General features: G+C 47.9%; 4 protein-coding genes, 1 non-coding gene and 1 pseudogene across 9 annotated transcripts; 4 read left to right on the top strand and 2 right to left on the bottom strand.

The window, feature by feature from the left end:
- The first annotated feature begins 28,649 nt into the window (after positions 1 to 28,649).
- On the top strand, positions 28,650 to 62,788 carry LMAN1 (lectin, mannose binding 1). 3 transcript variants are annotated; one of them, XM_019463881.2, is made up of 14 exons: positions 28,650 to 28,924; positions 32,254 to 32,408; positions 32,489 to 32,596; positions 33,576 to 33,637; positions 35,013 to 35,112; positions 39,464 to 39,587; positions 41,434 to 41,492; positions 41,947 to 42,079; positions 43,728 to 43,921; positions 44,041 to 44,111; positions 54,063 to 54,216; positions 59,076 to 59,197; positions 59,495 to 59,557; positions 60,228 to 62,788. In XM_019463881.2, the coding sequence occupies exons 1-13, from the start codon at positions 28,687 to 28,689 to the stop codon at positions 59,529 to 59,531; spliced, it is 1,557 nt and encodes a 518-aa protein (XP_019319426.1). In that variant the 5' UTR covers positions 28,650 to 28,686; the 3' UTR covers positions 59,532 to 59,557; positions 60,228 to 62,788. The 3 variants fall into 3 exon arrangements, with proteins under 3 accessions (XP_019319426.1, XP_019319427.1, XP_019319425.1); XM_019463882.2 differs by having other exon boundaries at positions 43,731 to 43,921; positions 59,495 to 62,788; XM_019463880.2 differs by having other exon boundaries at positions 59,495 to 62,788.
- On the top strand, positions 37,750 to 37,826 carry LOC128777173 (U4 spliceosomal RNA; annotated as a pseudogene).
- A 2,730-nt stretch (positions 62,789 to 65,518) lies between the features above and the next one.
- CPLX4 (complexin 4) lies at positions 65,519 to 89,121 on the top strand. Its single transcript, XM_019463884.2, has 3 exons — positions 65,519 to 65,909; positions 72,423 to 72,510; positions 88,119 to 89,121. Exons 1-3 carry the CDS (start codon positions 65,743 to 65,745, stop codon positions 88,344 to 88,346), a joined length of 483 nt encoding a protein of 160 aa, XP_019319429.1. The 5' UTR covers positions 65,519 to 65,742; the 3' UTR covers positions 88,347 to 89,121.
- Positions 89,122 to 102,971: 13,850 nt separating this feature from the next.
- RAX (retina and anterior neural fold homeobox) lies at positions 102,972 to 107,890 on the top strand. The gene is made up of 3 exons (XM_019463885.2): positions 102,972 to 103,472; positions 103,782 to 104,035; positions 107,002 to 107,890. The coding sequence occupies exons 1-3, from the start codon at positions 103,184 to 103,186 to the stop codon at positions 107,491 to 107,493; spliced, it is 1,035 nt and encodes a 344-aa protein (XP_019319430.2). The 5' UTR covers positions 102,972 to 103,183; the 3' UTR covers positions 107,494 to 107,890.
- A 7,610-nt stretch (positions 107,891 to 115,500) lies between these two features.
- Positions 115,501 to 115,684, bottom strand: LOC128777161 (U2 spliceosomal RNA). The gene has a single exon (XR_008422357.1). It is a non-coding gene; the product is annotated as a U2 spliceosomal RNA (small nuclear RNA).
- A 12,786-nt stretch (positions 115,685 to 128,470) lies between these two features.
- GRP (gastrin releasing peptide) lies at positions 128,471 to 138,700 on the bottom strand. 3 transcript variants are annotated; one of them, XM_019463888.2, is made up of 3 exons: positions 138,271 to 138,689; positions 132,991 to 133,211; positions 128,471 to 128,835 (listed from the first exon to the last, which is right to left on the bottom strand). In XM_019463888.2, the coding sequence occupies exons 1-3, from the start codon at positions 138,632 to 138,634 to the stop codon at positions 128,782 to 128,784; spliced, it is 639 nt and encodes a 212-aa protein (XP_019319433.2). In that variant the 5' UTR covers positions 138,635 to 138,689; the 3' UTR covers positions 128,471 to 128,781. The 3 variants fall into 3 exon arrangements, with proteins under 3 accessions (XP_019319433.2, XP_019319432.2, XP_019319431.2); XM_019463887.2 differs by having other exon boundaries at positions 132,972 to 133,211; positions 138,271 to 138,687; XM_019463886.2 differs by lacking the exon at positions 128,471 to 128,835 and adding an exon at positions 130,656 to 132,295 and having other exon boundaries at positions 132,972 to 133,211; positions 138,271 to 138,700.
- Between the last annotated feature and the right edge of the window lie 2,020 nt (positions 138,701 to 140,720).

Genomic DNA, 140,720 nt, shown 5'->3' with positions numbered 1-140,720 from the left:
GCCACCCAGGTGCCCCTCAGAAATATTTTTTAAGAATGGTTTTAGAACCTTGTTGAAATCATAAATGGTCTATTTCGACTTCATCTGTACTTGGCAAAGATATCAACATGTTATACGTATATTTTATGACGATATGACTATATTTTATAACTATATACATATAGCTATATATAGTTATACATGGAATAATTTTCTAGATCCCAAAGGAAAAAGATCAGCCAAAGGGTTTTGGTTTTCTGTCCAAGACATGCTAGGGAATATTCAGCTATCGCCCACATTGTATTTCCACTGAAGGAAGCATGCGTTTTAAAATTTAATTTGTCCAAGCCCATCTCCAATCCCGGGCTGTTCCATGTGGTTAATCCATCATGCAGAATTGCCTGCAAACCCTTAACTGCCCCAGCCCCAGCCGGTGGTCCGGGAAATGACCCGCTCTGGAGCCACACGGTCTCTGCCCCAGCTCTCCCTGCCTCCCACAGGGATCGGAGCAGGCCCTCCGCCTCCATGAGGCTCCAGTTCCCACCTCTAAAGGAAGGTCCTAACGATAAAGTTTGGGGGTGATAGTGGGGTGGTCCGGAGCCGACGACCAAGAAAGAATTCTTGAAGACGTCCTTGGTGCAAAAAGGTGATCTTATTAAAGCATGGGGACAGGACCCATGGGCAGGAAGAGCGGCACTGGGGTCGTGATGGGTAACTCATCATATACCCTCAGGTTGGGAGGGGGTCAGGGATAGAGTAAGTCCCTAAGGTACTTTGGAAGCAAGGTTTCCAGGACTTTGAGGGACTAGCTGTTGCTAGGAAAATGCCATTTATTACCATTTAATAAAACCCCAGTCATGAGACCCTTTAGATATATATCGATCGGGAGCCCTAAACTCGGAGTAGGATTGCCCGCATATATCTTGGGGCAGTTGAGATAAAGGAAGTTGACTTACAGGATCCTCGAGGTTGGGACAATGTTAAGCTAAGGTTCTCTTCTGCCCCCGGCAAAATGTCCTCCTGGAGGCAGCTGAGCTCCTAGAGGGAGGTCACTCGGCCGGCAGCCGGTCTCAAGGACCTGTCAGGGGGCTCTAGGCAGTAAGGGAGGTTACTTTTTCATTTACCTTAGTTTCCCACGTCACCATGGCAAGCACTTAAACCCCAGCGTCCGAGGAAGATCACACCGATCTCATGTGGCGTGGGGGCGGGGGGTGCTAGCTTGTGCTCCCTCTTCACTAACGCCTGCTCCAAGCTCTTATCATGAGGCTCACAGGGGACAGGCTGTTACAGCTCCTCACTCGCACAGGACACCACGAATGGATGCTCTCTCCCAGCTAGCTGCGTCCTCACAGCGCTGGAAAGTTCTGTTCTGGAAGCGCTTTGGTCATCGTCCCCTCCGAGGACCTCCATGCTCAACATCCACCGTGCAAACATTGCATGGTAGATTTAATTACCTCTGAAATGACAGGCACGTTATTTCCCATTTTAACATCTACAGAATCGAACGTGTCTTACCGATCAAAGCCATTTCATAATTGCTGTCAACCAGGCGACAGTCTGCCCGTATCTGTCACCACCTGTGCATCTTCCAGTTACCCACAGCTGTTCGTGTTACCATCATCACTGCCACTGAGTTATATGCATTCTTGGTACTCACGCACCCTTTGAGATGGCCTCAAGAGAATTCCACCGTGCCTCAACGTGGAAACGAAACGTTACTGTGTCCACAAAGAGGCACCGAACGAGAGCAACTGGGCGTGAACTTGCCATTAGTAAAGGAAATATTCTTCAGCAAGTAGACGGCGTTTCTGTATTTTCTTGCCGATCGCTTCAAAAGACCCAAGACTTGTGGATACCCACAAGCAACTGAAGGCTGGTCACCTTTTGTTTACTGAGCTAAGGCTTGCTTACCAAGAAACGCAACCAACCGAAGGCAGAAGAACAGGCCAGATCCCTCAGGATGAGATCTCTCAGGATGAGAGATGTCAAAGCAATGAGAGACCAGTGAGAATCACTAAGTGCATCGCAAAGGACTGTTGTCAAGATGGGGTCAGGGTTTAAGGGGCGGTGGGTTTTCTTTTTTAGAGATAGTCCAGCTAATGACGGGTCTTACCATCCAAGGTCTCTTAGACTTGATAAGGCATAGCGTTCTCCCTTTTGGAAAGAAAATAAGTAAATTCGGCATAATGTGAGTATCGTCTCAGGTCTGAAGTCGCACTGGGATCCGGACATGACAGGAGCGCCAGAGCGGTGGACCCTGCTGCCCCCAGGAGTGGCGGTAGGGGAGGGACCTCTGCCTTCCTTCCTGATGGCTTTGCCCTTCATGATTCCTCTTCCTCGCAAGGCCCAGCTGCGCTTCCGGCTCTGAGATACTCTTTCATCCTTGTAGATGGAACTCACTCTACCTTCTTTACTTTCCTCATTGGCTGGGTTCTTCTCCTGCGGTCATGATAGTCTTGCTGAGGCATGAGTCCTGCTACCTACCCTCACCCATTAGTCTGCGTCCCCAGTTTGGATTCCTCTTTCTCAAGGAGTGATCGTGAGTTCTACGGACTCTCCCACTTCCTTGTTTAGACTCCGGACAGCCCAAGATGCGCAGGTGGTGATCCCGAGGAAGTGAGAATCTTCTGACTGAGAGATCACCACCACAACCACCCTGACTCTCCCCGCAGATTGGCCTATGGTTTGCAGTAAGATAGTTAACATTAAGCGTTTAAATAACCATTTAATATAGGGCAAAAAAATTAGTTATCTGAAGTGACCGAGTGTGGTGTGGTCTACTTAGATAAATGTTCTGATTATTAGATAAATATCACACACTCCATAAGCAAATAAAAATACAAAGAACGATAACAGAACGCTTTATTCTGAGCACAATTGAACCTTGCGAGATGTTATGGTTCTTTGTTGTAAATATCAACTGTCTTCATCCTGTGGGGTTGAAACTCCAGGTTCAATAAAGAGACCTGATTAATAGAATGGTAAATCAGCATTTCCTGTCTGAGTTTTAGAAGAAACTTCTGAGAAGTTAGTTGTATATTCAGTGTGCCTTTCATTAGTTTCAAGTTTTATGTCTCCTCTAAAAATGATAAGGACAGGGGTGCCTGGGTGCCTCAGTCCACGGAGCCTCTGACTTTTTTTTTTAATGTTTATTTAGTTTTGAGAGAGACAGCCTGAGCGGGGGAGGGACAGAGAGAGAGAAGGGGACAGAGGATCCCAAGCAGGCTCTGTGCTGAGAGCAGACAGCCTGATGTGGGGCTCAAACTCACAAACTGCGAGATCGTGATCTGAGCTGAAGTGGGACGCTTGGCTGACTGAGCCTCCCAGGCGCCCCTTGATTTCTGCTCAGGTCATGATCCAGGGTCACGGGATCGAGCCCCACATTAGGCTCTGTGCTGAGTGTGGAGCCTCCTTGGGATTCTCCCTCTCTCTCTCTCCCTCTGCCCTCTTTTTTTTCTCTCTCTCTAAAATAAAAATAAATAAATGTAAAAAATAAAATTAAAATGACGAGCGCAGAAGTCATTTCCCTGAAGCTGTTCGTGAAGCTGAACGAGCTTAGAACATCCACATTCCCCTCCTCTCAGAAGCACATTACCGTCTCCAGCATTGCCGGCTGGAGGCAGAATCTCATTTCCAAGGAGTGAACCCTGGATGCCCAATGATTATCTAGAACCCGCCCCCCATGCAGGGGACCTCTTGGCGCCGGGGCACAAGTGGGGCCCAGCCTTAGTGTTGCCACTGCAGTTCCAAGGGCAGGGAGGCGAGGCAGGTCGGAGAATATAAGAAAGCTGAGTATTCTGGTAAAGCCGGAGACTGGGATTTCTGACCCTTGTATGCGGAAAAGGATGTGGCCGTGTGGCCCTGGGGCACGTTAAGGCCCACATGCAGAGCGCGCGTTTGAGAATTAAACCATCCATAAGGGAAGGCGTTATAAATGGGCTGTGACTGTGGCAAACATTTACGTTGGGCCACAGAGGTCTGGATTTGCTAAGCGTCACGGGTGAGTGGATGATGGGCGTCAGAGCCAGGAGGTAACCAGACTCTGGTCTGGGGCTCTGGAGTGTTTGCAAAGTCAATAAAACTCCCCCGGGGTGATCTGGCGGTGGCCGAATGGGACAGTATAAAAAACCCCCGCAGAGAGACTCCAGCCTCGTTGTCTTTTTAAATAAAATCGGGTGGGCGGGGGCGGGGGGTTCCTATTAGAAAGTTTCCGGGGGGCCTTTTGTGGCAAATTATGAATTCCACTTAGGAACCAAACAGAACGGGCTTGAACATACCGCTCTCTGAAGCTGGAAGGACAGGCCGCCCGCGCTGGCTGGCTTTGCTCACCACCTGTCTACTCACGGAAGAGACAAATCACCCCTGTGGTCTCGTTGCCCTGGCTCACCCCTTGAGAACCTCCTTTTTCTCTCTTCCCTGCTCCCCTTCCTTTATGTACATTTGGTTCCCACAGGCTTCCTTTATCAATATTTCAATTGGTCGCTGCTGACCTATACTTGAATCCAAATATTTGCCCTATTCAGCGTGAATTGTGCATTCAGCCAAACGCTTGATTACGTCTGTGCTCTTTTGAGCACACTGAATGGGCTACTTGACTAGGTAATGCCGATACAGCCTGGTCATTAGTAGTATTTGTTCGCGCTGACGAGATGCCACAAGGAAAGAAGGAGAGAGAAGAAGGGGTTTATGTTCAGGTTTCCTCCCAGCGCAGCCACGGGGCAGAGAATGAAATTGTGTGCTTTCCGGGGCGCGATTGCAAACTGTCTCCGTGCTCTTCGGAACAGACTCGGAGTCCAGCGTGAAGCAAACGAGCCAGCAACCAAAGGGGATGAAAACCCCTGAAGGCTCACGGTTGTATTTGCTCCTTGGCAAATCGTCCCCCGTAAAACGAATATGGTATTTTTCGTGGTGGCCGGCGTGCTAATTTCCATCGTTCAGCTGAGGACACAAAGAATGAAATCGAGCTTTCCACCCCACTTGCCTTCCGTCACCACCCGTCCCTGCAATGCCGCACGAGCGTGGCATTTTGCCCCCCACACAGGCTGACCTGTTGTGAAAATCCGCAGGGCGGCACGCTTTCCCACTGTAATACGCTAAAGCATTATTCCTACAGTTACATATCCACCTACAACGCGCCCAGGACTGAGTTGTGTTGCAGAAACACTTGGCGTGGAAGAAACCGGAGTTAAAATTCTTGGCCCCGACCTGGCGGAGGAAACCAGCACAGGTCCCCGAGGATTTTGCCAGAAACAAGAGTGGCTTTGAAAGAGACGTGAATTTGGCCAGCACCCCAGGGCAGGAAGTGGTAGTAAGAACGCACCTGTGTGTTTGCACTTGTCCTCGAGGAGTTCACAGCCGGTTGGAGGAGGCAGACCCGCAAAGGGTGCAGAAAAGGCAGGAATGACAATACTTGGGGCAACATACAAAGTGAGGTAATTACGGACCCAACCAAAGTGTGAATGAAAGGACTCGGGTCCTCCAGGAGTCGGTTAGAGGAGATCATTCACAGACACAAACAAACAGTATCCAAGGCAGACTGTGTTTTAAAAGATGACAAGGCAACGTGGCTATTCAGAGCCACGAGAAGTCACATCCAAGTATGCTGGGTATGTCTAACCTATGTTTTTTAAAGCCTTGCTTGAAGCCCATGGCTCTGCCATACCCGGAAGTTCACACCGTGCATATTTTACATTTGTCTGAAGAGTTTACGGAATTCTTTGAGTATGTCCCACATAGCGCTTTGATTAAAAGTGGGTTTGCTAGGTGCACCTGGGTGGCTCAGTCGGTTAAGCGTCCTACTCTTGACTTGGGTTCAGGTCATGATCTCGCTGTTTGTGAGTTCGAGCCCCGCATCGGGCTCTGTGCTGGCAGCGTGGAGCCTGCTTGGGAGTCTGTCTCCCTCTCTCTCTGCCCCTGCCCCACTTGCTCGCGCGCGCGCTCTCTCTCTCTCTCTCTCTCTCTCTCTCTCTTTCAAAATAGAATAAAAATAAAACTTTAAAAAAAGAGTGGACTTGGCTGCCCGACCTCCCTGTTTCTTTTATACTAATGCCCTGTTTTATTTCTTTTAACATCTTATTTATTTCTGAGAGAGAGAAAGAGGGCACAAGCCAGGGAGGGGCAGAGAGAGAGAGAGAGGAAGACAGAGAAGCAGAAGCAGGCTCCAGGCTCCGAGCTGTCAGTGCAGAGCCTGATGTGGGGCTCAAACTCACAAACCTTGAGATCATGAACCCGAGCCAAGGTCGGACGCTTAACCGACTGAGCCACCCAGGCGCCCCTAATGCCCTGTTTTATAAAAGAGGAGCGGGATGGACAGAAACGGATGTCTCTTAAGCACTTACTACGCACCAGCTGTTGAACTAGACAGTTTCAACTTTGTTTCTCATTTCCTTATGTAAAAGATTTTCACTTACTCCTTTGTTCTTGATTCTGTCAGTGCCGTACTTACATCATTTCTCCTCTGACTTTTGAAACGTACATATTATCTTCATCTTAACAACGAGAGATGCAAGTGACTTCCCTTAACGAGAAGCTCACCTTGACATCCGGTGTTGCTCTGTGGTCAAGAACACCACAGAGCAAGGGCGAGACATTGAAGTGGCCCGCACATATGTTATTTTATTTAGGGGGTGGGGAAAGGGACGGTATCAGAGAAGTGACTCAGAATTTTTTTTTTTTTCTGATAAATATCCACCAGTGATCAAACTGTTACTGCTTGACAGTCTTTGGAAGGAAAAGGATTATATGAACAAAAAATGAATACATAAATATTGTGCTAATAAGAGCATACGAACATGATTTAGATAATAAATCACTATATTACTAATAATTGTGATGACAGAAGAGTAAGGCCCATCACTTATAATGAGGTTAAATAATAGCTTCCTTTTTTTAATGTTTATTTATTTTTGAGAGAGACAGAGAGCCCACGTGCACACACATGCACACGCGCACGTGTAGGGGAGGGGCAGAGAGAGAGGGAGACACAGAATCCGAAGCAGGCTCCAGACTCTGAGCTGTCAGCACAAGGCCTCATGACCTGAGCTGAAGTTGGATGCTTAACCAACTGAGCCACCCAGGAGCCCCTAAATAATAGCTTCTAAAAACATTTGTATCGCACCTGTCATTCTGGAGGGCTGCCAAACAAAGTACCGTAAAAGGGGTGGCTTCGAACGCAGAAACTTACTATCTCACAGTTCTGGAGGCTAGACGTCAAAATCAAGGTGTTGGCAGAGGCACGGTCCCTGTGAGGACTCTGGGGGAGGCTCCATGGGTTAAGTCCGCCCTATGCTAATAGGACCTCATCTTGACTAGTCACATCTGTAGTGACCCTCTTTTTAAATAAGGTCACATTTCCAGATATGGGGGGTTAGGACTTCAAACTCTCTTTTTGCGGGGAACACAAGTCAACCCATAACAGCGCCTATTTGCCAATGGCCTTGAAGCAACTTGGTATCTTATGTGGACTACATGGCCAATACAATACAATATGTTTCTAATTCTAGAACTGAATCACAGTGGTCTAATGATTTATTGATATCAGTGATGTGCCAACAGAAAATCCTCAGTTAAGGGGAAGCGCACAAAAAGGTGCTTCCCAAACCCTTCTCTTTTGGTATCAGAAGCCTGAGGTCATGTCTAAAGATTGCACTGATGGAGTAAGGGGAAGGGGAGCGGCACAGTTGGAGACACCATTGTGTAGAACATTACATTTAACGAGGTATGTTGTCCACATCGCTGTGCCTGACATGTCAGGAAGACCAGAAGGCTCACAATCCAAGCCAGCCAAGGTTTTAACCTTTCTCAATGTCACGCGCACACACACACACACACACACACACACACACACACACTGACCATAAACAGGGAAGGAGTGGGAAGCTGATTTAAGTAAAACAGCAGCCAACATGAAGGAAGCTTTCCCTGAGAAGATCCGGCATTCCCAGCTCTCCCAAACCCGAGTATGCTTCATGTTTCCAAGTCAACAAAATAAGAGCCTTGATCCAAAACACACAGTGGCCATTTCAACAATGAGCAAGTCCGGTAAATTATAACCAAAGACCAGAAAAATATCGGTGCTTACATTGGCATGAAGGATTATTTGCTAGAACAACTAATATTATATTAATGAAGGGAGATAGTTCGTTTTGCAAATAAATAGTTCTTTATTTTTTTTTTCAAATAATATGCTTGGCTGTGACAACAAAGAAGAGGTTAAAATTTGTAAATTATCTGATGGAATTACGTGGACTTGATGTAAAAAAAACCCCACATTTTCCCCATCGTCAGTATTTTTTTTAATCTCAAGGGCTCAGAAATGTATAAAGTCTATAGTGGCATGATTTTTATAGTGACATGATTAATATCTGGTAGTTTTAAGAGAGTTATTACTTAAAATATGATCTTGTAAACCATACAGATTAAAGTATATGAATTAATACAAAAACATGTGAATTGATGCATCTTTCCAAGATATGGAAGGAGTTTCGCTAGGTTCAATAAATGGTTATTTTTAATACCATCTTTTTCTTATGAAGGGGTCCAGAATAAGCCATGGTGGCATAAAAATTTTGTTAAGCTGAAACCATTTAAGTTCCTGAAACCCCTTATCTGCCTAAAAGCAGGGTCTCCTAAAAAGGAGTCAGTTGTCATAAATCCTTTCCCCCTAGAGCAACTCTAATCTCTACTTGGAGGGGAAGTCTACACCACACCCAAACCTACACGGCCACAAAACTATCATATCTCCGTCTATTCTCCCAAGGGCCATTTGTTTTTAAATGCCCTTTCTTCCTCTTCTCCACCCTGTTTCTAAGCAGCCATTTGTTCTCCCAGAGGTGCCCCTCTGCCCCTCCCCATCTCCTGTTAAAATGGTCTGTGCAGTCCCAGATTCCTCCTTAAGTCACATTTTCCCGTGAATAAAAATCTGTCTTTTCTCTTGAGAACCTGTCTTTTGTCAGTTTCACTGGCAGGCCTCAAGTATAGAACCTAAGAGAGTAGAGGGAAAATATTTTCTCCCCAGCATTTACTCTCCGAAACTTGTAAGGCCCTGTTTATTTGTGTACTCTTTTCGTATGTCATCTCATCCTTACAAATTGGTTTTGTTATTCCCCTTGGACAAATGAGGTGGCTGAGACGGAGAAAACGGAAGTAAGCTCTCCGTGGTAGAGGTGGGATTTTGAAAGCAGATCTATCTGACCCAAGTCCCATACTCTTTCTATGGAGTCCCTTTGTTGTTTAGATGGTGGGGTTTTTTTAAAGATTTTATTATTTTTTTTTTCTTTTCAACATTTTTTATTTTATTTTTGGGACAGAGAGAGACAGAGCATGAACGGGGGAGGGGCAGAGAGAGAGGGAGACACAGAATCGGAAACAGGCTCCAGGCTCCGAGCCATCAGCCCAGAGCCTGACGCGGGGCTCGAACTCACGGACCGCGAGATCGTGACCTGGCTGAAGTCGGACGCTTAACCGACTGCGCCACCCAGGCGCCCCTAAAGATTTTATTTTTAAGTAATCTCTACACCCGGTGCGGGGCTCCAACTCACAACCCTGAGATCAAGAATCCCACGCTCCACCGACCGAGCCAGATAGTCGGTTATGGTTTTGATGGTTATGGCCATAAATTCAGATTTTAAAAAAACGACCTACTCCATCCACTTGTGATTCGCATGTGTGACATGTAATAAACCATGTGCTACATGATTATATACACATATGTGTATATATTGCGTGTGTGTGTGTGTCTGTGTGTGTGTGTATATCTCACCGGGCAATATATTTCAGATAGGAGAGTATTTAGTATTACCTGGCAGTGTAAACTTTCCTTTATTTACACATTCAGATTGAGCCAACGTAAACCCACTTGAAACTCTGGATGTTACAAAAAGGCAGCTCTGTCCTCAAAACTGGAGTATAAGGGCGCTCCCCCCAGCTCGCAGCGTCGTAGCTTCTGGTCCTGCGTTTGCCACTAGCCGTGATTTTTTTTTTTTTTTTTTTTTAGTAAATCCCTCAGACTCCCTGAACCTCTGCTTTTTCACCAGGCACTTAATATCTAAGCCTTCCTTCCTAGGATTGTTGTCTCGGATGAGAAAATGTCAAGGAAAGAGGTTTCTAAAGGTTAAATCCCCACAGTGCTATAACTTTAAAAATCATTATGAAACACGCCAGTGGAGCTCCCTTATCGGGTGCTCCCCGCGCTGAGGTGTTAGGTCAACCACCCGCTTGCTCGGTCCACACACTTAAGGGTTTGTTTTTCCCTGGAAACAGAGGCATGCATGGCGCCCCTCAGGACTCCTGCTAGAAAGCACGGATAATAAATTATTAAGAGAACAAAGACTGAGCTCATCGAAAAGCTATTGCTCTGTGGGTAAATACAACCCCACTGTGTATTAAACAAAAATTAAACCCCATTTTCTTTTTTGATAGTTAACTTGCCATCAATTCAAATAGAGGGAACAAGGCACTGGACACAGTTAATAGTCTGCAGACCGGCCAGGCCCGGCTTTGAAAGCATTTAAGCTTCTCTGAAGTGCTTCTTGTGCCCAATTATAACTCACTACTTACCATCTTCATAATTTAAATCTGTCCGCCCCTTAGGGGGGAAAATTTTTTGCTAATCAAAGCCATGAATGCACCTTTTTCCTTTTGACAGCATTAAATTAAAGCTAAATGGTCGGTTTTGAATGAGTTACTGTGGAGAATAAAGGCATTAATGAGGTAATTTCATTATGGAGACTCATCCAGGCCTATGTGAAAGCGAGGGAAGTAAGCGGAGGGGAAAGCGGCGGAGGAAATTAGGGTTCCTTCCACCCTAATTAATGTTTGGGGGCATTTAGTACAGGCACCAAATTAACTGCTCCAAAGAACGCTCATTGAAAAAAAAAAAAAATACATTGTTGCCCTCCTGTGTAATTAGAAGACACTACAAGGAGAACCCTCTGTGAGGATAAAGCCAGGCTTTAACTGAGTCGGCTGCTCCCAGGGAGCTCGCCATTAGGGAGGCTGAAGTTTAGGGAAGCACCAGGCGGACAATATAGGATTGTTTAGGTCCGGGCTCTGGGAGCTGTAAACAGGTAGCCTCTGAATTAGGAATTATGAGACTCCCAGGAGGCCTGTCTTCCCAGCAAAACAGTCTTAAATGCATCCAAAAGGAAGAAAGAAAGGTGAATAGGCCCAGAGTGGTTAGCAAAGAGAATGGTCAATGCTTGTCTTAAGTGATTACAGGAGGTTGTGCCGGCCTCTCTCATTGAGTTATCTTTACACTGCCTTTGTCTCCTCTAATTGGAGCTGATGAGGTGCTAATTGGAGGCCTTTTTTAAAAGCCCACTACTTTAATCATTGGAAAATCTGGGGAGACTGAGGGAGTGGAGTTAATGAGACCAAAAAAGAAAAAAAAGAGAGAGAACTATGAAGTGTAGCCTGACAATGAATAAAGCTGTCATTTGTGTGTGTGTCCAGGAGGGGTGAAAGGGGAAGTTTCGGTGGGGGAGACAGGGGCGCGTCGGAGAGATTGGATTTCCAGATCTTTCCAGAGCATCTTCCCAGGTTAGCCAGGACGGGAATCATCTGGTTAGTCGGGCTGTGTCCCCACCCCCCAACCCCCTTAATTCCCATATTGGGCTGAATGCGGGCTAAAACCTTTGTGTTCCAACTCCCTGGCTCCCCTTCAACCCCGCAGGGAGAGACTGTATGGAGACAGGCGTGCGTCATCCCGACCTCTGTCCCTCTTCTCAAAGAGAAAAAAGTTTTTGGATGTGATTTGCCATTTCTTCTTGCTGCGAAGGAGTCTCCACCTCAGACCTGCCCAGGAACGGAGTGATACGCGGTCACGAAAATTTGTCTTCAAGGAATATGAACTAGTGAAAAGAAGGGAGAAGTGACTTGCCAATTCTGCTTCTGAGGGTTGAATGTGTTGATCTGGTTTGTTTGTTTGTTTTTGCTTCTTCTTTATGCTTTTCTATGCTTCCCAAATCTTTAGCATGAGCCCGTGTGACTGTTATCAGCAGCAAAACAGCATCTTAATCCCTTCAGTCAAGGTGACTGTTTAAAGTTGTAAGTAGCAATGAAGAGGGCAGGAGAGGCGTGCTGTGGAGCAGGGGGCTTCCAGAAACACCTTCTGGCGGGCGGGGCGCCTGGCTTGCCTGCTCTGGCTGTGTAACAGGACCCCGTAGAAAGGATGCCAGGTGGACCCGGAGATAAGCATCGAGCACGTGGCTACACAGGCTGCGGTTCACCTCTCCCTTCCCTGCCCTCTTGGAGGATTTAGAAAGTATGCCAAGGGTTTTAGCACTTTGTATATTATCTAGCACTGTCCCAAACGCTCCTTGCAGCTTGCAGGTTAATTTCCCGATACATTGTAACTTCCTTTAGGGCGCTGACCCTGCCCTCTGTCTTCCGTTCCCACCTAAGGATTCTCAAGTGCTTAAGTTACCTTTCCATGCCGCCTTAATGTAAAATCTAGCCACCCCAGGGCCATCAGTCAAAGAAATAAGTTGACTGCCACAGCTCAGCAGGTAACACGAGCCCCCGACGGGAGCAAACCCTGGGGCGACTGTACTTTATCCTTGTGAAATGAGTCGACACGTGTCAAGTGCTTGGAACAGTGCCTGGCACAGACGTTAGGTGTGGATAACTGAAAGCCAACGCAAGGGGACCAAGTGAGAGACGGACAGGAACCCAGGGAGCAGACAGGGTCGTAAAAGGCAACAATGGTTGTGCAGCATCGGGTCTGAAAACTGTAAATCTAAGGAAGAGTTTGGTTTAGGGGGAGACACTCGGAATGAACCTCATTTATGTCAACTGTGGGCCGAGAAGGCAGGCAGCCTGCCGGTACCCTGGCCCTGCATCGGTGAGACCACACTCCGCGCGTGGAGACCCTTAGGATTGTAACGCTGGGAAGATCCCTACAGGTGCCACTGTTCTGCGGGTGAAGTGATGAGCTTACAATCACCCAGGGCTGAGCCTGCCCCAGATTCTAGATCTTCAACCTGGCGGGTCAATGTTTGTTTGTTTTTTTGCCCCCTAATGACATGCAGCCCCACAGGACCAGAAACGGGCCAGTCTCCTCCTGTGAAGTCCCTGGGTATGTTAGATTCGAACAGGAGGGCCCTGCTGTCCGTTACATACACACACGTGGATCTGCACACACAGTCGGATACTTAGACCTATGTGTCAGCCCCGCCCCCAGGGGCAAAATCCTTCTTTAATTGTACGTGGACAATTGGAACATCAAAAGGAAGGTCTCTGTGTGTCCGGGTGGCTCGCCATCAAACCACTGCATCTGGTCCCTCGCGCACCTGTGCATTCAGCGTCGAACAAGTCCTGGGATGCCTACAGAGCCCCATACCCTGAGCTGAGCACAGGGGCTATGAAGGTGAGCAAAACCCAACACAGCCTGCCCTCATGGAGCTTCTTGTCCAGGACGGGAGGCAGGCATTGCACAAAGATTGATGCAAGAAATGTCCTGATTCCTGATGCTGTCAGAAATGCTGCGGAGGAAAAGCTGTGGGTGATGCCGGAGTATGGATCTCGTGGGACACGTTTCCCAAGGTCTCTGGGTGACACTGAGGCAGGTGCTTGGAGCTACAGTCAGCAGACAGCAAAACCTCCCCTCAGCTGTCCTCAAAGCAGCTTCTAATGAGTTAATGAGCAGCCTGGGGATGGGGGTCGAGTAGGCAGGGGCGGGGTGGGGGGGGGGGGGGAGCGAGGCCACACCGCAATCTGCAGAGCCTTCGCAGATGCTTCAGCAGGAGGCGGGGGACCCTATTTGCCAGTTGATTGCAGCTTCTGAAAGAGCAAGCAGAAGGGTCAATCAATGTGGCCTCTGTTAGTTCGGTGACCATATTTTTTAATATTAAAAAAAAAAAAACAACCCGAACGTGTATCTAATGATGTTTATGTTTTACAAACGAATTTCATAAACTAAGGTGCACGGACAAAAATGAAATTGAACCTAGTTATATAATTATTTAATGGACTCCATCGGAAAAAATAGCTTTGAGGTCTGAGACACAGGAGGGCCAGAAAGTAGAGACACATCTCCCGATTTGATAAGGAAGAAAGGAAGATCCAGAAAGGCAAGTGACTCCCTCACAGATCATGCCAATGGCAAGATGAGAGAACAGGGCTCCTGGATAATAATGGAAGTGGAACAAAGTGCATCAAATACAATAAAGCCATGAGTTCAAAATGACATCATCCAACAGAATGCCAACAACAACAAAAACACATAGGTCACTCCTGGATGATGCCTGGGAACTAACTCTTTAGTTTGGAACTGTTGGAGAAGAGGGAGAAGAAGAGGGAGAAGGAAAGGGAGGAGGAGGAGGAGGAGGAGGAGGAGGAGGAGGAGGAGGAGGAGGAGGAGAGGCGCCTGGGTTGCTTAGCTGGTTAAGCGTCCAACTCAATTTCAGCTCAAGTCATGACCTCACAGTTCGTGGGATCCAGCCCCACGTTGGGCTCTGTGCTGACAGCATGAAGCCTGCTTGAGATTCTCTCCCTCTCTCTCGGCCACCTCTCTCTCTCTCTCTTAAAATAAACCTTAAAAATAAAAAAAGGAAAGAATCAAGAGTTTCCCTGCCCTTGTAAGAACAGAAGATCAAATTAAATGGATGAGAAGTTGGTTTTCATAGAACTATCCAACTAATAAAGGACATAGAAGTGATGGAGTTAGAATATCGCCATCTCTCAGAATGTACCAAATGTGAGACATTCGCTGCCGAAGGAAAGGACACCGATGGTCCCCCTTCATTGCTCACTCCTGCTCCCAGTACCTCTTGAGAGCAGACTGTTTTCCTGCTCTGTGGTGGGTGCTGGGGGCATGTGAGAAGTCCAGTCGAGTCCTGCAGTCCTGGTCTACAGGGGGCGGTGCTGTAAGGGGGAGGACCCCGTGATCAGGGGAATCACAGAGTATACAAGAGGAGCACCGTGGGAGGTGCTCCTGAAACCTCCTGATCAGAGAAAAGCTTTGTGGAGCCAGGCCAGAATTCCAGGCCAGAATTAAGCAGAAGGAGGAGAACCCCAAGGCCCAAGGGTCTACAGGAGGACCTGTGGGCAATGGTAGAAGGAAGTGACGATTTTCTGGAGAAGAGAAGCTTCGGAGTTCAGAGGTGAACCCGGTGCACACCGGGAAGGGGCCAGCTTCCTGGGGACCACAGAACGTGGGCACGTTCGCGAGGTTAAGTGGTAGGTTTGGATAGACAGAGGCCATCTTGCCTGGGCATAGTTTTCACGTTCTTGCTTTTGTCATATTTCATTTTGCCTCTAGATGGTTTCAACAGCATTACTTACCATTTACTCATGGGTTGGGTTTTTTTCTTAATTTTGATCAAAATATTTACTAAACGCGTTCTATGTGCCAACAAAAATATCACCAGCATATCACACCCGATGAAATACTGGATGGGATGGCGGAAAGAATCGTCAGTGCCTTCTCAGAACCAGACCCCATTCGTCTCCTGGTAAAAGGACACATTCCTCACTGCCTATGAACTGTCCTTGCCCCAAATTCCAATGAGACTGGCTGGTGCTTCTGATGGCTCAGCGTTCTTAAAGGTGACCTTTGTGCAGGCCTCAGGAGTTCTCACTGTTTTGCAATAAACCCCTAAGTGGCCCTCCAACATCTCATGGTCCTCCCATTTCCTCATCTCAAGCCCCCAGAGCAATCCACGTAAAATATGTATTTACGTGCGTCTCTCCCCTGGTCTTAAAAGGCCAGTCCCTACCTTAGGTTGAATTGTATCTCCCCCACCTACAACGAAAGACATGTTCTAGTCCCACCCCCCAGCCCCATACCTTTGAATGAGACCTCATTTGGAAATAGGGTGTTTTCAGATGTATACAAGTTAAAATGAGGCTATCCTGGGTTAGGGTGGACTTTTGTTTATTTAAAAAAAAAACACTTTTTTAATGTTTATTTTATTTTTGAGAGGGAGACAGCGCATGAGCAGGGGAGGAGTAGAGAGGGGGAGACACAGAATCGGAAGTAGACCCCAGGCTCTGAGCTGTCGGCACAGAGCCCGACGTGGGGCTCAAACTCACAAACTACGAGATCGTGACCTGAGCCAAAATTGGCCGCTTAACCCACTGAGCCACCCAGGCGCCCCTAAGTTTATTTATTTATTTTGAGAGTGACAGAGAGAGTGCAAGTGGGGGAGGGGCAGAGAAAGAGGGAGAATCTCAAGTAGGCTCCATTCTGTCAGCACAGAGCCCATGCGGGGCTCGGGGGCTCGAACTCACGAAACCATGAGATCCTGACCTGAGCGGAAATCAAGAGTGGGATGCTCGACCGACTGAGCCACCCAGGTGCCCCAGGGTGGACATCAATGACTAGTCCCCTTATAAAAAAGAATCAAATTGAGACACAGAAACACACAGAGAAGCGGGCCACGTGAACAGAGACTAAAATGGACTGATAGAACCACAAGAAATGCCGAAAAAACCCTGGCAACCACCAGAAGCTGGGAGGGCTGGCTTTCCCCCTCATCTGCAGGGATGACCCCCTCACACCCTGTGTCAGCCGCACTAAACCAATCACAACTCCCCAAGGAAGCTAGGTCTTGCACACCTCTGACCTCTGCACATACTGTCCCCTCTGGCTACAACGACTGCCATCCCTCTCCTGATCTACTCAGATGTCCCCCGGTCTTGGAACCCTCACATTTCCTCCCGGGCAAAACTAAAGTCCCTCTGGGACCCCAGAGCACCTTGTGCCCACCTCTTCCTTTGTGTTTGGCAGGGGGCACTGCAGCTGCTTCCCTACCAGATGTGAGCTCTGCCATCGCAGGAAGAACATCTTACTCTCTCCATGATCCCAGTGCTCTGCCGAGTAGGGGTAATTGGCCGCTAATGGGATCGAGTGACTCCGGGGTTCCAAGCATTTCTCCGAGTCTTTTCCATGCATTGACTCAATTCATTCTCACAACTCTGAATCGGAATCTCGTGTTTTACAGTTGAGAAAACAGAGGCGTAGAAGGTTAAGTGACTTGCCCCGTTATCACACCCAATAAACGGTGGTAGCATTATTCAAGACCACTCTAGACCCAGAGCTCTCATACTCTACTCCCTCTCAGGACACGGAGCCGTGGCAGGTGACAAGGAGACTGGCCGAGGGTGGAAGACCAATAAGTGAATGGATTTGCCAAACTTCTCTTCACGGGTGTTCATAATCTACCAATGCATGGTTCTCCTGTGCTTCCCACGTTACCAGCCCCAGCGTTGGAAATGCAGTTCGAGAATGTGCCTGAGCCATGTTGAATGGAATGGTGATCCAACTGGATGGTTTCTATGTGATCTGTAGTCTACCCACCCCTACATGAATCCAGTTACCAAAATTGACTTTCTGTCCCCAGAGCTCCCTCTGGCCATGGCTTCTAACTCCCTGATTTTTTTTTTTTTTTTTTTATCCCTTGTACCTTTTTTCAGTTCCTTTGCTCGACCTTGTTGAACTGCATGCTACTTGATTCACATCTAATTTAGGCAAGAACATTCTAATTCTAGCTTCCAGCAACTTACTACCAGGTCTGTTAGCGTGTGTTTTCTCAAAGCAGTGTATGTGCATTTTGAAGTTTCACTATCCTGGGGCACCCGGGTGGCTCAGTCGGTTAAGGGGTTAAGCAACTGACTCTTGATTTTGGCTCAGGTCATGCATGACCTCACGGTCTGTGAGTTCGAGCCCCACAGCCGGCTCTGCAGTGACAGTATGGAAACTGCTTGGAATTCTCTCTCTCTCTCCCTTGCTCTCTGCCCTGCCCCCACTTGCTCTCTCTCTCTCTCTCAAAATAAATAAATAAAGTTTTAAGTTTATTGCTAAAAAAATAAAGTTTTACTATTCTGATCATTCATGAAATGTTACAAAATCAAAATACAGTTTCGCAACCACACACTACACCCACGAGTGGCCCTTGAGGAAATACGATCTGATGTGTCTTCCACTCTTATTCTTTACAGTTCTTTTTTTTTTTTATTACGGTACAACGCACGTAACATAAAATTTGCTATAAGTGACAGTTAGTACACTTAGAGGGTCATATGACCATCCCCACTATCTAGTTCCTGAACATTGTCACCACCCCTAGCTGGAATCCTAGACCCATTAAGCAGTCAGTCTCCATTCTCGACCACGGCCTTCCCCCACCCCCGCCCGGCCCCTGGTAACCACCTGTCTGCTTTCTGTCCCTGTAGATTTGCCTATTTTGAATGCTTCATATAAATGGAGTCACATAGTATATGACCTAGCGTGCCTGGCTTCTTTCATGTAGCATGCATGACATTTGCAAGGGTCGATTGTATTATAGCCCATATCAGCTCTTCATTTCTTTCATGGCTGGGTAATAATATCCCATTGCATGGATTAACCACCTTTTGTTTCCCCGTGGCCAGTCAATGGACATTTGAGTTGTTTCCACCTTTTGGCTCTTGTGAAGAAGTGCCATTACAAACATTCACGGACAAGTTTGCCTTTGAACACCTGTTTGCAATTCTTTTGGGTATGTGCACTCAGGAGTGGAGTTGCTGGGTCATATGCTAACTTATGTTTGAGTTATCGAGCGGCAGCCAAACTGGTTTCCATAACGACCGCAGCATTTCACATTCCCACCAGCAATGAACTAGCGTGCCCACTTCTCTACAAGCTCACCAACACCGTTTTTTTGTTTTTTTTTCAATTACCGTCCCCTTAGGAGGTGTGCCTCGGGGTCTTTTAAAATCACAAATACTATCACAGCAGTGCTTCTCAAAGTTTTACCTACACGTGCAGCGCCTGGTGATCTTGTGAAAATAGACAGTGTGGGTGGCCCCTGGGTGGCTCAGTTGGTTGAGCGTCCAGCTCTTGATTTCGGTTCAGGTCATGACCTCATGGTTCATGAGAGAGAGCCCTGGGCTATCAGCACGGAGCCTGCTTGGCATTCTTTCTCTCTTTGTCTCACTCTGCCCCTCCGCCACACAGCGTGCACGCACTCTCTGACTTTCAAAATAAATAAATAGAACTTTAAAATATAGGTAGGTGGTAGGTAGATGGATTCCGATGCCCTTGTTCTGGGATGGGGTCTGCGATCTGCGTGTCTGACAAACTTCCAGACGATACTGGTGCCACTGGTCCATGAGATTCATTTATTGGCACAGATCACAGAGGAAGATGATGGGAGTCCCTTTCTGGAAACACGTCAGTAGCTTCCAGCAACAATTTGAATAAGATTCAAATTCCTCACCGTGTTCAGAAAGCCCTGCAATCTTCCAGCATCTTGTACCCTTTTCCAACTTCTGACCATACCCCAGCCATTCTTGGTTTCTCTTCTGCTCCCTGAACAAGCCACAGCTTTCCTGTCCCATGGACTTTGCACTATCTGTCCCTTCTGCCTGGGACACTCTGTCCCCTGATCCTCACTTAGCTGCCTCCCTCAGTCCTCAGATCAAATGTCTCCCCATGGCGAGGCCTTCTCACAGCCCTCACCAGCTCACCCAATCCTGCCACTCACTCTCGATCCCTTTCCGTTTGTTTTTGGTATTGTTGTTGGTGGGTGTTGTGGCATTTATCCATATCACAATTGGAAATTTCCTTTTTAAAAAATCTGTTGAGGGGCGCCTGGGTGGCTCAGTCAGTTGAGCACCTGACTTCAGCTCCGGTCATGATCTCACAGCTTGTGGGTTCGAGCCCTGCGTCGGGCTCTGTGCTGACAGCTCAGAGCCTGGAGCCTGCTTCGGATTCTGTGTCTCCCTCTCTCTCTGTTCCTCCCCTGCTCACGCTCTGTCTCTCAAAAACAAATAAACATTAAAAAAAATTTTTTTTAAATCTGTTGATAGTTTTATTGTCTGTCTCCCGTTATGAGCATGTAAAACACTGACACCTAGGCCTCCTCTGCCCAGCTCATTGTTCTATCCTTTCTTGGAGCGGGACTCAGCACATAGATGAGAACTACAGATGCTAATTAAATGGGTTACTGAGTTGATCGCAGTTTTAGGCCCTTGTTGTGGTTTTTAGATGTGGCCGCGCATGTCTGAAATCTAACCCAGAGAAGGTTATAAATCATGACCATAATCATAGGTGCCGAGCACCTGCCTGCGTGCTGCCAGACCATTTAAACAGTCATCAGACAAATGGCTTCAGTTTATTTCTACCTCCCGGGTGGCTCATTGTTTCTGCTCTCAAATCTACTTCCCTCCCCACCCCAGTGCTTTTATATCTGTTTACAAATACAGAATGGAAAATACGATGCCCCCTTACCTCAGCCCATCCCATGTGGCGGGCGAACATCTCCCCTAGAGTCCTCTGCCTCCACGAGGAGATTTCCCCAGCCCCATCTTCCTCATCTGAGTGTCTCCACTAAACAACAAAGTGTTTTCACTTTCCCTTGGTAGGACCTGGTATCCCTTTATTCTCTTTTGCCTTTGGGCCTAAAGACTTTGAATTTCTTTGGACCTTCTTCGGGGGCCCTGCCTCTCATGGAGTGGTCTTATTTGGGTTTCAACTGCCCAGAGCATGGGTTTCCTTTCGTCTTTCTCATCTTTTGGTCAACGCTGGGCATTCATTCCCTTATCAGGAGAGCAGTTTCCTAAATAAATGCACAACCTTCGCAAATCCCATCAGCCTTTGTATCTCTGTGTCATGGAATCTTAAGACTGGTTCCCGAAGACCGTGATATCGGTTCCTGGTCCAATTTACTGTCATGTTAAACCGAATTGTCTCTTTCCATTTCCTGTCATCTAAGCCTGGTAAGTTTTGGATCGCTTTCTTCTCTCATGTACTCAAATCTGTCCTGATGGAAGAATTTGCTCAAGGGCGTGCATACCCCAGCAGAGGCTGAAAACACATCATCCTGGACGGATGTTCCTGGTAAGGAGGCTGGAGTCAATCTGCCAAAACATCTTCCCTGCTCTTCACCCTTCTCTTCCTTAACCCAGAAGTTCATCACCCCTGCTTTTCATCTGTGCCTTGATGTAGTGATTACGAGCTGATACTTTCAATGCCAACATTTGCCAAAAGCCTATCCTCAAGTGCTGTGGTTTTGTCAACCACCCCATTGGCCTTAGTGATAAATCATCTTTCTTGTTACTAGCTCTCTTATTACTGAATATCCAAGGGCGCCCGGGTGGCTCAGTAAGTTGGGCGTCCGACTTCGGCTCAAGTCATGATCTCATGGTTCGTGAGTTCGAGCCCCGCGTCGGGCTCTGTGCTGACAGCTCAGAGCCTGGAGCCTGCTTCGGATTCTGTGTCTCCATCTCTCTCTGCCCCTAACCCACTCACATTCTGTCTCTGTCTCTCTCAAAAATAAATAAAGATTTAAAAAAAATTTTTTTAAATGACTGAACATCCAAGAATGTACAGCATCCTGCGTATGCCTGGCTGCATTTATCTCGGAGTTTATGGCACACTTCTGCTTTGCTCACCCGGCACTTTCACTGGTCTGTGAACCCCTGCCGTCAGATACCATATCTTTTTTATCCCCAGCACCCAACACGGTGCCCACCTCACAACTGATTCTTAGTAAATGTTTATAGAATGTTGACCGAATACACCATGACTCACAAGCAAAAGGGACCCAAAAGCAAGGCAGGAGAGACTGCTCGCGAACACTGACACAGGACAGACAGTTGAGTGTGAGATGCGTTTCAGTAAGCTTTTAAAGGAGGGCAGTGAACGAGCGTTCACGAAGTTGTGAACTCATGAAGTTCATGAGTTCACGTGAGACTCAGCCTTGGCCACCGGGGAGAAAGAGGTTCCTGAAGGCGTCAGCCAGGTGCTCGAGGTCTCCGCTCCGTCCCGCTTGGGTTTCCTTGTGGGGCTGCCTTTGACTTCCGCATTAGGTCCTCGGTACCCTCCCCTTCCTCCTCTACTAACCTGGTCAGAAATCTTAGGGTGCTTATCTGTGCAACCTTATCTTCGTTTTTAGCCCAGCGTGAGATATCAAAGCCTCTGTTGGACAATGCCACCTTTGTCTCCTCTTCCAAAGGTCCCTTGGGCCAATCTCCCAGCCTTGGTGTGGTTACTGAGGCTGCCCCTCTGGAGAAACTAGGCTGTGGGGTAATTAGGTCATAGGAAGCCCTGAAACGGGAGGATTCAGCTGGAGACGAGGCTAGAATTCGTAAATAAAGACCAGTGTAGCTTGAATTCGAGAGAAGCTAATTTTAGATCCATAGGCTTGATCTAGCGGAATAGTGACAATTACATCCTTTCTCTACGTGTTCAGCCCGCGATGGCTTTTGAAACTTTTCTATCAGGGAATCATTCACTAGCGCTATGATTGTTATTTCTATTTCCCTGGCTCAACCGGCTCTGGGAGCCAGTTACCATTCCCAGTTCATTAACCGGCTGGCCTTTGCATTAACGGCCCCTCCCCCGGGGGTTGCCTTGGAGACAAAGCTTCCTGTGGGTAATCCAAGATTATCCAGCTCTTTATCCCGCATGTGACCCTTAATTACTTGCTAAATTAGAATGGTTCTCTGAAAATCACAAGCGGAGGTTAATATGTTCTTCCAGAGCTGGTCAAGCTAAGATGACAGTGAATTCACAGGGAATTCAAGTTACATGATCCCTGAAGGCGTCTCTTTGAGCAAGAAGATGAACTCTCCCCCTGGGAGGCCCTGCCCCCCCATAAAGCCCCTGTCACTCACTGTTCCTCCGCCTGCTTTTCTAGTTGTGGTTTAATCTTCTCAGGACAATTCACTGTGTCAATATTGAGCAGACTCATTCTGGTGCAGGATCCTGCATCCATTGGTAACTAACTGCTTTAAATGTAAGCACATATTTTTACCATAACTGCAGGGTTCTCTATGCATTTAATCTGTGCAATTACCAAGCTTCAGGTGCCCGGTTTGGGACGAGCAAGGGAACAGAAGAAACTATTTTAAAAAAACAGAAAGTAAACCCTTTGGGGAAAAAAAAGATGGGGCATTGGCATATCCTCCCTTACATTATGTAGGTCTCAAAGGGAGATTAGTGGAAGGAGGGATCTTTAGAATGCACCTAATAAGATGCCTCTTCAGATGGTTTTCGGAAGCAAAATATGAGAAAATTCAAGTATGGAATGAGAATGATCATGACAGCATACACTCAGCATTACTACGTGTTTATTCATCTAGACTATAATGACACCAATGAGTGTAATTCTAGAAGCTTAACTTCTAGAAAAGGAACTGTCTTAAAATTTTAAATATTATAAATAGTTCTCCGTAAAGTAACAGACTAGAAATAGTAGAGACCCTGGAATCTCACAGGTGTCCATCGAGGAAGTGTTTAGGAAACTCAACTGAATTGAATGTGTTAGAAATAAACACCATTTGCGACTGGGCACCTCATATTCGTTCAGACTTTTGAAGGAGTTGTCAGCAAATTGCTAAAATCCTATTCAATCAGAATGCTCGACTCATTACACATAAAGCTTTGCGTGTTCGTGACTATATTTCTCAGCTATGTACCACCTTTAAAAATAGTTAAGAATCTGTTGTGTCTAAGGCATCAGAAGCCCTCGTTTTGTCCACCTGAAGTGGTCAAAGGAGAAATTAGCAGCGAAATTCTATGAAAATCATTTTATTACATTTGATCATAGCTTACTCATGGTGTGTGTGAAACATTCAGATATTGATTTTGTCTATGGTATCCTCAGGTTAGCCATCAGAGTGAATTGCTTTTAGAGAGAAGTTTGGTAAAACTTGGAGTGGTTGTTAATGGAAACAAACTGAGATTTTCCTTGACTCGATGGTGTGGTAAAGTCCTTTTGTTCAGCATTTCCAAAAGTGTGTTCCACAAGACAGAAGTCCTGCAGTATGTTAACAAGTGTTGTGCAAAAAGGCTCCTGTAATCAAATAACTTGGGGAAATGTCCTAAAACGACATCAATTGGGTTTCACCCCTAGAGGATTTCTATGCATTTTCAACACTTTACTGTGCATAGGAACATTCGCGTCTCCTACACTTACTTATAAAACTCTTATGCTCCTAGTATCTCATAACATCTCTTGGCACCCGGGGAGTTTTAAGGAGCACGCTCTGGGAAACCCCTTTTTGTTTCTCTTACCCTGCTTTGGCAAATGGGTGCAGAGACAGCTGATTAAAAAGACTGACCACTCAAAACATTCCATTATCACACTCTCAAAGGTAAAAAGTAAAGGGGCGCCTGGATGGCTCAGTCGGTTAAGCATCCGACTTCGGCTCAGGTCACGATCTTGCGCTCCGTGAGTTCGAGCCCCGCATCAGGCTCTGGGCTGATGGCTCAGAGCCTGGAGCCTGCTTCCGATTCTGTGTCTCCCTCTCTCTCTGCCCCTCCCCCGCTCATGCTCTGTCTCGCTCCGTCCCAAAAATAAATAAAAACGTTAAAAAAAATTTTTAAAAAAAGGTAAAAAGTAAAAAGGTATCCTCATTAAAAACCATCCTGAGAAGGATGTCAGCAAGTTGCTTATGGCCTTGCCCTAGCAGTTACACACCGGCCTTGCAGAGACAATAATGACTCCACAAGGCGATCCAAAGAGGGGATCGCCTGTTCTATGCAGAGGCTAGATACGACTCGGTGTCCACCTTCCTTAGAAATGTTACATCTTGTATCCCTGTTGATTAAAAGGATCTGATTATTTGAACTATGGTGTAACCTTGAAAACTCTTTGTTCTTATATTCAGTTGTCATGTCCCCCTAATGTAGATCCCTTTTTCATTTGCAGCCTTCATCATCTATAAAAGCTAGGACATTATCATGTTTTTGCCGAAACGTGTGTAGGAGATGCTGCTTCTTGTCTTTCAGTCTTTCGTGTCAACCTTCTTTCTAAACAGAACCCCAGCTTTGGTCAAAGAGTCACCCCTCCCACACGTAGCCCAGGTGGCCCAGAGGAGCTGACTCCTTCCCCACTTCCTGAGGTAGATCATGACTTGTCTAAGCCGCTGATTCTCACAGTAGGGTTCCCAAACACACCGCATTTAGGCCCCATCCTTGACCTACTAAACTGTGAATGCTGGGGACAGAGTTCCACAGGTAATCCTGAATCACAGTGAGATTTGAGGGCCACTGTTCTTTTTTTTTTTTTTTTTTAACGTTTATTTATTTTTTGAGACAGAGAGAGACAGAGCATGAACAGGGGAGAGTCAGAGAGAGAGGGAGACACAGAATCTGAAACAGGCTCCAGGCTCTGAGCTGTCAGCACAGAGCCCAACGAGGGGCTCGAACTCACAGACCAGGAGATCACAACCTGAGCCAAAGTCGGATGCTCAACGGGCTGAGCCACCCAGGCGCCCCAAGGGGGGGGCCTCTGTTCTTAACCAAATCTAGTAATCCCATCCTCTAATCAGTAATTGACTCAGTGAGTGGTTTTCCCTTGGCTACTGTTAATGTTCCAAAGACAGGCACGTAACCTAAGTTGAATAAAGAACAGACGTTTGATTCCAACGTTGGAAGAGATATTTTTTTTCTCTCTCCCATGGAATATGAAGAAGAAACTGCCATCTTAGAAGCTGGAGAGAAGCCCAAGGATAAAGTCAATACAAAGTAGAGCCAAGGAACTTTCAAAAATGCACAGGGGCACCTGGGTGGCTCAGTCAGTTAAGTGACCGGCTTCAGCTCAGGTCATGATCTCATGGTCTGTGAGTTTGAATCCCTCATTGGGCTCTGTGCTGACAGCTCGGAGCCTGGAGCCTGCTTCCAGTTCTGTGTCTCGCTCTCTCTCTTCCTCTACCCTGCTTGTTCTCTGTCTCTGTCTCTCTCAAAAATAATAAACATTCAAAAAAAAAAAAAAAGATGCACAACAGAGCCATGTAACTTCCTGCACCCAGTCCTACCTCTAACTTACAGTTCCATGAGATAATAGTTTTCCTTACTGTTTCAGCCACTTTCAATTGAGTTTTGTTTGTTTCTGTAGCCCAAAGCATCCCCTTTAGTACAATATATTCTGGGGGTACCTGGCTAGCTCAGTCAGTAGAGCGTGTGACTCTTGATCTCAAGGTTGTAAGCTTGAGCCCCATGTTGGTTGTAGAGGCTACTTAAAAATAAACTCTTAAAAAAACATATATGTATAAAAGATGAAATCTGAATTCTCTATTGAGGCTGTATGCTTACTACCTGGCCTTTAGGATAGTGGAGTACTCAGTTATGCTTAATGAGTGAATACAAATGAACACATGAGTGAATGAATGATCACACATTGAAGGATCAAGCAGATAATATCCTCATGTTCATTACTCTTATCAAGTATGATTGATTTAAAGTCATTATGCGGCCCCCAAATTAGTTAAGCATTAACGCAACTAACAAATTGTCACGTAACCTTAGTTTTAACACTATATTTGCTACAACTAAGTGAATTTTTTTCCAGCGAGCTTAAATGAAAATGAGGGTCTATTATAAGGTCACTGAAGTGTCTCAGAGACATAGAAGATTTTTTTTTTTTATGGCCCATAGATTTTTTATCCCCAACTCCAGAGAACAAGAATGAATGTCACTGGTAAGGGGAATGTAGATGGATTTAAAAAAAAAAATTCAAATCGATCACCAATTATGGAAAACACCGCATTGATCCACAAGGCTACCTCAGTGAGTGGAAAGACCAGGAGGAAAAAACACTCCCAATCTGCTCCTAGTCTCTTCACTCATTTAAAAGCAAAACGTCACCATAGGTTTGAAGTTTATTCTACTTTTGAGAGAGACCCAGTGAGCGAGTGGGGGAGGGGCAGAGAGAGAATCGCAAGCAAGCTCAGCACTATCGGCACAGAGCCTGAGGCAGGGCTGGAACTCACAAACAGCGAGATCAAGATCTGAGCCGGAATCAAGAGATCAAGATCTGAGCCGGAATCAAGAGTCGGCAGGCCGCATAACCAACTGAGCCACTCAGGCGCCCCTAGTCTTACCATAGGTTTTTTAAATGGGATAGTCCTATCAATCTTCTGGCATCTAAGATACTTTTTGCTCTCATAGAAGAGGTATACAACTAGACTCCTCTGGCTGGCTCTTACCAGGAAAGAGTTACAAAGAATCCGTTACCAAAGTGAGTTGGGCTCAGTAGGCTGGGGAGGGCCTTCCGCAAGTTTGACTTAAAAATTGAAATTTCCTCAGGCATTGGAGAGTAGTAGAAAATCCCTTCTTGTTGTATTTTACAAAACTTATATATTAAAAAAAAAAAACTTATAATATGGGATTGACCTTAATATAAAACATCATCCTATTGTAAACAAGCCTTCCCATTCCATGACTGATTTATAATTGGTGAAGCTTGAAGAAGGGCTTTTCCCATGTTCGACATACTATTTAGGGAAGACAGGCAGATAGTTTGAGCAAGAGGTCTATTTCTTATCAATAAAATAGCTAGGGCAAGGCCTTGATGTTAGATGAAAATATTGGGTTAATTTTCTCCTAAATGAGTAAATGTATGTTTATCACCCTGAATAGTGCCTGATACATGGTACATGTGAGCTATGATTATCAGTTAGGATTGCAGGTGACAGAACCCGGAAATAATAGCTTAAATGAGTGAGGGTCTTATCTCAGAAGACAGAAGGCTGGAATAGGCAGACTTGGGAGCTCAGGACAATCATTAAAGATAGGGGCCCTCCTGGCTTCTTGTGCCATCATTTTTAGCGGTCACAAGATGGCTGCTGCTCTCCAGACATTGCACACACATTTTAAGCAGGAAGAAGGACAAACAGGGAAAGGGACCCCCTTCATCTAGTGAGGTTTTACCTTTTTATTTGGTAAGTGACTCCCTCAGACCTTTCACTAGATGCCCTGCAGGCTGGAGAAATGAGTATTTCAGCTGGATATATTGCCACCCTGAACAAAATGGTGTGTTAATCAGGACAGAAGGAGGAACGGATAGTGCGCAGGTATTTAGTAATATCCAGCCAGGCTATCATTACCTCAACTGAAAGCCAAACCTAAAGAAATACGAGGTGGAGGGCCTGTTGAGGTGGGATCAGGGGAGAAACTGGTAGTCTTAGGTTTTAAAGTTATTCACTGTCAAGTTCTCTCTCTTGCTTCTTGTTTCTATTGTCCCACTCACGTTTCACTCCAGACACTAGTCACCTCTCGTCTAGGTGTTCTCTTTCAACAAGAACCTGCCCGTTTTTTCTCCTTTAAGGCCATTACAGACACTTCTTACTTTCAATGGCAGTATCCAAACTCCCTAGGTTAATATTCATGGCCCTAACACAGGTTGATGGAGCTCAGCGAGCTGGGACCATCATATTGGTACCTATGCCTTGTTTCTGGAAAGACTTGTTTCTGCAAAGTCCACCTAATGAAAACCAGCTACTGAACAATTGGTATCACATCAAAAAGAAAAAAAAAAAAAAAAAGACTTTTTTCTAGGACTGGAACGGTTTATTGTAGGCAGGGAAGACAGATGTGGGGAGTCCACAGGCGTTAGGGCTCGCGAATTCCACCTCTAAAGTGTGTTAGGAAGCAGGAGAAAGCTTCTTGCAGGGAAGCGTGCGCGGTGCTCCCCCAACGCTCCTCGTCGCCCGGGAAGGGAATGTAGGAGACCCTTCCCCCCCCCTCCCCCCCCCCCCCCCCGGAGAGGACGGGCGGGGCGCGTAGACAGCGCCGCCTCCAGGCCCCGCCCCCTCCCGCGGGGCCCCGCCCACAGATGCCCCGAGTCCTGCGGCCGCCGGGCTGGCGGAGGCCGGGGGCGGGGCTCACCCTTGCCCTCGGGGTCCCTCGGGCTCCGCCAATCAGCGAGCGCCCTGTTGGCCGTCCGTAGCTCCCGCGCCCCTCCTCCTCCCGCCGGCCTCCGCTTCCCAGAATCCAAGATGGCGGGATCCAGGCATAGGGGTCCCCAGGCCAGAGTTCGGTCTCTTTTCTGCGCCCTGCTGCTGTCGCTTAGTCGTTTCGCCGGGGCCGACGGCATGGGGGGCGACCCCGCGGCCGCTGGTGCCGCGGGCACCGCAGCCGCACCGCCGCACCGCCGTTTCGAGTACAAATACAGCTTCAAGGGGCCGCACCTGGTGCAAAGCGACGGGACAGTGCCCTTCTGGGCCCACGCGGGGAGTAAGCCGGGAAAGAGGGCGGGGGGCCAGGGTCCCCTCCTCGCCTTGCGTCCGTCTCCCCCTCTTCACCCTCTCCCCGCTGCACTCCACTGGCGCGGTGGACCCTTCTCAGCAGCCCCTCCTGCAGGTCGGCTCTGGTCCGCAGGGTTCTCTTCGCCTGCCCCCTAAGGCTCCCCCCAACCCCATTCTGCCACCCCTCGTCCTCCTGTCCTCTTTTCCGTGATGTCGTCCGTTCTTTCCGTTCGGGGTAGAGGTGTTTTGTTACTTTCCTACACTTGCAGGCACTCCAACTCTCTTCTAAGCGTCGCGTTTCACCCTGATGCCACGTCTCGCCGGGAACGTCCCGCAGCCCCACCCCCGGCCATCCCAACCTGAGACCTGTTCAGGCAGCTTCCCTCCCTCCTTTCCCGCTTCTCCTGGGCCTCCCCTGCTGTCTTTTCTCCGGTGTCAGCAATGGTGAATGCTTCTGGTTGCACCCAGTACCTACTGACGCCTCCGGAGATGGCATACGTTAGTTTTAGAGTAGTTTTTGAGTCTTTTTTTTACGTCTGAGGACACTGTTGTGTTACTGGAATACCTTGAATTTGCCTCATAGTGACTTGGTGTGGTCTTTGAGCTTTTCTCTCGTATTAGGTAGCAAGAGTCACGCTCGTCCCTTTAGTAACAGGGATTTTTTTTTTTCGTATTGATTGTTTCTGCACTTGACACTGGAGAATAACAGATGCAGCCTTTTAAAAGATATTTTTAGTTTTTTTGAAAATTGAAAGTAATCTGTGCCCCGAGTTTTATTCACTCTGTGTGTTTGTCGCTGTGAGTAGATAAGAGAGCCTTGCTACACGTTGACATGTGTGGAAGAAAACGAATCTGTACTTTCTAGTGCTGATGTGTCACTGCTGACTAAGGGACCAGCCGTGACACTTGGCATGCTGTAAGCTCTGTTCAGTGACCATCAGATGTACCCTTTGAACCAAGTGGCAGATGCCTTGATACGGGGTGAAAAGTCTGGCAGTTTCAGTTCCATCTTTATGTGTCATGAAACAATTATTTATAGAAGGTGTTCCTATGCATTGTGTTAGATTGCCCAGTGCTTGAAATAGAATATCCCATTTCTAGAAAGTGATGACTGAACTGGAAACACTGTTAGCAAGAGCCGTTTCACTGAAATTAATGTATAAACTCAAAGGTATAAAATTTCAATTTGACTTAATGACCAAGTCATTAAGTATTCGAAGTGGAGTGCAAAGACTTTGTTACTCAGCAGGTAGGTATTCACTGTGTGCCCACTCATCAAGGGTATATTGCTGGGCTTTTGTTAATCAAGGTGATATCGGTCCTAATATGTAATGATGCAGATGCGCCAAACACAGGTTTTCGGAGTTTTTGTTTTTGTTTGGGGACGACGATAAAGTTTTCAGTAGTGGTGATGGATTTGTTCCCACTTTTTCACTTCTGCATCCGTCCCTTGCCTGCTTGTTCTGTCTTTGCCACTTAGCACCACATACATCAGCCAATTGGGAATGTTAACCAACCACTCAAATTAGTCACCTCGACTCTCTCTCTACAGTCTGTACTCAACCAGACTTGTCTGCTGCAGAAATGTCATAGAGAGTACCTGGGTGAATTAAAGTTGATGACTAGACTGAATGTGAAATAAGGGGATTCATATTTTAGTCATGATTTTTCTACATACTGACTCCAGGAATCCCTGCTGTGAATACTTCTTGTTTTCATTATCACTGTAATTTTTACAGTCTCACTGCTTCTTAACTCCATTGATCATTTTTTTCCTTTTTCGTTTTACCCGGAGAGCCATTATTTAAAGCAGTTTTTTTTCAAATAGAGAAATTTAAGATTTAGTTTAAACATGGCCCATTACATTCATGCCCAAATGAAGGCCAAATCGACAGTGTTTCTTTTCTTAACTCCAATGTCCTTTTGTACTGTTAGCACACATCCTGGGTTCATAAGGGCACAAAAATGATCACGACAATTTGTAACCCTTTGTAGCTAGGTCTCAGGGCTCTTTCCCCTTCATTCTCTGATTTGATCATTTGTAAGCAAGGCAGGTGTTAGCTGCTTTATAGATGAAAAAAAACTGCCGTTCAGAAAGGTTAAGGTTCTTGGAAAAGGTTACATAGCTAGTGTCAGTAGAACAGAACACAAATCAAGGTCTTCTGATACTGTGTCCAGTACTCTTTCCATGATGTCTTCCCCACCCTTTTACGCATTTGAAAGTCATGGTGACAGATAGTTACTGATCTTACTAAAATATCTCGACTTGTCTTTTTGTCGGTTTCTCCTAGCTGTAAAGACATAATACAGGTATTTCCAAGCATGGATGTCAGAACTGGTTAATATCTGAGAGGGTGTGTTAGGATTGTTTGAACTTAGGCCCGATAGGTGCTTTCATAATATCTAGTTCTATTAACAGGACTAGCTAACATTTATCGAAATACTTCTGTGCCCGTGAGATTGTTAGAGAAATGGAGTAACTTTCGTACAAATAGCTAGCAAGTGATGCAGCTGGGACTTGAGCCTAGCTTGGAGATGCAGACCACTGTTTTGGGGATCACAATTCTCTTTGAGAATCTGCTGTTGCTAAAAAACTGTTCATTGCCTTGAAATTCACTTGACCCTCTCCCTAGAAGAATGTATATATGCACAGAATTTTGCATATAACTTTTGGGGTGTTTCTGGAAGTGATTGAGCCCAGCCCCTTCATTTTACAGGTGAACATATGGTGAACCCAGGACAGTAAGAGAATTATTTGCTCAAAGTCACACAGCTGAACTGAGACTAGGAATAAGTCTTGATTCCTAGTGGTATGTTCCTTTCACACCGTTTGAGCTTCCTACATTTGTAAACTGGTAAAATCCTTCGCAGTTAAAAAAAAAAAAAAAGTATGCAAGCTTTTGAGGTACTTGGAAAAGAATATTATGGGAATCAAATAGTAGGTTTGCTTTTTAAGCCATAATTTCTTTCCTCCTGCCCCTTGAATTTTTAGTGCATGGTTGCAGCTTTAATCTTCCTTCCTCCCTCCCTCTTTCTTTCTTTCTTTCTTTCTTTCTTTCTTTCTTTCTTTCTTTCTTTCTTTCTTTCTTTTTCTTTCCAGAGGTATGTCACTGTTCAAAAGATGGTAAGGGAGCTGTTAGAAGCATCTAAAATTTTAAAGTTGAAACTGTCAATGTGTAATTTTTTCCTAACAAAATTTTTGTACAGCTTACTGAGTTAAAATTAGATCTCTATAGGTATATGGGACAGTTTGGTGATGGTTCATTGAGTTTTACCTAATTGTCACTTAAAGCTCTCCTTCCCTGATTTTTGTTTTAGATGCTATCCCAAGTTCAGATCAAATTCGAATAGCACCCTCTTTAAAAAGCCAAAGAGGATCAGTGTGGACAAAGACAAAAGCAGCCTTTGAAAACTGGGAAGTTGAGGTGACGTTTCGAGTGACTGGAAGAGGTCGAATTGGAGCTGATGGCCTGGTATGAGAATTTAACATCTAAAATGTATATCAGTGCAATACCACTAGCCTCTAAATGCCTCCTGTTACTTATATTTACAGGCAGTTTGGTATACAGAAAATCAAGGCTTGGAGGGTCCTGTGTTTGGATCAGCTGATATGTGGAATGGTGTTGGAATATTTTTCGATTCTTTTGACAACGACGGAAAGGTATGCTTGTTGTCAGGACTGTTACCTGCTTGAGTGTACCTGCTAACGAAGTTAGGCTGTGAGGAATTAGTTTATTTAATACTTTTCTCAGGTTAGTAGTAGAGAACTCTCCAAACCATATTTTAAGTTATGATGATTAGTCTTTATATAGCCAGGAGTTTAGAAATTTAAAGCTATGAGTTCATGATTCGTTGTACATCAACCGGAGGTCATAATGGAGCTCTAACTCTGAGAACTTTGCAGTGACCTCCCTCCCCAGCCCCCTGTGTATGCTTAGTAATTTTGATGGATAAGCATGGATCATTTAGACATAGGCAGTGAAACCAATAGTGTTTAGAAGACGGTTACAGTTTATTTTCATGAAAATATCCATGTGCATTACTACTGCTAGCTCACATATTCATACTTTTTCATGTTAATACTTTCTCGTATGTTAGTCACTTCACTTTTTGATCAATTTCTCTGATGCTGTCCTTAGGAGAGCCTAAAACAGTAAGAACAAAGTCTACTTGTGAATTGGAAACATTAACTTATGTGTTAGCGGCCTTAAGATTGATGATCTTTGTTTCAGCTGGTAGTTTCTCTGCTGATTGTCAGAGGTCATTATTAGCACTTTTAAAGGAGAACTTTAATAACTTCTTGAACGCTGAGGTGTGTTAGTCCTCTGGCCAGTTAAGCTCCCTTGGGTCCCACACTTCTCCCACGCTCACAGTGGTTCCTCACATCTGTGTTGTAGTTGATTATTCACACAGGGCACATCATCGGTCTTTCTTGAAGTGTTCAGTGACTCTGTTTTTGAATGATTAGAAGAGTTTACTAAAATTTTTCTAAATAAGTAGAAATCTTTCCTATTAATTATTTTAACATTTTGAGCCCTAGAATTTTTAGAGATGTAAGAGGCCTTATAGCACTTCTAGAATGATCTAGCATTCTTCGACCTAAGGATTCTTTAAAACAAATGCGTTCTTTTTGTTTTTAGAAAAATAATCCTGCTATAGTAATCATAGGCAACAATGGACAAATCCATTATGACCATCAAAAGTAAGTGTGTGCTTTATATATTATTTGATTTCAGCTTCTTTTTGAAAACCTTGGAAAATACACTGTTTCAAATCTGAACATTTTCCATCCAAGTACTAACCAGGCCCGACCCTGCTTAGCTTCCGAGATCGGGTGCGTTCAGGGTGGTATGGCCATAGACTGAATATTTTCCGGATGAAATAAGATTGTTCCTTTTCTTGATATATTTTGTAACTTGGTGGAAAGGTCTTATTTTAATTTGGTCCTGTTTTAAAGTTCAGTCTATGGACCACCTCAGATTTCAAACATAAAAATGTGTTGTTTTATTCAACCTAAAGTTATGTAATACGTTGAAAGGTTTATAAAAAAAAGGTTCCTGGTTCTCAGTAATGCCATTAGTCATGTTTCTTTCATCTTTATCTTTCGAAAATAAAGTTCAAAGTCTTGACCAGACCAGTGGCCAAGCAATTTATGCCACCTTATTCATCCTTCATGTTGCTGTATTTTTTTTTTATTTTTTATTTTTTTATTTAAAAAAAAAAAATTTTTTTTTTAACGTTTATTTATTTTTGAGACAGAGAGAGACAGAGCGTGAACGGGGGAGGGTCAGAGAGAGGGAGACACAGAGTCCGAAACAGGCTCCAGGCTCTGAGCTGTCAGCACAGAGCCCGACGCGGGGCTTGAACTCATGGACTGTGAGATCATGACCTGAGCCGAAGTCGACCGCTCAACCGACTGAGCCACCCAGGCGCCCCCATGTTGCTGTATTTAAAGATTCTCAGCAGGCTACAAAACTTGTGTTTAGTATATTTATGCTGTGTATGAATTAGGTATGGACATTTTTTATTTTTACATGTTTGTTGTGGGAGGAATTACCTTTGAGCCAGTCAGTAAACTATAAGAAAAATTAACTTATCTGCACTTTTTTTTACTGTTTCCTACCTTAGTGATTTTTAATCCTCCTGGTTCATCATGACCACCCGTGGAGCTATTTAAAGTAGAGGGTGCCAAGGCCACTCCTTGTGAGTCTGCTTCAGTTCACTTGGGGGGGGGGGGGGTCTAGGAATCGGCAGTTTTGAAAGCTCCACACATATTCGATTGGGCCGTAAAGGACTGTGGCTCTAGTCTCGCGTGGGAGAGGTAACTTTCCTCTTGGGGTCAGCACATGGGAACACTGGCTTCTGACGCTATCCATGGTTCCGACAGGAATCACGGGAAAAAAACTCGTGCCTTAACTTTGTGTCTTTTGAATAAATAACTTCAAGGATCCCAAGACTTTGTCATAACTTACTGTTGTTTTCTCTCTCTGGATGTTGGTCATTTTAAATAGTGAGTTTTTAAATATCGGGAAGTTTTGTTACGTTTTTTGTCTCTTTTCCTTTTCTCCATACTGTAGTGATGGCGCCAGTCAAGCTTTAGCGAGTTGCCAGAGGGACTTTCGTAATAAACCCTATCCTGTCCGGGCAAAGATCACGTATTACCAGAAAACACTGACGGTACGTAGCATGCGCTTGGAGATGATCGAATGGACAGTATTCCATCGTGACTTTTCAGGTTGAATCTTCGGTGGACATCAGAGGCATGTAAATTTGGATATTGTTTATACACTCAGCGTTACTGTGAGAGGGCGGAAGTGGCTTCAAAGTTCGGTGTAAGTGGCGACGTGTTGTAAAACCTTGCCAGTGGGTTTGCCGTCAGTGTATGCTTAAGCATCCGACTTACTGTGTCTCACGCATCATATACATACGCAAGCCAGCAAGATAGAAATATGAGTAAGACAAAGGTCATTTTCTCCAAAGAGCGTGTAGTCTAGTGGAGTGGAGACACTTCCGTAACGTTGCTTACGCTATGTGACACGTGCTGCAACACGCATGCCATTAAGTAATCAAGGGCATAGAATCTTCCAAACTGCCGGGTGGCAGCGGGGAGGGTCAGGAATAGTTGCTCAGAGTTGAGCTGCACCCGGAAGGGGAAATAGAAATTTCCTAAATGGGGTGCATATACCAGGCAGAGAAAACAGGCACAGGGACTCTTGAAAGATTTGGGAAAGGCACGTAATTTGGCTGGAGGATAGAGGAGACTGTGGGAAGTGGGGTTGAAATGGCGGCGGTAGCCCGTCTTGTAGGCCTCAGGTGGTTTGTCCTGTTGGCAACTGTTTCAAGTTCTAAGCAGGAAAGTGAAACGATTAGATTTGCAGTTTGGGAAGATGACTTAGGCAGCTGTGTTCTTTAATGGTATCTGTGAAAGGAGACTCCGACTCTTAGGGGCCACTCCCTGTGCTCGGTCCTTTCCATGCAGTTTCTCACTTATTCTTTCCAGCAACCCTGTGGGGTAGGTATCCCCATCTCATACACGGGGCAATCGAATACGGGAAATTTTAAGTAACTGAGAGTCATACCCAGTAAGTAACACAACTGTGATACGAACCGAGTGCTCTCTTAGCTGTAAGACTCCACTTGTGGTCTGAACCGAGGGAGAGGGAAGAAGAGAGGGGAAGCGATTAGGAGGGAGAGACCGCAGGACTTAATACTAGTTTGCTTGGGGGTGGGAGGCTCTGGGGAGTCAAAGCTAGTTCCCGGATTTCTGGCCAGTTGTACAGCTAGGCCGAGAAGCAGCACCTTTGTTTGTGTTTGAGTGAGGAGTGGAAGACAGAGGGGTGGTGAGAGTTTAGCTGTAGACACATTGAGTCCAGGGTAATATTTAAAGTGGACATATCTAAGTTAGCAGTTCGATGATTACTAATACAGTGTGAACTTTGCTTGATAAAGGTGTCATCAATACCTGGTTATAGCATACTTGTAAATAAAGAAAAAAATCCGGCTTAAATTTTGCTTTCTCCTAAATCATGAGCTAGGCTTGCACAGGCTGTTCTTTGGAGAACTTTGTATTGGCTCAGTCTTACATTCCAGACCAGTTTAGAGATCTCAGAGCAGATGAGGTGTCCTGTCTGTCACGATGGACTTGGACCTGAGTTCCACTGTAATTGTTACACATCCGGTACAGTTTCATTAGGGTCATCAGTAAGTCGTGCTCACGTTCATGTGGCACAATCCAGCCACCAACCTCGGGGGGGGAGGGCAGACCCACGCTTTAGTTCACAGATTGCCCCGGGGGGCTGCCCACAGACACAGTGCACCGAACCCCACCGACAGTACCCAAAATCGTCCTACAAAACGTCCTCCCGAGAGAGTTCCACATTCAGAAGAGATTGGGCACGACTGTGCATATTAGCTCATTAAAGCTCATCCTAGGAAGTCTTGAAACAAACTGTGAGTAAACTCTACGTTCTTCAGAATTACTTGTTCACCTAACATCCGTGAATGTCTGTAGAGCTAGTGCTGTGAAGAATACATCTGAGAGAGACTTGGCAAAGGCACGTGGCTGATTGAACGGTCCCGGCCTTTATGTTTGCTCAGTCGCTTCTCTCTTCCTGTAATGCACTCCCTCTTCTCTCTGTGTGGCAGAGTCGTGCTCCTTGAACACACTAGGTCACATCCCTGTTCCATCATTATCAGGTAATGATAAAGATAATAATTATGATAATAAATGATAATAAATAATAAAGATAATAAAGATAATGATCTTTCTCCCCAAAACTCTGGTTTTTTTTTTTTTTTCCTAGTGCGTATGTGGCCTTTAAAGTATATTGTCTTGAATTACTGATCAACTGTGGTCTGTATGTCTTTTTTCTCATCAATATGATTGTAAATTTGCCAGTACAGACATTATACCCTGTATTCTTTTTTTTTTTTTTTTTTAACGTTTATTTAGTTTTGAGACAGAGAGAGACAGAGCATGAACGGGGGAGGGTCAGAGAGAGGGAGAACAGAATCTGAAACCGGCTCCAGGCTCTGAGCTGTCAGCACAGAGCCCGACGCGGGGCTCGAACTCACGGACCGCGAGATCATGACCCGAGCTGAAGTCGGCCGCTTAACCGACTGAGCCACCCAGGCGCCCCTCTACCCTGTATTCTTTATAGTCCCTCATATTTTGCTCCTTTTAGTAACTCAGGGGATGTTTATTGAATTGGTACTTATCCATTTATCTTGTCCCACTTGTTTGAACTTCAGAGGGAAAAACAGTAAGGGGAGCAAGAAATGTTGTTAGTGGAGGAACATAGTCAAAACAAGTGCAGATTTGCGCGGCGGCAGTACCGTAGCCGATGAGGTTTATCCGAGGCACGATTGTTGCCAGTTGAAAACCAAGTACGGCTAGTGTAGTAGTTAACAGTGGGTTGAAACTGTAAGATGAATAAAGCATATGAATGGTACCTGTATAGTCACAGACCTGACGTTCCTCCAAACTCATAGTACGATGAGTTTATTATTCTCTCTCTCTCTTTTTTTTTTAAGAAATAGTACTAGACAATAAAGACTCCTAGTGGATTTTCAGGTTGTTGAGGTTCAAGGAAAAAATATTGAAGAGTTGAAAGTTTTTAGGATTAGAACTACAATGTGATTAACTAACACCTTTGTTTTCTTTCTCTCTCAAAGACAAATGTCTTACCGGGTCTTGATTCCGATTTGAGACACTGTAGAGGAGCACTGTTTGCAAATGGTGGAAACTGAAATAGCGTTACTGATCGGGGGGAACAGAATATTACTATTAGTCAACTATAGACGGCAGGTGGTTTTGAAAAATTGGTAGGAGTTGACGTTTCCATTCTCTATGATATAGGATTTGCCTTTCATATTGACAAGTGTCTTCCTTTCTTGCTAAAAAATGTGGGCAGAACACTCTAACATTTTACCTGTGTAACTAAATCTTCACTGTCACAAGTGATGCTGGCCTCTGGCAGTAATAATAGAAGTGCCCCATGCTAGTACGACATCTCTCTTCCTCCTCCTCCCGCTCTCAGCCCCTCTTACGTTGGGTTGCTGGGAGCGAAAGGCTCGGCCACTGCTTGATTGGGATCAGGAGATCAGTATCTGTGTGTCTGCTGGGTTCTTTGCTTTCTTGGGATTCCAAGATTCTTTGAAGACATTTTGGGTTATTACTTCCAAAATACCTTCTGCACAGGGACGTCTGAGTGACTCAGTTGGTTAAGCGTCCAACTCTTGATTTCAGCTCAGGTCATGATCTCACAGTTTGTGGGTTCAAGCCCCATGTTGGGCTCTGTGCTGAGGATTGTCAGCTCGGAGCCTGCTGGGGATTGTCTGTCTGTCTGTCTGTCTCTCTCTCTCTCTCTGTCTCTCTGTCCCACCCCCACTTGCATTCATTCTCTCTCTCTTTCAAAAATAAATAAACTTAAAAAAGTACATTCTGCAAAATAGAAACTTAGGCATCCTTTTAGTTTTTTCATTTTCTGCCTTTTTGTCAGTACAACTTCTGTCACTTCTGGTGTCTCTGCTAACTTATGACTGTCCAGTCACACCCCCCTCCCCAGTTTAATGAAGAGAAGCTCACGACTTGCTAAGTGAATCTATTTAATTCTCAACCAGCTGTAGTAAAAGTTGTAAATTCCTCCTATTCGTTTTGGCTCTGTCACTGGGGTTTCAGAGAAAGTCTGATCGCTCTTCTGTACGAACCGTTCGAAGAAAGTAGTCATGCTTCCCTAAGTCTTCTATTTCAGAAAGTTTTTCGTGGAATGGTACCAAATATTTCTCTTTAAGCCTTTGGCACATAGTAGGGTTAGAATAAAATGAAGTGTCTTGTATAATGATTCCAAGTAAGTGAGGTTAGTTAATGGACAGCGGATGACCCTTTCTAGTAGTGAGAGAAAACTGGTAGCTTTTTGACAGTTGGTTATTAGACCAAATATAAGGATCAGTTAGTCACACATTGACTATTTGACGTTCATTTTACAATGCCTGTTATAAAAGCTATAGCTGTAGTCTCTCTTTTTAGGTGATGGTCAATAATGGCTTCACACCAGATAAAAATGATTATGAATTTTGCGCCAAAGTGGATAATATGGTTATCCCTCCTCAAGGACATTTTGGAATATCTGCTGCAACTGGAGGGCTCGCAGGTAACTCTTGCTGTCTTCTAGTGTTGAAAGTTTGTGAGTTTCCTTGGGAATAGTGTGCTGTAGAGACACGCGGACTCGTGTCCTTTCAGCCTTTTAAGACTGGCTGTGACCTTTACGTGGGCCGCGGAGCCGGGGTCCCGCTCCCGCTCTGTAGGTGTACAGCTGGCTGGGGCTGCGTCCAGGGAGGTACGGAGACCATCAGTCTTATAGTGAGGGAGACGTGCTTTTAAAGCCAGGCCTGTAAAAGGTTCATTGTCAAGTGGTTTACGATCCTGAAAGTTGTCCCGGCACATTTAAGTGAATTTGGTAGCCTGAGGAAATATTGGGGACTAAAGTTTCATCAAGGTATATTTGTCACTTTTACCACTTTTTCCCCCTACATTTTGGCGATAAATGAACTTCTTATTTGACATTAATACCATCTTGTGTTCACATGGTTCATTGTGTGATTTTCTATTATTTTCAAATATATGATTGTTCCTCTCCTCATCACAGGGAAGGAGGGAGCGGATCGATTGTATTTACTCTATTTTTACTTAAGTTTGCCAAACCTTGGATTAAAGGACATTATAAGTATACATGGCCAGTAATGGCCAGACCAAGGCAAGACTTGGTTTGGATTTCTGACTCCTGTGTCCAGTGCTGTATCACACTGTACATCTTCTCCCCAAATGATGTAACTCACACCACGGTGGTACAATATTCTCTTTAATCTGGCTGCATATCGAGATCTCCGTAATAATGGCAGAAAGCATAGAGGTTGCCAGTTGAAATTAATTGCTCTTGCTTTGTGGACGTGACTGGTATCCTAGCCAGGATTGGTAATTTAGGTCAACGTTACGAGGTATGATCTGCTAAGTCCCTGTTTTCAGCTTACGCAGCCTGAGATTAATTTGATTTTTAAAATACGATTTTAGATAAAGTAAAATTGTTAATATCTGCTATGTGAGGGAAACAAATATGAGTGATATTTAGATAGAGTGATCATATTATCTAAATTGGAAAGCTCTGAGAGTAAAAGAAGATGCTATTATAGTAATGCCAGGACAACGTGGATAAATGAGGGCTGTCCTAGTAGGCCAGGACAAAGCAGTGTCAAGTGGGTAACAAGAAAGTAAGGCGAGAAGTGGTAAGTACCGTAGGAAGGTTCAGGGACAGCTATGGAAATACACGAAGGACAGAAATTCGCATCATTTCACTGGAGCACAGCCTGTGAAGGAGATTTGTGGGAAAATACGGGAGGATCTTGGTGCCAGTTTTAGGAGTTTGGGCTTGTTTTGACCCTTCGTTCGTTTGTTCGTTCCCTTATCCCTTATTCATTATGATCCTTTGTCCCCTTATTTTATCTTGTTTTTCTAATGTTTATTTTTATTTTGAGAGAGAGAGACCGAGTATGAGTAGGGGAGGGGCAGAGAGCGAAGGAGACACAGAATCTAAAGTAGGCTCCAGGCTCTGAGCTGTCAGCACAGAGCCTGATGTGGAGCCTGAACCCACGAACTGTGAGATCATGACCTGAGCTGAAGTCAGACACTTAACCGACTGAGCCACCCGGGCACCCCTCTCCCCTTGTTTATTAAACGTGTTACTTATTAAGCAATGTTAAATATTCTAGTTTAGAATAAAAGAACGTGAATTTTAGTTTATTTCTGACGTAAATCTTTCTGGTGAATTTTTATCTCTAAGCTCACAGAGCACCATTGCCTTTACCAGATTAGAGCTAATATTTGTTATTTTTCATACTGATTATTTTTAAAGCAATAGCTCTAAGGTAACTTCACAACCATAAAAGTAATCTGTTAATGGAATTTTCTCAGTGCTTTTTGTTTTTGTTTTTTTTAATTTGTAGATGACCACGATGTCCTTTCTTTCCTGACTTTCCAATTGACTGAGCCTGGGAAAGAGCCGGTAAGTATAATTTTCTCAAAAAGTTTATTTTCGCTTTATTGGTAGCTCCTTGTAGCTGAAAACGGGAAGCCCAGCTTAGGTTTGGGTCTTCCTCCTGCCTGTTACTGCCACATGACCTTGTAAATGTTACTCAACTTCCGTTACCACCCCGTTTCTTCCTAGTAAAACTGAGACATTTGCACTGGTCACCTTATGGTGTCGTGAGCATTAAATCAGACCGTTGGACTGCTGGCAGGCACGCGGTAAATGGAAGTGCCTAGCATTGTCGTTCTGTTGTAATTATTAGTAGCAAGAGTCAGTTGGCTATGATCTAAATAAGAAATGACATTTTTACGTTAGCCTTTCAACTAGTGGTAGGGTAGTTGAAATGAAGGGCAGAAAAGTATATGGAGGTTTAGTATTTTCTTACCCTTCTAATTTTTTGTTTTTTTAATGATTCTAAATTCCAAAAAAGCCTACACCAGATAAAGAAATTTCAGAAAAAGAAAAAGAAAAGTATCAGGAGGAATTTGAGCACTTTCAACAAGAGTTGGATAAAAAAAAGGAGGAATTCCAGAAGGGCCACCCTGACCTTCAAGGGCATCCTGGTGAGTTGGAGGAAGCTGTGCTCAGAACCGCACAGGGCCTGTGGCGCGTGCGTGCATCTCATCGTTGAGCTCCTGTCTGGCACGTCCAAGTAGTTTCCGGAAGCAGTATACGAGCGCATCTTCTGCCATCACGAGGCTTGGAGGTTGACGTTCCCACCAGTAAGAGTGTGGCTTAGGAGAGCGTGCAGTGGGGGATACCAGGCGATGTGGACGGACGGCGATCCACCGCGGGGCAGGGTCTGTGAGGACAGGGATTCTGTTTGTGTGCTTACTGCTCTGCCCCCTAAACCTAAAAAAAAAGAGCCCCATTGCTGACCTGGTAGTTGAGACTCAGTAAATATTTATGGGATGAAATCATCTAAGGTGTATGTCTTTCATTTTTGAGTGGCACACGTTACCTTATTAATAGAGGGATACCACTGGAAAAATGTCAGAAGGCTTGTGGAAGTAATGAGAAGGGATTCTCTGGCTCTCCTTCCCGTATACTGCTTGACAGAACTCTGGACTTTGAAATTGGCGAATTTTAAAATAATTAGTCTTAAGCCAGTGTAAGTAAGAACTCGGGTGTGCTAGCTGTCAAAAACAAAACATGAGAAGTCCAAATAGAGTGGCTTTAGAGTATCTGCTAGCTTTTATTTGGATGGTTCCCACCAGCACAGATGATCAAAGCCGTATAATAAAGCTCACAGCTAGCTTTTGTACTCCAGATAGCATGTGATTCTCTAAATTCTCTAAATAATATGAATCAGACTTCATGCAGGTAAAAATGAAAGGTAAATTTAATTCTTTTCTTGGATTTGTTTTAAGTATTACATATGGTTTGTGACTGTGTCCTAAAGCTTATTGTAATAAGTGTTCAAATGAAGTAATCTTATTTTCAGCATAGGTATGAAAGGAAAATGCTGTTCTCAAGAGACTCCATTTTTTAATTAATTACATAAGTAATAATTTAAAAATAATTTTAATGCACAGATTTTAAGAGCGTAGTTTGATGAATTTTGACAAACGTATACCTGTGTAACTGTCACTCAGATCAGCACGTAGAATATTTTTCTCACCCCGAGAACTTCCCTCGTGCCTCTTTCAAGCCAGCGCCCTCTTCACAGAGGCAAAACCACTGTTCTGATATCCGTTAACGTAGATGAGTTTTACCCTTTCATATAAGTAGAATTATACAGTATATTTGAAAGAATTATTTTTAGGTGAAAATTCAGAACTAATTTATAGTGAGTATTCAACCAGCAGAGATGGCAAAAAACAAATAATAATTTTGTCCTGATTGAATTGATGATCTTGCACGTTTACTGTTGGGGAGGTCATACCACTGGAGTACAACATAGTGGTGACGTATATGTTTTTTTATTACTATTATTTATTTTAGAGAGAGAGATGGAAGCAGGGGGGAGTGATAGAGGGAGAGAATCTCAAACAGCCTCCATGCTCAGTGCGGAGCCTGACATGTGGCTTGATCCCACGACCCTGGGATCGTGCAGAACCTGAGCCGAAATCATAAGTCAGACGCTCAACCGACTGAACCACCCAGGCACCCCTAATTTTATTATATATTGATACTTTAGTAACTTACGGTATTTCAAAAACTACATGTGTTGGTGAGTTTAATAATTTTAAGTTGCAATTTCCATTTCAGCAGATGAAATATTTGAGAGTGTAGGAGATCGTGAGCTGAGACAAATCTTTGAAGGACAGAATCGTATTCATCTTGAAATCAAGCAACTGAACCGACAATTAGATATGATTCTTGATGAACAGAGAAGATACGTGTCTTCCTTGACCGAGGAGATCTCTAAAAGAGGAGCAGGAATCCCAGGGCAGCATGGACAGGTAGGCTTTCCAAATATACGTATGAGCCTTAGGTGGCCTCTGATGGAGAAGTAGAAAAGAAAGGTTGCTTGCTATGCAGTATGTTTGTACAGAACTGGATTCTTTTGTTTTCCCTCCAGATCACTCAGCAGGAGATGGATACTGTTGTGAACACTCAGCATGAGATTCTGAGACAAGTAAATGAAATGAAGTAAGTCAACAAAAGTAATCGCCGAGTGTTAAGTGATAAATTTATCCAAAATTCATGACTTCTCTCTGTATATATGCAAGCACATTATTATTGTAAGAATTCTGCATGGGGATAAGAATCATGTTTTAGATTTTTTTTTTTTAATTTTCTTTAACGTTTATTTACTATTGAGAGACAGAGAAACACAAAGCATGAGCAGGGGAGGGGCAGAGAGAGGGGGAGACACAGAATCTAAAGCAGGCTCCAGGCTCTGAGCTGTCAGCACAGAGCCCGACTCGGGGCTCGAACTCACGGACCATGAGATCATGACCTGAGCCAAAGTCAGTCGCCTAACCAACTGAGCCACCCAGGTGCCCCTAGTTTTTTTTGTTTTTTTTTTTTTTGATTCATTTTGAAATAGGGGAATGTAAAGTACAAGAACTTTGATATTTAAAAGCTACCAACATCCCTAAATTTTCAAATTGTTCTAAGGCAGAAAAGAAAAAAATGCTTTAGTACTTTTGTGCTTTGTGCCAAAGTGAACACCAGAAAAATTGCTTTAGCAACTTACAAGAAAATATGTTTGTCACAGCTACTTGACAGCCAGGAATATTCATACATTTCTAAAATAACAAGAATATATGTAATGTATAGCAATTCTATGAAAAAATGCTAGAAGAGTAAACGTGCATAGTATTGTAGGGCGACAATACAAACATACCTCATGCAGGAACTTTTTGATGGAATAAAAACCATATGGAAGGAAATACGCTGTATGTGACTACCTCTCTTTCACTCCATCTTGTACCCTGAGAGTTGTACCCAACAAAGAGTTGGAGCAGAGAGGAGCTACTGTGTCTGTGGAACTTTGATAAGTTTCTAAAAAGTATTCACTTAGGCAGATAATTAACAGCTTTTGATGCCTAGTGTAGAGAAGCAGCCAAAATGTTACATTTCATAAGCTAACACTTCAGAGCACTGCCCCGACCGATACAACCCTTGACAAACAAGAATGTCGAGGTGAGTTCTTTAGCCCTGGAAAACTAAACAGTATTAGGTTAAACAGAAGGTGATAATATCTACACCTAGAGATTAGAGGCAACCCAACTTATAACTGCAAACTGGTACTTCTTTCCCTTGTGCTATTTGGCATTTTAAAAAATCTTCGAGTTGCGAACTCATGATTAAAATATTTATGACTCTAAACGAACAGTTAAATTCTTTCAGAAGTAGACTGGATCATGTGGCATTATTTTTAAAAGTCTTTAGTTTCATATAATTTTAGACTTTGAACATTGCAAAAATAGTATAATTTCCATATATCCCTCACCCACCTTCCCCTAATGTTGACACCTTACGTAACCATAGCACAGTCAGAACTAAGAAATTAACATTGGTACGGTACTGTTAACTAATGATCTTACTCAGCTTTTGCCTGTTTTCCACGAATGCCTTTTTTTCTGTTCCAGGATCCTGTCCAGCAACACACATTGCATTTAGTTATTTCCCTTTAGACTTCGGCAGTCTGAGATAGTCCTTCCTTCCTTGTCTTTCATGCCCATGACAGTTTCTGCAGTGAGCGCTTTTTTGGTCCACTGCCTCTCGGTTTGGGTTTGTCTGGTGTTTACTCACGATTGGATGGAGGTTCTGCACTTTTGAGAAGAATGCACCATCGTATCATGTTCGTGATGTCAGTATGTCTCGCTCCTGTTGACATTGGCTGTGATCACTTGATTATGGTGGTTTCTTCCTGCTTTCTCTACTTTAAAGTTACTGTTTTTCCCTTGGTGATTAATTATATTTCAGAAAAGATACTTTGAGACTATGTAAGTTTGTAATGTCCTGTTTTAGTTTAAACTTTTGCTTGCTAATTGTAGCCTCCATTGATGTTGTGCCTGAAACAAGAATGAGATGTTTCCCAAAAGCTATTTTTTTCCTATTTTCATCATTCCTTCCCACGTATTTTTTGGAATTCCGTAAGGACCAGCTTTCTGTTCTCCCCCATTTATTTATTCAGTCAATCGTTTATTTCATATGGACCCATGGATATTCTGTGGATTGCGATCCAATATTATCATTATTTGTTGCTCACATTGTTCAACTCTGGTAATTAAGAACTCCTTCAGGTTGGCTTCTGTGTTTTTTCAACAAGCCCCATCTTTTTTTTAAAGCATTTCTTTACTTTCTGGTGTTACACTGTGTTTCAGGCACATCTTGTATTTTCTCTGTCTTTCAGGCACATCTTGTATTTTCTCTGTCCCAGCTCTAGAATCAACCACTTCTTCAGTGAGCCCTGATTCCTTTTATTGGAGAAAAGTATTTAGAAACCCTAGATCTGGGCACTAGGTGTGCTCATTACCACTGTGGTGCCACTGCTTGTAGAAAGCTCAGTAGACAGAGGTCTGGAATATATGAATGTGTAATAACCCACATGTATACGATTATCTTTATTTTTGTACCCATCACTCTACATTTGCATTTAAAAAAAAAAACCCGAGATTAACCACACACTTTGGATTCTGGTTGGATCAGACTGGACTGAACATTACAGCGTTGATTTGTTACCTCGTCCTTCCTGATTTGAAAATTCTTTCTCTGAGAGGGAGAAACCTGGTTCTTACCTATGATTTTTTTTTACTAATTTTAGTGTGCACGTAACGTACCCATAAAGTGGTTTCAAATTGTCAACTTCTATCACTGTGAGAAACATATTTACTGATGGATTTATGTAAAGTTCCTTTTGCCTCTAGACTTACAGTCTGTAATGCAGACCCTATTTTCCAGACAGTTACTTAGTTCATTTCTCCTCTTCCCCATTCTCTTCAGTGTGGTTAGGATATGCATTTAGAATACAGTTAGATTTCTTTGGTAGTGTTTGTGTTCTTCCTACATCCTGGTTGATTTTCAGTGTGTGTATTTTGGGTATGTGAAGGGAATGTAAATACTATGTTCTGCAAGGTTCTAAGAGTTGAAATGTATGTGTTCACTGAAGTATAGCTCCCTCTTCACCACTAGCACCCATCCCCACTTCTCCCCTTCTTTCTAGCCTTTTCCCACCCACCCCCTGTTGGTCACCTGTCCCATTAACTTCTAGTTTGTTCATCCTGTGTTTCTTCTGCACATGTGTATTTCCTTAGATCCCCTTCTTTCGTATGTGAATGGTGGCATATTCTAGATACCCTTTTGTGCTTTGCTTGTTTCACTTAAAGAGTCGTACTAAAACATCTTAAGATTCAATTAGTGGTCATCCTAGCCATCCGACTGTATTATCCATGAAGGACTTATTTAGGGTAGTTAGCAATCCTTGTAAATTCCCACTTGCCGATTGAGAACAAATGTCATGCCTACCATAAGTGAGTGTAAAATCTGAACTCGAGTTTCTAAATTTGTCCTCTAGAGTTTTTTCCTTCTGGATTAAGCTTCAGAAAAAAACTGTAAAGAGACAGGAAATACTTGCCTTTTATGGAAAGGGTGATTTGTGCCTTTATGGATTGTCATATCCTTAGAGAGAATCATAGAATTTTTTGAGCAGAAGCATGAGGTACAGTCCCCTTCAATTTACAGAAAAAGGAAAAAAAGCTCTGAATGATAGAAGGTCACAACAGTCAGAACTAGTTTCCTTATCCCCTTACTTTGAAGTGCTATTTTCTAGCATACCGGAAAGCCTTGCCAATTGTTATTTTCACTTTAGAAATTTTCACACATACAGAGAAGATGAGCATGAAAGCCTTCCCTCATATCCCCATGCCCCCAGGTTCAACAGTTATTAATAACTGGTTGGTGTCAGCCTGAGCTATTCATTATGAATTACCCTCATCAGTTTCTCCAAATTTTAGTGACGGTGATGGCTGGAGCCTAAATCCCTCATTTCCTTAGAGGTCGTTGAAAGGTGGCACTCTCTTCTCAGGTTCCCTGTCCGGTTAAAAAGAATTTCTCCCATCACTTGTTTGTTATTCTGAAACAGTCCAAGAAAGGCAGAATAAATACTTGACTCTTTTTTCCTTACCATTTTTCAAAATCATGAGTTGGTGTCCTGGCACCGTGCAAGGTTAAATGATGAGGTAGTGAGGGGTGGTTTTCTTTCTTTTCAACCCATGGATTTTAACATATTTTGCCCTTATGATTCTTAGTCTTTACAAGTGATATTCAGAGAGGCTCGTCTTTGGTCACTAGCAGCCCGTTAGCTCCTGTGTCATTTTGAAATAACCCCAGAACTTAGTAGTGTTTGATAGCTTCTTTTCTTTAAGGTGTAAGACTTTCCAGGTTTCAGGGCACCCGGCTGGCTCCGTCAGTAGAGCTTGAGACTCATGATCTCAGGATCATGGGTTCAAGCCCCTCATTGGGCATGGAGCCTACTTAAAAAAAAAAAAAAGAAAGAAAGACTTTTCCATGTTTCTTTTATACATTTCCATCCCACACGTGGCAAAAGGCATTTTTCTTTGGATCCCTTGTCTTCTTTTTAAGTTTGTTTATTTAGAGAAAGAGAGTGTTCACGTGAGCAGGGGAGGGGCAGAGAGAGAGAGAGCGAGAGAGAGAATCCCAAGCAGGCTCCGCCAGGCTTGAACTCACAAACTGTGAGGTCATGACCTGAGCTAAAATCAAGAGTCAGATATTTAACTGATTGAACCACCCAGGAGCCCCTGGATCCCTTTTCTTTTACTAGGAAATGGAGTATATTGTATAGACAGTCTGGTGCTTATTGCTACTGGGTTGTCATTGCTTCTAGACCATTTTATTTTATATGTTATGTTATGTTATGTTATGTTATGTTATGTTATGTTATGTTATGTTATGATCTATCTTTTTTAGTGGTAAACTAAAAAATGTGGGCTCACACTCACAGCTCAGATGTCAAGAGTCACATGCTTTACTGACTCAGCCAGCCAGGTGCCCCACTTCTAGGCCTTTTCAATGAACAGAGTTACAAATGCTTTTCTTTTTTTTTTTTTTTTTTTTTTTTTACAAATGCTTTTCAAGCTCTACCATTTGTGTGTTGGTTTGTGTCATCTGTTAATTAGTTATATTTTTTAAATATTGAATTCAAAGTATAAATGCCCTTTTCGGTGAGTAGGGAGTGTTGAACATTTCATGTTTACTTTTACCTAATTTATTGAGTGCCTTTTGCATTCTAGGTACTGTGCTAGGCATTTTTAATTTTTTTTTTTTTTTTTGAGAAAGAGCACGAGCTGGGGAGGGGCAGAGAGGGATGGAGAGAAAGAATCCCAAGCAGGGTCTCTGTACTGTCAACGCGGAGCCCCGTGTGGGGCTTGAACTTGCGAACTGTGAGATGGTGACCTGAGCCGAGGAGATCAAGAGTCAGATGTTTAGCAGACTGAGCCACCCACGCACCCCTTGCATAAATATCTTCACATATTCTTCTGGGACCTTGCTCTTGGTTACCCGTTTCTGTACCTTCAACCTGGCCCTGTAATGCGATACTTAAGTGCTTAACAACCTTTATTCCTTCCTGATCATCACGTTATCTCACCCAGGATACTCATCCTGTCCTCAGGCCCTGTAACCCAGGCCCTCCTTCGCCCCCTCCATGTCCCTTTTCTCTGCTCCACCCCTCGACACATGTAGACCAGGCCCATCCTTAGCTCTGGATCCCCTTCTTTCTACCACTGCTGACCCTTGTTCCATCAGTGATTCTCTGTCTTCTACCTTTAACTTTCTTTCAGTGCTGCGGCTTCCATTTGTAAAAGGGTTTGCTTTTCTGGTATCTAAAACTAATTTTAAACTAATTTAATTGACCTTTTTAACTGTTGCTTTTCTTTTTTCTTCCCTTTTATCTGAGTTCCTAAAAGAGTAGACCAAACTACCTGTCTTCACTTCCAAACCACAGTGATTTGCCATCGTACCCCTACTGATCACCTTCCGTCCCGTCTTCACTGGGGAGGGCTTCCTGGGGCAGCCGGCGCTTTCCCACCCCTTTCACTGGGGACATTTTAAGACGTCCCCGTGCAGCACTCGCTCTCTGGCCCCTCTGCTTCAGTTCGGCCTTCTTCACTTGTGGCTCCTCCTTACATCCCTCAAAGGGTGTTTTTCTCTAGGGTTCTCCAGCCCTCTCTCTCTCTCTCTCTCTCTCTCTCACTTGACCTGTCCCCTCCTTCCACCAGTCCCACCTCCATGGAACCCTCCTCATCCTTCAACACTCCACTCTCAGGGCCCCGCTGAGATGAACGCCCCTTCCTCGTGGAGCTCTAGACGTGCCTCCGTCACGTTGCTCTCCTGCCAGACCACCAGTGTCGGCAGGGTGGGAACTCCGCTTTTCTCTCCATTTCTGTCCCTAAAAATTGCCTGGCTCATAACACGTACCAAATCTATGTTGGCACGGTCAACAGGCGAATGAATGAATGAATGATTGAATGGGAACACATTAAGTGACTCAGTCTTTGTGTATTAAAGAGACATTTATGTGTAAGCAATTGCATGCTTCTGGGAAGCAATATTCTTAAATGCAGATTTGTGAGGAAGTTCTATATTTTGGGATACTTTGTTCTTGCTAAGTATTTAGGCATATTAAAATATAATCCTTAATTTGAGTTTTAATGGAAGAGCTTAGACTCCTGTGAGTTTTCTCGAGCATGTGTGCCATTAAGAAATTTTAATCAACACGTGCCATTTATTCAGAAAGCACTTGAGATATTTTGTAGCAAGTTTTAAAGTCTTGTTCATATAACTCAAATGTGATTTTTGGAGATTGACTGTACTTAACATTCAGCCCGATATACTGTTCTTTCTAAGTAATTCTGACATTTGAGTTCCTCTTTTTTTGTTTTCTTCCGGCAGAGCTTTTACTTATTCTTGTTTTTTATTTTTTTAATTTTTTTGAACTTTTACTTACATGTGTAAGTATTTCTCTGTTTTTTTTATGAAAATTTTTTTTCTTTCTCCAAAGTTTTATTTAAATTCTAGTTAGTTAACATATAGTGTAATGTTGGTTTCAGGAGTAGAATTTAGTGATTCATCTCTTACGTACAACACCCAGTGCTCATTACGAGTGCCCCCCCCGAATACCCATCATGCATCCAGCCCATCCCTTCCAGTAACCCTCAGTTTGTTCGCTATAGTTCAGTTTCTTATGTTTTGCTTCCTTCTCTTTTTTTTCCTCCCATCTATGTTTTGTTTCTTAATTCCACATATGAGTGAAATTATATGGTATTTGTCTTTCTCTGACTTCTTTCACTTAGCATAATACTCTAGCTTCATTCCACATCATTGCAGATGGCAAGATTTCATTCTTTTTTATAGCTAATATTCCAGTGTGTGTGTGTCTATGTTTGTATACACATATATATACACGTACACCACATCATCTTTATCCGTTCATCAGTCCATGGATATTTGGGCTGTTTCCGTAACTTGGCTATTGTTGGTAATGCTGCTGTAAACTCGGGGTACGTGTATCCCTTCAAATCAGTATGTTTTGCACTACAAATACCTACTAGTGCAACTGCTGGGTCGTAGGGTAGTTCTGTTTTTAAGTTTCTGAGGAACCTCCGTACTCTTTTCCAGAGTGGCTGCACCAGTTTGCATTCCCACCAACAGTGTAAGAGTGTTCCCCTTTCTCTGCATCCTCACCAACATCTGTTGTTTCCCATGTTGTTAATTTTAGCCCTTCTGGCAGGTGTGAGGTGATATCTCATTGTGGTTTTGATTTGCATTTCCCTGATGCTGAGCGATGTTGAGCATCTTTTCATGTGTCTGTTGGCCATCTCAATGTCTTCTTTGGAAAAATGTCTGTTCGTGCCTTCTGCCCATTTTTTAACTGGAAAAGCTTTTAGTTTTTAAACTACATTTTACTCCAGGGAAATAAGTTAGATAACTTATTTATTCATTTATCCAAATTGAACTATAACTGTCAAAGGCATTGTCAGGAAATCAGAGACATGCCCCCTTTTCTGGGGGAGCATGTGCTCAATGAGGAAGAAAATCCATTTATAGTTACAGAGAAGAAAATGTGTGTGTGTGTGTGTGTGTGTGTGTGTTTAGGGTATGGCTGCATTTGGCATTGAAGGTTCACGGGAAGGAGACTAGAGGAAGGCAGCCATTTGAACTAGGCTTTCCATTTTAGGATGTTGCTCTTGGAGGGAAGGGCAGAACCAGGAAAAGCAACATGGGCCAGAGGCTTAAAGTGAAAGATATCTTCAGGGACAACAGGAGTCTAGACATAAAATAGAGCATTAGGAAATAGAGTTAGAAAGATGAGCCACAAAGAGGTTATGGAGACCCGTAAGGATTTTTAAAGAGTATGGCCGTTTTCAAACATACACACAAGTAGAGAGATTACGTGGTGACCCCCTGCATCTCCATCAGTTTGCCCATCCACTCGTATTTTATCTACCTCACCAAAAAATCCCTACACTTGGAGATGTATCATAATACAAATGTTAATAACATAAACTGCTTGCATTTATAGAGCTTCTTAAGTAAAATGACGTTTTCGGGTAACTTGAAATTCACGAATCTTCCTTTCTTTCTTAGTAAATAGTTTCGTTACATTTCTGCCATTACTTAAAACAAACAAACAAAAAACCTTTGTAGTCTCTTACTGTTATGTTCAAACTCGTAACCAAAGGTCACACTCAGTGTTAGAACTCTTTGTCTTACATCTAATAGTGGAAGCAGTCTTACAGGGAAATTGTATTTGAAGTCATGCATAAAGTAAAATGTTCTATAAGGTCAAAATTACTCTCCAGAAAGACACCACATCAGAGACCGACACACCAGTATGCCAAACAGCCAGCTTTCCCTTCGTATTTGAAACAGGTGCTTCTTTAGTTGGGTTCTAGTTGAAGTTCTAGGTTTGTATAAAGAGCTATATGAGGGAACTGCATAGAAAAATAGGTAGAAATACGTTTGTCTAAGGGGTCCCTGAGACTACCCCCAGGTTCTGTGATTTCCTAGAAGGACGCACAGTTGTGATTTATTATAATGAAAGGATGTAAAATAAAACCAGCAAAGATGGAAGGCGTATGCCTGGTGTGGAGTCCAGGAGAAACCAGGCACAAGCTGTCCTCCCCCGTTGTCCTCCCCAGTAGAGTTGCATGAACAGTGCTTATTCCTCCCAGCAGCAATGAGTGACACGCACAGAGCTTTGCCAACCAACGGAGCTCACCCAAGCCTTAGTGTCCAGGGTTTAGGGGTCAGTCACATAGGCGTGGAGCACGCAGGTAACTGACCTTAACTGCTCAGTCTCCAGTCCCCCTAGAGGTCAGACTGATACCACATGGGCCGCATGCAAACAAAAACGTAAATCACATTGTTAGCATAAACCATCTGGCATGGCCCAAGGCTCCGGGTAGAGAAGGAGGCCCTTATCGGGCAAGATATTTCAAAGGCGGGTCCTCAAAACCTTCGGAATATGCAGGGTTTGTGCAGTCCAGAGCTGATGAGTTAATCCTTTATTGCACAACATTAAACACTTAGATCTGAGTCCATTAAGAGTATCACCCATTATCGGGGCACCTGGGTGGCTCTGTCAGTTAAGCACGTGACTCTCTGGTTTCGGCTCAGGTCGTGATCTCATGGTTCACGGGATCGAGCCCCGCGTCGGGCTCTGCGCTGACAGTGCAGACAGAGCCTGCTTGGGACTCTTCTCCCTCCCTCTCTCTCTCTCTGCCCCTCCCCCTGCTCACGCATTCTCTCTCAAAATAACATTTAAAAAAAAGTATCAGCTGTTATATTATTCAGTATCCATTTACGATATTGGTTTTAACACAAATTATTTAGCGGTATTCCCTATGTGGCTGTTTTTAGATGATCTGTGTAGTAAAAGAAAGATGCAATGTTAAGTTGTAGTTTTGTAAATTATTTTCCAATCTTGAAGACAATTCAGTATTTCTAAATACTGATTTTTTAAATAATCTACCATATTGGGCTTAGAAATACATCTAACCACTTGAAATATGTGACTGAAAAAATTATTTTTCTAGCACTTCTCTTGTTTAAGGGGATTTTCTGTTTCAGGAATTCCATGAGTGACACCGTCAGACTGGTCAGTGGCCTCCAGCATCCGGGATCTGCAGGGGGAGTTTATGAGTCGACCCAGCACTTCAATGACATCAAAGAACACCTCCACATAGTAAAGAGGGACATAGATCACTTGGTGCAGCGAAATATGGTAAGCTCTTTTCCTTCTGCTTTTATAATTGTCAGCCTTCCTTAGAAAGGGAAGAACGCATATTCTTTTTTCTTTTCTTTTCTTTTCTTTTCTTTTCTTTTCTTTTCTTTTCTTCTCTTTTCTTTTTATTAAGTCTTTTTTAAAAAAAAAGTTTATTTATTTTTGAGAGAGAGCACAAGCAGGGGAGGGGCAGAGAGAGAGGGAGGGAGACACAGAATCTGAAACAGACTCCATGCTCTGAGCCCGACGTGGGGCTTGAACCCACAAACTGCAAGATCATGACCTGAGCTGAAGTCGGATGCTTTACCGACTGAGCCACCCAGGAGCCCCAGGGAGAACACGTATTCTGCTGAAAATATTTGAACTTTTTAGTGAGTGCTAATGTTCATTTTTAATATTTAAGGTGAAATTATTCCATACGATCCAAATGTCTATATGTTCCATGCTCCCATACCCTACTGAATAGAATTTTTTAAAAAACTTGTTATTCCTATCATTGGAGCTGTCGCGGTTTCTGACTTATTTTCCTAGATTCTTTCCGTAAATTTTCCTTTAAAAAAAAAGGTCTTATTTTCAGCAGTGGTGTCAGATAAACAGCTTAAAAAAAGTGGTATCTCTTGACCCTTCACCGAGACACAGCAAGACTCACGGCTGCTGAGTAGCCCCTGTGTCTCTGCCTGGGCTGTGGGAAGCACACGTCTGACGCTGGCTGACTGTGGCCTTTCTTTAGGCGAGACTCTTCTTTTTCCCAACAGCTTTTCCTGTCTTACTTCGTGCACTTTTTAAAAGTTCTTCTGGTTTTTTTTCGAGGAGGGGGGAGGGGTACTTCACTTCCTTAGGCCTGTTTTTTAAGTATAAGCCCCAGGTACGTTTTTAGAGAGTGGCCATAACGATAAAAATAGGTTAACAGTTATCCAAGTTGGATGTGCATAAGAGACGACACTGGACAATGGGCCTGTGGTGCTTGTTAAGTCTTTTGCTTGGAAGTTTTTCCTTAACTTCCTTACTGCCCTTCAAACCCCTTATCAAATTCACAAGTGCTTGTAGGACTTGCCGCTTCCTCTTGTGATCCAGTCTCCTCAAAATGACCGACACTAAAACTTGAGTGTGAAACAACCCAATTACAAATGTGCTGGAGAAATGAGTGGTGTTCATGGGAAAAGCTTGTACCGGGGCACCTGGGTGCCTCAGTCACTTAAGCATCTGGTTCTGACTTCGGCTCCGGTCGTGGTCTCACAGTTGGTGAGTTCGAGCCCCGCATCGGACTCTGCGCTCTGCACTCTGACAGTGCAGAACCTACTCGGGATCCTCTCTCTCTCCCTCTCTCTACCCCTCCCCTGCTCATGCTCTCGCCCTCTCTCTCAAACTAAATAAACAGTTTTTTTTAATCATTAAAAAAAAAAAAAGTAAAAGCTTGTACATGTATGAAAAGATGCTCAAGCTACTTCTATAATGAGAGAAATGAATTGGGGGGGGGCGGTCTGTAGTTTATCCCTCCATTGTTTCTTTTCCTAATATAAGCAGAAACCATTGTCAAATCTTCCCCTACTCTTAACGGATGGTAGCATATACTGTGCGTCTGTCTTCTCCCTGCTTTCTTCCCTTCTCCACGCGGCCACAGGAGTGTGCACGGCTTCCTTACTGCTTTTATAGCCACGTGAGCCCCATTGTGCGATTGTATCATAGTTTATACGATAATTTCTAACGAGAAGTCTGTCAGTCTTTTGTTTTTCTGTGCCCAATGTGTTTTTTTCTGCTTTTAAGATTTTAATCTAATACTGATTTTCAACAGTTTCATTATGATACGCTTTGCTTTTGTTTTTCTTCTACTTGGGGCTTAATATCTTGGTTCTATGCATTTATAGCTGTCTTTAATTTGGAAAATTTTTAGCCAGGTTTCTTTCAGGTTTTTTTTTTTTTCCTGTTAGACTTTTTCTTTTCTTTTCTTCTAATGTGTGTTTGTTTACTTTGAGAGGGAGAGAGAATTCCAAGCAGGCTCCCTGCTGTCAGCTCTGAGCCCGACGCAGGAATCAAAATCGAGAGTCAGATGTTGAACCAACTGAGCTGCTCAAATGCACCTCTGTTAGACTTTTTTTAGTTGTGGATCACTTCTATTGCCACGTCTTCGGGTTTCTTGATGTTTTCTTCTGCAGTGTCTAATGTCCTGCTAATCTCCTCCAAAGTATCTTTTTGTGTGTTAGTCTCTGGAAATTCCATTTGGGTCCCTTTTTTATATCTTCCATTTCCTCATCATGTTTGTATTTTTCTCTACATTCGTAAGCCCAGACATGTTTACAGTATGTTTTAATGTCTTTCTTGGGTAATTCCATCATCTGTGTCATTTCTGGGTCTATTTTTACTGATTAATTCTTCTCCTAAGACTGGGTCAAGTTTCCTTCTTTGCATACCTGGTAATTTTTCATTGGATGCTAAACATTTATACTTTTATGTTACTGGTTGTTGCATTTTGTTGTATTCCTTTAAATAGTATTCGACTTTGTTGTGGTCTACAGTTAAGTTTGGGGTGTTAGTTTGATCTCTTCAAGGTATGTTTTTTAAGCATACCTTTTAGGATGGGTCTGGTTAGGGTTCCTCAGCCCCGTTGATATTTTGCACCACAAACTTTTTTTGTGTGGGAAACCGTTCTGTGTGTTATTGGCCTCTACCCACTGGGTGCCAGTGGCACTTCCCAGTCGTGACAATCCAGATGTCTTCAGACGTGGCCAGCTGTCCTCTGGCCAAATGAACTGCCCCTGGTTGAGAACCACCAGTCTAAGAGTTCATTTCTCCCCACTATAGTGGTGTCTCTGGCTGGCTGGTGGGAAAACAGACTGTTCCCAGCCCTTCCCGTGAGCTCTGGGAGTTGTCTGGCCTCTTGCTTGGAGTAGTTCTCCCCTAGCCATGTGGAGTTTTGCACCACGCGTGTACAGATTAGATTCAGCCAAAGATTTGAAGGACTCTTCTGCAAACTTCAGAGACTTCTGTCTCTGCTGTTACCCTTTTTCATGTTCTGTCACATACAGCCGCCTTAGCCTCCCTAAAATACAGTATCTGACTTCTTAGCTCAGTAGGACCACTCGCTTCTCTCTGGGGGCCCTCCCTGTATGCAGAATCTACCTCCGGGCCACTGCCTGTGGCCGGTGTTTGTAAACAGGTGTTTCGTATATTTTGTCTTGTTGTCAAGGTGACAGAGCTGTTCCTAGTCAGCCCTTCAGAGGTGGAAGCAGAAAATGTTCCTCCTATCCCATAATTTTTTATATGGACTATTTATGTTAATCTTTCGATAAACGTTTTTTTAACTTCCATTTTAATTTCTTCTCTGACCCATTTTTTTTTTTTATTTAAAAAATTTTTTTAATGTCTATTTTTGAGAGAGAGAGAGAAAGAGCATAATCAGGGGAGGGGCAGAGAGAGGGAGACACAGAATCTGAGGCCAGGCTCCAGGCTCTGAGCTGTCAGCACAGACCCCGATGTGGGGTTTGAACTCAACAAACCAAGAGATCGTGACCTGGGCCAAAGTCCAGTGCTTAACCGACTGAGCCACTGAGCCCTGATCCATGGACTTAAAGTTGTCTTCCTTTGGCCTTTTTTTCCCCCCTAAAATGCTGATCCCTTAATTTCTTGCTATCTTGTTTGCTGCCTTTGCCTGCAGACAGGTGTCTTTTGTTTTGTTTTGTACTTAAGAGAGAGCGCGCGCGTATGAGCAGGAGAGAGGGGCAGAGGGAAAGAAAGAGAATCTCAGGCAGGCTCTATACTCCACATGGAGCCTGACTCGGGGCTCGATCGCCCAATCCTGGGATCATGACCTAAGCTGAAATCAAGAGTTGGGCGCTCAACCTAGGTGCCCCCAGACAGGTGTTCGTTTTAGATTGGATTTGTTTCTAGGTTTGCCAGTTGTCTTCTGTGAGTTGGTCCATATTATGTAGTCTACCTTCCTGGAAGTCCTAATACCAGATTTTTAAAAAATATCTATTGTTGTTTAGGAAAGAAAATTAATATGTTAAATAACTTTCCTGAGGTCATTAGCTAGTATGTGGTAGAAGGGAAGAACTTAGGTCTTTAACATGTAATCTTGTCTCCTTTATATTTTTAGATACTGTCTTTCTTAACTATTTTTTTATATATGTCTTGCATATACATATTTTTCAAATATGACTTAATAGTTTTCTCACTGACCATCACCTCTCATCCAAAGCATTATCGCCTATTCCCTTAACTCTGTTTGAGGTTATTTTCTCCCAACTTCAGCCTGTGTTGCAATGACCAGGTTGATGCTGTGGATACATATGTACCGAAGAATGTTGGCAACCACATGACCAACCGCAATGTTGGTGCCGAAGAATGTAACCATGTAATTGCCTGAACCAGAACACTTTTGAGAAGGGGATACTGTTGATAATTACTCTAGTACAGCAAGTATAAATCGGATGTGTCCAGGGAATTCGTGGTTTGTGACCGTCAAGAGCACAAAATATTCATCGTCACTGTGGTGACGATTCGGGCCAGATGGCAACGAGTTAGTGACTGGACCACGAAGGTGGAGGCCTTTCAGTATCATCTACTCTTTCAGAAAGTCAGGTGGTAGGGGCGCCTGGCTGGCTCACTCCGAAGAGCACGAGACTCTTGATCTTGGGGTCATGAGTTTGAGCCCCACGTTGGGTGTAGAGATTACTAACAAAATTAATAAATGAACTTTAAAAGGTGGTAAAAGTTACGGGGGTGGAAGATATTTATGGGATGAATAAATGAAATGCTTTAGTTTATGTAGTTCACCATGAATTTTGTAAAGATTGCACATTTACTTCTTTTTCTAGAATACCAATTTGACTAACCATAACACAAAGTCCTTTGCCTTACAGCCATCAAATGAAAGGCCAAAATGCCCAGAACTACCACCATTTCCATCGTGTTTATCTACGATGCACTTTGTTATATTTGTAGTGGTACAAACGGTGTTATTCGTGGGTTATATCATGTATAGGTAAGTCTCTAACATGTAACTGAACATTTTTCTGTACTTGTTTAATTTTAAATGCTCGAAGTCCTCAGTGCTCATCACGGAGCTTTCAGTGCTTATAGAGTTCAGTTTACACAAAGCAAATGTTGTTTCTAGTCTATTTCAGTCACGTGGGAGTGCACGTATAGAATATTCGTATGTTTATCTTAGTGCATCTTCTACTCCAAAAGACAATGTGTATTTCAACTTTAAACAGTCCTGTTCTTTCTAAAGTAAAACATATAGAACTTTCAGGTTTTTTTTCTTTCTCTTTTTCCTTAGGACTCAGCAAGAAGCAGCTGCCAAAAAATTCTTTTGACCACCATTTTCCTGTGTGTTCATCATGTATGTGTGTACAAAATGTTGTCTTTTTGAGGGAATTTAAGTATTTAAATTGCTTCATAGTCTAAATTATTAAATTTTGTATAAAATAACTGTTTAAACCTTGATTTGCGGTAAGAATAAACCTTAAAACAAAGACAACCACATGTAAATTTGTGCATAGTACATAAATCTATTTAAATTTCAGTGAATTTCTGGCCAGTAGAATACAGCCACTGAACAGAATACTGATAAAGAAGATGGTAAATAATAGAAACTGGGGGCACCCTCCAGATGTGAAAGTTACCCCTACGTCTCCAGTGTTGGAGGTTTCTTTATTTAACATAAATACACTTGCCCTCCTGCCCCCCCCCCTCCCCCCCACCAACTCTGTGGTCTAAGAGCTCCCCATCATGTCCATTTTGTAACCAGAGTCTTTTCTTAGAGATCAGAGTTTCCCACTCTGTGACCCAGTCCTGCAGGCCTTTAATGCAGTTCCCTTTGAAATCAAAGAATATTTTGTCTGAGAGCTTTAGGATCTAGAGAATAGGCTTCAGAGTGTTGAAGTATTTTTCCCTCCGATTTTCCATGATACATTTCACTTTTAAAGGGAATTTCGGAAGAAAGTTAATAGCTGCTCTTTGCCTGAAAAACCGTTTAGGTGAAAACGTTCCTCTGATCATGGTTTTTATAGGTCTTCTGCCTGGTAACGTTCATTTCACGGCTGCTCACGTTCTCGAACGCCTGCATTCCAACAGTGTCCGTTCAATATTAATGAAAATGATTTTCGGGTTATTTGTAATTTAAGGAACTCATTTCTGCCATGTTGTACAGTGTGTAAATTCAGCTCTGATGGCATGTCCTGAGGGTCAAGTTCACAAAACCTAGCACTACGTTTTGGTTAATGTGACTCCATGTCATCTGGTGTCATTTAAATCAAGGAGTCTGTAGTAGAAGCAGTGTTAAGATTTTGAAGGCAGCATTTGAAAAATAGAATTGATAGTTCCGATTTCTTTTTTTTTTTTAATGCCAGAACTAAGGATATTGTGAAGCACTTGTGAGGAAGCTTGACCTTGAAATGTCAGGCTGGAAGGGGTTATTGTAGTCTTTGTACATAGTTGTTCTAGGTATTCTAGAAACGGTCGGTAAAGGACATTTTAAAATGCAGACCTCATGTTTTCACAGCTGATGTAGACCTATTTTTTACTGGCTGCAAAAGACTCTTCAGTAGTTATCTGTCCTTTGTCACAGCAGCCAAAATAATACTGTGTTACAAAACAGTACAGTTTCATTCTTCCAGACCTTCCTGAATTTGTTCTCAAATGTCATCCACAGATGGGGCTAACTGCCTAAAGCCTCTACGAAGGCTGTGGGGAACTCTGCCTTTCAGCAGTCCCTACTCCTTACTGTATACGCACACAGTCCTAGCCTTGCTTTCTAGATTAACGTTCATCCTGGAACGCTGAACGAGAATGTTCTAGTGACTGCCCGCTCCGCTTGGGTCACTTTCACAGAGAACCTGCTTCTCGGATGTGTGTCCTTGGTAGCAGTAACATTCTGAAATTCACGTTTCAGAGACATCATCACAGAATTTGCTTTTAATGTGTAGAAAACCAAAAAGACAAAACCCTTCCGAAGCATGTTGAGGTTGCGGGCTGGGACAGTTGGGAGGTCCTCTTGAGATGAAAGGCTGCACGCACACTGTCCGGTGTTACAAAACCGTGGTCACATGTGCCCGGACATCCGGCAGGAAAACCGGACATGTGTGCCCCGCGTGCGGAGGGGCCGTGCGGCCGCTCCTGACCCGGGGGGGGGGGGGGGGGCAGCCGCGTCTACGAGAGCGCATGCACCTTTTTCTCCTTTACTTAGTAATTTCATGTACTTGAAAATCACTTAGTAAAGCAGTTCGCACAGGCTCTTCGTCATATCATTTGAAATTCGGTTTCTTTTCCTCCAAATCACAGACTTCAGGTAGCTTCCTTTCTGAAGAAAAATATTCGCTCTGTGGAGAAATCAGTCACTGCCAGGATCCTTTCATTTCTGTACTATTTTGTATAATTGAATTTGTTAACTTCTCTCACACCAGCAAGTATTTTACAGGTGCCTTGGATTAAAACAAAATTGATTTTAAATTTTTAGTGCAACTCATCGTGCTTCCGATGCCACTTTTAAAAAGAGATCTAGTTACACCATGGCTAGTGCTTTTATTTAATGTATGTACTTGTGTTCTGATTGTTCGAATGTCTTATTCAGCTTGAAATTTCCCTGTGAAGCCTCAGACAGTAAACGATGTTTTGGAGGTATTCAAGGAGGTACATTCATCAGCGCCTCTCAGAGTGTGGTCCGCGGACCATCTGGGTCATGGTGTGCTCGTGCAGAATGCAGATCCCGGGGCTCCATTCTAGGGCACCTGCATCAGAATTCAGGGGCGGGGCTTCAGGATGTCGTGTTCCGCAAGCACCTCAGCTGGTTCTGAGCACACTGATGTCTGAGAACCACTAGGATGAGGAATGCAAAAAAAGAAGTCTTTGGTTCTGTTGGTTTAAAGCTGAGCTGAGAGCATAATATAACATTGTCATCATCAATGACATTAGCAAATGTGCACTGATTCTGTTATAATTAACAAGTGATGTTCTTTTTACTAAAACTCTTGGTTTATTAATAGCCACACGCCAAACCCAGGTTGTTGCCTGTAGCTCTTGGCACTTTGGTTGATGGCTTTTAAACTTACAAAATCACCAGATCATGGTGAAGCCGTGAGAACCCCCATCTCAGAGTCTGCCTGCTAAAGCCTTTTGCTTTCCTGATTGCAATTTTTGTGGCATTTTATCTCAGACAATTGTACTTTTTGATAACTTGGGGAAAACAGAAATTACTTGAATAAGGGATTGCCTGACCCGATGCATTGCAGAGATAACAATCTTTGTAAAGAATTTCAATAACAGTTGTGAATATTAAGATGTGATTATCTTTTCCTGTTCATGTGCTTACTGCAGGGAGATAGTGAACAAACGACTATATGGGGGGTTTTTTTATTTATAAGATCTAATGTAAAATCACCACTTGCAACTTTTTAGACCTGTATGTTTGCCTGTTTAATATATTTCTTTTAAAGTTTAAAAGGGTTTTCTATCCACTGTTAATTTCAATTGGATAACATTTTGTCAAGTGTTTTTTTTCTGATTGTTATTTGATGCTAGCTGAAATTCGAGAAATGACATTGACCTTATTCAAATAAAGAAATATTTTAGTAAATTTACTTTTCTCCTTCCTTGATCTCGGGTAATAAGGAGTTCCTTATTTTCCAAGTAGGCCCTGGTTGTGATCGCGTTCATCTGTTGCTCTGTGCTGTACCCTAGGCGGCCTCCCTCACGCAGAATCAACGCACGGAAGCGTAAAAAGAGAAGTAGAAATGAAAATGGGTACAGCTTACCCTCGCTGGTAATGAAAAACACAAACTAATTAAAACTGCATTTGATGCTTTCACCTTTAATAACCAAATACTGGTAAAAGTGTAGTTAAGCTGGAACTCTTAATCATTACTAATGGCAGTTTTAAAAAGTACTTTAATCTCCTTTGGCAAGCACCGTTTATTTAGCCAAGTCATTCCAATTTTGAGAGCCCGTGTAGTATTAAAAGGAAAGAACAGGGCTTTGGTGTCAGACAGAACTGGGCTTAAATCTTGGCTCTGCCGCTTACGAAGCATGACCTTCACTTTCTTTCTACTTGGCCCCCCCGGGCTGGGAGCGTTGTAAAAGAGTCTTCTGAAGTGGTCTCAGGAAATGGTAGACCCTCTTCTGCTAGAACACGCAGAAATACTGGATAGAATAAACTAAGAGATGTAAATCAATTCGATGGGTTTGAAAGAAATCGGGGGAGACGACAGTCACGCCCGATCGGTATGCCTGCTGGGAGGGGGTGGTCGAGAGCAGGCTATGCACAGATAGACCCTGGGCGCCAGTTAGAGGCTGAGGAGTTCGCTCGGGGCGTTGGGGAGAGTCCTTGCCCGCCTTGCCATCGTAAAGATTTGGGATTTTATTCAGGTGTGATGAGAGATCTTCGGCAGGCCTGCACCCGGCTGTCCCCTGTCACAAATCTTGGGATGTTTCCGGAGGAATCAAAAGATTTGACACAGCAGCGAAGAGTTTCCCGGATGTCCAAGTGGAAGGGCCGGTGTAACAAACTGAGGAATAAAAGGATTTTAAAGACATCCCATTTTTTCGGTGGAATTCTCGACTGGGGAGACCATGAGAGATTTGATTTGGTAAAACAGCAATACCAGGGCGTGAGTCCCGAATAGTTGCCACGGGTTGTGGCTGCCACCTGAAGGTCTCTCTGTGCTGCTCGATTACCCCTCCCACACAAAAGTAGAACTTGGGGGATTTCACTTTGTGAACCAAACTGTTAACATAGGCCAGATCTGCAACAGATGGTCACTTTTCTTTGGGAAATAAAAGTGGTTTTTAATGTGAAACACTGCCATGTTGTCTAAAGGAGAGCTGCGCTGGACTGGGAAAAGAGACGGAATCCCAGGCAGTGGCTTTTACCCCGTCAGCTGAAGTGTCCAATACCCCCCTCCACTGAGGAAACGGGTTAGAAATGGAAATGGAGAGGCAGTGGTCCGAATGCATTGAGCTCCAAGCAGTGCGTCTAAAAGCGAAAGTGGGGGCGCCTGGGTGGCTCCGTCGGTTGAGTGTCCGACTTCGGCTCAGGTCACGATCTCACGGTTCGTGGGTTCGAGCCCCGCGTCGGGCTCTGGGCTGACGGCTCGGAGCCTGGAGCCTGCTTCCGATTCTGTGCCTCCCGCTCTCTCCGCCCCTCCTCTGTTCACTCTCTGTCTCTCTCAAAAATAACATTAACATTATACAAAAATTTTTAAGTGAAAGGAGCCGGTACGAATGCACGTTCTCAAGCCAAGCACTCAGTACGGTTCCTGTTTCGTTCCGAACCTTTTGTCAGTCTTCCAGATTGAGACCATTCTGGCAACATCTTTAAATAGGTCAGTAAAAGACAAACCATCTTAGAATATATAAAAGCGAGCATTTTGGGCAAAAATCCAGATCCTACAGTTCTGTATACAATGTAGGGGACCCATTTCCCGAGAGGGCTCATGCCCACAGATAATCAGCACAGGTTACAAAGAGTCCCCACCTCTTCGCCGTCCCACCTCCTCCTGGAGTGCTTTAATTAGAAAGATACTAACAGATTAAAGCCTGAGCCGTATTCGATTCCTCCCTTGACCTGAAGAAAACCACGGCCATTGAGAATCTGCTGCGTGTTAGAAAACCGTGTCAAAAGTTTTACCCAAGTCCACCAGCGAGCGTAAACAGAGCGTCCAGGGAGTGGGCTGTATGTAAGGGGGAGAGGTGGCCCCATCACACGGGGATGATTTAACTCGCACTGTGCTCACCTTCTGGGCTCAAGCCCTGAAAGTGGTGCCACGTTTCCAAGCAGAAGAGTAACACCTTCCGGGCAAGAGAAGGCTAAGGTGATGTCCCGGGTCTTCCTTCCAGTGAAGGACCCGCCCGCTCGCCCTTTAGACTCGCCTCGCCTGGGTGTTTCTGTACGGGACCCGGTAACCACCGAGGCGGCACGGAATTCAGGCAAACCAAAAGGCAAATCCTTGCATAGTACTTAGAGTCCGATGAGATAAAATGACGGATCAAAGGATTATTTTTGCTTAATGAACCATTTTGGGTTTTGAGTCTCACCGGACTCCGTTTTCAACAGGATGTGGTGCTCCTGGGCTGGAATTTGGAAATTCCATTGCAGGCGTGTAATCGGTCGGCTCTGATTAATCGGACAGCTCTGATTAATCGGAACGAGACTCTCGCCTGAGCCCTGCTGCGCTCAATGATTTCAAATTGAGAAATGGGTAGATAGCGTGAAGGATTTTTTTTTTTTTTTTTGCTTCTGGAATTAGCCTCGTGTATTAATTCAGAAAGTGGTCGGTTGCATCCGATGGTGTGCTTTAGTTATCTGAACCATCTGCCTCCCTGTATTAAGGAGTTCATCTCTTTAATCCAGCTTACCGCCCGAGTACCGCTCTTCCCTGCCATCATGCCCTTGAGCAGATGAGGCTGTGCAGAGTCCCTCGCTCTTGAACGTGTTGCCGTCGTTGAGATTTGGAGAGTTTTGTCTTCGTTTGCTTGTTCGTCTGCCTTCGGGTTCTGCCTGAGTTTTGGCTTGATTTTTCTGGAGCAGAAACGATGGCTTTCTTTATGAAAACTATGATCAGCAACCAGGTAAAGAACTTAGGATTTGGTGGCGGGTCTGAAGAAAAGAAAGAAGAAGGAGGGACCTCTGATCCTGCAGCAGCTCAAGGCATGACTAGAGAGGAATATGAGGAGTACCAAAAGCAAATGATTGAGGAGAAGTGAGTACGCGTGGCTTCGTTTCCCTTTAAGAGCCTAAAGCGATGAATTCCGGCCATACCTTCTTCGGGCTCCCCGGTTTCTTTGTCTTTGCTTTTTTAGACGCCTTTTCTCGTGCTGTTTGCCTCTAGCCTTAGGAAGGAATGTTCTGTTCGGGGACCCGTTTCCCAGCCTCAGCGGTTACTGTGTCCTACCGGTAGGGATGGCAGTGAACAATAATAAATGAATCTATGTGTCGTTCTTAAAGCGGCTTAACGTTTGCTCTGGTCAAGGTTCGTTTTAATTAGCCTCAGCCGAAGTGCTCAGATGACGAACTGTGAGCCTGTCTCTACGTAGGGTCTTGCCCAAACTCGCCCTCCTAGCGCGTAGAAAGCTTTCAAACTGTAAGAAAGCGTTGCTCCTGGAAGAGGCACGCGCAGCACGATCTTTTTTTTTTTTTATCTTTTTTTAAACGCTAGAAAGCACGACATGGTGATTATGTCCTAAGACTTGGCTTCCCAAAGACTGTGGGTAATTTTGCGGACTGTTTATTATGAAGATTTTAAAGCTACAGAAAAGTAGAACAGAATGATGAATATCCATATAAACCTCTGAAAAAGGTCAACAGTTAACATTTTGTTATATTTGCTTATAGATGATTAGTTGGATGGATAGAACCATTTTTTAATGGTTTTGGTGTTTTTAATTTTTGAATGCTTTTAATGTTTATTTATCTCTTGAGAGACAGAGAGAGAGCGCAAGTGGGAGAGGGACAGAGAGAGAGGGAGACACAGAAGCCGAAGCAGGCTCCAGGCTCTGAGCTGTCAGCACAGAGCCTGACGCAAGGCTCGAATCACAGACTGTGAGATCATGACCTGAGCCGAAGTCGGGCGCTCAACCGACTGAGCCACCCAGGTGCCCCTAGACAGAACCATTTTTAAAGTAAATTGCCAACATCATGATGCTTTACCCCTAAATACTTCAGCCATGTACCTCCAGAACATGGCATTCCCCTGGCTATATAAAATAAAAATAAAAAGTAAAAATAAAACATCAGTAACATTTTAGCTGGGTGTTACGGAATGTGAATACCACCGCCAATTTCTCACTGCTGCAGACTGGTCTTTAAGCATAATCTGTATGTAATTTTTTTAGAATTTAAGGTAGAATCCATTTAAGACTCTTTTTAAAAAAATTTTTTTTTTTTAACGTTTATTTATTTTTGAGACAGAAAGAGACAGAGCACGAACGGGGGAGGGTCAGAGAGAGGGAGACACGGAATCTGAAACAGGCTCCAGGCTCTGAGCCGTCAGCACAGAGCCCGACGCGGGGCTCGAACTCATGGACCGCGAGATCATGACCCGAGCCGAAGTCGGCCGCTTAACCGACTGAGCCACCCAGGCGCCCCCATTTAAGACTCTTAATAACAACAAAGAATTGAAGCCCGAGCTTGAAGTTAAATGCCCATTTTTTAAAAAAAAGTATTTAGTAAAAGTATTTCTCAGGCGCCTGGCTGGCTCAGTCAGTAGAGCATGCAACTCTTGATTTCAGGGTCGTGAGTTCAAGCCCCCACATCGGGCATGGAACCTATTTAAAAAAAAAAAAAAAGAATTTCTCATTTAATAAGAGTATCTCTTGCTGCCATCCTGGACCTTTTGCTAACGATCCCTTACGTAATAGTTGCCTAAGTCCTTTTGCTAAGATGATTATAGGTGAAAGGTTAATGACTTAGAGGAACCTGACTAACAAGGACAAAGGCCTACATTTATTTATTATTATTTTTAATGTTTATTTTTGAGAGAGAGAAAGAGAGTGTGAGCAGGGGAGGAGCAGAGAGAGAGGGAGACACAGAATCGGAAGCAGGCTCCAGGCTCCGAGCGGTCAGCCCGGAGCCCGACGCGGGGCTCGAACTCACGGACCGCGAGATCACGACCTGAGCCGAAGTGGGACGCTTAACTGACTGTGCCACCCAGGCGCCCCTAAAGGCCTACATTTAATGGAAATCTTGTCTATTGAGTTCTTTTTTGAAAGAAATCGTAGCTTGTAAACTACCTAGAATGTATTATGCTGGGCTCTGCAGTTAATTAAAGTCAAAGAAATAATAATAAACGCCACTGCCACCACGGTGTTGGCACTGAGATGAAGCTCAGACCAAAGAAAAGCATCCCTAGAGTGTAGGCTAGATTCGCCTGCGGCTGGGGGGGGGGGGGGGGGGGGAGGGGAGGAGACAGACAAACATGACACAAGGATAATGAAGAAACAGAACAGTCGCACCTAATGTTCTCAGCTCAAGTGAGCTAATACAAAGCAACCTGTCAGAAACCTAGACTAGACATCTGATCATGGAAATAATCATTTAAGACGTCCAAGCAACAGGCCTGGTCACAGACTCGGCATTGGTGTGTTAACTCATGTCCCGGTGTCCCTAAGTTATCTGGATAGAGAAAAGGCCAGAATGCCCGAATGGTGTGGTCAATCCTGTGGGTTGGGTTATTTGCCAACTACGTGGCTGTGTGTGTGTGTGTGTGTGTGTGTGTGCGTGTGTGTGAATATCATCCATTTATGTAGTTGCCCAATTTAAGAAATGGTAGCAGGCCAATGGGGCCAGCCTGCTTCCCTCTGGCAAGAGGCACGGCTTCCGGTCTGTTGCTTGAGCTTTCTTTCTTTTTTTTTTTCTTTTTTTAAATTTTTTAATTTATTTTTGAGATAGAGAGAGACAGAGCATGAGCAGGGGAGAGGCAGAGAGAGAGGGAGGGAGACACAGAATCGGAAGCAGGCTTCAGGCTCTGTGCTATCAGCACAGAGCCCGACACGGGGGTTGAACTCACAGACTGTGAGATCATGACCTGAACCGAAGTCGGACACCCAACCGACTGAGCCACCCAGGCGCCCCTGTTGCTTGAGTTTTCAATAGCTTCATCACCTAGAACGCAACAACAGTCCATTTACCCCCCGCAACCCCCCACCATCTCTCTCAATAGTAAAATGTCCCTTTACCTTTGTTGTGGTACAGTCATTTCTGTGCGACCATTTGTTACTCGAACTTTGATAGGCATCACAGAACCAAATATAAAAGCTAAAATCATAAAGCACTTAGGAGAAAAACAATATCTTTGCAACTTGAAAGTAGGCAAAGATTTCTTAAACAGGACTCTGAAAGCAATAGCCATAAAATTTTAAAATGATGTAGGCTTTATCAAAATTGAAAATTCTTGTATATCAAAAGACCCCATTAAGAAAATATTTGTAGGCAAGTCACAGACGGAGAGAAAATATTTGCAAAACATATCTGACAGAGGACTGGGATCGAGAATACATAAAGAATTTCTACAACTCAGTAATAAAAACAAAATAAAATGGGCAAAAGAACAAACACTTCACAAAGATACACAAATGGCCAAATAGTACATGGAAAAAAAAAAAAAACAAACCCCACCTGATCTCATTAGTCACCATGAAAATGAAAATGAAAATCACACTAAAGTACCACGACACACATCAGAATGGCTAAAATTAAGAAGACACGGGGCGCCTGGGTGGCTCAGTCGGTTAAGCGTCCGACTTCGGCTCAGGTCACCATCTCGCGGTCCGTGAGTTCGAGCCCCGCGTCAGGCTCTGGGCTGATGGCTTGGAGCCTGGAGCCTGCTTCCGATTCTTTGTCTCCCTCTCTCTCTGCCCCTGCCCCGTTCATGCTCTCTCTGTCTCAAAAATAAATAAAAAACGTTAAAAAAAATTAAAAAAAAATTAAGAAGACACAATACCAAATGTTGGCCAAACTGCAAGTCCGTTCACGGGAGAACGAATAAACAAACATGACATATTCATATAGGACAAATGCACTCAGGAATAAAAAGGAACAATCCATCGCTAAATACCACCACCTGGATGAACTCAAAAGTTTTTTATGCTCTGCAAAAGAAGACTTACACAAAAGAAGGCATAGTATATGGCTCCATTTATAAAAAGTTCTAGAACAGGCAAAACCAATCTATGGTGGATAAAGGACAGGGACTGGGGAGCAGGTATTCGCTGGGGAGGAGAGAAATTTCTCAGGTGATAGTAATGTTTTTCATGTCTTAATAGGGGCTTGGGTTCCACACAGAAACGGAACCAACAGGAGAAATATACATACGCATACACGCACAGGTATATGTGGGTACGTGAGATTGATTATCAGGATTGGCTCACGTGATTACGGAGGCTGAGAAGTCCCGCCATCTGCTGTCTGCAAGCTGGAGGCCTGGGAAAGTTGCTGGGAGGCCTGGGAAAGTTCCGAACTCTGATGGTGTAAGTCCTAATCAAGGGCAGGAGAAGATTGAGATCTCGGCCCAAGCAGACGGACGGAGAAGGAGAGAATTCTCCCTTCCTCTGCCTTTTCGTTTTAGTCAAGCCCTCCATGGATTGGATGCTATCCGCCCCCCACGCCAAGGAGGGCCAATCTGCTTTATTCAGTCCATCAATTCAAGTGCTGATCTCTTTTGGAAACACCCTCCCAGACACCCCCAGAAACCACGTTTAATCTGGGCACCTTGTGTCTCGAGTCAAGTTGCCACATAAAATTCACCAGCAATCAAGGTCTGTGCACTTAATTGTAGACAAATTTTACTTAAAGGGGGAAAAAAAAAAGAACTACCAACAAATGCATAGCTGTAGTTAACGGCATTGCGTGCTGAAGTGTTTGCAGGAAAGAGTACCGATGTCTACAGCTTTGAAATGTACCAAAAAATAAAACGGGTAAATGACCGGGTAGAGACAGGGGTGAGTATGTAATAAAACGTGTATCGTAAGATGCTAACTGTAGACTATAGATGGCGAATATACGCGTTTCGCCGTAAAACGCTTTCGACTTTTCTGTACGCTTGAAAGTTTTCATAGTGAAATACTGGGGAGAAAAGATCCGCTTCTGCCCAAGCCCCGGCTCGCGGATCTCTCGGGCAAGTCACTTATCCTGTTTCCCCCTCCAAAGGCAGAATATGGAAGCCTGTGTTGTCGGGTGCCCACCCCGGGCCCGACCTTTGGAGACGGGCAGTGAGCTCAGGGAGGGCCTGCGCCCAGGGCCCGGTGGTCAGTCATTTAATCGGATGGCTTCAGATCAGCCCCTCCTTCAGGCCGCCTTCTGTGTGATGGTTAAGATGATTTCCAAACGTGAAGGGAAGAAATAGAAGCCAATTTAGCCACCTGAAAATGAAAACAGAATTCCTTTTTGTGCAAATAATGCCTTACCCCGCCACGCCTCACACGGGCCTAACCTAGGAACCAGAATAAGGTGGGAAGCCAGCCACGAGCTCTTCCCTGGCTCCTGCCGTTGCTCCTGTGGCTGCATGGCTGCTCTGTTCTTTCTTCTCAGTGGTCAGCTCCCCCTGGGCCACCCAGACCGGGTGGACTGGGGACAATGGTGGCCCGCGGCCTCCAAGTTCACCTGTTCCAGCCACATTGCGAATGTCTTTCTCAGTCCCAGAGATCCCGGAGAAAAGATTTCATTTACTCGGCTTGGGCCAATTCAATATGGTCAGAGAGCAGGGCCGGCGTATAAATCTAGCCCCGAGTGATGCCCGTCTCTGGGCAGCTGGGAGGGGAGGCAGTCACTGTGAGCTTTGGAGACATCCCCAAAGCTGTCTGCTTCTGTCGAGGTTACCCTGAGCAAGGGAGTCCATTTCAAACCAGCATAAGCCCAAGTCCAAGTAGGTGGTCCCCAGAGCATTATGGAAATCTACCCTACCTTATTTGGGGATGCCTCCTTCCAAACAGGGAAGGGAACGCTGTACAAAAATTGGGGTCCAGAAGGGGTGGCAATGAAGGGAAATGGCTTTCTATAGATCCCTAAATCCCATGTGCCTCTAAGGACCCCCCAGCCCAGGATTCTGCGACGCTGTTTTCACTTGAAGAAGGATCATTCAGGGAGCTTGTTAAAAACATACATTCCCCTCGGGGCGCCTGGGTGGCGCAGTCGGTTAAGCGTCCGACTTCAGCCAGGTCACGATCTCGCGGTCCGTGAGTTCGAGCCCCGCGTCAGGCTCTGGGCTGATGGCTCGGAGCCTGGAGCCTGTTTCCGATTCTGTGTCTCCCTCTCTCTCTGCCCCTCCCCCGTTCATGCTCTGTCTCTCTCTGTCCCAAAAATAAATAAAAAACGTTGAAAAAATTTAAAAAAAAAACAAAAAAACAAAAAAACATACATTCCCCTCATCTGCGCCCCCAGGGATTCTGAGTCAGTGTGAGATCAGACCCAGGAAGCTGCATTCGTAACAGGCACTCAGGCGATTCTGATGTTCGTGGTCCCAAGTCGTATCTAGAGCAGCACCTTGAGGTCAACCATACACTAGGCATCACCACTCTGCCCCTCTCTGGGCTGCATCCTAAAGAGATTCCCAGAACCAAGCTGCCGTTGGGATTCAGGGGTCTGCAGTGAGTTGTGACAGTAGAATGACAGAAAGAGAGGCAGATGTTTGGGGGCGTAGGAAGGTTTATCTCCGCGTCTGGTGGGAATGTCCGTAGCTCTGTCTATCCTTTGATGGCTTATCCTATTCTTTTACTTTTAGGATGGAAAGAGATGCCGCATTCACACAAAAAAAGGCAGAGAGGGCATGCGTCAGAGTCCATCTCAGAGAGAAGTACAGGCTCCCAAAGGTGAGACGCTCTATACTCAGTAAACATCCAATAATTTCTGAGATACTAGCACGTGGAGAATGTTTGATTATCGGCAAAGGGTCACATTCATGAACACACACACACACACACACACACACACACACACTTATTTGTCTTCGTTGAGGTGTTTGATGTCGTGAAAGAGCATTGAACTTGGAGTTCATGAAAAGTAGATTCCAGTCATTTCACCTCTATAAACTTCCATTTTGTCTCAACCAAATGGAGCTAAAAGCCACAAATGCTATTTTTATGTAAATTTATGTAAAGATTATAGAACTTCTCTGTGTAAATACACGAGGAGGAAATAATCACTGGTGTTTAATATCGCTGGTATTTGATAATACAAAATAATGCGTCACATGATAATGTTCTATGGGCTGCGTACATATCAACCCATTTAATCCTCAAACAGTCCTCTGGGGTGGTTGTATTATCACCTCCGTTTTATGGTAGAGGAAGCAGAAGCATGGAGGAGGTCAATCTGTCCTGCCAAAGGCCACACAGGCAGGAAAGGCAGAGCCCAAGACCTTCTACCATATCCTGCCTGTATTTCAAAGGAACGGTCTGTTCCTTCTTTATGGAGGTGATGTCATCACCCCACACGGGGCGTCTATCCATCTCGGTGCTGGCGGTGAGAACGAACGCCTGTAGATTCTGGTCAAGTCCTGGTTTACGGATGGGAAGAGAATGTGTGGCCCATGTTACGGCAGGCTCAGATGCACGGCTCCCATGGGTCCCCTGAGGGTCCCCCGAAAGCTGACTTCAGAAGCTTACAAGCACTAATTGAAGGGGGAGAGAGAGCTTGGCTGTCCCTGCAAGGTCAGTGCTGAAGTCACCCAAGAGTTAAATTTAGCCCCAACTTGTGGGGGAGACTGACCCCTTAGATGCCCTAGGAACCATGTTCTGCTCTCACAGAGGGAAGGAAAACTCACAGTGAGATTTAAACATTTTCACAGCAACCATCGAATTTTGAAAAGCATGTCTTTGCTTTTTGCCTCCCTGATTCCGGCCTCGTGCTTTTTTGCGTTGTGCTTGCATCTTGGAAGAGTGGGCCACTAGACACGGTCCCCGCCACTCCCATTGTCTAGTGGATTATCCAAAGCTCCAGGGACAGCGCTGGCCGTCTTGAGGAGAACCGGGTTTTAATTCCGGTGCAACCTCAGATGGCTTTTTAAAATATCTGGGCCTCAGTTTCCTCATCTGTAAAATGGAGACAATGACACCTGCTTCACAAAGTCTTTGTCTGAGCTAACATCACGTAAAGGACCTCGTACAGCCACCTGCCTAATGGAAAGAGCTCAGCAGAGGACAGCTCTTATTTTGCTGTAATTATCTCTATGCCCAGAAGTCTTATGTCTTCCTAATAAGAGCTGGGGGTCTCAAAGACCTCGCGGAAGCACACTGATATGTGCAAACGGTGCGACAACTCGAGGTCAAGAATCTGAGCTTCTGCTTGCTTTCTCCCCACCGAGGTCTCAACGGTCTTGCTCATTTCCAGAGCCTCAGGGATGAGCACCTCACGCAAGGCTCAGCAGCATGGCCCTGACGGTCTTCAAAGAAAAAATAATTCCCAGATCCCTGAGTCACGCTATCCCTTGGGACAAGAGCCTCTCCCAACAAAAGCTATAAAAAGAGGACAGAGTTATAAGCCACGAAATGTGCACATTCATATCCTCTCTGGAGAGAATCAGGCCCAGGGGAGCGGCAGTGACTATATCTGCACAGGCTTCTGCTCCCTGAAACCAGCTGGGGGTGGGGTGCAGGAGCGAGAAGAAGTCAACAAATTGTCAACAGTGGAGCCCAGGATCTTCCATTGCGTGATTTACCAAGGCTCATATACCCCCCTTTCCCATAGCTGCTTCAAATGTATAATGCGTGTGAGACCCCACCTGATTTTTTTTCTTCGACCCCGAGAAAGACCCTTGAGCTCACCTAAGAATCTAATGTCACTGTCTCTTTTTAGACATGAGGGAACTGCGGCCCCGGGGGGGTCAGGTAGCTTGGCAAAAACCCACAGCTACTGACCGACGGAACCGGGATGGGAACGTCGGCCTCTCAGCCACGAAAAAGCGTGCCTTACGAAAGGGTTTGAGCACAGCTCCCTCTGGCCCTCCAAGGTCTCTGCGATCGCTCCTCTCAGCGTTCGAGGTGTCCCCAAAGTTTAAGCACAGTTTTGTGGCTTAAGCCTGCATGAAGGCTTTGGGGGCCGCCTGTACTGCTCAGGAGTTCAGTGAATCCCACCCAAAGCCCAGCAGACACCCGGCCTCTCCCCCTCCTGGGTCGTCTGATGGCTTCACCCGGGACCTGGGGGCCGCTACTAAATTCCAAATACAACCCAAAGAAATAGATGAGAATATCCCTTGAAAGCGTTCCACACTTACTCTTTCCCTGCAGTTTGCTTTCAGGTGGGGGCCTCCCTGGGCCTCTTTGATATTATGGCTGCATTTTGTGAAAATGGACTGATGCTGCACAACGTTGCCAGAATAGGCCTGTGGTGTGAAAAAATGCTAAAAATACCAGCAGGACAATTGCCTGCTTTTCGCACAGCACGTGGAAATTCCAACCCAATTACACTGCCCATAAAACAGTAATCAATAGAAAGTGTATCATACAACCCCGCCGCTCTCCTCTTCCGCTCTGTCCCGTTGTCGCCAGGTGTGACAAACGCCCCCACGTCGATGCGGCACCTTACCCCGTGAAGTCCAGCCCCACCCTTGGACACCCCCTCCGGCTCCCGTGGCTGTTACAGGTCACACGTTCCCCTCGCACCCGCCCCATCCGGGCTCGGGGCGCAGCGGGCCTTCTGGACCCGATCCCCTGCCCAGGGTTAGAAGGATGCGCTGGGGGACAGACGCGTTTGCCAGGCTGAGATCAGCCCCTGGCCGGCAGCTTCCTGTCCGTGCAGAGCGGCCAATCCTCTGGTGACAGGAGCCGGGCCCCGCGCGCCCCCTGGTGTCCCTAACGCAGGGCGCGCGCGCAGCAGCAGGGACCGGCCCCGCCGCTCTGATCAGTTCTTCCGCGCGGTCTGTGGGTTGTAGCAGGGACTCCGGCGGTGCGGGACAGAAATACATGTATGGACGTGAACTTTTTTTTTTTGGGGGGGGGGGGAGTCTATTCGGTTGCTACTAAGGACCAGATTGTGCATTGTATTGTGAAGCGGTTGCTGTGCTGGCGCCCCTGGAAGGGCCTGGTGGGCTCTCCAAGGAGCAGCTGTCACAAAACAGGAGGTGGCAAGCTCCCGTGAGGGGCCCCGTGTGGGGACAGGCTGGGAGGGGAGTGTCCGAGCAGCGGGATCCTCCCGCGGTGCGCCAGGACAGAGAGCCAGAAGACAAACTGGTGTTAGCCGTCTCCGCGGTCAGCAGGATGGAGAGGGATTTTGAAATGCCAGTGACTGAGGGCGAGGAGAAGGAATTGGAATATTCAGCCCTGACGTGGGGGAAATGACCACTGTGGGGAGCAGTCCTTCCCTGGGCCTTGAAAGCCACGCTTGGATTCTCCTACCGGACCAGGCCAACTTATCTGGAGAGGCCCGGGCTGCTCCATATTTGGAGCTGGATGTAACTCTTAGGTGTTCCTTGATTGTGCAGAAGGACTCCTGGAACCTTTAGAATGCCACCCCAAAACCATAATGGGGCTTGAAGTTTCAGGGCTTTATCTCCTGGATGTTCCCATGAGGAGCAAGGAGGCTCTGGAACCTCCGGCAGTGCCCCCGGGCATCACTGTGATTGGGAAAGCTCCAGGCCACGGCAGTGTGTCCAGTGACCCAGGGAAAGGAACGAGGGGCCGGTGGCCAGCGCCACGCCCTTGGAGCCGCAGGGGAGGCCCGGCCAGGAGCTGCCAGGCTAGAGACGGGGCAACAGACCCCCTAATCGTTATGTACATCCTCTTCGTGGGGCTTGGCATCTTGATTACTTCACTTAATTAATTACTTATCCGAGTACTGAATTAAAACCAGCCATCCTGCTGTGTGTGTGTGTGTGTGTGCGCGCGCATATATATCATTCAGCTCTAAAAAATGGAAATCTTTCCGTTTACAACCACATAGATAGGCCTGGAGGGTGTTATCCTAAGTGAAATAAGTCAGACAAAGACAGTACTGTATGATCTCACTTGTATGTGGAATCTTTTAAAAAAAGAAGAACTCGAGGGCGCCTGAGTGACTCAGTCAGGTCACGATCTCGCAGTTCATGAGTTCGAGCCCCGCGTCGGGCTCTGTGCTGACAGCTGGGAGCCTGGAGCCTGCTTCGGATTCTGTGTCTCCCTCTCTCTCTGCCCCTCCCCCACTCACGCTCTGCCTGTCTCTGTCTCTCTGAAAAATGAATGAACATTACAAAAACTTTTTTTAATAAAACTAAAAAAAAAAAAAAAAGAAGAAGACGAAGAACTCATACAGAGAAGAGATTGGTGGTTGCCAGAGGTGGGAGGAGGTGGGGGTGGGGCGGGTGGAATGGGTGAGGGTGGTCAAAGGGTACGAACTTCCCCGTTATAAGTCCTGGGGATGGAAGGCAGGGCATGGCGACTGTAAAAAGAGGTCATCAAAAGACATTGGTAAGGGCAAATCCTACCAACGGTAGGATTTTATTCATTGTTAACAATTAGCCATAACCTCCGGGTGTGGGACACCTCCCGCCTGTCCAAGCTCTCCTTCTGGAGCAGGTATGGACTCCTGGACCGCCCCTGGTACTCGGCTCCTTGACCCCCGGGTCTGAATGGTATTTCTATTTTTATTAAACTTATTTCTCACGTATCTGAAAAAGCCCATGTCGCTGCATAACCAGAAAGCTCATTTAAATCAAGGGACTTGCCCAAGGTCACACCGCTTACTGGGCCACACAGACCTCCAGCCTCCTCATTCTTCTACCCAGTGCTCTCTGTGTCCCATGCTCCCTCCACCGTCTCGAAACCGTATCTCCGCCCAGGAGGGTGGCCTGGAGAACGAACACAACCGTCCAACAAGAAAGCAGTGCTGGGCAGAAAGCAAGAGGCACCAGGACCTTCCTGAGCTCCTAATAACAACCTTTCCCTCCCCTCGGGCTGCAGACTGCTAAGCCCCGTGTTGTCTTATAAAGTCCATATTGGGTAAGCAGCCATTCTAATGGTATTAGCGGTCCACGGGGAGCTGGATACATTCACTAGGTCTTCCAGCTAACGAGGGATGCCCCCTGGGTGCCTCATTCACAATTCCCCAGGGTCACCGGCACAGGAGTCACACAGCCAGCAGGAGGCGGTTCTGGGCCCTTCCCCTCACCAAGGCCCAACGGAGAGCAGATTTGAGGAAAATGTCTTCCCGGGAGCTGTCAGATCTAATGAGGATAACTATGTCACATTTTGGAATTAGAACCGTATTTTCTAAAGCAACTATTTGGCTGGCGTTTCCCGTGAAAGAGTTTCACTGATTGCTGACTGGTGGGGGGAGGAAATGTGGACTGGGAAAAGGAGCAACGTGGGCCCAGCCCCCCCAGGGAACAGTAAAAAGCCTCCTCTCCCAGCTCATCGGTCACTGCTAATGACAATGACATTTATTGCACCCGGGTCTTGGGACGACCCCTTTTATTATTATTAATTTTTTAATGTTTGTTTATTTCTCAGAGAGAAGGACAGAGAGTGAGTGGGGCAGGGGGCAGAGGGAGAGAGGGAGGCACAAGATCCAAAGCAGGTTCCAGGCTCCGAGCTGTCAGCACAGAGCCCGACGCGGGGCTCGATCTCCTGAGATGTGAGATCGTGACCTGAGCCGAAGTCGGACGCTTAACCCACTGAGCCACCCCGGCGCCCTGGACGATGATTGCAGGAATCACAGAAGCAAATAAGTGCAGTGATCAAACTGCAGGAATCCGAGGTACATAAGAAACTGCCCACATATGGGGCGCCTGGGTGGCGCAGTCGGTTAAGCGGCCGACTTCAGCCGGGTCACGATCTCGCGGTCCGTGAGTTCGAGCCCCGCGTCGGGCTCTGGGCTGACGGCTCGGAGCCTGGAGCCTGTTTCCGATTCTGTGTCTCCCTCTCTCTCTGCCCCTCCCCCGTTCGTGCTCTGTCTCTCTCTGTCCCAAAAATAAATTAAAAACGTTGGAAAAAAAAAAAAAAAGAAACTGCCCACATGTGCATTCTGTGGACACGTCCCCCGGCTTTCAAGTCACAGGTACCCCGAGGACTCCTGGCGCCCACAGGAATCCACGATGCTCACGTTAGGTTTGGGTCTCGCTTGGCCGATCGCCCCCTGTCCTGTATCTTCAGGGGGTGGCCTTTTTCCATGTCCGTTGTCTCTCCTTTAGAAAGAAGGGCAGATCTCTCCCAAGGAAAACAAGCAGCTAGCACCTGCTGAGCAAACAGTCCTTTCTAGGTACCTTCCCTGAGTCGCTGGTTCCCACAGCTCCGCTGAAACCTTCCTCCTTCGGATGCTGGGTAGCCTGTCTGGACGCAGTAGGCGGCTCTACCATTTTCTCGGGTGACACCTCTGTGTCTCCCTTCCCTTCCTGCCGCCTCGGCCGGCGCTTCCTCCGGAAGCCCCCTCTCTCCTCAGCTTCCAGGCCTTGCGCTGCAACTGTTTCTCCTGTGTCTTCTTCGTGGCTTAGCCTTCCCCTGTCTGCCGCCCCCCCCCCCCCCAGTGTTGGAAGATTCCAGGTCTGCTCTTTTTCCCACTGAATCCGCACACTCTGGCCAGGGGGCGGCGTCTTGCTGTGGCCTTCAGCTACCAGCTGTCTGTGTGGGACGACTCTCAAAGCTATTCCTACATCCTACCTCTTGTCTCTACGTTTCACTGCCCCTGCTGGGGCGCCTCGTGGCTCATATCCAGAACAGACCAGCCAGCTCTCCCCCAGAGCTGCTCCTCCTGGAGGCCCCATCCCCACCGACGCCCCCCTCGCCACCCCCCGCCCCCCACCTCCAGCCAATTCCCCAGGTTCAGCTCATCCCCAAGGGCAGGCCTCGTCCTTTCTTTTCTTCTTTCTTTGTATTTTGAGAGAGTCAGAGAGACAGCATAAGTGGGAGAGGGGCAGAGAGAGAGAGAGAGAGAGAGAGAGGGAGACAGAGAATCCCAAGCAGGCTCCACTCTGTCAGCACTGAGCCCGATGCGAGGCTCAAACCCACCAACCGCGAGACCACGACCTGAGCCAAAACCAAGAGTCGGACGCTCAATTGGCTGAACCACCCAGGCGCCCCAGCATTTCTCACCTCTCTTACTACAACAGCTCACCAGTGGCTCTTCCCCTCAAAATGGCAGAGTGAGGTTTCCAAGACGCAGATCTGACCCTGTTTCTCCCCTGGTTAAAAAACAAAAAAAAAAAAAACAAAAAAAACACAAACCTTATCCTAACTTCCGAGAATCAAGTCCCAATCCCTTGCCCTGTAGGCCATTAAGCGGCTCCTGTCTTTCCGGTCTCGTCTCTTGCAACTCCCTGCTCGGACTGGACTTTCCTCCTGCTTTGCTCCCTCCACTCTGCTCTCCGCGACCGCTTTCCTTCCCGTAAGACTTTGGTCTAGTGCCACTTCTTCTAGAAACTTCTGTGACCCTCTTCTCCCCACTGCCCTTCCTGTCGCACTCCCATCATCCCCGAGTGCACGTCCCTTACGTGATCTTACCACCCTGGGTAGTCTCCCCTGCTGGACTGTGTGCCCTTTAACAAAGGGGCTGAGCTGTTCATCTCTGTCCGCAGCGCCTCGCACGGTGCCTGCCGTGTAGAAATTGCGTGTGCACACACACCTACACACACGAAATGTTTGCCGAATGTCGGATGTTATTGGGAACAAGGGGGAAAAAAATACAGAGAACCAAGTATCGAAAACAGCAGAAAGAATTTATCTGCTGTAAGAGTTACATTAAAAATAAATTCTTCCTGAAAAGAACAAGTCTGGGTTAGACATTCTAACTGTATAAAGTACAAAGTCTGTGTCATAATTCAAATGCCACACTTCTGCAAAGAGAGGAAGTAACGCGTTTGAAAGAAAGCCACACGATGCTTTCTAAAAACAAATGTGCCCCTCTCCCTAGCCAATTCAAAATGTATATGTAAGTCAAGCCAAATTAATAAGAGAAAACAGTTCCACAATGAACCCTAATCCTATTAACGGAATTGTCAATCTAGGTTAGTCATTGAAAAATAATGTTGTGCCCCCTGCTGAGCTATATGATTTAGTTACACCTGGTGTTGGTCTGCTCTATTCAGGGCATCATTCATTTTGAATAAAGGTGAAGGTAGAAGAAAATCTATCGGTGGAGTTGTCTTTAGACTAATGTCACGTTGGAGGCTCCCTTGGAACGGAATTTAAAATCTGCCTCTTAAAAAAAGAGAGGATTCTGTGGACCTTCCTTTGTCCGCCTCCTCCAGATCCGGAGCCCTTGGGCTGCGCAGCAGGGTCTGAGACACAGAAACCCCCCCCTGCTCCCCAGCAGCTGTTTCTGGGGGCGGGGCTGGAGGCCATCGAGGCCCGGCCAGGGGCCCTCCCTTCCTTCTCCGCCCCATCCTGTCCCAGCTCAGTTTGCTCCGTCTACTCGTGTCCTTGAAAGAGCCATGGACTGAATGTCCTGCGGGGACATGGGGAAGGCGAGAAAGAGCCAGGGGACATGGGTACAGCGGCAATGTGGGACACCCCACTCTGCCATGCTGGCATTCTCCGGTGATCCTGACAGCCCCCACCCCTGTAAGGGAGGTAGATATTATTTCCCCTTCACGGAGAGGAGCGCTGGTGGGGAGGGCGGTGGGCGGAGAGGAAGAGGGGTTTCCCAAGGTCACACCGCCTGTAAATGGCGAAGCAAGATAAGACCCCAGGCCGATGTGACCCCACCGGCCACAGCAGTGCAGGCTGCTAACCCCTAACCAGCTGAATGACATTTCTGCAAGTTTCTTTATCCCTCCGGACCTCAGTTTCCTCCTCTGTAAAATGAGAGGCTTGGATGGTGACCTTTAGGAGCTCCTTGAACCCCTCGGCAATGCCCTGGTAAGGGATAGAAGTGGAAGACGCACACAGCTGGTGTCTAGAAATTCCCATTCCGGATGGGTCCTATATGTGTGCACACTTTCGACCGAAGAGGTCAGATCCACACCCTCTGTGCAAGTGGCTGAGGAGGGAAGACGTTGGTGCAACGGACTTAGCAGCTAGCAAACCCCAGACAAGATTCCCCACTGCTCAGACACGAGAATCACCCGGTAAACGTTTTAAAAATGATATCGCCTAGAAGTACCTGGGTGGCTCGGTCAGTTAAACATCTGACTTCAGCTCAGGTCATGATCTCTCGGTTCGTGGGTTCCAGCCCCGCGTCGGGCTCTGTGCTGACAGCTCGGAGCCTGGAGCCTGCTTCGGATTCTGTGTCTCCCTCTCTCTCTGTCCCTCCCCCACTCGCGCTCTCTCTCTCAAAAATAAGCATTTAAAAAAATTATTTAACAAATGATATCGTCAAAGCCCCTGCCACGGACCATTGGAGCCAACCCTCTGGGGGTGGGTGCTAGCCATTTTTCTAGGCGTCACACGGGATTCAGGGCCCCAGGGAGGGTTGAGAACCACTGTTCTAAGGGATAGAACATACACTTGGCTCTGACCTTCAGCGGCAAATGCTCAGAACAAGGATGAGTGAGTGGGTCTGCTAGAGTCTGGCCCCCCCGGGCCTCATGCCTCCCTCCCTCCTGGTCCGGCCCGAATACCCCTTTACCTTTGGCAAAGCAGGCCATGCTCACTTTAATTTTCCATGGAGGTGTTTGTGGACTGGCTGCCCCCCAGGGTCTCAGGTTCCGGCAGGACAGGAACGAGGGGTGGCTGTCTCCTTTCCTAGAAGCCAGTACAGCCCCTCTACTCATACCTAGGCCAGTAAGAGGAGGTTTGTAAAGACTGGCAGCCAGTGATCCTCACAAAGATGGAAACATCTAGTGTTAGATCAACTTGACAAAGAAATCCATTAATCTTAGCTGTTTGGAATTGTGTAGACCAAAGAGAAAGAAACAAACCGAAACCAAAATAAAACCTGGCTAGAATCAAACAAACAGGTATTTGCTATATATCCAGGTTTGATTGACTAGATTATTTTTTAATGTTTATTTATTTATTTTGAGAGAGAGAGAGAGAGAGAGAGAGAGAAAGTGAGTGGAGGAGGGGCAGAGAGAATGAATCCCAGGCAGGCTGCACACGGCCAGCACACAGCTGGACGTGGGGCTCGAACTCACAAACCGTGAGATCATGACGGGAGCCAAAAATCAGGAGTCAGACCCTTAACCAACTGGGCCACCCAGGCGCCCCCTGATTGACTAGATTGGAAAAATGTGGTGAACGCTCAGCTTTTTGACGGTTAACTGTTGAAGATACGATCGTTTGTCAACGTATCTCAAGTTTGGTACAAGGTGAAGGCCAGTGTGTCAAAATCTAGGGCGCAGTGTGAATCCAGGGTGGTGCTGAGCCTTCAGGGAAAGGTCAGAAATCAGTCACAGGGTGTGGGGCTATTTAAATAATGGGGCATTCAGCGCTGGCAATTAAGATTATAAATCTGGTTAAAAACCAAGAGATTAAAACTGCTTCTGGCCAGCCGGCATAAAAATAATTAGCTTTTAACTGCATTAAACGATATCCCAAATTGATAAGATTTCTAGAAATGAGAAGACCTCTGAGACAGAACCTCTGGGAATAAAGGATAGCTTGTCTGGCCCCTAACGGTCGGCTGGTTCACTCACTCGCTCGCTCACTCACTCGTTCACACCGTGGTTCTCAGGCTCAGCCTCCTTCCCTGCCTGGAGCTGATTCATCCCGTCTATAACTTGCATCTGGGGGTGTGCGGAGGCATTACTGTCTTTCCTTGATGTGTCAAAATATTCCTGGTCTCCCCAGGCTGATTTGTCAGTGGGCAGCAGAAAGTCTGTGCGAGCCATTCGTTGCTTGGATTACAGACAAGGCCCCGTCATCAGGGAGGTTCATTAGGCCAGGAGACAAGGCCGCACAGGGGCCGTCGTATAAATTTCATTTATTCTTCTTAATGGCTTGCTCTGGCCCGGATCTTTCTTTCCAGGGCCGATACTCTCCCCGCTCTGTGTCACTGTCGGTGCCTTCTTTATCGTGGGGACCCTTTCAGCAGGGATTGTGAGAGCCAACTGTCCTTTTTCTCAAAAATATTGATAGCCACAGCCACCCTCGTCCAGGGCTTTGAAGCTTAGGGGACCATGTCACGGCACGTCTCCTTCGATCTGCTCAGTAATCCTCTAGGGCCCTTCCCCGGGGCATCGGAAGCGGTAAGGTGACTTGTGAAAGGTCATGGGGCCGGCAAGTGACAAAGCAGGAACTCGAAGCCAGGTCTTTCACTGCCATAGGTGGCCGCGGTGGGGGGAATCGTGTCATTCCGCCACGGGAGACCCTTTTCACACACAGGACCCTTGCCCTTGGCCTGTCCTAGGTCTGGGGCCAGCTCACGTGGTTAGGACCCAGCACTAATGAGGCTGGGGCCCAGGCTTGGTTCCCAAGGGCTTCGTTTTGTCCTCTAGCCCCTGCTGGCCCCACCTGTTGTCCTACCCTTAGTCGATTACCCAAGGAAATCAATCCCAGTGCTGGAATGGTCACCTGAAGCAACCGTGCTGCTGATAGACGGTCAATAGCATTGTCCTTCTAGAAGGATGGTGACGATAGGACTCTGACCGTAGCCGTGGACGACACCGAATACTCCCTTTAGACTGGACAATCGGAGCCACCCGCCTTGGGCACCATGCTTTAGAGGGCTCCCCTCTGTCCCTTGGACTGCATTCTTTCACATGGGGTGAAAAGTCTCTAGGGCCAAAGAGACAGGCCCGCCCAGAGCCCACGGTCCTCTTTTAGACCACACTCGGGCTGCCCGGGACCCCGAATTCCCGGCCTAAATGTATTCTGGATCCTCTCAGGCCCCTTCACCAGGCCTATGCCCCGGAGAGTGCAGTGAGCTCCTGGGCCGGGTCCTGCTAAGCCTGATGAGGAGGGCAGGAGGTCCAGTACTGGGAACCTGATGGCACAAGGTTCCCAGGGAGGGACGGAGCCAGGGATGGGGGGAACGGAGGGCTGGTCGTGAGCCTGGAACCTCTTTCAGTGCTCATCCGCCGGCTCCCACAAACATTCCCATGGGTCTGGCAAAGGGTGACGAAGCCCGGCAGCTTTCTCCCAGAACGGAAGACATCGTGCAGAAAGGGAAACAAATAGGCCCAGCCTTCCAGGAACGTGACTGTGGAACGAGAGCGGGGGGCCATTTCTAGGCCAGAGGGAAGGTGCGAAGAGAGCAAGGGCTCTGATAAGGCTGACCGCCATAGGCAGGAGTCATGGTTATCCGATGCGAATCTGCAGCCCAGCCCTGGGAGTTATCCTGTTTATGAATAGCCACCCCCGGTTGACTGCTTAATAATTCAGATGTCATCTAATTAATCCTCTACAATTCTAAGGCAAATAATAGAATCCCAATTTACAGATAAGAAAGTAAAGCTCAGAGAGGTTGTGTAAGGTGCCCAAGGTCACACAGCCTATAAGTGGTGGTGGTAACCCTCACGCTCAGGCAATCTGATTCTCAAGCCAACAGTGGACCTCCCGGCACACTGGCCCAACAGGAGTGGAAAGGCAAGTCAGCAGCTATGAAAATAGAGCTCGTTACGGCAAAGCAGACCTGTGCGTTTAAGGATTGTTAACGCTGTTGTAGCCCCTGACCACAGGCTCCTTGAATCATTCAATAAACATTTACTGTCTGTGTCTACATGCCAGACACTCTGCTAGGTTCTGAGACGTGTAGATGAGTGAGTCACAGTCCTGTCTTCAAGGGAAGGAGAGTTCTTAAACTTAAGCAATGCACCAGAATCACCGGGAGGGCAATTGCTAAGTTGAAGATTGCTGGGCCCGCCCCCACAGCAGGTCTGGGTGAGGCTTGAGATGTGCATTTCTTTCTTTCTTTTTTTTAATGGTTATTTATTTTTGAGAGAAAGAGAGAGAGAGCAAGTTTGGGAGGTGCAGAGACAGGGGGACAGAGGATCCAGAGTGGGCTCTGTGCTGACAGCAGAGAGACCAATGCGGGGCTCGAACTCACGCACTGTGAGATCATGAGCCGAAGTCGGATGCTTAACCGACTGAGCCACCCAGGTGCCCCAGGGGATGTACATTTCTAACAGGGTCCCGGGAGCTGCCGATGCTGCTGGCCTGGAGACCCCACTTTGAGAAATGCTTTGGTAGAAGGTGCCAATCAAGAGCCCCTCTGTGAGTTTTGAGGTAAAGTCGAACGCCACTGCTCGGCCTGCCCCAGGCAAGAGGAATGAAGAGAGAATAAACCTGAAAGTCCTCCTGGAAGGAAAATCTGTTCCAAAGCTTCCCCCCCTGAGGCAGCATGACGAAGTTGCCGGGTGAAAGGAAGGCAGGGAACACTGCCCTCATGCACAGGCCGGCTCTCTGAGCACCCACTGGCCAGCCCACCTCGCTTTGGTCCCTCTAGCTACCTGTCCCTGTCCCCCCTCTAGCTACCTGTCCCTCCAGGCCACAGCGGCTTCTCCAGCCAGTTTTGACTCTGGTGACATCCACAGAGATCTCATTCCCAACCAGAGGGGTGGGGGGTGCCAGCATTCCCAGGAAAGCCATTTCAAATCACTCTATTTTATTTCGGGGTGCGTAAGAGAGGGGAGAGGTCGTGCCTTTCCACGAACTGAGAACGGCCAGGCTGAAGTCCTGCCTTTCCTCTCCTCCCCGCAAAAAACGCCCAGAGGGTAATTAGCAAGAAAGGCAACTTCTAGAGTAGGTAAATAAAAAATAAATAGAAATGGAGGACTGGCTGGGAGCCCCTGCGGATTAACTAACTAATTAATCCCCACAACAGTTTGACGAGGAACTAATTAATCCATTAAGCGCTTTGAGGGGCCAAGGCCTGGCCAAGTGCAGGGAGAGGCTTCTCGCCCTTGGGAGGCTGCGGCCGAGAGCGGCTCTTCCCAGAGGCCTTCAGGGTGTACCCCCAAAGGGCACGTCCTTTCTGCATCCCAAGTCAGCCTCTCAAGCGTCTCTGCAAACCCGGCTTGCCGTCTCTCTGCCCAGAGACCCACCAGAAGAAGGAACTCGGAGGGAGCCACGGGGCCCTAGAGCTGGAGAAGGCCCAGGAAATCCACTTTACCGATGGAGCACAGAGCATACACCTCACTCTGGCTCGCTCTTTGTACCCGGAGATGTCTGTTTACAGTCATTTATTCTCAGCACCCAGGCGAGGGGAATTCATAGTCTCCTGCAGGTGTTGACCTTCACGCCATCCGGGAAAGCTGCAGGTGTCAAAATCTTTCTAAAATCACATCGGTGAGGTCTGATGAAGACTAAGCGTTCGTGGGGCGCCTGGGTGGCTCAGTGAAGCGGCTGACTCTTGAGGTCGGCTCGGGTCACGATCTTGCGGTTCATGAGTTCGAGCCCCCCATCGGGCTCTACGCATGGACGGTGCAGAGCCTGCTTGGGACTCTCTCCCTCCCTCTTTCTCTGCCCCTCCCCCCTTGCTCGCGCTGTCTCGCTCTCTCTCTCAAATAGATATATCCTTTAAAAAAAGGCCTAAGCGATCATTTCATCTTTGTGTGAATTTGCATGCCCTTTGGTCACCGCGCGACAAGGTGGGAGAGCCCCAAAGTCTGCTGAGCTCTTTCCCATCCTTCGCTTTTCTAATGCTCTGTAATCTTCTGGGCCCCTGGCGCCCTGTGTGCCTCCTGTTACAACCTGATCTCAGAAATCATCGGATACAGCCATCTGGGCATAGAAAGTACCCTCACCCTTCCCAGGGAAACTTCTTTGGATTTTTCTCTCTACTTAAGACACAAAGGCCCCACAGCCAAAGGGGTAAAGGAATGTCTACGACCGGGGGGCACGCACTATACGTCGCTGCAGAACGGCCCCTCGTGGAGTCAGAAAAGGAACCATGTAAGGCAAACTGTGACGGTCGCAGTTAGCACAATAGGATGTGAGTACCAGCCGTGACACAGCCGATTTACTTAATAACCAAGGGCTATGTGGCAGACATACTTCCGGGTGCGAAAGGGGGGGAGGTTGAATGTGACGTGACTCTGTGCCTAGCAGAAGAGGGGGAGGGGTCAAAGGTCAAGCAGAAGTTGCCACGGTGACGGAGCCCGGTCAGGCTGCGGTGAGCCCAGCCCCCACCCTCCAGGGTGGGAACAGCCGGGGCCACTGAGTCACAGACTGCTTAAGCTCGCAAAGCCGCCCTGAGGCAGAGTCTACGAGTCGGTCTGTGATTCTCCGGCTTTGCTGGCACCGCAGGACAAGGAGGGCTTCTTAAAACCCGCAAGGCTGGGCTCCACCCACGAGCTCCTGATTCGGGGGGGTCTGGGGCGGGGCCCCAGAATTTGGCTTTCTAACAGGTTCCTAGATGATGCTGATGCTGCGGGGCCCGGGGACCGCTGCTGTGGGACGCGTGATCGGCCCAAGGTGCAGCGAAAGAGGGAGGGGCGCGGCGACCAGCTCCCCCCCCCCCCCACAGCCCCCACGATTGCTACCGAGCCCAGGCTCCGCGGAGACACAGCCGAGCGCGCCATTCGCTTCATTCATCCCCAGCGGAGGGTCTTCCTGCTGCTTTTACTGTTTGTTCGGTGGTTCGGTTGCTTCCGCGTGGTTTCTCGAGCTTCGCGTTTGTGTCTTTTGTGCAGAGTGAAATGGATGAGAACCAAATCCAGATGGCTGGAGATGACGTGGATTTGCCCGAAGATCTCCGGAAAATGGTAGACGAAGACCAGGAGGAGGAAGAGGACAAGGATTCGATTCTCGGGCAGCTCCAGAATCTCCAGAACATGGACTTGGACACCATAAAAGAAAAAGCCCAGGCCACCTTCACGGAAATGAAGCAGACGGCAGAGCAGAAGTGTTCTGTGATGTAAGGGGCGAGGCAGGGGACGGGAGGGACCCGGGTCGAGGGGGCGGTGACCACTGTCCTATGGAGCGTTTCGAGAACATAATACTTACGTGTAGCGAACACAGAAAAATCCATGTCGATACACTCTCCACAGACCCATAGACAACAACTCGATGTTCTGAATGTTCCCTGTAGAGCGCTTAGCTAGCACCTTCCAGGAGGGAACATACTTTCCTTTTAAGTTATAAAGTGTGGCCCAGGGTGGCGTTTCATCCGTGAGCGACGCCGAACACAGATCTGCTTAAAGGTCTTTGGGACAGCCAGGAGGAAACAACGCAAATGGCACTTCCCCTCCTCTTTCCTTTCTTAGAGGGGAGGGTCTCGCCCTCTCCCACCACTGGCATGGCTCCAGGCCCCTCGGGAAAAGGTGTGGGAGGTCAGGGAGCCCCCTGGGATCCCAGGCTTCAGGCTCAGGAGCAAGCAAAGGCCTCGTAACCTCTCACTCCCGGGCAGCCGGACACTGTTGATGCTCCCCATCGACTTTGGCCTTTGGACACTTCAAGGCCAAGAGGCAGTGGCAGGGATGAAATGAGACAGGAAGGTGGAGAATAGACTTCACCAGCCCTTTGCATCATTCTACAGGCCACGTGAAGAATGGACTTGAGGGGGTGACGTGAGAGGCAGGGGGCAACTGGGAAGGCTGTGGCTATTTCCACGTTCACCATCATCACCCTTTGCCTGAACTTGGTGATGTCATGGGAACAAAGTGGTGGATGAATAAAGAGCCTTGAGACATTAAATCAATCTGTGTGTGTGTGTGTGTGTGTGTGTGTCCTCTTTTTTCTTGCCTCCCCTGGGTCTCCTCCTTCGTCTTCCTCTCCTGTCACTCCCATCCCTCCCCCACAGACTAGCTTCCAACAAATCATGCTGTCATGCTGTGCCACAGTCTTCCAGGGCGTACGTGGGTTCCTTTCTCATAACACTTGCTCCCTTTCAAAGGGAAGTGCTCAAAAGACTTAGAATATTTACCTCGGAAACACTTAGCGCTCTTTAACTAAAGCCAACCAAACCAAACCAAAATACTAGCCTTTCAAGGAATCCGTTCACTGAATAAATAATGCTCAAAGACAGCGTCTATCAAGAGGAACTGCTCCACCAGAGGGAAGGGGAACTAGGACCAAAAAGTTAGGGACTAACCTCTTCTATAACCGGAGCTCCTGAACGTGCTGTGGAAGACAAAGTTTCATGTCACAAAAATATGCAAATAAAACAAGGCATTAGGGTTTCAGGACCTATGATCCTTGGCAAAGTTTAGCCCCTCTTGAAAGTCCCTGGGAGAACATTGGTGCAATGTTGGAGGTTGATTAGTCTTGAAGTCCACTGGCATAGTCCATCCTGGCTGCTGCAATAATACTATAGATTGGGTGACTTATAAGCCAAAACAACAACAACAACAACAAAAACACGTTTATTTCTCATAGTTCTGGAGGCTGGGAGACAGATGAGGACCCTTTTCTAGATTCTAGAATTCTCATTTTATCCTCACGCTATGAAAGGGGCAAGGGAGGTCTGTGGGTTCTCTTTTATAACACTAATCCCATTTGGGGGGGCTCTGCTTATGACCTAATCACCTCTCAAAGACCCCACTAACAATATCACCTTGGAGGTTAGAATTTAGCATGTGAATTTTGAGGGGGCACAAATTCAGGCCACGGCATCGTGAGTTCGAGCCCCGCAGGGGGCTCCCGGCTGGGCGTGGTGCCTGCCTGAGATGCTCTCTCTCCCTCTCCCTCCGCGCCCTTCCCCGCTGGCTCTCTCTTTTTCTCTCTCCCTCAAAACGAAACAAACCCATGCCTGTCTTTCATCAGCACTGGCATGTGAGTTGTGATTTGTGTTATAGCAGAAACTTTAAAATAGTCACCATTTTTAAAGCTCCAAGATAATGGATAAAATGTGTTTTCAGTCCAGGGCCCGACTTTGCCCCATAATTCATGGAGTGAGTGAGACGGACGAGTGACGCATGTGGCCCTGTGTTTATCTGCTTCATTGTGGTTGCCAAATCAGTCCACAGACTGGCTACAGAAGGGCACAGAAGACCATTCTGCTTTCTCGTAAAATGCAGCCAATGCCGACAGGGAAATCGCTAAATTGGCATTTCACCTTGACCATCAAAATTGCTCTAGTGCCCTCCCGTGCGTGTCTCAGCGGAGCTGCGTAACCACTAGAAGACTTCACTGTGGTTGTCTGATTCCTAAAAAAAAAAAAAAAAAAAAAAAAAAAAAAAAAAAAAAAAACACCACAGGGGTGCCTGGGTGACTTAGTCGTTGAAGCGTCTGACTCTTGATTTTGGCCCAGGTCATGCTCTCGCAGTTTGTGAGTTTAAGCCTGGCCTCAGGCTCTACGCTGACAGTGTGGAGCTCTCTCTCCTCTCTCTCTCTGCCACTCCCCCGCTCTCACTTTCTCTCAAAGTAAACAAATAAACTTAAAATGCAGACCACATACGTATGGGGTGGGGGCTGGGAGGGCCTGTGTTGGCGCATTCGGACGGCCTTTTTCCCCTCTAGAGGTAGGTGGTGTCTGTGCCTTGTGATGGTCACCAAAGGGTCTCCTGTCACCAGAGAATCCAATAATTGTAAAGGACTAGGAGGGAATCTGTTCTAAACTCCCATAAGTAAAGGAACAACGGAGCCTCTTCCCTAAAGCCCAAACTGAGCCTTATCTGGAAGCCTCCAGTGTACAGAATTTACTGCCTACCTCCCCAAGAGAATTCAGCCACTAACCCTTCCATTTGTGGCCACTCTTAATTGTTAGAAAACCCTTCCTTGCCTTACGATGAAATTGGCCGCCATCTTGGACCCATTTGTCAAGGTTCTGTTGTACAGAGCTGCACAAATATGCCTGAATCCCCACTCGGGGCCTTTGATGATGTCCCCCCTCAGTTTTCTTTCTTCCAGGTTAAGACATCTTTGGTTCTTTCCATCAACTCACACCACACGGCGTTGATACTGTTAACCCACCAGGTAATCCTGCTCGGTCACTGTCCACGACTGAAGCCAGCCGTGCACAAAACGGACTCTGTCACCTTCTACCCTCCGCGGCCACCGGACTCGATGCTCGCAGCCATTCCTTGGTGCCAGCTGGTAGTCGAGAAATAAGATTCGAGTTCCAATCCTGCTAGTGTGTGACCTTGAACAAGTCCTTTATCTTCCCCAGAAAATCATTTTCTCAATAGTGAAAATGAAGAGGCTGGATTACTTTACCTTCTGTGATTTATTCTATGGCTTCAGGGTGGTCAGTCTCAACGATCTGTTTTCCTCGTGAAAGAGAGCACATTAGCCCATTGTTTCTGTCACAGAACTAGGTTTCTGTCCCTTTACTAACTCCAGCTGAGCAAAGAGACAACAGGCCCCAGGGGTAGAGAGGGGAGAGAGGCTTTTGGTAGGTTCTAGAAGGGAGAAGAAAGAGTCAGACACCTAGAGGGCTGTCCATGAAGAAAAGTCTAGAGGCCCAGGGAGCATGTCTAGCCAGGTAGAAGGGACTGTGATGACCCTTTGGGAGAAGGGCTGAAGAATGAATTCCAAGAAGACAAATTCAATGGACTTTCCAATTTTGTGTAGAATTACTCCAGTCCTCAATTAGCCAGACACCCCTATAGCAGAAGGAAATAGGTGTTCTTTTGAAAAAAATATTGACATAGCAATCTTGGTTATTCAGGGACCAAGTAATCCAGTTTGTGAGTTCTAGAAGCACTTCAGTGCCCCTCCTGACACTAGAAATCTGGCCGAACCACCTCTTCTTACAAACAGAGCCATCAGAGAGACAGGGAGAGGAGTGAGATTAAAAAGGAACAAACTGTGTGTTTGCAGCTTGTGATAACGAAGGATTAGCTCCTCGTGGATTAACCCCCGCCCCCCCCCCCCCCCCACAGATAACAACTTTAAACTCTTGACCAAATACAAAGAAACAACAGCCTGAAGGCACCGGAGAGCAGCCGAGAGCGGGGCCACACTGGAAGGGAATCGACTCTACACTTGGAAGAAGGAAAAAGCGCCAGTGAGTTTTCCTTTGTTTACCAGTTTCATCCGGAAGGCAGACTATGGTGGAGCCAGGGAAGACCCCTCAAACTCTGAAAACCTGCAACTGTATTGCCTCAAAAAGCCGGCAGAATCTGGGGTGACCCGCAGTAGCCATAAAGTGAAGGAGCAATTCCTAGAAGGGACAGAAGCATCATGGGAGGATGGTCCTAATTCTGTATGTAAAGTCTATTCAAGATCCTGGCTAATCCCCGATTTGTGCGTGCATTAGCAGACTCCAGGCAGCCCAGTTAAGGTCAAACAACTGAACTAAGAATTCTATTCCTGCCCACCTAGGGGAAACAGTCTGGGGTTTGCATCTAGCCAAGTTTGCTGAAGGTTGAACAAACTACCCAAGATACTCTTCGTGAAAACATAACACAGCAGAGTAAGTAGAAGGGAGGAAATACTAACTACAAGAGCACAAATCAATGAAATAAAGCAAGGAAAGCAGATGATTATTTTTTTTTAAGAAAGCCCAAAAGTGAGTTCTTTAAGGGGATCAACAAAATTGATAGGTGCTAGACAGATCACTCAAGAAAAGAAGGAAAGAACACAAATTATCAACATCAAAACCAAAACACAGCATACACCTGCAGATTCCTACAGATGTTAACATTTTAATAAGGGAGCGTTATAGAGAACTACCTGCCCAAACATTTGACGACTCAGTGGTCTCGGTTTGAACTTGACAAATTCTCTGAAGAAAATACACCTTACAAATCCTGACACCAGATGAATAGAATAACCCCATGTTTATTGAAGAAACAAATAATTCTCAAAATCCTATTCACAAAAAATATATATAAATTTATATATATATATATATCTCCCAAATTCCAGTCTTTTGCCAGGTATAAATACATGTCTAGAATTTACGTAAATATACATTTAAAACTTTCACCACTCAATAGTAAAAATTGTTAAAAACAAATACATAAAGAAAGGGAAAAGATGTGAGCAGACATCTAACAAGGGAAGCATATGAAAAGTGCTCGGTGTAATTGTCAGGGAAATGAAAATTAAAAGCAATTTCAAAATGACATACTACCACAGACCCACTAGATTGTGTAACATTTAAAAAGTTTTTTAACGTTTATTTACTTATTTTTGAGCAAGAGCGAGAGAGAGAGAGAGAGAGAGAGAGAGAGAGAGAACATGAAGGAGGGGCAGAGAGAGAGGGAGACACAGAATGCAAAGCAGGCTCCAGGCTCTGAGCTGTGAGCACAGAGCCCGACGCGGGGCTCGAACTACTCATGGACGGCGAGATCACGACCCGCGCTGAAGTCAGACGCCCAACCGACTGAGTCACCCAGGCGCCCCGATTGTTTACCATTTTAAAAACTGACAAGTGTTGGCGAGGATGTGGGGCAGTCTGAGCTCTCCTATACCGCTGGAGAGAATGCGAAATAGCACAACCAGTTTGGGGAAAAGTTCTGTCAGTTTCATACGCGAGTAACAGACCAAGCAACTACGCTACCCTCTGACTTAGCATGTCACCTTAGGATTTGAAAGCACATGTCCTCAAAAAGATGTGTCCAAGAATGTGGAATCAGCCCAGGTGTCCCTCATCAGGGGGATGGACACACAACCATGGAATGAATGAAACACCAAGCAATACATGAGTTGAATGAAACATACAATGAAACACCAAGCAATAGAAATGAAACCTACGCAGGGCTGCCTGAGTGGCTCAGTCTGTTAAGCCTCCCACTCTGGATTTCAGCTTGGGTCAAGACATCATGGTTCATGGGGATCGAGCCCCGGGTCGGGCTTTGCACTGATAGCACGGAGCCTGCTTGTGATTCTCTCTCTCTCTCTCTCTCTCTCTCTCTCTCTCTCTCCCCCTCCCCCACCCGCTCTCTTTCTCTCTTTCTCAAATAAGCATGTCTTAAAAATTAAAAATAATAAAAAGTAAAAAACTTGTATCACGGAAAAAGTTCAAACCTAACCCAAAGCAGCATTGCAAGTGTGCTAACTGCACGGGTATCCGAGTTCAGCTTCTTTACCCTACTCTAAACTGCTGCTCTCCTGGAAAAACTATGTGTTGTCAACCCCGTCTATAAACTGAAGACCTCATTCTTCGATGGTGTCAAATTCCTAGAGCTGTAGAAAGATAGCGTAAACGTGCAACGTGATGCTTGCTTGCTTTCTCAAGTCATTCCAGGAAACTTTAAAGAGCTCCCAGTTGTATTTCTTTAAAGCTCATTCCTCTGGGTGACAATGGACACGTCCTTTAGTAAGTGCGGTAAGTTCCCGACAGCTGAATGAAGACACTTCCGGGGAGCGTCTTGAAAACCCTATGGAAAGCATCTGGTGGTTCAAAGGGGCTAATTAGATGGGTCAGGATATATAAGATCAGCATTTTTAAGGCTTAAGGGGTCAAAGGAGAAAGTACAATAAAAATTTGCAAACAAATGTCTATGACGTTGCGGCGGGCTGTAAAAGCAGAGCTAATAGTCCGCGGGAGCATTGCAGGAGCCACTTTGGAAAAAGAATGGCATCCTTAGGATGGGGCACCCCGCTAACAGAGAAGCCAGGGGTGGGGGTGGGGTGGGCCTGAGCCTGGTGGCTGCGGTGGCTGTGGCCTTGCATGGAGCCTGTCTCCTCATTCGATGAACACTCACATCAAAGACAGGGGAGGAAACCCCAGGCCGCGCTGATGCTAACAAGACTGGAATGGCCTGAACTGACTTTTGAAAGCGATCAAATGGTCTCTGTTGGCTATTTAGGAAGGAAAGCAAAGCAGTCTGACGTTTCCCAAACACCTGGGAAATAATTACTCTTTCAGAAAGTTTCCGATGACTGATCCTCGGAACGTGCAGAAATATCTACTTGTGCCAATTAATAGCTGGGTGCAATCAGACAAGTTTCTTAACCTGTTTCCTCATCTGTAAAATCTAGTTCCTTGCTGTTCTTCATTAAATCAACCACCGCCATGTGTAACACGTGTGCAAATGCTAGGGATCCAATAGACGAGGTCCCTATTCTCCCGCAGCTTAGATTCTAATGAGGGGAGACTGGTAACAAACAACTAAACAAATAATAAATAAGATAGTTTTGGAGACTGGAAGGTGCTATGAGCAAAAATAAAATGACAAGAAGGGTCATGTGAACATTTGGGGGAGAATATTTCAGACAGTGAGAATAGTCAGTGCAAGGGTCCTGAGGCAGGAAGGGGGCTTGGAGAATTTCAAGAGGAGGCAAAGACCAATGCGACTGTAGTTCCATGAACAAGTTGGAACAGACAGGAGAGTGGCCAGAAGTGTTCTATGAGAGGTGTCACGTAAGAAGTGGGGAAGGGGGAAGTCTTGACCTCATAGGGTGCTGTGAAAATGAAATCAGAATTGCCTTCCTGATAAACTGTCCTTTCAAAAAGAAGAGGGGAGGAGAATCCCGGAGATGGCCAAACTGAGTGCGTGCAGGTTAAGGCTGCTGCAGAATGGGCATCCTTGGATTTGCCTTCTTAGCGCTCTAAAGAGGATTGATGGGTTTCAAGACCATCATCCCCTTGAGATAAATGTCTCCGTGCGTCCCCTAGACACTCTGAATTCAATTAGTTTAATTAGAAAACAAGTAAAGAGGAATTATCCTAATATAGCTTTGCGCCTGACAACTCCAGAAAAGCCCATTTCTCCGGCAGAAATCCAAGTTTCCCTCTCTTATTTACATATTCTGAGATAATGATGCAGATGTTCCATTTTGCTGGCAAGAAAGGTGGACATCTCTTACCCAATAGATCATATATTAGCTTTAATCATAATAATACTTTCTGACTTCTTCACTCTTTAATGAAGTAAGAACATTGGTATGTGAGCGAATATTTTGAACCCACTAATGGGGGCTGGGGGAAGAGGGAGAATGCCTGGATTTTCAGCGTTTGCCAATTTCTGTGGTGAAAATATTCCCACTATGACTCATTTCAAGCCACTAATATGACATCAGTGAACTCAGAGCTGGGAAGGAATACTAATCATCTGCTCTCACAAGCCACTGGAGGCTGATGCTAGCACGCCAGTGGATAGTTGTTTGCCCAAATGGCCTGCAAATCTATTGCCAAGGGAATTTTTTTTTCTCTCTTACGTAGAGGCTACTTGGATTAGCATCAGCTGCAAAAGTAAACTGAGGACCCAGGCCGAGGCAATTGGGTTGGTAAGTGATTAGGGAGTAGTATGAAAAGTAACTTCATTGCGTTTGTTCAATAAGCATGCTCCTCCAGGATTCATGCGCGGGCTTACTCGACTATAAGCGTGGGACTTCCAGGTGCCGGGTCCTGAGAGCTTAGCGTGCCGGAGAGTCATAGAGGGTCAGGGAGTCTGGAGACTGGCCCCCAGTCCAAGCCTTGCCACAGCCCTTCTGTCTCATCATGGGCAGATCACTTCCGCCCTGATTTCCACATCTCCAAGGGAAAGTTTGGGGCGAGGACTGGGAGAGCAGACAAGGTAATCACTGAGCATTTTTTTGAGACAGAGAGAGACAGAGCATGAACGGGAGAGGGTCAGAGAGAGAGGGAGACACAGACTCTGAAACAGGCTCCAGGCTCTGAGCTGTCAGCACAGAACCCGACGCGGGGCTCGAAGTCACGGACCGCGAGATCATGACCTGAGCCGAAGTTGGCCGCTTAGCCGACCAAGCCACCCAGGCGCCCCTCCTCCTAAGTCTTAAACATACGATCTTCTGAAATACCAGAAAACTAAATCAGAAACTAATTTTAAGTGCTGGTGTTCCTAAAAATATCGTGATTGGGAAACAACAGAAAGGCCAAAGGACAGCCTTCTTGCTAATTAACGGATGATCTCCAGAGAGCTGTGGTCTCTGTTCCTTCACAAAAGGAAGTCTTTCAAACAGCCTGTTACCACCGGGAAACTCAGCAGCTCCCAGCTGCCCTTGGTTTCACCTTGCGATTGGGGTAAATGTCTGTTACCGTCTGCCCATCTCAGTTCAGCCCGAAATGCCTAGATGATGCCCATCTTTTCATTGGTATGTGTCTTTTAGCTACAAGTATATGAGGGAGTTATTATTCGCCGCAGGATCCTTATATCAACATTTGCTTCAATTTAGTCTGAAAATCGTAGAAAATATTCAGAGTGCCATAGTGAGTGGTAAACTGACGTATGGGACGTGTTTATCATCTGTGCCAATGTGATAAAAGTGTCCAACGATAGTCATAATTGGTTGTCTACTTGTAAAGATGGGTTTTCCGACAAGCATCTCTAAGAACATTTTCCTGACTTTCCTTCTGTTGTGCTTCAGGTAGGAAAATATTTCACTGAGTAGAAGATTTGGCAGTGAGAGAGGAACAAGCACCGAGCTGAAGAGAGAGTTGGGTGATTGTCTTCTCCACAACTTTCAGCAGCTTGCGTCCTGTGCCCATGACATACAACGTACAGTATAGCATAGCAGAGAATTCACGACATCAAAGGCAGACAAAATAAATGCCACAGGGGTTGATGCTTAAAAATATATTTTTACATTAAACACTGGGAGTGAGTTGGAATTCTGGAAATGGAGAGAAAATTCACCCAGCTTTATGGGACAACCGTGAGAAGTTGAGCGGTATCTTTTTTTTTTAGCATACCTGTCATCATTATAATTGACCAAATAAATTGTAAATTGCCCATCACAACTTTTTCACTCACACGTCCTCCAAACCCTGAACTGCAACGTTCCTATATCCTCTGACTACCAAGTGTTCTTTTTTTTATCTGCTAGTTCTCTTATAGCCACAGGAAAATTCACAACGCATGTCATCTAAGCTGACCATATTGGGAGGTGGTTAGATGGGCACGTTACTGAAAAAACGCCTACGTCCTGATTCCACCCGAAACCAGTTGTGCAAACTTGGCGAGTGATTTAACCTGTATTTCAGACGCTTTGCCTATAAAATGGAAATAATAATATTGTCTACCTCATAGGGTTATTGTGAGGACTAATTAGGTAATCCACATAAAGTACTCAGAAGAGTGCCCACTGGCATATAGTATTCAAAAAAAAAATAACTGTTTTATATATATATATATATATATATATATATGTATATAATTTGTTGCATTTCAGCGAGTGTGTGTGTGAATTCAGTGTTGAATTTCAGTGAATTTCATATATATGTATATAATTTGTTGCATTTCAGCGTGTGTGTGTGAATTCAGTGTTGAATTTCAGTGAATTTCATATATATGTATATAATTTGTTGCATTTCAGCGTGTGTGTGAATTCAGTGTTGAATTTCAGTGAATTTCATATATATGTATATAATTTGTGCATTTCAGCGTGTGTGTGAATTCATTGTTGAATTTCAGTGAATTTCATATATATGTATATAATTTGTTGCATTTCAGCGTGTGTGTGAATTCAGTGTTGAATTTCAGTGAATTTCAGTGTGTGTGTGTGTGTGTGTGTGTGTGCACGCGTGTTTCATGTTTATATGAGTTTGGGCTACAACTAAAGTGAAGTTGCCTTCCCTGAAAGACCGTGTATGAGCTAGCAGGGGAGATGGTCCTCCAGTGTGGTCCAAGACAAGTGGAATTATTCCGGGATAAAAATACATCCACTAAGGGAACAGTCAGCATCCAGATGATAGCGGTGGCTTCATGCACTTTATGAAGTGCAACCTAAAACATCGCTTCAAGGTGAAATTACCAGAGGCTAGGGTCAAATGCCATTAGCTCGCCGTGCGCACAGGCCACCTGCTCACCCAGTGCCCAGGGAACTCACTCCTCAAATGTGCATTGCTCGAAAGAGTGTTTTGGGGGAGGCAGTCCGCCTAGAATGCTTCCAGACATGGGTCCCCGCGCATGCATCCAAGATAAAGGAGTCACTTTGGCCTACAACTTCCCATAATTGCTGGTTACATTTAGCTTTCATTGTCTTCCCGCTGGCCTGTCCCCATTCCCTTTCTCCTCAAAATCTCCCCCCTCCTCCTCCAATTATTGTTCGATATTGTCCTTCCCACATCACCCGGAACCTCCCACTCTGAAGACCCTCCCAAGCCCCCGACCACCCTCACTCTCCTCACTTCTGGAAATGTTTCTCTGGGCCATGCCAAGTTTAAAGGGGCTTTATCTGTGTGTAAGCCCATGCGGGCTGGGAGGAGGGATTTTTCTTTGATCCACCTAATGAATTAATGAATTAAACAGAGGTGGAGTTCAGAAGGCAGGCTCCTTACTTTTGCTGAAGTTGGGCTGATTTTAAGCGGGCCTAACTGCTGGAAAAAATGCTGCTTCATGCTAGAAGAATTAGGGACATGGCCGAGTCCATTCATCTTCCCTAATCGAGTTCTTGGGAAATACACATGTAGATTAGCCCCTAACAATGACCCCCGGCTGATTGCTTGGAGTACTCCTCCATCGTGCCCACAAGGGTATTGACTAGCTCTTTATGTCCTGCACAAAGGAAGCCCCAAGCTCCCCTTGTCCTGCTTTGCCCTGTTTCTCCGAAGTCCTGGCTGTTGAAGTCTTTTCTGCTTTTCTCTCAAGACTCTGAAATAAACAGTAAATAAAAGTTAACCTCACCTGGACCTATTAGGGAGAGCTGGGCAGTCCCAGAGAGAATTAACTTTGGAAAACAAGGCTATAAGCCCCTTAGCGTGTGGGCAGAAGCTTAAGAAAACACTGCCGATCTTTGTTTAGCAGCGATTATAGAAATCAATTTAATATTGGGGAAGTTTACATAAAAAGGATTCTTGGTCATAGCGGAAACGGCAAACACCAATCTCCTATCCCTGTGGCTGTCCTCTGGTCACCAAGGCATCAGAACCTCAGTCACCTGGTCTATGTAATTGGCCTGTGGGACATTGTGGGGTGCCACCAGACTGTTAGGAGGACACTGCCTTGGACAGCCTAGAAAGCCTGAGGGCCCCAGGGGCAGGCTTTGCCTGGACTGTGGTGGGAACCTTTCAAGGATTTGTTCGCTAGTCCCGGACACCAGCACCCAAAGGCCACTGTCCACAGTCTCTGACTTCATTTCTCTGGGAGGCTGAGCTGCCACCATCTCAGCCTCTTAGATGCAGCATTCGGTCTCCGGGAAGGATTAAAGATGGAGACTGTGGGCTCAGATGTGCCTTTATTCTTCTCATAAACATCACACCCTCCACCATTTATTACAAGTGAGCGGTAGGCAGAAAACACTGGACAAAGAGTCAGGTCGTCTGAGCTCTAGTCTTGACCCCTCCGCTTACCAGCTGCATCAGGTTGAGCCTCAGTTTCCTCTTCGATAAAATGGGGACGGGGGCACCCGGATGGTTCAGTCGATTTAAGTGTCTGACTTCCAGTCATGGTCTCTCGGTTTGTAGGTTCGGGTTCTGTGTCAGGCTCTGTGCTGACAGCTCAGAACCTGGAGCCTGCTTTGGATCCTGTGTCTCCCTCTCACTTTGCCCCTCCCCCACTCGCACTCTGTCTCTCTCTCTCTCAAAAATAAATAAACATTAAAAAATATCGTTAATAATAACATAATATAAAACGGGCAGACATATTTGTCCCCCTCACCTCGCTTGGTTTCGAGGATCCTGTGATGTAAAGACCGTGAAAAGGCTCTGACAAGTATAAAGAATCGTGCAGAAACTATAAAGTGTGTATTAATTATCATTAATGTAGCTTTCTCTTAAACCACAATTTCTCACTTGAATCCGAAGCTCAATTTCTATCTACTGCAAACTCACCTGCTTGCTATTTTAATTTACCTTTTTATAGGCCTACTAAAAAAAATAGAGCGATTTGTGTAATGACCACCCCATATGCCCATCACAGACAATTCATCATTCCATGCTCCTTAATATAGTCACATGTTCTTTTGTGACTTTGGGGGCGCCTGGCTGACCAGCGAGCAGCTCCCCTTGGTATAGAGGTTGCTTACATAAATAAACTTAAAAAAATAAAATAAAGGTGAGGGTTGGAAAATAGGTGGGGTTTTTTTTCTCCCTTGTTTCTTCCTTTGTCTCGTCTCCCAGGCTGGACGTTAAACTCCTCAAGGCCAGCGCCTGGCTGGCCTTTCTTTTCTTTTGAGGTTCTGGCATGGCCCACGTCAGTGGGGGACCCTGGGAAGGGAGGCGGTAACCCCTCATCCGAATGCAAGCAGAAATAAACTAGCAGTGGGCATGGGGGTGGGGGGAGATGCCCCTGCGTGGAGATCGGAGCCCCTATTACAGAGGAGATTTTAAGAAACTCTATTTTGTGTCTGTAAGGCCACGGATGTTAAATTTATTGTGGCAATCGTTTCACAACAAACGTAAGTCACATCATGATACTGGCCACCTTAAACTTACACAGCGCTGTACGTCAATTATATCGCAATAAAACTGGGGAAATGAAAAAGAATAAGAATCTCGAGTTCCTGAGATTCTTGGGAAAACATTTGGGTTCACGTTTCCTGCCAATAGTTTGGCGAAGGTGGACGGGCGTGCCGGGTCTGGCATCAGGTTTGAGAAGTGACAAGGTTATCAGTGGCGACCACGTTGATGGCGGATGTGAAAAAACACTTGCCTGCAGTAACCATCATTCCAGTTTGTGCCACGGAGGCCCCGTGGGGCTCCCCAAGTGGAAAGACATGCATGCAGCAGATTCCGCCTATAACCGCACCCTCCACCCCACCCCCGCCTCCCAGGACGTGAGAGGCCTGCACCCCAGACGAGGGTCCTTCTCCAGCCAGCCTGAGGCTGGGCCTTCTCCTTGGCCTGCAGACTGTTTGGTGGGGAGAGGGTTCTCCAGGAACAGTCTACGAGGGTGAGGGACCCCTGTTGGGTCTTCCACTGGGCCTGAGCCTGGCGGCGTGTCCGACTCAGGGCCTCCCAGCCTCCTGCTGGGCGGTGGGGCACTTGAGGTCACCGGGCGTGCAGGCACAGATGGCCCCACCGCCTCCTGGGGCTCGGCCCTGGAGTGAGGGGGCCTGCCGGCCGCGCGAGTCCGAGGAGACACGAAGGAGTAGTTAAAAATATAGCGACAAACAAAATAAACCCGAAGACCGAGGCTTGGGCCTACGGAGACGAAAGAGGAGTGCCCTTGGGAATAAAAAGAGGGCGAAGGGAAAACTCAAACTGAGAAGTAGCGTGCGTGGACTGACTCCCTACGCCCCAGAGCCTGGAAGCGGTACGCTCTGTCTTTCCAAAGGTCGCCCCGGGCACTCTGCCCGGGCGGAGGAAAGTGTGCCTGAAGGCAGAGGCGAGTCTGGGGTCGGGGGAGGGAAGGGGGAGGGAAGCCCGAGCAGCGAGGCAAGCCCACCGGGTGGTGGGGGAAGGTGAGGCAAAGGGCGTCGGCCCCGTTGAGGCCAGACCGGGGGGAAGCGGGCCCCAGAGCCGGGTCCCCAGGCCCGTCAAACACCCCACCGCACTTCCCTCGGGGTTGTGTGTGGAGCGTTTGGAGCGGATCGAGAGGTGGAGGGTGGAAAGTTCGGCGCGGCGGCCCCGCCCGGGGCGGCGGAGCGAGGACCCCGAGGCGGGCGAGGGAAGGACCCGCCTCGCTGCGGGGGGAGGGGCCGAGGGAAGAGGCCGGGGCCGGGGCGGGAGGGGAGGAGCCAGGGCTCGCGGGCTCGCCGCCTTTAGCACCCGGAGCCCCGGCTGCCCCGAGTCCGAACTTCAGACTCCTGCAGAGACCCCGGCGGCCGCCGGCCGAGCGCTCGCCCGCCTCCAGCGCGCGCAGCCGGGGCCCGCGTCGCCCGCCGAGCTTGACCTTGGGTCGGGCCCCCGCGGGTGGGACCGCCGTGCCCGGGAAGCGGCGACTTCGAGCCTCTTCTCTCGGTCTCCCGAGCAGGCTGCGCTGCGAGAGCGCGGGCCGCGCCCTCCCGCCTCCTGGCGCTCCCCATGCACCTGCCCGGCTGCGCCCCCGCCATGGCCGACGGCAGCTTCTCGCTGGCCGGCCACCTGCTCCGCAGCCCGGGAGGGAGCACCTCGCGGCTGCACAGCATCGAGGCTATCCTGGGATTTACCAAGGACGACGGGATCCTCGGTTCCTTCTCGGCGGAGCCGGGCGCTCGGGGAGCGAAGGAGCGGGATAGGAGGCCGGGCGCGCGGGCCGCTTGCCCCAAGGCGCCGGGGGGAGGCGCCGAGCCCTCCGCGCAGCCTGCCCGGGTGCCCGCTCCCGAGTACGAAGGTGAGTGCGCACCCCCGGCCGCGGAAGGGCCCTGAGGCGTGCCCAAACTTAGGAGCTCTGCAAGAGGACGGAGCCCCTACCTCGACTTTTATTAAGGCATTTGGGCGCGGGATTGGGTTTGGGGGTGTATATAAGCTTCCAGTTTGCGTTCAGAGAAAGCTTAGAGGCCCCCCGCAGCCTTATCCCCGACCTCCCGGTCCAACGCCCGGGAGGAGCCCGCGTCCCGCTGTCGGCGTCCCAGGGTAGGCCGACTGGGCCCAGGGATACTCCGGGGAGTGTCCCTGACCTTCTGGGGCTTCTTCGTCCCAGCCCCTCGACCCTATTGCCCCAAGGAGCCTGGGGAGGCGCGGCCGAGCCCAGGGCTGCCGGTCGGTCCCGCCACCAGCGACGCGAAACTGTCGGACGAGGAGCAGCCCAAGAAGAAGCACCGGAGGAACCGCACGACCTTCACCACATACCAGCTGCACGAGCTGGAGCGCGCGTTCGAGAAGTCTCACTACCCCGACGTGTACAGCCGCGAGGAGCTGGCAGGCAAGGTCAACCTACCCGAAGTCCGGGTCCAGGTAAAGCGCCCCCGATCGGTCCCCGGGAGGGTCCCAGGCCCAAGCCGCAGCCAAATGCTCCCTTGAATCCCGGCGTCTACGCATTTCACGTGGGACGCTTCCCATTGGTCTTCCTCGGCTCCGCTCGCGCAGAGCCTCGAAGGAGCGTCGCAGATCTTCCTTGGGCCCCACGACCGCCTCCGGGTCATTCTGTTCCAGTTTGTAGTCGCACCTCCCTGGGCCGGGGGGGGGGGGGGGGGTCTCTCTTCTAACCTAAAGAGAGGTATTAGAGATGGCTGGCAAGATGAAGGGCGACAGTTCCGTAGACGCAGCCGGGATTGGGGCGGGCGGCGGTGAGTAGAGAGGGGATGTAGGCAGCGTGGAGGGGGGGCGGATTGGGGCCCCCGAATGCCACCTCCTCAGTTACTGCGCTCACCCTGCTGAGAAACGAAAGCCCCCGTCTGCCTGCAAGGACCCTGGCGCCTGCAGTTGAAGGTTTTGGTGGATTTGTTTCAGAAACTGACTTTTGCTGCTTTGGTGTACATCCAACCAAACTTCCCGCTGCTGCAGAGGCGCTCTCTCTCTCTCTCTCTCTCTCGTAAAGGGGTTTTCGCTTTAATTAAAGCTGAATTATCTTTAATCCCTGATCATTAAAATATTTGAAAGCCTTAAATATTTGCTAGTCATCTGTGAAAAATCTGGGAGGATTTCCAAATTAGGAGACTTTGCAGAGGCCTGAAAGGGAGTCATTGGGAACAAATTTCACTGCATCTGAAAGGCGGTGGAACTAAGATGAGGTTTGTGCGTGTGTCTGATGAGTTAGATTTCCAGGGAGTGAAGATATTCAGACCTTCGGGGGCTTTTCGCCTTACCTTAAGAGTAAAAGGGGCCAAGCTTTTGCCTTTTGTCCCTTCTGCTCATTTAGGAGTTTCAAGTAATGAGTAAATATCATGGTTTTCAAAACTAGTTCCCTCATGTGACTCAGGATGGCAAGGGCCCTTCTGTTTCTCTTAATTTGGGGACAGTCGAGCTGCAATGGTTTCATTGAAGGTGTGGACATTTTTGCACCTGCTTTTCGGGGTGGGGGTGGGGGGTGGGGGGAAGAGGGTGGGGGAGGGGGAGGAAAAGAACACAAGTGAAAGATGAAGGAGAGGAGAGACAGTCTTCCAACCAGGGGCGCCTTCACACCTGACATCACCTCCGTCCTACCTTCCTTCCTCCCTCTTTATTCGTTTAGGGATTTGGGCTCTTCCTTTAAGTCATCAGCTTGTTGAGAACGGTGTCTGCGACTTTTCTGTGACCACAGGGCCAGCACAGTGCCCAACATATGGCGGGTTCTTAACACATGGCTATGATGTAATCAGATGGGGGGGGAGTCTACTGTGGGCCTCCAGCTGTGTGGAGGGCAGCAGCTCAGCCCTAGAAGAAAGGACGTCCGGGTCCTTAGTTCTCTGACTTTGAATACTGGGTGGGAGACTAGAGCTGATGTTTCCGGGGCTAGAGTGGGGCCTGCAGGGAATTAGAGGAAGCCGTGGGATGAGAGCCCTTCCCATGTTGATGTTTCTCTTCTATTATCAGCAACTATCTCATGTTTCTGGGGGAAATTAGGGCCTCAGCTACGTAGATGAATCTTTTGTGGGAAGAGGACGAGGTTACTTACGGGTTTGTTCTTTTTCTCTCCCCCGCCCCACCCCCAATCCTAACTTTGCAGACACTTGCCCTGCTCCGCCTAGGTGCTGGGGGACTGTTTCCTCAGTGCTTCTAGGAGGTCCCCTCCCCCACTGACTCAAAGCTGCCTTCTCCCTTCTGAGGTCACAGCTATTCTCCTATTTCCCTCTAGAAATATATCACTGAGGCCACCAGTTTGGCCAAAGTTCTTTCTGATTCTCTACTAAACTAGACCAACGAACTCTCTGTTCTGTGTCCAAGGGTGGTAACTTGGTGGTGACACCTTCGTCACACCTTTTCTTGTGCCTTTACCTAATCAGAAATAGACATTTTATCATTAAGAGATCAGACTTCACTCTTGGTGTGGACTTTCTATATGTAAAGAAAAAAAGGAAGGAGGGAGGGAAGGAAGGAAGAGAAGGAAAGAAAGAAAGAAAGAAAGAAAGAAAGAAAGAAAGAAAGAAAGAAAGAAAGAAAAAGAAAAAAGGAAGGAAGGAAGAAAAAGAAAGAAAGAAAAGAAAGAAAGAAAGAAAGGAAGGAAGAAAGATAGGCTTGAACTCACTGAACTCATCTTATAGTAATGTCAAAGTTGACTCCGAAAAGTCTACGTAAATATAGTAAACGTGAGCTGTTGTAATCATTGGAAGCAATTTATAAGAAACATCAGAAATACTAAAGGGATACTAATTAAATAAGAACGAAGATCTTTTTAAAGCAGCAACTCAAGCTCGGGATAAAACACCCCCTCTTGCTTCCACTAGTCACCACAACCAGTAATTCCTGGAAATGGAATTTAACACCCAGTGTGGCCAGTTTAGGGTACTTAGAGTATTTGTGTATGCATATGTTTATAATCGAGCCGAAAGGTAGGCCAAGCACAGAAAGCCTGAGCGGAAACCAGCCACCGAGAGCAGTACCATCGAGGGAGGAAGCAAAGTCTAAACCAAAGTGCCAAGGGGAGCTGCGAACCACCAGGTCACCGAAATCTGGTGCCATGTGGTTTCCGAAATCCTGGGTCCGATCCCCAAGGTTAACTTCACTTTTTTTTTCTGAGCACCTGCCGTGTGCCGCGAGTGGGAAACAGATACAGCCACAGCTGTGGGTGAGGTAAACAGGGGCCCGGGTGGGACACGGATGAGACAAAGACTCTGAGAGGAGGGAGGAGGCAAAAAGGGGAAAACGGGATGCAAAAGGAAGGAGAGCGTAGGGGTGGGGTTTTCCTGGGCGGGGGGCGAGGGGGTCGTCCAGCCAGGCGCAGGGCGGGGACGCGTCCCCACGCCTCCGCCGCAGCCCGACGACCGCTGTGCTGCCCTCCGCAGGTGTGGTTCCAGAACCGACGGGCCAAGTGGCGGCGGCAGGAGAAGCTGGAGGTGTCGTCCATGAAGCTGCAAGACTCGCCCCTCCTGTCCTTCAGCCGCTCGCCGCCCTCGGCGGCTCTGGCGCCCCTCGGGACGGGCCCGGGAGGCGGCGGCGGGCCGGCGGGGGGCGCCCTGCCGCTCGAGTCGTGGCTCGGGTCGCCGCTGCCGGGCGGGGGCGCCACGGCGCTGCAGAGCCTGCCGGGCTTCGGGCCGCCGGCGCAGAGCCTGCCCGCCAGCTACACGCCGCCGCCGCCGCCCTTCCTCAACTCCCCGCCGCTGGGCCCCGGCCTGCAGCCTCTCGGGCCGCCGCCGCCCGCCTACCCGTGCGCGCCCGGCTTCGGGGACAAGTTCCCGCTGGACGAGGCGGACCCGCGCAACAGCAGCATCGCGGCCCTGCGCCTCAAGGCCAAGGAGCACATCCAGGCCATCGGGAAGCCGTGGCAGGCCCTCTAGGGCCACCGGGGACCACATCGGGCCGGACCACCGCCCCGGGAGCCGCCCCGGAGCCGCACGCGCGCCTCCCTCCCTCCTTGGGGTCCCCCACTGTCACTCTCCCGAGCCGTCTGAAGCTGCAGCCAGGCGGGGCTCTGGGACGCGCGCGTCTGTCCCCGGCGCTCCGGGGACGGCTGACCACCCGGCCTGCCGAGGCCCTCCGGCCACCCCGGCCCTGGTGCCGGAGGGGGAGAGGCGGCCGGGCCCCTCGGGGTTCAGCCTGACCTCGGCATGGCTACCCCCAGAAAACGACAGCTGGGAGGACGGGGAGGCCGAGAAATAGAGTTCGAGGGACTGTTTGTACGCGTAGTTTGAAGTCCTGGGAAGGAGAATTAAAGGTTGCCTTGTTTTGGTTTGACTCTGGTTAAGGGCGCTCAGGCCTCGGTGGCGGGGAGGGAGACGCGTGTGCCCGAGTGGGGGTACGGGAAGGGCCGCGGGGACGCGCGGGGTGGCTCGCGGAGAGCGGAGGACTGCGCAGGAGCTGGGTCTCCCTCCTGCGTCCCCTGCGGGGGGCGCTGTGCTGCGGCGGAGACTCGGCGCCCTTCACCAGGGCTCCCCTGCCCCGGCGCGTGCGGGAGCGGCGAGTGTGTGGGGCTCGGGGAGTCAGGAGCCCAAGGCTCACCCCGCTGCGCGTTCCCAGGCCCTCTCTATGTAGCCCAATAGCCCAGCCGCGGCTGCTACTTTGAACGCTCGACCCCAAGAGGAAGCGTCTACATCACCTTCCCCAGGGTGAGAGGTGCAAGACCCAAAGCCCCTGTCGGCCCCGCCGCTCTTTTCGGCGCGCCACCGCCCAGGACCCCTCTAGGATCGCTGTCCGGGTCACGCGCTCGGTGCCAGGACTGATGACATTAGTCCTTCAAAGACTGGGGCAAAGCGACTTTTCCTTTTCTCATCCGGGCGCCTCTCTCGCTTCCCCAAGTCGCTCCTAACCCCCAACGCCCGCGGTCCTGTTTAATGCTCGTCCGGTGAGCGGCGGCGCTCAAGTACTGTGTCCCGGGCACATCCCGGGCTGTGTCCGCTGTTCTCTGGCGCCGGCTCTGGGGCGGGAGGGAAGCCGGAGGTCTCCCCCCAGCTTCCGGAGCATCCGCGGTACTCGGGGGGTCCCCGGTGAAGGACGGCCGGGACTCCCAGCCTGAGCAGCCGCGGTATCCGCCGTTGATCCTGGAAGCTGGGCCGCCTCGGGAATGACCCGGATTCCTGGAGCGCAGGTCCTCTGGGCCTCCTTGCTCGGAGCGCACCCTATAAGACGCGGCCGGAGCCTTGGCTTCATCAACCCACTACTGTTTGCCGTTCGTTAGCACGTTCGTGAGCCACCCCAGCCCCCTTTCCTTGTCGAAATGAACCTACCTCCCTGGGAGGTGGAAGACATGCAATGACGGACTGTAAGGCTTTGTGTGAACTACCAAACCCCGCACAAGGCGCTACACAGTGTGATCCCGCCTCTCCGATCCCACAGTATCCCTGCTCTGGGGTTCCTGAAACCAACTTGGAGAGCCGATGACTGTCCTGGGGCTGGGGGTAGAGGGGGTGTCGTCGCGGGATTCAGCCCTTGCCAGGAGGGTCCCGAGAGGCTATAGCACCATCAGGAGTGTGTACCCCTAGGCCCTCCTGCGGTGCCTTGCATATAGCAGGCCGCTCAGTGAGGTCATTTCGCCCAAGAGGTAGGAAGTAACACCTGCACGTCGTGGGGGAAATGAATGGATTGGCCAAGTGATGCCAGACATTGGCATGAAAAAAAAAAAAAAGTAAACAGGATGAATGTGTAAGTAAATTTCTTTCAAGGTGGACTATTCTCTTTCATCCTTTAATGCCCTTGTTTAACCGGGAATGATTTATTCAGAGTACTCCCACCTTTCCTGGTGGGTACCTGCTCTGCCTCCCTTCTCCTTCCCGGGTCCTGGGCACCCCTGATCCGGTCCATCCTATCACCAAAATCTTCCTTGGTTCTCTTAAATCACTTCCATGATTATTCATTTTGCCTCTTTTTTTTTTTTTTTTTTTTTTTTTTTTTTTTGTTGAGAGAGAGAGACAGAGAGACAGAGCAAGCAAGGAAAGGGCAGAGAGAGAGAGAGAGAGAGAGAGAGAGAGAGAGAGAGACAGAATCCGAAGCAGGCTCCAGGCTCAGAGCCGTCAGCACAGAGCCTGACGCGGGGCTCGAACCCACACGCCAGGAGATCACGACCTGAGCCGAAGTCCGACGCTTAACTGACTGAGCCACCAGGCACCCCTCATTTTGCCTCTTTATGCTATGTTTCTTCCTATTCTTTTTTCATCGGCACCTTTCCATCACTTCTTTCTCCTCTTTTATACTACTTAGTGTGAGAATGAATATTCTAAACCCTCTCTTTGGACACCAACAGAGTGAGCCCTGCCTGGACGTCAGGGACACGTCCTTGGAAAATGATCAAAATACTAACAGCTAATGATTGTTGAAAGCTTACCACAGGCCGGCATTCCCGCAAGCAGCTTACGTCGATTGACTCATTTAAGCCTCACAGGGACCATGCCAGGAAGATACAATTAGCCTCATCTTATAAATGAGGAAACTGAGGCACAGGGAGGTAGCATCAGTGAATACTGCTTGTAAGTAGAAAGGCCCGAAGCTCTGGTCAGTTCACGACCACAGCGCACTGTTCCGGACACACTTGCTGAGGCAGCGCTCCTATTTCGATTCCCGGGAACAACTCATTAGGCCACTTGGGGAATTAAGGTCCTGAGGTGTGAGGGGTCGTTCCTGGGCTTCCATCAGCCCCAGCGCCCCTCTCCCCCCCATTCCTGGGGGCAGCCTAGGAGCTCCAGCAGTAGAGGTGCAGAAGGAGTGGGAAGCCAGGACTTAACTCAGGCTGGAGGTGAGAATGACTTTCGCTAAAGAACATTAAGCCCTAGACGACCCCGAAACACGGGAAGCTGCTCGAGTTCCCGGCTGCAGAAAACACTTTGCGCAGGCGCTGGCCAAGGTGGAGCCCGGGCTTCCGAAGCTAGATCGTGCCGGCTCTGATTTGGGGCGGGCACGAGTCCCTCCGGGACTCCGGGGAAGGGGTCTCCTGCGCTCGAGAAATGGTTCCTGAGCCTTCCGTGATGAGGCTGCGGGTTTGGCCGCGGAGAGCTTCCAGTGTCCCCGGAAGGGGAGCGAGAACCAGGTGGGAGTGGGTCTACAGGGTTTGGGGAGGAAAGACACTGCCACCCAAGCACAGCGGCCTGGGTCTCGAGGCAGACGCTCATTCGGGTTGACTGCATTCAGTCAATCTTAGAGGCAGGCCTTGGGAGCTTCCTCCCCAGAAGACGACCTGGGCGGTGACGCGCCGCGGGAGGAAAGCAGGTGAGTCTGCTGCAGAATCTCTCCCGCGTCCCTGGCTCCGAGCCGCGCGGGGCGGGGCTCCAGGCCGGGGGGCGGGGCGGGGAAGGACGCCTCGGATTGGGCCACTCCGAGAGAAGGGCGGAGTCGGGCGCGGCCTGGGGAGCTGGGGCGCTCCCGCGCGTGTGCGCCGCGGGGACCCAGGGCCCGGAGATCCCCGACGCGCGGAGCCTTGCCGCCCCGGCCACCGCCCCAGCGTCGCGGGGCGTTTCAGTTTTCCCGTTTTCCCCATTTTGGAGGCGTCTCTTCTTGCCCGTGGGAGGGTCGTGATCATACTGCGTGCGTGGGCTCCGGCTTCTGGGTGGCGATTTTTCTCTCCCACGGGGACGCAGGAAACCGAGGGTCACCCGTTTCTGGAGCCACGGAGTCCCGGGGCGGCCGCGGGGCCCTCCTTGCTCCGTGTCCTCCACGCTGCGGCCCCGGGCCCGTCCAGGCTTTCATCCGGGATTGGGTGGCTTGGGTGTGCCGCTTTGCGCCCTGCGGGCCCGAGTTTTCACCCCTGCCGCCCGGGAGGGTTGGTCGGGAACGGTGTGGGTGACACAGGATGGGAGGACTGGGAGAGACCCCCTGAGAGGGGCAGGCTTCGGCCAGCGGTCAGCAACTGGCCTGGGGTGGCCCCGATGTATTGACTTATTTTAAACAGATCCTTCAAGTGTGGGAGATGGGAAATCCCTTCCCGCCCCCCACTCCCGTCTCCAGTTAATCCAGAATCCAAAAAGCGGAGACAGGGAATCCTAATCCTCCCCTCTCTCGGCCAAGTTCATCGGTTAATTGAAAGGCTTTGCGGCCAGATTCTGGAAGCGGGGGCCGCCCAGGACTCCGCTCCCCGGGAGCCTCGTCCGTCCCGCGGGCGGTGGCCGGTGGGAACATCAGGAGTGCGGACTCAGCTGTCCCAGCGACCTTAACTTTGGACGTCCCGCCTCGCGGCTCCCGCCACCTCCCCGCCCCCGCCCCCCCAGCCTCGCCGCTTGCGCTTCCCAGTCTCCATCCGAGCGCTCCTTTTCACCAACAGAACCTTAATACACGAACAGCATCCAAGCCTCCAGGAGCCCAGCAGGAAAAGATTTCCGGGGAAGATAAAATTAATGAAAAAGCCGGCACTTCCTCTCTGCACAGCAAGCGCGAGCTGCGCACCAGCCCTCGGGGCTCGGCCTGCGTCCTAACTGGCCTGGGAAAGGCGCGGCCCCGCAGCGCCCGGCGGGCGCGCCGGACCGTTCAAGAGGCGGATGGTGTGCTTTGTGGCCAAAGTCGTCCCCTTAATTGGGAACTGGCTCTAATAATCTGGCCTCGGCTTGTTAACTGTACAATAGTGGGCAGAGTTAATGACTCATTAGTGATTAATTCTTTAACTGTGCCTTAATTACTCACTGTAACCCCCCCTTTCGTAAAACTGGATTAAATCGTCTGGATCCTTGGCCACGTCTCTCACAGCTCTGGAAGACCCTTGGAGAACGCCAAGTTCCCCCCCCAACTTCGGCGGGTCGGCTTCCTAAAAGCAGGTGCAGCGGCGCCGCCCCTCAGCCTGAAAAGTGGGGCGATCTGTGGGTCAGCGTAGCTGTGACATAGCCTGGTTGTGACCTTCAACCCCCGTCCCCCCCCCCCCCCACACCAGAGCTGGATCTCCAAGATGTCCCCTCCTCCCTCAGCACCTTCCCTAGCACGCCTGAGATGTAACACCTCATTTTAGAAGAAGTTTTCCTCTGCTCAGTACTTGGCGTGGGTGTGTGTTCACAGTAGGTTTTGGATGGATGGTATACAATGGTGCCTTTCTTCAAAAGTTCCCTGAGAAAGTTCTTTCCAGTGCTAACAGTAGCTGGAGTCTATATATAGTCTCTCCATTGGTACTTTTATATATTAAAAAAATGGACCTTGAATTCTTTCACCTTCTGAATTGTCCTGCAATCTTGATCCCTTCTGGAGACCCGTAAGGCGAGGCAGGCATGTAGTGATGGACCATAAGAATCTCCACCCTCCCCGACAATGCCCACTGGGGGGGGGGGGCTCAGTCACTTGAGCATCTGACTCTTGATTTCCGCTCAGGTCATGGTCCCAGGTCGAGCCCCACATAGGACTCCCCACTGAGTGCAGAGCCTGTTTGAGATGCTCTCTCTTCCTCTCCTTCTGCCCCCCCCCCCCACTCACACACACTCTTTCTCTCTGATAAATAAAAATAGATAAATAAAAAATTTTTTAAAAAGGATCTCCATCCTCAAGGAGCATGGTCTCAGTAGAGGAACGGACCCATTTCCTCATATGTTTTCAAGTACCTACTGTTTTTCTCCATGTGGTGTTCCAGAGGCCATCCAAAATAGATTACGTTCCAAACAAAACGTACTCATCTGTGCTCTGTGGCTTCCAATAAACCTCCTTAAAACCCTTCTGTCTTCATTCCTAGCCACCCAAGGGATATGAGAATCATTCTTGAAGCCTTGGGACAAGTTATTTTCCATGTCCTTTCCACCTCTTACTTTTCTCAGCCATATAGCCTCCAAATCTTAGCCGCCCAGAAGCAAGACACCTCCCGGCCTTCCTGCCAATTAGATATGATTAAACCTATACCAGTGTCCTAGAAGGAAGACACTTCTAGGAAGCACGTTCTTTTTTTTTTTTTTTTTCAACGTTTTTTTTTTTATTTTTTTTTATTTTTGGGACAGAGAGAGACAGAGCATGAACGGGGGAGGGGCAGAGAGAGAGGGAGACACAGAATCGGAAACAGGCTCCAGGCTCCGAGCCATCAGCCCAGAGCCTGACGCGGGGCTCAAACTCACGGACCGCGAGACCGTGACCTGGCTGAAGTCGGACGCTTAACCGACTGCGCCACCCAGGCGCCCCGGAAGCACGTTCTTAAAGGTGACCAGCCTGCCCTGCCCCTGCCCCGTTCCTGAGTCTGCTGCCCCCAGGCAGGTGTGAAAGGCCGGTGCCGGAGAACCCATCTTGGACCATGTCATGAAGCCATGTGTTGAGGGGGTTGAGTAACAGGACAGAAGGGACCATATGTGCTAAGTCCCTGACACCGGAGCACCATCAGTAGCTCTGGATTGCTATCAGGGCGATTTTAAGTCTATTTTGTGTCACTGTCAGCCACACCTAGACCTAATTCACTCATTCCTTTAACGCCTACCTGCAGTTAATTACTTAGCTGCGTTGCTTTTACTTCAGAACACTTCCACATTCATCTGTCCTTGACGTTCTCTGCCAGTTCTCTAGTTCGGGGCTTCATTCTCTCTCCCCCAGGCAGCGTTTCTTTTGTGGCACTTACCACATATGCTCCGATGTTATGGTTGTTTCTTCATGATTCATTTACAACCATTTATTGAGTTCTCTTTCTCTTTCTCTTTCTCTTTCTCTTTCTCTTTCTCTTTCTCTGCTAGGCTCTGGAGCTATAAAGATGTGGCTTCCATATGGATCTGCTTGGCAATCAATCTTCAATCAACCCTTCACACTATAGCCAGAATTAGTATCTCAAACAATTCCTCTGCTTGAAACAATTCCTTAAGGCCAACGGGACAAGAGCTGAGCTCCTGGTGAGTATGGCCTCTGAGGCTCTTTTGAATCTGAGCCGACCCATCTTTCCAGGCTTGTCTCTGGCACTCTTCCTCTTTCCTTGCCTTCCTCTTTCCCTCTTTCCTTTCTTGCCCTCCGTTCAAGTGACACCCGAGTACTCGGCATCTCACTGGCCCACCATGTGCTTTTTCACTTTGTGGCTCTGAGCACAAATGGTCCCTCTGCCTGGAAGGACTTCCCACCCTCCCGCTCCCGGCAACCTCCGTCAGGACCTGACTCAGATGCCACTGCCCTCTGTGCCCCTGGCCTGCATTCCTGCAGCAGTCAGTTCCTTGTTCCCTCTTCAGCACACACCCAAGAGCACTCGTGGATGTCCACTTGAGGCTTTTCTAGTACTTATCCCGTAGTGTTGTCTATGGTCCCCGGTGAAACTGTAGGATCCTTAAAGGCCGCTGTCAGATTCTTCTCAGAATATTCAGTGCCTGACCCCATGGAAGCACCCAGTAATTGATGAGCAATAACTAACACAAGGGGTGTGTGATCCCCAGAGAAAGCGCCACATTCTATGACACCTTATCACAAGGAAAGCTGCCTTAGCCTGTGAAGTCACGAAATCATGGCAGACTTCCCCGAGGAAGTGACAGACTGAACCCTGAAGGGGAAACAGAAGAAAACAGGGAGGAGTTGAGGGGTACAGGAGGTCACCGCATCGGCAAAGGAAGAGGGAGCAGGGCTTGTTTAAGGCTCTCAAACAAGGCTGGTCTGGCGGGATCCATAGGACAACTCGGAGAAGTATGTGGCTTGCCAAGACTCATAAGGCAGGGGATTTCCCAACATAGGAGAACCCAAAACTAACTCACGTCCGCTGCAGGTGGTGACACGGTCATGTCCTATAGACCATCCTGCCTATATAGCGTGGAGAAGAGCTTGGAAAGAGGGAAGAGAAGGTTCTAGAAGACCAATCAGAAAGCTATTGCAGTAGCTGAGGGAAAATGGAAACTTGGCCTCGTGTGGCGACAAGGTGGCCAGGTTGGAGGTTGAATGAGGAGATTGTCAGTTCAGTTTTTTGTTGTTGCTGCTGCCCCTGGTGTATGTGTGTGTGTGTGGGGGGGGTGTGCACCATTCCTGCAATGTGGGGTCATGCGCAGAGTGAACATAGCAACCCGTATTCCCTCTCCCTGCTCCCCAAATCCATTGAGTATATTGTCTTCAGCTCCAGGACCTATCAGATCTTAAACTGCTAAGAACAGATACTACTTTGGCTCGAACTTAGCCAAAAGGCTGAGAAATGATTTTTGGTTTTAGTTCAGTGTTGGTCAAATGCGTTTGACTGAAGACAATTCCAAGTACTGGTTTGGGGCTCAGGGGAAGGATCCGGGCGCTGAGCTCGGGCAACAGAAGGTAATTGAAGCCATGGGCATACAGGAGGTTGCCCAGGGGGAGGGGGCCCAGGGTAGCGGGAGGACACCGAGGTCAGAGCCTTGAGAAACGCCAGCATTTGGTGGCCAGCGTTGGAGGAACCAGGGGAGTGACAGAAGGAAACCGGGGAAGTGTGGGGGCTCGGAAACTGAGGAAAGAGGGTTTCAAAAGAGAAAGAATCGGCAACAACAATCGCCATTATTGGGGCACCTGGGGGGGGCTCAGTTTGGTTAAGCGTCTAAATCTCGATTTCCACTCCGCTCTTAATCTTGCAGTTCATGAGTTCAAGCCCCACGTCGGGCTCTGTGCTGACGGTGCACAGGCTGCTTGGGATTCCCTGTCTCCCTCTCTCTCTGCCCCTCCCTCACTCGCGTTCTCTCTCTCCCTCAAAAATAAATACACCTTAAAATATTGCTGTCATTTTTTAAACTGGAAAACTAGCCAGGGATGAAAAGCACAAGACCGCATTCTTGCTTCCTACAGGGGGCCGGGATGCAGGTGTTTCGCAGATGCTGCCTGGAAAGTAATCGGTGGCGGCCCAGCCCCCACCGGCCCCTTCTCTCGTTCCACATCTAGGAAGAAAGTGAAATAACACAGCGTCCTAACCATGGTACCCGATGATCTGAGACTCATTTAGTATAAACTTTTCAGTCCTTTCTACCCTAAGGCTCCAACTTCCCTTCCTCCATCACACACTCTGTTCCATAAGCCCTCTGCTTTTGCCCACCTCGGCTCGCCCTTGAACTTGTCCTGAGCTCTCCCACGCCTATGCCTTCCCCCAAGCTCTTCCCTCCACCTGGAGTGTCTTCCCCCGTAGAAAATGCTTTAAGGTGAAGGAAAATTAAGGTGCAGTATACCCGCATTTCTGGGATGTAGCTAGAGCAGGGCTTAGAACGATGTTGAGCAGCAAATTGCCCGCATTGAGAAAGCCTGAAATCTACAACCTAAGCTTCCACCTTAAGACACTAAAAAAGAAGGTCGGACGAAACCTGAGGTGAGCAGAAGGGAGAAAGTAACAGACATCAGAGGGGAAGTCAATGAAACGGAGAATCGACAAGCAAGGGAGAAAATTACACGAAAAATACCTGATACGCGGGGTCACCAGGGGAACGGAACACAAAAGTGCCACGAGGCGTGGACGCCTATCCGCATGGCTAGGATCAAAAACTCAGCAGCCAGCGGCGTTGGTGAGCATGTGGAGGGGTCAGAACGCCCGTGCGGCTTGGAGGGCGTGATGTTAAGTGAAAGAAGCCAGTCACAAAAGACCCCATACCACACACGTGGAAATTCATACGAAAGTCCAGAATGGGGAAATCCACATAGACAGAAAATCGATTTGCTGCTGCTTCGTGCTGGGGGACACGGGCATGGGGACAGAGGGGGCGATAGATAAAGGATTTCTTCTTGAGATGATGGAAATGTTCTAAGATGGGCTGTGATGATGGATTATGGCACGTATCTTTGAATATGCTGAAAACCATTGAACAGCCTACCGTCAGTGGGTGAAATCATAGCGTATGTGAATTATACCCCGAAGTCGTCTAAAAGACACAGCACGGTCTTTCCGCCGAGCTCTTGCCGCTTCCATCCCCTTCAGGCCCTTGTGTTGGAATAATTTCCCTAAAAAGCGTCTTCATTTTGCTGCCCCCTTGCCAGGTGAGCCTGGCCCCCGGTGCTTCTCCTGCAAGTTTCAACTCTCAGCTCGTCTTTGCCCTTCCTCACTCACCCATTTCCTTCCCCGTCGACCCCTCTTGGTGGCAGAGACCCTCAGCTCTAAACAAGCAACCTGGACGGCATCTTGTTCCCCCCATTTCCGTCTCCATTTTATTACTCAAGGTGGGCAATACCCTTCCGTCCCACATGACAGACCAGCCGAAAATGCCAGCTCTCTTGGAAAGAGAGCAGTCCCTTAACTTTATTCTGTGATGCCAAAGCTTGGCCGGAGAGGACCTTTTCTGCCCAGGGCCGTTCAGAGAGGTAGAGATGGGGGTGGGGGTGCCTGCGAGGAGAGCGAGCATGAAAAGAGGGAGGCCTGAGGCCCAAGGGAACCAGGGTGCCATTTGCACAGGGCCAGGCCTGCTGACATGTAGGATTGCTCCTGCTTTCTCACCTGGACGCATGCTAACTGTCCCGTGTCTGTCGCCTTTTCTCATCTCCTCCGTGTCTAACCCTAGTTCAAAGCGCATCTCCCCCAGGGATCTCTCTTTGGTTTCCCTGGCCACAGTCTTCTTACTTCCCCAGGATCAGTCCGTCTTGTTGCATCCGTGAATTCCCCTCCTTTGTCCTCCCCCACTCCCCTGTGAAAGCAAACGAGCCCCCCTGTTAATGTGACTGCCTAGCATTTGACCAAACAAAGCCTCTGTTCCAGGCTCCAGGGTTCGCCTGCAAGGCTTTGTACTCAACTCACAGGGCTGTGTGAGGATTCAAACGACTCTCCTCTGTCTTTTGCGGATTTTGTTTCATTCGGGGTGAGAAGCGCCCCTTTAAAAGTACCATCACAGAGAGATGACTGGATTTCTTGTTAGGAGGGCACGGGAACCTCATTTCCGCCACCACCTTGATATGTGGCTTCAGGCAAAGTCGTCTGTCTGCCTGGAGTTCCTGGGCTGTGAAACAAAGGGGGCTAGACCTCAGGGCCTCTACTGTCCTCCCAGCTGCAAAGTTGTGCCCAGCTAATGCACTTATTTTCAGTAATTTGGCTGAGGGTGCCATCTGATGGCCATTTTGAGAACTTCACCTGCTGATCGCACACTAGAAGCTTCCTTATACTGCAATGCTTCCTTTCCAGCAGGGCCGGCAATAAGGGCCGTTTAAAAATGTTTCATTATTTGTTATTTGCACTGCAGGGTCAAAATTACAAATTTTAAATACTGTTGTGCACTCCCGAAATCAATACTACTCTATTCGTTATATGTTAATTAACTTGAATGTATTTTTAAATTTTTTTTAACGTTTATTAATTTTTGAGAGAGAGAGAGACAGAGAGAGTGTGATTGGAGGAGGGGCAGAGAGAGAGGGAGACACAGAATTCGAGGCAGGCTCTGGGTTCTGAGCTGTCAGCACAGAGCCTGACGCGGGGCTTGAACTCACGAACCGTGAGATCATGACCTGAGCTGAAATCAAGAGTCCGACTCTTAACCAACTGAGCCACCCAGGTGCCCCTCTAGCTTCTGGCAATTCATTGGCTTGTGAGAGCATAACCCCTGTCTTCAGATGGCACTCTCCATGTGTGTGTGCCATCCAAATGTCCCCTTTTCATAAGGACACAGTCGTATTGGATTAGGGGCCTGCCCCACTTCAGTAAGACTTTAAGTTCCCTCATTAATAATGAACATGATTTCCAAATAAGATTACATTCTCAGGCAGGGGGTGGGGGGTTCAGGACTTCACTACGTGAAAGGTAACAGCGTTGGGGACTTGCTGTCGTTTCGTGTATTTATACACTGGCTAGTAAGGAGCCTATGGAGACCCAAGGCTGGGTAGTATCTGATAACCAACCCCAAGTGACTTGACCCCGAATGGGATCCGATGACACACACAGCTGGGCTGTACTTGAGGGACGGGATACAGTACCGAGGGCTGCCACGTGAGTTGGAAACTTGGAACCTTATGTTCACACAAAAACCTGCACAAGAATGGTCGTGGCGGCTCGGAACCAGAGTCAGCCCACAAATCCCCCCCCCCACCCCGCAGGTGAGTGGCTGAACAAAGTGACTCACAAACCACAGAATCCTGTTCAGCAAAATAGAAAGTGTCAACCATGGACACATGTGGCAATTCAAACGCATCCCCGGGGAATCATGCTGAGGGAAGAAGGCTAATTCCAAAAGACTTGTGTTCTCTACGCTCCCATTTATATACTTTTGAAATGACAACTTTGAGAAATGGAGGACAGATGAGTGATTGCCAGGCGGAGGGTGATGGCAGGGCAGAGAATGAAGTACAAAAGGGCGTCAAGAGGGACAGCACAGTGTTGAAACTGCTTAGTATCTTTTTTTTTTTTTTCTTTAGAGACAGAGCATGCGTGAGCAGGGGAGAGGGGCAGAGAGAGAGAGAGAGAATCTCAAACAGACTCCATGCACAGCGTGGAGCCTGATGTGGGGCTCAATCCCACAACCCTAGGATCATGACCCGAACCCAAATCAAGAGTCAGATGCTCAGCCGAGCCATCCAGGTGCCCCCAAACCGTTCCGTATCTTGATGGTGGCAGTGGATACACGAACCTGCAAAGTGCTAGAAGTGTGTGGAGCCCAAAATGCACACACACACACACACACACACACACACACACACACAAGCGGGTGCAGGTGTAACTGGGAAATCTGAATAAAATCAGATGACCATTTCAATGTCAGCAACCGGGTTGCAATATCGTACTACAACTTTGCAAAGTATTACCATTAAGAGAAACTGGGCAAAGTGTACAAGGTATCTCTCTGTATTATTTCTTGCAACTACATGTGAATCTATAATTATCTCAGGGTTTTCAAATAAAAAAGGAAGTTTCACCTACTTGGGAGGAGTGGTGATGAAAGGGATGGGTTCTCTGAGGAAGTGACATTTAAGTCAAGACATGAATGTAAAAGGCGAGGGGGGGTGGGCAGCAGAACGTGCAAAGGTCCTGCAGCCGCAAAGAGCTTGGTAAATCCATGGAACTAAAAAGGAGACCAGTGAGACCCAAGTGGGGAGAAGCGAGGCTGGAGGCAGCAGCCAGACCAGGCAGGGCAACAGACTGTTCTAGAGATTTGACCTTCCACCTGAGAATAGAGAGAGACTATGGGAAGTTTTGAGCAGCAGAGTTCCATGATTTGTCATGAACTTGGGAAAGCTCACCCAGGTGTGGGTGGCACTTGGGTGCAACCCAGGGACGCACACAGAGAGACCACCGGGGCCATGTGGCAACAGGAAAACCATTTGAACATCCATCGAGAAGGAGATGGACTGAGAGGCCACGTGCGGACGAATACTGGGCTTCACGGTGGGACTTCTTAATAAAGAGTTTGGGGTGTCGGCCTTCTGGTTGAGCAGGAAATCTAAAACCTACGGATGGATCCTGGTGGGGGTCTCCTAGAAACTAAAGCCATAAGTCACCCCAGCCACCACGTGAGGCCAGAGATTTCCTTCCCTCGATCACTCTGGAAGCCACAGGCTTACCCAGCGGTGCCAGAAACGCGGCCACCTCGGAGTCACTCTGGTCGCGCACCGGGGCCACAGGCGGCATCCTCCTGCCACCCGCCTCGGCTAGGACGCCTGTGACCCATTTCCTTTAAGTGTCAACTGATAAATGGCTTCTCGTTTAAGGGGCAGGTGGTTGAGATCGCATTGTTGGGCTTTCGGCCAACCCAAAAGGAAGAAAGTCAACCCCAAGGCGAGAGAATAAGTCAAAGGCGGGGCCCAGGCCTCGGCCCCTGCGCGAGTGAGGAGGGTGGAGGGGAGGGGGCGCCACTGCCCCGCCGGGGTTGAAGCCGGACGTAGACGCCTCTTGACATCTTCAAATTTTGAGAGAGGTTCTCACTTCACACGTCTCTCTCTCTCTCTCTCTCTCTCTCTCTCTCTCACACACACACACACACACACACGCACGAAGAGCCACAAGACTATTTGAAGCAGGGGGAGGTCAGACAGGGTGGGTGCCACACAGACCAGAGTTCTTCATCAGGATTCCACGTAGGGTCTTGCTGTTTGGTTTGTTTCCAGATACAGTGAGAGCCTCACAGAAGAATCTCTGGGGTTACATGGTCTGGTCCTGGGTTCCCCACGAGATTCGATTCCAGCTCGGTTCCCTCACCAAGGACGTTTTTTACCAGCAGCATTTCAGAGTGAATGGCATTGTCTAGTGATTTTGCCCCCCTTTTTTTTTTTTAATGTTTGTTTATTTATTTTGAGAGAGAGAGAGAGAGAGAGGTAATGCGGGCAGGGGAGGAGCAGAGAGAGAGGGAGAGAGAGAATCCCAAGCAGGCTCCTCACTGACAGCACAGAGCCCCACGCGGGGCTCGATCTCATGAACCGTGAGATCACCACCTGAGCCAAAACCAGGACTTGGACGCTCAACCGACTGAGCCATCCAGGTGCCCCGATTTTGCCTCTCCTTAAACAGACTTTCTTACTTTTTCCAGCCACCGGCTAGGAAGGGAGTGAGTCTTCAGAATCAGTCGGGACAGCAAATGGTATGCGGTAAAACCCTTTCAAAACATTGCTCACACGACTAGAGAATCGCAAGCAGGGACAGGAGTTTAAACGATATTGTTGAAAAAGGCGTGGAGTAGTCCCCTTGCCCCCCACATACCTTAAACTGGGATCGTAACCTCCATGCCTAGAGTGGGTAGGCAGGTAACGCACCCAGATAAGCAGGGAGGGGTGGACATTAGCGTGTGGTGAGGACTGTGGCCAAGTGGACAAGGTGAGCCCTGTCCCCGGGGACAGCCCCAGGCAGCGATGGTCTTTAGGGAGAGCGGGATTTTGCAAGAGCTTGCGACCCGGATAGATTTTTAAATCTGTGCTACAGATCCTAATTTTTGAAGACACTGTTCCAGTGAATAGCATGTCTATGGTAGCATCTGACCAGCAGGTGGCCAGTTCCAGTTCCTGACAACTAACTAAATCGTTTTTTACATTAGTCCCTTTTCTTTTCTCCTGCAGACCCCAGGAGTTAAGCGAGAAGAAAGGAGCCGTCTCTACAATCTTGTCTGGGCTTTCCGGGGGTTTTTTTGTTCTGTTTTGTTTTTTGTTTTAATTCGAGACCAACCCCCAGCCTGCCCATTTAGGCTGCTTCTAGCTGGGGCATCTCAGGAAATTGCTGGGGGGAAGAACCAGTTTGAAGCTCCCTATTTCCTTTTCATTTCTGTTTATTTCGGTGGTGGAGTCAGAGGGGGCATTTATGTTGTTACCGTGGTGGCCATCTGCCTTGCTGGGCGAAGAACGCGGTACAGGCTGAGGGACGCCTGGACTGAAGCCAGGGGCGGCCTGTCGACTGCAGTCCAACATCAGTGCTCCAAGCAACAGCAACGGACTCTTGCCTGCTCGTAAAGACTCGCGGTCTTATAACGAATGGGAGGACTTGGCGTGAGCATTTTGAGAGCGGACTAAAACCCAGCGAGTCTGTCCTTACTAGCAGGGACTGCCTTTTGAAATCGCTGTACGGATCCAACCGGGGTTGGGTGAAGTCGCGAGAAGTGAGGTTCATGCTTGCCGCGCGTTGGACATCCATCCCAACTCACTTCTGCCATCCGTCCCAACTCACTTCTGCCATCCGTCCCAACTCACTTCTGCCATCCGTCCCAACTCACTTCTGCCATCCGTCCCAACTCACTTCTGCCATCCGTCCCAACTCACTTCTGCCATCCATCCCAACTCAATTCCATCCTCCTTCCTCACCGAGTCTTGATTTTGTTAAGCGTCCTGCCCCTCCCGCCGCGTGACTCATCGGTAAATCCTAATCAGGGGAGGTCAACCCTAGTGGTCAGATTCCCTTCATCAGTGGCAGGGTTAGAGCAAGCCTGTGGCCCCGTTGGTCACTGAGGTGAGGGATTAGAGACCTCCGGGAAAGGATTTATCACTATTAATAATGTGCCGCCTAAAAAAAGATGGCCTCTCTTCTTCCTTTGGAGGTTGTCATGTGTGGATGTGACACCCAGAACTCCAGCAGCCATCCTGTGACCATGAGAGAAGGCAGCTTAAGGACAAAGCCGAACTGCCAGTGGCAGAGTGTCAAGATGGAAAAACCCACATCCTTGGGATCTGTTTGAGTCCCTACATTAAACTGAACTAGACAACCTTGAATCCCACCTCCCTGTGGAGTTCTTGTATGTGAGAAAATAAGTCTTTTTATCTTCTATGCAAATCTGAATTAAAGGGTTTCTGTTACTAACAGCCAAGGTGTCCCGACTGGCACAATGTTCATTCTCGAAGGTCTACGGGAAAGTCTCTTTTCCATCTAGAGTCAGGTGGAATCGTTCATTCATCATCCCTTAGTTAGTTTAATGAGTCCGATCACAGGGCAAAGAAAAGCCTGGCCACAGGTAGAACCACCACGTGATCCAGCAATCCCACCTCTGCGCCCCCAAAGGAAATAAAATCAGCGTCTCGAAGGGATATCTACACTCTCATGTTCACTGTGGCATTACTCACAATTGCCAAGACTGAAATGTCTGCGGTTGGTTGAATGGATAAAGAAAACGCAGTGTTTAGAGGCGGTAGAATATGTTTCAGCCTTAGAAAGAAGGAAACCCTATCGCTTGGGATGATGCGGGTGAAACTGGGGGTCCGTAAGCTAAGTGAGATAAGCCAGACGCAGAAAGACACAAACTGCACGGTGTCACTTATAAGTAGGACCCAAAAAAGTTGAACTCAAAGCAGCAGAGTGGAATGGTGGCTGTTAGGGCTCAGGGACGGGGGTGGGGAAGGGGAGGCGTTGGTCAAAGGGCAGAGCATTCAGTTGTGTAGGATGAATACATTCTGGAGATCTAATGCACAGCGTGGTGACTGTGGTTAATAATTCTGTATCGGATATTTGAGATTTGCTGAAAGGAGATCTTAACTAGTTGCATCAAAAAAAAAAAAAAGAAAGAAAAGAAAAAGAAAAGGAAAGTTGACATGAAGTCAGGGCTGTATTAACTAGCTTGATTGTGGCAAACATTTCACAATGTGTATGTGTATCAGCATACCATATTGTATTCCTTAAATAGACACAATTTTCGGCCGTCCGTTATACCCCCCGAAAGCTGAAACACAAAACAAACAAAAAGGCAAACAGACCAAAAAACGAGGCTCTGGGCTCCCTTCTTCCCGTTTGTTTACCAAGTCCTCCCGTTCCTGAAGGAATGTGCGCGAAAGAGTGCAAATCTACCTCTCTCTCTTTCTCTCTCTCTCTCTCTCTCCCTCTCTCACACACACACACACACACACACACACGCATCCACGTACAAAGACAGGTGTGACGCAGTCGGAAGGGGCTTTTCCATGCTAATAGGTATTTGGAAAGGATCACATCTGAGGTTTACTTTTAGCGATTAAAGATAACATCCAACCCACAAAACATCATGTCTATTTCAGTCCCTTGTTTTCAAAGATGAAGGATATATAGGTCGGGCCACAGAGAAAGTACACTGTCTAGAAGTCTTCCGGTCGTGTCAGTGTCACGACCCACTAACTCCATCCTGGAATTCAATCCTGTCATAGTCTGACATGGCAAATACTGCCTACCCAACATCCTCCCTCTTCTTTTCTTTATTAGTATGAAGGGAAATGTGGCTGTTGGGGGGGGGGGGAGGGTGTGGGAAGGGCGGGTGGTAGCAATGTCCCCAGCTGGAAAAACTACATTTCTCAGCCTCCTTTGTGGCTGGAACTGGCCAGTTCTCACTCAAAGACAAAGGCTGAAGATTTCAAATAGCAGGGCGGGCGTGTTTTGTGCCCGAATATCATGGCCCCGGCAGAAGTGTGGAAGGGTGACATCCGTTCCCCCAAGGAGCAAGAGGGTAGTCCTATCCAGAGAGGAGAGTCCATCCGGGAGGGATGGACTCTCCCGGGTCTCTGGAGACAGAGCTGGGGGAGAGCCCCCAGAATGTTCTCTGGTGGAGGAGTGAGGCAAGAGCAGGGCATGATTACCGCAGCTGAGCGGAAGGACCAAGAACATTCTCATTCTCTCCTTGGAGACTGTCTCAATCCACCCGTGGTTAGAGCCACCTCTGTTGGTATATGTTCTGTAAATTATGTGGGCTGGGGAGAGCGGAAGGAAAGCCAGAGGGGAAACGGAGAGATGTTTCTGTGTTTTATCTGGGTCTAATTAAGGAAGTGATTAATTGGAAAACACAAGGCCCCAAGAGGCAAAGGTGAGAGCCCTTTCCGTGATGACCATGGTGCTTCTGCTTTGGGAATGGCAATCGTTTGTCACCGTGGGTTTCCCTTGAAGAAGCTCTTTCACGGTGTCTGAATGAAGCGGCCTTTGGTCAAGGCGATAAATAACGTAAATTCCACAATTTACTTAGATGACTGCCTCCTCATCTGAGCTGGGTTAAAATGCTTTGCGATGAGCAAGTAGCCCCAGGAGGAACTGAAAGGTGGGCATTGCGGGGCTGGAAATTGTACTGCACATCTTGAAATGCCTGCTTGGTGTGTTACCGAACCTCTGATGGCAAGCAAAGACTGCCAAATTACCCTGAGCAATCTACCCTGTACCACTTAAAAACAAACAAACAAACAAACAAGACTGTGTTTCCAAAAGAACAAATTTGAAGGAGATTATTGCTTTCTTCCCTTCTGGATTCTTCCTTCTATTTATCCTGCTTGGCCGCAAGGGCTTCTAAATATTGTCACTTCTTAAAAGCGATCTTCTCTTCTTGCTCTATGCACACACACCTGGTCTGTGTGCTGTAGAAAACAGCCACCAGGCTCCTGTGTCCCTAGAGTCTCCCGGATGGATGTTAACTGTTCTCTAAAAGAGGATGGGCAGAAATCAAAGAGGGAATTTTTTTTTTTGAGAAAAAAAGGAGAGGGGGGATATGTTATCTGTCTCGGACCATATAGTGTGAACCCCGGCTCCTTTCTTTGATAGCGTCCCATGGTTTTAGTCCCGTTTTCCCAAGCTAGAAGCCTCAAAACTACATTTCCCAGTTTCCCTTGCGGCTCAATCCAGACACGTGATCTGGGGTCCACCAATCAGACACAGACGTTCAAAACTCTAATGTGGAAGTCGGCCAAAAAGCTTTGAGGGAGCTTTCCGAGGGGGCACCTATCACTTCACGCACAAGTGGCGGCAGAGCCAGTGGAAGAGAGTGTCCGCTCAGGCAGTTCTGCAGAATGCTTTAGGGCTAGCGGGGCATGCGCGAACCCCCTCATCGCCCGGGGCAGGGGCGTGGCTTTGATCCTGGCAGCTGCTGGTTTAGCCTTAAGCCCGTTTCTCCGTCTTCCCTGCCTAGTATGTTCTCCGAAAATTTCCTTTCCTACTAAGACGAACCGGGGAGGATGTTATTTGCAGCTAAAACTTAACCCTACCCAGCAGGGAACACACTATGATATGTGATAGGACTGCGCTTGCAGAGGAGGGTTCAAGAAAGCTCTTCTGGAGGCGCCCGGGTGGCTCATTCTGTTAAGTGCCTCTTGATTTGATTTTGGCTCAGGTCATGGTCTCATGGTTCATGGGAGGGAGCCCCCCGTCGGGCTCCGCGCTAATGGCATAGAGCCTGCTTGGGAGACTCTCTCCCTCTCTCTCTCTCTCTGCTCCTCTCTCCTGCTCTCTCTCTCTCTCCCCCCCTCAAAATAAATAAATAAACTTGAAGAAGAAGAAAAAGAAGAAGGAGGAGGAGGAGGAGAAAGCTTTTCTAGTAGGGAAAAGTGTATCTCTTAAATAAACGGATCCTAATGCTAACTTGCCTTGGTACAGGGGAGCCCTGCAAGGGTCAGGAGATTTGAGGGAGCTGTTCTTGTGTCTTGGAACACATAGAGAAAAAATAATTGCAGCCCAAACACAGGACCACATCTACTTTCACGACACAAGCAAAGAAGGGACAGTCTAGACGGAGTGGTTCCAGGAGTATTGCCTTTCTCTCCCTGCCTGAAAGGTCGCCGTTAGAGAAAGCTCCCCCTAGGTCTGGAACACTGTTCCCATCTTCACGAGTGTCCTGTCGGAAGGCGAGTCCTTGTGATCGGGCTTACCCCTTGATCAACAGCTGCATGGCGGACTTTAGCTGACCCAGTTCTTGGGAAAGACACCAGAAAAGCCTCAGGAAGAGGAAGGTGGCAGGATGTTGACAACATATTGCACGTAGCTCCCCAGATCTGGCTCTGTTGTAAGTTGTGAGTCAACATGGTTTTAAAAGAAATTAGAACGAAAACATCGCGTCTTACGTGGTTCTTTGACAATCAAAACAAGAGCGAGACAAACCTCTCTCCTGTTTCAAATGTGATTTCCCTAAATGAAGGAAATCTAAACATATGGCACAAAGCTTTAAAATCTGTTCATGTGTGAATGTCATGATAAATTTGGAACCGGTGAGTGTTACCAACCACCAGGCCGTGTCCTCTGGAAATGGAAGGGAATCTCCCGAATTCATCTTCTCCTCTTGCTGTGGAGCTGGCTAAATCTGTCGGTGGCGACCACTTTCCTCCCAGATTGGCCATGAAGTTTTGAGGAAAGAGCCCTATTTGCTAGGCTTGAGTATACTGAAGGGGAGGTTAAAAACGAGACAATGTGGGCAAAGTTAAATGCTGCAGAAAATCTGGTGCCTTTGGATGTTTGAATCCTACTTCCATCTACTATGTGACCTTGGCTGAGTCACTGGACCTCTCTAATGCTGTTTCCTCATCTATTACATGAGAATGCTCCTTCTCAGCTTATAAAACTTATGAGGAGAATATTGATAACATTGGCCAAATACCCAGTCATGGTAAAGGCTGAAGAAATGGGAATTAAGTGACAAACAGGCCTCTACCTTCAGCCTAACCCATGTAATGGCAAGGATAAGGGAATATGAGCTTCTAGTTGAAGCCTCTAGAAAGGTTATAAGCCAACCACAAGGATGCAGTAAGTGACCTTCGGAGGGGAGAGTTAAAAATGCAGCCTGCCTTCATCAGTGAGCACACAAGTTCATTATCAAATTGTTCATTAACCTCTGCCACATCTTTTCATTTGGAATCGAAATAAGAGCACTACCGGCCCTTTGGACATCGTGCTTACGTCTTTATTGTGAGTGCTAACAGGTTGGGGGCTAGACGCTAATGGACAAATAGCCCAGATGTAAAGAGCGTTCCCTGGAAGACTCTTAATGGACAATTAATTATGCACAGCGAACAAGTTCAGAGCAGAAGATGCCACTTGAAAATTGTGAATTTAGTCCAGGTTGAAAGATACAGGAATGGTTAAGTGTTTTGCACACAGAAAATCTGGTTGGCGATCCAGTGGAACTGATGCGTGTAGAACACAGTCTCTTAAGGGTTTTGCTTTGCTTCTTTGAGAGAGGCTGTTGTTGTCTGTCAGTTCAGCTGGGGGTCCCTTCCGTCACGTTGAGAATCTGGAGCAGAGAGTCCACCAGCTTGAAAAATACGAGAAAGAGTTAAGCAAACATCGTTCGCGGTACTGAAGTTCTAATGCTAGAAGCAAACGCATTCCCAACAAACAAACCATCAGCGTCACTAGGGAGCTTCGCAGAAAAGCAACTTCCTAGGCCTACGCCAGATCTACTGAATTGGAAACTCAGGGTGGAGCCCAGCGATCCGGGCTTTCCGAAATGCTCCAAATGATGCTGAGTACATTCACGCTGGAGAACCACAGGCGTCCCCCCAAGAGAGAGAAACTCACTTCCTCTTTTTCTGGAGCCCCTACCTCTTTCGGCTCTTTCTAATTTTGAAATACGTCTTTGTTCCCATAGAGCACCCTCTATATGCTGAGATGAGAAAACGCTTTTCAAAAAGAGCTTATTACACTTGCCAAGATTCTCAGACACTTCAGGCTCCCCAATGGTTAGACCAGCCATTTGTTTCTAATAAAGGAATTACCGCTATTCTCAGACCAGTTATTAGCTGCTCTGTGGCTCAACTGTTTTGACCAGGTGCTAATGAGGCCAGGGCCTGGGGTTCAATTCCCACACCGACCAATTAGTTTTGCTCTTCTCCACAAGCCCAGGCTGCACTATTAAGGGTTCGCCAGCCTGCCTGACGATGCTACCATCCATCTCGAAATATGAGCCACGGGTCATAAAAGGGGCCAGGGGAGGGTGAGGGGAAGAATCCAGGAAGCCCCTGCATTGGCTCAAAATATTGAATCTGAGCTGTCTGGCTCAAGGGAATGGAAGTCAAGCTACAAGGAAAAGAGGAATTAGTAACCTAGGAAGATCAACGCCTGGAGGCGGCGGGGGGGGGGGGGTGTCCGTTATTGGGGCGGGAGGAGCTCTCTTTGAGGTGGGGGGTAACTTCACTCTGCTCCCTCAGAGCAACTGTTGGGGCAATCGGAGAATTTTTAGTTATTCTTCAGGACATGTTGCTGCTTCTCCTGTATCTGGAACTTCCCTTGGAGCGTTTCACACATTACAAAATAAAACCTTTCAATTCTCTGTGTTGATCTGATGGGGCAGTGGGAGTCATCCCTTCAAAGTGAGGGCAGACTTGCCTTCAAAAAGTTTCCTTCCTTTCTGTAACACCCTCTGCAATGCACTCACAGGCCCTTTCAGGTCCACCAAATAAGAGAAAAAAACTAAGGCTGCAGAGAACATTGCTGTAGGTCCGGCAACCCACAGGCCAGCTTCAACCTTCACTGAAACTCAAGACAATCCACAGCCACATCCAGGGCTATGGATCAGGCCCTCGGGCTGACCTGAACATTGCTTCGTGTGCTAGAAACCATAGGGTAAACGTTCCATTAATTTTTTTTTTGAGATAGGGTACAGTTAAAAGATTAAGGTTGGGGCACCTGGGTGGCTCTGTCGGTTAAGCGTCCAACTTCGGCTCAGGTCATGAGCGCTCGGTTCATGAGTTCGAGCCTCAGGTTGGGCTCTGTGCTGACAGCTCAGAGCCTGGAGCCTGCTTCGGATTCTGGGTCTCCCTCTCTCTCTGCCCTTCCCCCGTTTTCTCTCTCTCTCTCAAGAATAAACAAACATTAAAAAAAAAAAAAAGATTAAGCTTAACCTTGAAAATGATTGGCCATAGCTACTAATAAAGTTCTGGAGCTTATTTGCCAGGATAGAGTGGTCTAGATTCAGTGCACATTTACATAAATCTTTTCTGAACTAAGTAAATAACTTTGTCACCAAAACATAGGAAGATGCTCAGAGTTTCTGACTACAGCTCTGGGAGACTTGGCAAGAGGACTGGATGCTTTAGTACCGAAATGGGTGAGGAGAGCATATGTGGATAGAATTTAATTTTAAGAAAAGTCCTTCAGTCCCTGAAAATTCCGGCTGCTACCTTCTGGCAATGCTTGGCTAAGTTATTAAACCTCTTTCTAACACTGAGCGATGTATGGATTTCTAATAGATCTATTCTCGTGGTACTCCCTCTTTGTGAATAAGGCAACTGTAAGGTGTTTTCAATTTGCACGTCCACATTCTTTCACGAAGATGGAATTTCCAAAGCAAGGAGGGTAACAGACTCTTTTGGTCTAGGCAACAACGACTCCAACCATTGACTTTTTTCATATCGCTGGAAAAATGTATCCAAAAGAATGGTACCCATGTGTGCAATAGTTAATTATTCAACCTAAGGTGGAATGAAATGGAATGGGCTTTCTAAACTTGTAAAGAAGACCAAAACATAAAAAGATGTAGTAGGAAAGCGAGGCCTGATTATAAAAAAGATGATTTTTTCCCCTCCGGTCACATGAATGCTGATAAACATTGTCCCCCTGAAACACTCACTGTCTGTGACTGCCCACTCAACCCACCCTGTACTACGACCACTCAGAGATCTCTCTAGACCTATTCTTTCATAATTGGCTTCGCTGCTTACAGAATGTTCTTCTGAATATGGCAGGAAAATTTTGATCTTTAAGGACAGAGCTGAATTTTTTTGAAAACCCTCCAAAGTTATGCAGGGCCGGGTTTGGAGGAATAAAGCAACTCAAAGGGATGTTGTAGTTTCATTCAAAAATGAATGAGCCGGGGGGCCCCTGGGTGGCTCTGTCGGTGAAGCGTCCGACTTCAGCTCAGGTCACGATGTCACGGTTCGTGGGTTCGAGCCCCGCATCGGGCTGTGTGCTGACAGCTCGGAGCCTGTAGCCTGCTTCGGATTCTGTGTCTCCCTCTCTCTCTCTCTGCCCCTCCCCCACTCACGCTCTGTCTCTCTCTCTCTCTCTCAAAAATAAATAAACATTAAAATCAAATGAAAACAAAACGCATGAGCTATGAGTGTACGTCCATTTCAGCATCTGTGAAATTGCTTTGGAGGGTTTTGTGATGGCAATTGTCATTAGTCTTCAAAGGAGAAGGCACTGCTGTTGGACATCCCGCCACAGGAAGTCCATAAAGTCAGCTGACCAAGAAGAGGCCTCAGCCAGGGACTGAGGAGTCAGTCACAAACCCCCCCAAGCCCTCGGGGCCATGTCACCCCCCCAACAAAGAAGGGAGCTGGTCGTGACACCTAGACCGCAGATGTGAGTGAGAGCATCACTCAGGACTTGGTGCAAAGTTGCTACTTATTTCTGTATCCGTTGATTTAATCCAGATTTTCTTTGTGAATGAAGGCTACTAGAGTCTTCCTCCCGAGGTCCTTCACACTACTTCTGCAGCCTGCATCCTTCATATTTGAGGTCAGCGAGGACCAGCCGGTCCCCAGGAGACGTTTCACACGGCAGCATACCGTCCAAGGGACACAGCGCCGGCCCCTGCCCTGCTCTCGCCGCTGAAGAGCTATGTGCCTACTCTCTGTTTCCTCACCTTTAAAATGGAGAGAACAGTAGGATTTTCTCGAATCTTCCTCCGAAGGCTGCTGTGAGCATTCACAGAGAAAATGCGGGCAAACTGCTCGGGTCAGTACTTAGTTTAAGGTACAAGTTGCCCATCACTAGGATTGCAGGAATTTGCAAGTTTTATTATTTTTGCCGTTTATATAAATTTCACGGAAACTTCTTAAAGGGTAATGAGAATCACCTCATTTGCCGTTGCCCTGCTTCCTTTCTTTATATCTTCTTCTCCTTTTCATCCCATTTCCTGTCTTTGTATCTAAGCAACGCCAATTTGGTATGATTGGTTTCGCTTCCCTTCTACAAGAGTGCCACTTTGCGTAAAAGGTCGCCAACCAGAATGCTCTCTTCTAAAAGCCTGTGTGAAGCGCCCCTCCCACTAGTGCTCACCCAAAACAAACCTAGGAATTGACTCAAATAATTTCTGGCCTCACCATCAAAATATTCTGGGAGGGCCCGGCGGGCTAAAAAAAAAAAAAAAAAAAAAAATCTCATCAGGGCACAATCGCTATTAAACACAGTAACTAATAAAACTCCTAAACTGGAGTGTGGAACCAATACCCTTCTGAGATGCAAGGAGGAAACATCGCCTATTCTGGTGGAAAGAAATAACACGGAAGTGTCTGCTCGTTTCTCAGCGTGTATGGATGTCTGCCTAATTAAGTGGCTGCGAAGGCCTGCATCTAAACAATTATATTCTTCTCTGCTCACACCCTAACCTCCTTCTGACCCTCCCCAAACACCCCCACCCCACCCCACTTCCCCAGCACATTGTACCTTTACGTTTTGAACCTACAACTTTAAAGGCGCTGCCATCCTGGGAATCCCAAGGAGACTGGCGGATGGCCAGGAGCTCCCTTTGAGGCGGCTGATAGCTTCCGGTCCCCTTTCCTTCCATGAGGCTGAGCAAATTCCTTGCAGCTTCTTCCCAAATCATATACTGCAGCTGCTGCTTCAGACTCCCCCCTTCATAAACATACGGGGACTCTCTCGTGCTCTTTTTCCCCATCAGGTGCCCTGTAAAAAGAAACACGAAAACAGAATGCCACCGACTGAGCCCAGGGGAACGAAGAAACCAGAAATTTCAAAGGACCCCCCCTTTAGGTTTGTACTGCTTCCTCCTAGGTGCAGAATAAACAGCATTTTATTATCAGAAGTTAGTTCTGGCAAACGTCTGGCATCTTCTGTTCCCTGTTCGAAATGTGCGATCAGCTGGACAAAATTTAAAACTGCAACTCAGGGGACCTTGGTTTGGTCCCAGCACCTCGGCTAACCGGCTAGGTCACCTCTGCCAAGTTACTGAGCATCCCCGGGGCTCAATTTCCTCAACTATTGAATGAACAGGTGGGACTAGATGAGGCCTGAGGAACCTTCCATGTCTAAAATGCCACCGCCGATTCTGTGTGCACGGAGTCCTGTTCCCACCCGCGTGACGGAGGTTCAACATCTTCCTCAGCCAATTGTGGACTGCTACCGAAAAGAAAAGCCTCGATGCTTTCTCTCATGTGATGAAACGAGATGTTGCTCTCCTCTTACCTCTAACACAATTGCGCCAAAGGAAGTTTTCATTTCAACTTTCTTAGAATTTGGGCTGAGATTGAATCCAAGAAAGGTCGCTCAGAAATTCTCATTTGTTGGGTATGTAATGAGAAAAACGATTCGAAACAGGTTCCGAGCAACACGTAGCAGCCCCGTACGTGCAGATTTTTCTCTGGGATGTTTACAAGACTCCGTGAAAGTCTACCGATGGCTCCAGGGATGCGTTCCCGCCACATAAATGAATAAAAGTTGCTGTGCAGGAGGCCAGGCCACTAAAAACATGGCAATTCATGTAGGCAAGTGGGATAGCCATAGTGTCAGATGTGGGTATGGAATCCAAGGTCTGCTCTCCTTGCTAACACATTAGCCCCGTACTAATAATACATTATCTGACTTTCGTCAGTGCTCCCCTACCCCCATCTCTCTGCAGTTGGAACTTATCGGACTCTTAAACTCCTAAGACTAGGAGACCAACGATGCCTTTGACCGAAAGGTCGCAAGGAAAGCTCTTTGCGGTTCCGATGCTGCCCGGCCTTAGAAGCATTTAAGGTAAACGGCGTGGGAATAATATGTAACAGACCCCAGTCAGTGAACCTGATGAGAGCTCTGTCCGCCAACAGCGACGGCCTTGCTGTGACTTTACGGCAGGCGGGTGTTTACAGGACGTTTCACTCGATCTACCCCACAATAAGTTGGACGAAAACGAGACTTGTCAAAGGTCACCCACGCGTAAGCGAAGACCCTAGGATTAAAATCAGCTCACAGTCTAGACTCTACCATATTATGACTCTGCTTCAAAGCGTCTTTGAACTTCCTGAAAATACAAGGCAGGTAGAAATCAGCCTGGGGTCTGGAGAGAAGGGTAAGGCCTACAAAAGGCTGATGTTAGAACGAGGAACCAGGGATCATATATCGGTCGATCGTGACTCCTTAGGTGACTCGGAGACGTTAATTCGGTGGGTATCGGGGAGCCTTCACACGGGGTTTTACTGAACTGCCGTCTGAACACTTGCCAACCCACTTAGGACATGCCACCCCACACAGTTGGGACGTGCTCCCGACCGAACGAGTGGAATCCTGAAGGACTGGCACCTCACCTATCTGCGTGGTCACCGGCGGGGCCCGGGTAGCCACGAAATAACCTTGCTCTTAGCCCTAACAGTGATTACGGGGCACAACTGCTCAGGAAGCAGTGAAGCATTTGGCTTTATTTATATGGAGGAAATTGAATCACGATAATGGGAAGGCAGGATTAGAACCTGATGCTCCAGTGATGACCTCGGTCCCTCTTGCTCTCCCTCATTGCTCTCATCAGGATGCTAGAACTGAGAAAGGTGTTATTGACAATGAAGCAGGGGGTGGGGGTGGGGGCAACGGAGATGTTTTTACAAATAGGAACTACATTGTTGTCATGCCCGAATAATTTGGTGGACTTTTCTGAAACGGGGAGATAAAGCAATCCTCCCTTCTGTGACTGATTGAACATAGGACCTTGTGACAGTGTGCATATTTGCACGTTTGGTGGGTGGGTGGTGTTCCAACTCCTACCCCCAGCTCCACGGTCTGCTTATGAGGACTGGAAGTGCACCATCCACAACGTCCCAGGGAAGCACACACTCCTTGGGTCCTATTCACTTTAGAGCTGGCAACTACCAACGAAATAACCGTCTCCATGGCAACGTGGATATGGGTGACCCGTCCACCTCTATTTCTCCCATCACCGTTTGTTACGTGTCCATATCATAGTAATAGAGACCTCAGCATAGACAAAAGACAGGCCCTTGAAAACAATAAAACCTTGCCCAGAAGTAAAACAAACAAACAAACAACTTTTGTCCTTATAATCGCTTAAAAATACCACTAAAATAGCAGGTTTGAAACATAAAGCAATTTTCCTGAGCTCCAAATTTGACGATCACCTCAACTTAGGAAAATATCCATTAAGACATAAAGTGTTGAGCACTTCTAAGAGCTGGGTTTTTTTCTGGAGTGATCCTTAAACTATATCTCACAGTTTCTGGGGGCAGCCCTACAATGGAAAGGCACCTGCAGCTGAACCCCGGTGTTTCCGAATGCAGCCTGCCAGGACACGCTTGGGCATCAAAGTTAGAGCCACTGCCAGGAGCATTTCATGGGAGCGGAGGGGAGAGTTACCAGCGTCGGTGTGGACCTCTATTTTCATCGCACAAACAAAACATTTCCATAAACATCAAGCCACATAAGAATTTAAGTTTTCCATCTGCTAACTTGCTTTCCGTTGCCACACCATGCCTCTCTCAGCTGAAGAAGCAATTCCCTTAGCAAACCTGCAAATTGGTGCTGACAGCTTCCTCATGGACAGCAATATGTAGCTTTCGTTTGATATAATTAACATGAAACTGCAAGTCTTCAGGGATTGAGGAGGACAGACATTTACTTATGGTAGTGGAGGGCTAAATTTAAAACCTAACAGCATCATTCATGCTTATGAGTGCTCAGATTCCCACGGAGAGCATGTCTGTCCAAAGCAAACTTTCTCTCAATCACAATGTTATTTTAGACCCAACTGTGATTTTCTACTTCACCTCCCTCTGTCTCTTGTTCTAATCAGCTCTGTGCAGCCAGCCAAGAGAGAAAAAGAGTGCATTCGAGAACAAATAGGAAAATAAGAAAATTTGGGGTGGCCACTGGTCGGTATGTATGTTCTAGGAAAGTTCAAGCACCACCAGGAAGGAAGGGTGTTTAAATGCCAGACACCCTAAGTCCCGGGGGGTGGGGGTGGGGGTGGGGGTGGGGTGGGGTGGGGGGGACAGATGTGCTGTGGGACTACAGCCGTGGAGGTTGGCTTGCATCAGAAACGACCTGACTCTAGCTTCCCAAATAACTCTCTTGTTCTGCTTTTAGCCTGCAAGGGTTACCTAATAATAAGCCCTTTTTTTTTAGTACAAAAATATGGAGGAGCAAAAGGAGATTGGAAATCTGAGAGCGCACCGGCTGATGGCTGGACTGGACGGTGGCCACTCCCTCTAAATTCCCAGAAGCCCCTTTCAAGTATCAATTCTAGGCTTGGCTGCTGTAATGCCTCGCAAATATCCTTCTCTCTTCGAGGGTAGGGGTTTTTCACCTTCACCCATCCCGGCCTCTCCCCTCCATGCCTGCTGGGTTCCGGGTGTCCCTCCGAGATCACAAACACCTTCACCTCGGGGCTGCCCAAGCTTGGCAGACAGTTCTTGTAGCGACGATGAAAACTAACTACCCCGTTGCACATCTCCCCCCACCCCCCCACGCCGAGCTCTGGATTTCTCTGCCGGCACACCCAGCAGTGGAGCCGAGGGCGTGAGAGTTCCAGCCTCACCTCTTCCCAGAAATCCGTCCTGGTCCTCACCATCTGTGAACCGCCCGATACTTGGATTAGCAAGTGTCTTTCCAACACACCCTCCCACACTCTGAGTAGATGGCTAGAGAAATAGGGAAACACACACACCACCGCCGCCACCCCTAAAACCTCTTCGGCATGGACCAGCTTCCCGGGAAGTGTTGGGGCTGTCGGCGGTGGCCCTATGGGGAGGTGTCTGAGGAAGCTGGACGCTACGTATTGGCCAGACGGAGCCTGTGGTTGGCGCGGCGGAGACCCCCGGGGTGACGCTGGGCCAGCGCGAGGCTGCGGGATCGCTACCCTCCGGCCGGTCGCGGGGAAAGCTGTGAGTGCGCGCCCCGCCGCCCGTCCCCCGGACGTCGCCGGCCCCACCGCCGCGCCCGGTCCTCGCCGCCGGGGTTCGGGGCCGGGACAGCGCACCTCCTGGCCCGGACCCGGAGGCCGGGACGAGTGGGCAGCGGGAAGGAGGAAGGAGCTAGGGGGCAGGGCGAGGTGGCAGGTCTGGGGAGGCGGAGGACAACGGGGTCTCGGGGGACGGAGAGGCCGGGATCGGCGCGGGGAGCGGGCGCCGCGAGCCTTCGAGAAGGGAGGGAGGGAGGGCCGGCCAAAAGGGCAGGGGAGAGGAAGCGGCCGCCGCGACAGGAGGACCGAGGGAACTGGAGAGAGCCACGGACACGCGGCGGCGTTCCAGCCCCGCGCGCTGAGCAGCCAGGGACCCCAGGACGCGCTCCCACACCTGTGGCTTCGCTCGGCTCCGGCGCGCAGCCCGCGTCCCGCTCCCGGCGGCCGGGGTCCCCAGGGCCCCGGGACGCGCTCGGGGACCCGGCTCCCCACGTCGTTCAAGGACAGGCTGCGACGGCGCGGGTCAAAGGAGGCGTGGGGTCGGTGCGGAGGGAAGGCTGGGCTGTTGGGGCGCCGCGCGCCGGCCCGGGTCCCCGCGGGGGAGCGGGAACAGAGCGGGAAAGGACCACCCGCCCGGCCTGAGGCCGCTCGGGGACGTCTTCCCGGGACGCGGAAGGCGATGGGGGGCGGGAGGGGGGTGCCGGGCTGGAAAGGTCGGGGCAGACCCTCCCCCCCCTCCCCGCCGCCCAAAGCCGGCGCCCCAGGAACGCCGAGGGCTTGGGGAGACGGGGCCCGGGCGGCCGCGGTCCCGCCGAGGGCTGCGGCGCGCGGGACACTCACCCACGGCCCAGTGGTTGCCGCGCGGGTACATCTTGTCCAGCGCGCTGCCCGTGCCCGCCGGCAGCGGGGCGGCGGGGCCCCGGGGCGCCTGGCAGAGGACCAGCGCCAGCAGGACGAGGGGGAGCTGGCGGCGGCGCATGGTGCGGGCGGGGAGGCTGGAGTGCGCGCTCTGCACGGAGCGGCGGCCGAGGACCCGGACTCGCAGAGCGTCGCCGCCGCCGCCGCCGCCGCCAGGCCCCGACTTTATACGGCGGCGCGGGCGGGGGCGGGGCGGGGGGCTCCCGCGCCGCGGCCCCGAGCGCTCTGACGTCTCCGCGCGGCGAGCCGAGCCGGGGCGATGGGGGCAGCCGTCTCCAGGGACCATCCGTCTTCCCGCCGAGGGGGAGGGCAAGGCTGTGTCCACCCTGCCCCTCGCCGCCTCCCCACCCCGCCCCCCGGAGTCGCGTCCGCCCGGCCCACGCGGGATTCATTCTGCCCACCCTCGACGCCTCCGCTCCGACACGATTTCCCGAACTCCTCCCCGGCGCCACCGGGGGGTGGGGGTGGGGAGGGGTCTGCCGTGTTAGCTGCCTTCGGATTCTGCGGGGGGGGGGGGGGGGGGGGGTGCCGCGACCCCTGGCCGGATCGCAGAGGTGGGGCGGGGAGGAGGGGGTAAGCCCCCGGAGGATGGACGCTTCCAGGCTGGGCTTTACTGGGGGGGCGGGGGGGGGGGAGGCCCCAGGAGAGCGAGGGACTTCTGATTCTCACGCCTTTCCCCCTCCGTGGACCAGCTCCCTCGTGGCGGCCCCAGACCAAGGACCCTCGTCTCCCTCTTACGGACCCCCCTTCTCACCACCGCCACCAGCAATAGCCTCACCCCGCCTGGGGTTTCAGAGCCGCCCTTGCCCGCTTGTATGATGAACTGCAGGACGGGTAGGTTGTGGGAACCCAGCTAACGGTAATGTTATTATGCACCTGGCCCCTCTCATAAGCATATTGCTTCCGTGAAGAAGCTGCTTTTATGCCGAGGTCCCTAGGCTGCGACCACCAGAAAGCTCGAGCTGTCCCTAACCCGCGAGGCACACACCTCTCCAGAGTAGCTCAACTCCCCTCTGCTCCTTGTGTTCTCAGCTGTGAAGAACGGTTAAGGGCGGGACTCCCGTCCCGATGCCCTGGACACAGAGGGGGCGAACGCCACAGCAATGCCACAAGAAACAGAAGCTGGTAGGATGCTGTTCCACGTTCGGGCTGCCAGTGCTGGGGGTTCGTTTGCGTGCTCCTGCACCAAGTGCGGGTGTTCCTCGCCGGCCTCTGGTGTGGGCGCCGATGAAGTGGAAATCGTACATTTTCCTCCACCGGTGATTCGCTGTATTTGTGCGGTTCTTAGAGAGCTTCACGTGCACGTGGCACCACTGACTATCCTTGGGCTTGGACGAGTATTTCCATGCCCGTGTCTGGCTATGAGATTTTAAAAAATGCTAATTTTACGATCGCAGTGATCAGCCAAGGAAAGACAGTACTACCATCCTGAGAGAATGACCCAGTGAAAATCCGGAGGAAAAGCCCACACTTGGTCTTGGCCTGGACTCCCGTCTCTCCTGGGTCCCCTGTCTCTTCATCCCATCAGTAAGCAGAGGTACGACCGTCAGGTGGTCATCCGTAGGCTGGCTACCTCCCACTTGGCCGTGACCTTTACTATAAACACAGGGGCTTGGCTTTGTCCGCCTGTGTTCCTGAAGAGAACCTGAATCATAGTGGTGTTCGATAGGTACTTGGTTCACGAACGACTAACCTAAGAAATGTTCAGGTCTAAACGCCCTCGACAACCCTGGGTCTTTGGTGGGGGAGCGTGAAACTTTCATCTTTCCAGATTAGGTTGTAGAAAAATGTCCCTTTCTTAGTTTAATCAAGAGTATTTTCAGATCTTTACAGTTTTTTTAATGTTTATTTATTTTTGAGAGAGACAGAGACAGACTGCGAGTGGGTTAGGGACAGAGAGAGAGAGAGGGAGACGCAGAATCCGAAGCAGGCTCCAGGCTCCGAGCTGTCAGCCCAGAGCCCGACGACGCGGGGCTCGGACTCACGAGCTGTGAGGTCGTGACCTGAGCCGAAGTCGGACGCTCAACCCACTGAGCCACGCAGGCGCTCCTATTTTGAGATCTTTAAATGATGCTTTTCTCCCATGAGATCATGGAAAAACGCTATAGATACATGAACGTGTAGGAACAATTGTACCGAAAGTGCGACTCTTCTACTTCAGGCCAACTACTGTTTCTTGTGTCGTTTGCAGGCCAGGAAGTACCTGGGTGCCCCCATTCACTTCTGGCCTTCCTCTAAGCATCCCAGCGCACAGGCTGTCTACACCCGGTCTTGGGCCTGGACTCGTGAGTTGCTTTGCCCTTATGAGTGATAAGGGCAGCGACCGTGTCCGTCTTGCTCAGGGCTGTGTCCACAGTGTCTGGCCCACTCCT

The sequence above is a fragment of the Panthera pardus genome, unplaced genomic scaffold (assembly GCF_024362965.1).
Source record: "Panthera pardus isolate Hobbes unplaced genomic scaffold, ASM2436296v1 HiC_scaffold_15, whole genome shotgun sequence".
NCBI lineage: Eukaryota > Metazoa > Chordata > Mammalia > Carnivora > Felidae > Panthera > Panthera pardus.
Note: the sequence above shows the minus strand (reverse complement) of the source record. Positions and strands in the feature narration are given on the sequence as shown.

What these genes read in the sequence shown, in the direction of transcription:
- LMAN1 (XM_019463881.2), top strand. Translation starts at nt 28,687, where the DNA reads ATGGCGGGATCCAGGCATAGGGGTCCCCAGGCCAGAGTTCGGTCTCTT. An exon ending in CTTCTGGGCCCACGCGGGGA is followed by an intron (nt 28,925 to 32,253) that starts GTAAGCCGGGAA and finishes TTTTTGTTTTAG; the next exon opens with ATGCTATCCCAAGTTCAGAT. An exon ending in TCCCAGGGCAGCATGGACAG is followed by an intron (nt 43,922 to 44,040) that starts GTAGGCTTTCCA and finishes TTTTCCCTCCAG; the next exon opens with ATCACTCAGCAGGAGATGGA.
- CPLX4 (XM_019463884.2), top strand. Translation starts at nt 65,743, where the DNA reads ATGGCTTTCTTTATGAAAACTATGATCAGCAACCAGGTAAAGAACTTA. An exon ending in AAGCAAATGATTGAGGAGAA is followed by an intron (nt 65,910 to 72,422) that starts GTGAGTACGCGT and finishes TTTTACTTTTAG; the next exon opens with GATGGAAAGAGATGCCGCAT. An exon ending in AGAAGTACAGGCTCCCAAAG is followed by an intron (nt 72,511 to 88,118) that starts GTGAGACGCTCT and finishes TCTTTTGTGCAG; the next exon opens with AGTGAAATGGATGAGAACCA.
- RAX (XM_019463885.2), top strand. Translation starts at nt 103,184, where the DNA reads ATGCACCTGCCCGGCTGCGCCCCCGCCATGGCCGACGGCAGCTTCTCG. An exon ending in GCCCGCTCCCGAGTACGAAG is followed by an intron (nt 103,473 to 103,781) that starts GTGAGTGCGCAC and finishes TCTTCGTCCCAG; the next exon opens with CCCCTCGACCCTATTGCCCC. An exon ending in TACCCGAAGTCCGGGTCCAG is followed by an intron (nt 104,036 to 107,001) that starts GTAAAGCGCCCC and finishes TGCCCTCCGCAG; the next exon opens with GTGTGGTTCCAGAACCGACG.
- GRP (XM_019463886.2), bottom strand. Translation starts at nt 138,634, where the DNA reads ATGGTCCCTGGAGACGGCTGCCCCCATCGCCCCGGCTCGGCTCGCCGC. An exon ending in CGGCAACCACTGGGCCGTGG is followed by an intron (nt 133,212 to 138,270) that starts GTGAGTGTCCCG and finishes TTCTTTTTACAG; the next exon opens with GGCACCTGATGGGGAAAAAG. An exon ending in TGTAGGTTCAAAACGTAAAG is followed by an intron (nt 132,296 to 132,971) that starts GTACAATGTGCT and finishes CTGCAATCCTAG; the next exon opens with TGATGGGCAACTTGTACCTT.